The 144,179-nt window shown below is 41.3% G+C and overlaps 2 protein-coding genes across 2 annotated transcripts; one reads left to right on the forward strand and one right to left on the reverse strand.

Annotated features, from left to right (window-relative positions):
• Window positions 1-2,784: 2,784 nt before the first annotated feature.
• LOC140203442 (large ribosomal subunit protein uL3-like) lies at window positions 2,785-34,172 on the forward strand. Its single transcript, XM_072269501.1, has 10 exons — window positions 2,785-2,832; window positions 3,073-3,265; window positions 4,857-5,025; window positions 10,350-10,485; window positions 12,680-12,866; window positions 17,704-17,864; window positions 23,426-23,527; window positions 31,957-32,052; window positions 33,335-33,454; window positions 34,038-34,172. Exons 1-10 carry the CDS (start codon window positions 2,830-2,832, stop codon window positions 34,092-34,094), a joined length of 1,224 nt encoding a protein of 407 aa, XP_072125602.1. The 5' UTR covers window positions 2,785-2,829; the 3' UTR covers window positions 34,095-34,172.
• An 11,567-nt stretch (window positions 34,173-45,739) lies between these two features.
• On the reverse strand, window positions 45,740-118,364 carry tex2l (testis expressed 2, like). The gene is made up of 12 exons (XM_072267306.1): window positions 116,934-118,364; window positions 104,916-105,116; window positions 103,097-103,430; window positions 99,543-99,781; window positions 90,925-90,939; window positions 83,438-83,572; window positions 77,344-77,443; window positions 75,584-75,716; window positions 61,999-62,136; window positions 60,890-61,096; window positions 51,426-51,546; window positions 45,740-45,874 (listed from the first exon to the last, which is right to left on the reverse strand). Exons 1-12 carry the CDS (start codon window positions 118,362-118,364, stop codon window positions 45,740-45,742), a joined length of 3,189 nt encoding a protein of 1,062 aa, XP_072123407.1.
• Window positions 118,365-144,179: the final 25,815 nt, after the last annotated feature.

The following is a 144,179-nucleotide window of genomic DNA, read 5'->3' on the forward strand; positions in this document are numbered from 1 at the left end:
GAATTCTGTGCTTGTGAGCATAGCTATTTACTCATGTTCTGTTTCCACTAAATGACTTACCTATTTGTTTTATAATAGCTTCAATGTAATATCACCTCAATCACTTTTCTGCCTTTTATTTTTCTCTTTGGGATCAATTTGGACATTGATTATCCATAATTTCTCTTAGCATTTAAATCTAAGATATTCATTTACAACTCTTTTTCAATGCAAACTGATGGACTTCATTCTTTTTATACTATTACAGAGAGAAAGTACAGGGTAGCTTCACTTTGCCACACACTCCTATTCATTGCTATATTTAGAAAAAGTGAAGCATTACTTTGCAAATTAAAAACACTGCTTAACAGGAACCATGCAGCACCGGGGCTATTTTTTAATTGAAAATTGAAAATATTATTGGAATCATCTTTGAAAGTTTTTATTTTAGGAGTTACAAGTTTGCATATCAATATAAAGAAGTACATATTTGCAATTAAATATTCTCTTTTTGGATCACAGTTCCAATATACCTTGCAGCAAATTAATTCCTGTTAAGTTTAATCACTGTTGTAATTCATATCAACTAATTGCACAGAGCTGGGCCCCATCAATGAACAGATACAGTAATTTACTTTAATGAGGGACAAAATTTAGACAAGATACAAGGGAGTTTCACCTGCTCTTTTGCAAAGTGCTCTTTGGGAATCTCTCCTGTTATCTATCTGGGATGTAGAGCCTCATGTAGATATGTTATCTGAAGTACAGCACTTCTGATAATGCAATATTAAATCAGAACAGTTGGAAGAAATTTCAAGTGTGCATCTTTAGTCTTGTACTTGTCAGAAGTCTTCACTTGAAGATTTGGCAGCATTACTATAAGTTTCAACCTTAATGATGTTTTACATTTCAAGATTCATGGTTTGAGAAAGGAGTTTAAATTCACCATATCCTCTGGCGGCTGTAAGATTAAAAATTCCTACTCTTTGTAACGGCAAAACTAATCCAGAATCAAAACAAAGCACTTGCCACTAGCATGCAACCGCCACGGGGTTGTTGTACTTGCATGATCCACCTTCAGCTCCAATGAAACGATTGTTCCAAAGAGTTGAATCCTTAATTCAATCCTTTATTAGCAATCGGCAAAGGTATGACCTCCACCAGTTCCAAGCTACAAACTGCCGCAAAATAAGCAAGAGTATGTAACTTATTCCCTTCACTTTTACCGCACCCAAACTAATGAGACTAGTTACCATAATATACATAATAAACGCATAACACAGAATACAAAGCAATAGAAAACAGAATAGCTCCAGAGCTATCTAGAAACAAAGCTCAATATACGTAAGCAAGCTTTGTGATAAATGATTAAAATACACATGTGTACACATTTTACATTTGACAGCGATTAATAGAATGCTTAAAATGACTTTCTGGGACAAGGTAAGCACAAAATATCAATAATGAGAGCTTGGGTATGCCACATGTTCCACTCCCAGTATCATTTCACCTTGGATGAGGGGTGAGGTTGTGGAGGGACAGAGATCTCCAGTCACAATTCTTTAGTTATTATGCTGTGCAGATGGACTTTCCTTGTCATCAATGTCATAAAAAAACTGTACTATAGTGGGAGCAATTATGAAACAATTGCTTTCCTTGAAATAATCTGACAAACATCTCAAACACTTCACAGGGGCATTGCCAAACCAACAAAATTGATTTTGGGCCACTGAACATGATGTCAGGAAAACTGTTCAGTTGCTTAATCAAAGGTAGCTTTTAAGGCACAACTTTGATAAAGAAAGAAAGGTCATTAAATATGACAAGGCAGTCAGGGACATTAAGGAAAAGTTAGTGCTTCAGGGTACGTCCCCAAATCTAATGTACTGTAGGTCTATTTACACTTATTTTATTGGAAATCTTGGTTGTTATGATGTAGAATCCAGATCATGACAACTGAAGTGGGGCAAGAAAGATTCCTGCTGGGATGATATGTTATTATTGCATTGGAAATGATCCAACATAGCCTGTTAGTTAAGATGAGACATTGTATTCTCGATCCAGAGAATAATATTCACAGTATCTGTGAGTAGTGATCACAGCCAAAGCCTGTGACTGAGCTACATTTATAAAGACTGATATGTAAACATACCAGTTTATACTTCTGGTAAGAAATGTAGAAGCAGTACATTTTATATATACAGTATATATAAAATATTGAGTGTTTTAATGTTATTAGTTTTTTTAAGGATTGTGTCACATTAACCATTCTCTGGATGGCGTCAGTGTGTGTAGAAAGTTCTACAAACAATTGGTGTACAGTGCTTGAGGAAACCACACACACGCTTGACTTTCTCTTGTCTCACATGCAATTGATTTTATTAGATGTTAAAAAGCTACTGGCATATAGTTTTTAATATTAAGTAAGTTTTCATATGTGGGTCCTGTCATAAGTAAGGACGACAAAATATACGTACGTAGTTTTATGTAATTCAACAACACTGAATCCATATTATCTTTAGTAACACAGCATAAATATCATTTGACTAACACTATTAATATTCATTTTATTTTCAGGAGTAATGTATCCCGTGAAGGAGAATAGCACAAATAATAATCGTCAAAAGATGCCAGTAGATATTTGTCATTCAATGAACAGTGGCAGTGGCACCTGGTGTTTCAGTTACTGCAACTGCTGTGGTGTCAAACCTGCTCCTGAAATCAATCCATGGGGTAATGGAGCCAGGAGCTAAATTTGTGATTGTATATTAAGTAACATCTTAAGTATGAGCTTATTTCAGCATTTAGAAACTGCCTCTTTCAGCTGTCCGCTAACGCACGGTCCACATTATGGTTTGTATGCTTTCTCTTAATTTTAAACTCTGTGATTGGACACAAGAATTTTTTTTCTTAGATTAGCCATAAGAGGGACTGTGAATGCATATGTTGTATTGTTCCTATTTTTATATGGTTTACTCTGAACTTTAATGAAACTTTTTCCAGAAGATCTGGAGCTTATATTTGTGCTGTGGATGTTCAGTGATTGACTGTTGTGTGAAGGGCATTTTTTAATGATTCGACTTTTTTCTCCAGTCACATCGCAAATTTTCAGCGCCCAGGCATGGGCACACAGGATTCCTTCCTCGTAAGAGAAGTTCCAGGCACAGAGGGAAAGTTAAAAGCTGGCCTAAAGATGATCCAAGCAAGCCTGTGCATTTGACAGCTTTTTTGGGATACAAAGCTGGCATGACTCATGTTTTGCGGGATATACACAGACCAGGCCAAAGTAAGATTTGCCTTATTTTACTCCTTGTTCCATGTAACATTCTGTTTATGTATTGCCCAGGCAATTAAACTTCATATCCTTGCTAATGCCTTATATGTGTCTACCTTGTCTGTGAAAACTCTTATCCAGCCAGACCAAGTAATGCAATATACTGTCAATGAAATCCTAATGGACTTCTTATTTCATGTCCTATCATCAGAAAGATGGCTCAACTAACATTTTAGCATTCCTTCAAATACAGACTGGATAGATTATTGGGTTCCAGTCTCAGAAATGAGGTTTGAACCTTTAACTTTCTAATTTTGAGTCGAGAGTTCTTTTCAGTCATCCAAGAGCAAATATTGTGGATTCATTCCTTACTCCAGAGGTGTGAGGCAAGTTCATAGGTTCATTGTATTATCAAAGTAAGTATGCAGAATACAACTCCGAAACTTGCCTCTTCTCCAGATAGCCAGAGAATACCGAAAACTATATAAGTAGTTGAAAGAAAGACACCAATCCCCTGCACGAAAAGAAACACTCGCAAACCCCCAGCCTGGCCCAAGCCCTCCCTCGCACAAAAACTAACAGATCAAACAAATCCCCAGCCTGCCAACTTACAGGAAAGCATGGGCAAAAACACAAAAAAATTTACAGATCCGAAAGAGGCCAATGTGAACTACAGTCCAAACTATAAATCTCTTGAGAGATTTACACACTTGAGAGCATCGTGAGCCAACAACCCCTTCGACGTCAGCGACTCAAACCAGTGGCCTGTCTGAGGAAAGTCCTTGGCTGAAATTCTACAACAACCCTGAGAAGGGACAAAAATTAAAAACAGAAAGTGCTGGAAATACCCAACAGGTCAGGTTGCATCAGTGGGAAAAGAAACCATTAACAGTTCAGGTTGAAGTCCCTTTTTTGGTGCATTCTGAAAAATGGTCTTTCACCTGAAACATTAACTCTGGTTTTCTTCCCACAGATTGGCCTAAATCTGCTATTTCCAACATTTTCTGGTTTTATTTTAAATTTTCAGTTCTGCAGTTGTTGATTTTTCTATATTTTCACTGAGAAAGGCATAGTCCATCAGATAATACATTCATATAAAAACAGTTCCCTCAAGATCCTGTGGCACTATTTTGAAGACTGAAAATCTCTCAGGCTGTTGAGCAATATTTATTCCTTAATCAACACAATTAAGAAACAGACTATGTCATTGTTGTTTACTGTGCTGCCCTACCTTAATTACCACAGGAGTTATATATAGTATCTGAAGTATTTAATTGGCTATAACTTACATTGAAGTGTACTAAAGTTGTGAAAGCTGCTATAGGATTGCAAGTACTTTATTTTTCACTTTTTATTGTCAGTCACCGATGCTTTATGGTTGTCTAGTTTAAGCCTTGCTTTTGCACTATCTGTTGAATAGTATTTTGCTTATAATGGTTGATAATGGTACAGTTCCCATTGCTTAATTTGACAGAAAATCACATTTTGGTGTAGTTGTCGGTTTTGCAGCTCTGGTATTGAAAAAATATCAGGGCATTACTTCCAATACAATGTCTATCCCACTCAACTTTCTATATTTGAACTGGATGTTTTAATATTTCAGAGATCTCAAAACGCGAAATGGTGGAGGCTGTTACGATAATAGATACACCTCCAGTAGTAATCATTGGGATTGTTGGATATGTGGACACTCCCAGGGGATTGCGGGCATTGAAGACAATCTTTGCAGAACACATAAGTGATGAATGCAAGCGTCGTTTCTACAAGAACTGGTAATAAGAATTTTTCTCTCTTTTTCAAAAATTTGCCTTTGTCAAGTACTAGTAAATATGGGTGGAATAGAACTTAAAGGAAGAAGCTGCAAAGTTTCAATCCCAAGTTCATTTGGTGTCCCCATCTCATGTGGGATTCAATCTATTTAGACGAAAGATCCTTAGGGACCATGAGAAGACTAAAGGCTACCAGAGCAAGTTCACTTGCTCTATCAGAGTGCATTGCTCTCTCATCCTACGCCAAATTTAATTTTAAAATCCCCTGATGTATTAACTTTGTCACTTCACAGTATTTAAAATATTCATTAACCTTTGAATCAAAACCATTGAGAATCTCCTTTGCATTGCATCCAGGGCATTGATGGTTCTCTTGTGTTCCAATAACTAGAACTGGGCTTGGAGAAGCACATGGTTTCCACATTTCCATTTTTCCAAACTCCAATTTTAAGAGACTTGGTTGCACAGTTTAGGCAGTCATCTAGTCTTAAACTGTTTGTCAGTTCTTCCCTTAATATCTTTAAATCTCAGAACAAATCACTTCTTAGTGCCCTAAATTCAACAATGTTTGGTTAATCCCTCTTCATAATGTCACTTCTGTGTCCAGTTATTAGGTATCATTTTCATACGTTTAATGCTTACTGTCTCCAAGAACAAAATATCCTTTCTACAGCTCACAGTTCACCAGGCATAGTTAAACCAGGGCTTCGAATAATTGCTTTACAACTTTTAATTTCACAGGCATTTTGATTAATTTCTATATTTATCTGTGACATTTAAATTTTTTATGTATAGTACATGCACCTCTAAGACTCTTTCTACATCACTAAAGTTTGTAGTGCTTAATCAGTTAGAAGATTCTCAGTTCTTTCAGTTCTAGGCCCTCTACAGATGATCTTACACTTGCCAATGTTGAAGTCCATTTACCTTTGCTAAATCCATTAATATATGTAATACAGTATAGTATATGTAATTTTATGCCTCCATCAGCGTGTGTTTACATTTATTCATGAAGTAATTATTCAATATATGTTGCAGGCATTGAGCTCTTTCTAGATATTACTCAAAAATTAACAAATAAAGTGGTTTATTGGCTCCTAAGGAAGTGACAGCATAAATATCATAGTTGCCATGGTTGACAACAAACCGAACGCTGCGTAGGGATCGGGAAGCTGCCTTCAGACTGGGGCATAAAATGGCTGTCAGGTCAGCATGAGCTGCACTTTCCCGTGCCATCAGGAAGGCAAAACAGCACCACTCACGGTCATTTCTGTGACGCCATAGACATGAGGCGCAAGTGGCAGGTCATTCAGACCATATGCGTCAGTGATAATGATGCCACTCTTCCTGATAGGCTGAATGTCTTTTACACACAGTTTGATAGGTGGGATAATGCGCCGGCAAGGAAGACTCCCCCTCCCCCAAACGAGCAGGCACTCTGTCTGGCTGCAGCTGATTCATGTGAGGAAGACCCCAGCCAAGGTCAACCCATGTAAAGTTGCAGGGCCTGATAGCATACTGGGTAGGGTGCTGAGACACTGCAGCCCAGTTAACAGAGGTTGTAACAGACATCTTCAGCACCTCTTTGGAACAGTCCCCTGTCCCCATAGGCTTCAAGACAGTATTTATAATGCCACTGTTGCTTAATGACTACTGTCCAGTGGCATTGACCTCAACAGTAATGGAGTGTTTTGAGTGGGTGGTTATAGACCACATTAAATCCCATCTTCCTGCTACATAAGATCTCTTCCGGTTCACTTCTCACTCAAATTGGTCCACTGATGATGCCATAGCCTGTGCACTCCACTGTGTCCTGTCCCACCTGGAACTGGTGCCTCACATACCAGGATGCTGTTCATCCACTGCAGCTCAGCATTTAATGTGGTCATCCCTCAGGAGCTGGTTGGTATTCTGCCCTCAGTGTGTCTCAACACCTCTCTCTGTAACTGGATCTCGGGCTTCTTGACAGAAAGACCACAGTCAGTCCATGTTGGGAGCAGCATCTCTAGCTCCATCACGCTGAGCATCATGTACCCCAGGGCTGCGTGCTCACCCCGCTACTGACACATGATTGTCCTGTTAGATCCAGTTCAAAGTATCTCACCAAGTTCGCTGGTGACACAACAGTGGTTGGTCTCATCAACAATGACAAAGGGACAGCATACAGAGAGGAGGCAGAGTGGCTGGTAGAACAGTGTGAGCACAACATCTTGTGTCTCAACATGGACGAGACCAAGGGGATGTTTGTGGACCTCAGGAAGGTGCATGCCGACCATTCTTCATTGCAGATAAACATTGGAGAAGGTTAGAAGCACAAGTTTCTGGGAGTGCACATTACAGGTGATCTCACCTGGTCCCTCAACACCATCTGTTTAATCAAGAAATCACAGCAACATCTTAACCCTCCCCCCCCCCAATTCTAACCAATTTTTATAGGAGCACCATTGACAGTTCCTGTTCAGCTGCATTACTGTCTGGTACGGGAATTGTGAGGCATTTGGCCACAGGACTCTACAAAGTACTGCTGAGACGATTGTCGGGGTCTCTCTTCCACCCGTATGAAATATGTACAGGAGCACTCGGGGCACAGGACCCTTAGCGTTGTCAATGATCCCCACCATTCATCAAATAATCTCTTTGATCACTCCCCCACCCCCACCATCAGGCAGGAGGTACCATAGCATTAGGACAAGAACTGTTGGAATGGGAAACAGCTTTTCCCCCCCAAGGCCATAAACTACTGAACTCCCTGCCATACCCAGGTCTCGTCACATATGAAGCAACAGTGGTGTTAGACTGGTTATTTTTTAACTTGTGTTGTAAGTGTAACTTATTAGTTGTTAACTTATTTGTGGTAATATTGCTTTTTGTGTTGTGTGTGAATTGTATGTGTTGTGTTGTGCACTTTGGTCCTGAGGAATGTTGTTTCATTTGGCAGGATATATATATGGTTGAGTGACAATAAAATTGAATTTGAACATAAAATATCAGACTACAATTACATAAAATAGATGTTTGAATAGAAGTAGAAGGTGATTAATAATCAAGGGAACAACTGAGATTTTGTCATTTTCTTGATCTGCTCAGGCAAGCTAAGCCTCTCGTAAATTCACTTATAAAATCCCTCTTCACCCTTCTTTTTGATTCATTTCTGTACTGCCTCCCTTCATAATTGATTGTAAGTGCAGGGGAGACCTAAATCAATCACTGATTTAGATGCACCCCTCAGCTTACTCACAGAACTGCTGCGCCTGATGACCCTGTGATATCCATCTCAGAGGCCAATGTTAGGCTGTCTTTAAAGAGAGTGAACCCTCGCAAGGCGGCAGGTCCCAATGGAGTACCTGGTAAGGCTCTGAAAACCAGTGTCAACCAACGATCAGGAGTATTCAAAGACATTTTCAACCTCTCACTGCTACGGACGGAAGTTCCCACTTGCTTCAAAAAGGCAACAATTATACCAGTGCCTAAGAAGAATAATGTGGGCTGCCTTAATGACTATCGCCCGGTAGCACTCACATCTACAGTGATGAAATGCTTTGAGAGGTTGGTCATGACTAGACTGAACTCCTGCCTCAGCAAGGACCTGGACCCATTGCAATTTGCCTATTGCCACAATAGATCAATGGCAGACGCAATCTCAATGGCTCTCCACACGGCTTTAGACCACCTAGACAACACAAACACCTATGTCAGGATGCTGTTCATCAGCTGTAGCTCAGCATTTATTACCATCATTCCCAAAATCCTGATTGAGAAGTTGCTGAACCTGGGCCTCTGTACCTCCCTCTGCAATTAGATCCTTGACTTCTTAACTGGAAAACCACAATCTGTGCAGATTGGTGATAACGTATCCTCCTCACTGACAATCAACACTGATGCACCTCAGGGGCATGTGCTTAGCCCACTGCTCTACTCTCTATATACACATGACTGTGTGGTTAGGCATAACTCAAATACCATCTATAAATTTGTTGATGATACAACCATTGTTGGTAGAATCTCAGGTGGTGACAATAGGGCGTACAGGAGTGAGATATGCCAACTAATGGAGTGGTGCCGCAGAGCTGATTGTGGACTTCAGGAAGGGTAAGACGAAGGAACACATACCAATCCTCATTGAGGGATCAGAAGTGGAGAGAGTGAGCAGCTTCAAGTTCCTGGGTGTCAAGATCTCTGAGGATCTAACCTGGTCCCAACATATCGATGTAGTTATAACGAAGGCAAGACAGCGGCTATACTTTATTAGGAGTTTGAAGAGATTTGGCATGCCAACAAATACACTCAAAAACTTCTATAGTTGTACCATGGAGAACATTCTGACAGGCTGCATCACTGTCTGGTATGGAGGGGCCACTGCACAGGACCGAAAGAAGCTGCAGGAGGTTATAAATCTTGTCAGCTCCATCTTGGGTACTAGCCTACAAACTACCCAGGACATCTTTAGGGAGCAGTGTCTCAGAAAGGCAGCATCCATTATTTAGGACCTCCAGCACCCAGGGCATGCCCTTTTCTGTCTGTTACCATCGGGTAGGAGATACAGAAGCCTGAAGGCACTCACTCAGCGATTCACGAACAGCTTCTTCCCTTCTGCTATCTGATTCCTAAATGGACATTGAATCTTTGGACACTACCTCACTTTTTTTTTAATATACAGTATTTCTCTTTTTGCATGTTTTAAAAAATCTGTTCAATATACATAATTGATTTACTTGTTTATTGATTATTATTATTATGTTTATTTATTATTATTATTATTAATTTTTCTCTGCTGGATTATGTATTGCATTGAACTGCTGCTGCTAAGTTAACAAATTTCACGTCACATGTCGGTGATAATAAGCCTGATTCTGATTCTGAGAAAGACAGGTTGAATAATAGTTTTGCCTCAACCTGAGGTCCTGCCCTGGAAAATTCATCTCTTGCTTGGATATCCGACTAATTTGAAAAGTATGGTTAGTTGAACAAGAGTTTGACTGAAAGCAGTTACAACATTTTGTAAATTGTGCTTTTCTGCATTGGAAACACTTTGTTAATGGGGTCACCAGAAAAGCTGAAACAGTGTAAATAAGGTGGATTGTACATTGGAAAATAAAATGCATGAGCTGCTAGAAGGTGGAGCAGGTCCACAGGTGGGCATTGTAGAACCATGTCCAGTTCTTCTTATTCTTTTCAATTTCTTATAAATTTGCAAGATTCATTTGGAAAATTCAGCCTTATGACATAAACATAAAGGGTATTTTCTGTCATGTCTTTGAGAAGAATAATTAATATCTTTTCAATATAGTATAAGATACGGTCCATGCCATATTTGCATGTTCAATTAGGTGCAAGAGTAAGAGGAAAGCCTTTACTAAATACAACAAGAAATGGCAGGATGAGGCGGGGAAGAAACAACTGGAGAAAGATTTTGAAGCCATGAAGAAGTATTGCAAAGTCATCAGAGTCATTGTTCATACTCAGGTGAGAACTTTTTTTTCTCTGTTGTACTTATCTACTTCTTCCAATTCTAGACATTAATTTTTAAGACCCATATTACAAAGTGGGGCCAGATTGGTATCAAAGCAATTCCAAAAGCCGTGCTACTGTGATGACTTGCAATGTGTTTTACTTCAAGCATGGGAGCAGCATCTTCAGAACTAGTGGAAAGACTGAGAATTCTTAGATGTCATTTCTCACTATGACTTCAAACCTATACTATTGAAGCTTGATCGATACGGCAGAGCCCTATAATGTGGTGTAAGGATTCACCTTTGGCACTAGTGATCAGGACTATGGCGTTCTGAGGATTATAAAGTTAACCTGTTTTAAAATTTCAAAGCAGTTGAATAGTACTGACAATTTTAAGTTTTAATGTCAGAAGTGCACACAATTCAGAATTTAACACAGCATTTAGACCAATGCATTTAATAATAATAATAATTCCAAGTTAAAATTAAAAAATAGTTTTGAAGTGTTAATGTTGTTAAATAAATGCAAGTTGACGATCTTCTGAGGGGCGTTGATCTGAAAGGTCATCAGTCTGCAACATTAATTTTGCTTTTCTTTCCATTCTGATCTATGAGTGTTTCCAGATTTCTATTTAAGTTTCAGATTTACAGTATCCGAGGTGTTTTACTTTTGAACTGATTTAACCCTTTTCACAATCTTAGGATGTCCCTTTGTTCTGCAAAATCAATTATGTGTTGTCACCAAGATCCTGCAAACAGCAATTTCAACATCAACAAAACACGGGCTGGTAATCTCTTTTTGTCCCAAGGCATGGTAAACTAGCTACACATGGTGGGTCAACGCATCATTTGTGTGAGGGCCCTCCTAGCAGTAATTTCTGTTGTATGTGCTTCACTAATTCCTCCATTGAAAAGCTGATCAAACTGAGTGACACAAAGACAAGAAAATTTGCAGATGCTGGAAGTCCAAGCAACACTCACAAAAAGCTGGAAGAACTCAAGGTCAGGCAGCATCTATGGAAAAAAGTAAATGGTTGATGTTTCGAGCTGAGACCCTTCATCAGGACTGGAAAATAAAGATGAGAAGGTAGAGCAAGAAGCTGGGATGAGGGGAGGAAGAAGTACAAGATGATAGGTGATAGGTGAAACCGGGAGAGGAGGAGTGGTGAAGTAAAGAGCTGGGAAGTTGATAGGTGAAAAAGATAAAGGGCTGGAGAAGGGGGAATCTCATAGGAGAGGGTAGAGACCATGAAAGAAAGGGAAGGGGGAGGATCACCAGAGGGAGGTAAAGAGATAAGGTGAGAGAGGGAAACGGGAATGGGAATGGTGAAGGGTAGGGGAATTACCAGAGGTTTGAGAAATCAATGTTCATTGGAAGTGCCCCCCTTCACCATTCCCATTTCTGTTTCCCTCTCTCACCTTATCTCCTTACCTGCCCATCACCTCCAACAGATCGGCAGGTGGAGTGTTGTCTTACCAGGAAGGATTGCTTGGGGCCATGAATGTAGATGAAAGAGGAGATGAATGGGCAGGTGTGGCACTTCTTCCACTTGCAGGAACTCCTGATGCCCCCCCTTACCTCTTCTCTTCTCCTTACCTGCCTATCACCTCCCCCTGCTGTCTCTCCAGCTTCCCTTTCTCCCACGGTTCACTCTCCTCTCCCAACAGATTCCTTCTTCTCAGCCCTTTATCTTTTTCACCTATCACCTCCCATTTTACTTTCTGGTTCTGGAGAAGGGTCTCGGGCTAAAACGTCAACTGTTTATTCTCCTCCACAGGTGCTGCCTGGCATGTTGAGGTCCTGCAGCATTTTGTGTGTATTGCTCTGGATTTCCAGTATCCGGAGAATCTCTTTATTTGTGACCTAAAGAGATACGAAGCACTGAGTTGAAAAAGGTTCAGTAAAAAAATGCATCTCCTTTGTTAGCTGGATCATTTGTGAGCAGATTGCAAGGCAGTAGAGTGAAGATACTCATAAGCCTTGTGTATTCTTTTAATCAATTGACATGCCTTGGCTGAATGTAGGGTTTGACAACAGAAGTCAATTGTTTAAACAATGTGGTCATGCAGTAGCTGACAATTAATTTGGTGAAGGGCTCTGACCTGAAATGTGTCTCCTTGCATAGTTCTTGCCTGACTTGCTGACTGCTACCTGCACTCCTTGTTTTTATATTATATATGCAATCCTGTTCTTCCTTCCCCGTTAGATGAAGCTGCTACCTTTGCGCCAGAAGAAGGCCCATATGATGGAAATTCAACTGAATGGTGGGACCGTTGCGGACAAAGTAGACTGGGCACACGAAAAACTGGAGAAACAAATCTCAGTGCACTCTATCTTCCATCAAGATGAAAATATAGATGTCATTGGAGTCACCAAAGGAAAGGGATTCAAAGGTAGTTCAAGTGCTTAATCCAGAATTTTTCTGTAATTTAAAAATATTATATGGGAAATAATTGCCTTATTTTAAAACATCTTTTTTCAAACTTAAAACAAAAACAGTGATCTATTTGGATGAATGAAAACTTCTGATGTAATATTTGCCAATCCCAAACTCCATGTTGGAAGTCGGAGAGAACAGAGAAAATTGCAACATTCCTTCTTCTGAGCTTTACCAACATTCCCATTATGATTCAGAAACAACTGTGTACTCTGAAACACTCATCATCATTATGTGCTGTGTCATAGGACATGGGCAATCGTGGTTTATGACCTTGATTGTTCTTGGCAAATCCTACAGAAGTGGTTTGCCATTGTCTTCTTCTGGGCAGTGTCTTCATAAGATGGATGACCCCAGCCATTAACAATACTCTTCAGAGACTGTCTGCCTGGTGTCAGTGGCTGCACAACCAGGACTTGTGATATGCACCAGCTGCTCATACCTGACACACTCGTTGCTATATTAGTAGATCCTAGAATGTCTTGGGGGATTATTCATTCTGACAATATATGTTAAAAACAAGCTGCTGGAGGAACTCAGCTGGTCTGGCAACATCTGTGGGGAGAGAAGGATAGTCAATATTTACAGGTCAAGCACCTTCATCTGGACTCATCTATCCCTCCACAGATGCTGCCTAATCTGCAGAGTTCCTCAATATTTTGTTTATTTTTGCTCCATAGTTCAGCACCTATAGATTATGCTGTCTCCAATATATTATGTTAACTTTGGTTAAGGTTCTTAGGAAGATAGTTGCACAGTCTACATTCAGCACTGTAAGTGACTACAGAAGGGAAAGTATATGTTATTCAGGCTGAAGATCAAAAAGGTAATCGAGCTATGGCACCTCCAGTTATGCTCCAGCTTCAGAAACGATGACTCATGTTCAGGTGACAATAGATGAAAGAAGGAAGTCTATCAGTTAGAATGAAAATTTTTCATATAAAATTGCAGATGAGTCCTTCCTTCTTCAACTTGCACTTGAATTTGAAATACGATTGAGATACTTGCTGAAAACTTCCTCCCCGCCTCTTAAACTTGTAGCCATTATTTACCTGTGTATGTTCATTGGCAAAGGTTATACCTTAGTTATATTAAAAAGTATATCGGCCCTTGCCCTTCCCTTGGACAACATTGGTGTCATGGAGAGGGGAGACTTGCAGCATGGGCAACTGCTGGTCTTCCATACAGCCTTGCCCAGGCCTGCTTCCTGGAGAGTGAAGACTTTCTTGGCACAGATCCATGGTCTCGCAAGACTAACGGATTGTGAAAACTTCCTGTACCATATCATAGGAAGGCTTATGGCCTTCATGACCTTGACTCCAATCGAAACTGTGAGGAGATATTATATAGACCAAATTGTAGAGCCCAAGCTCTAAAATATCATGAGATGACTTGATCAAAGCTTCCCTGACATTAAGGGAAGCTTAAAGGGTGGAAAGGGAGAAATCTTTTATTTATTATTTGGGGAGTGATACTCGACCTATAAAGGAACACTTCTATAAAGTGCTGGACGAGGTTGGGGTTTTCTTCCACAGACAATCCATCTTCAGTTTCCTTCCTAAGGGGTTAGGATGGATTCATGGAGGATCCCAGAATTTTGGGCAAGGGTAAAAATAAAGTGGTTAATGAAACATGAAAACTGATCCTAATGCTTTGAAGAATGGATGGGATTGTTATGAATAAACATTAAATATAGAAGAGTACAGGACTGGAACATCACCTTCGGCCCACAATATTACGCTAAACCAAAGAAATTAGTAACCAAATGACCAATGAAACTAATCCCTTAATGCCTACACAATGTTCATATCCCTCCATTTTCCTCACATTCCTGTACCTATCTAGAAGTCTCTTAAAAGTCCCTAATGTACTCCCCTCTACCACCTCCCAGGCAGCACATTCCAGGCATCCATCACTCTGTTTAAAAACTTGCCTCTCACATCGCCTTTGAAGTTACCCCCTCTCACCTTAAATGCATATCCTCTGTTATTAGACATTTCGACCTTGGGGAAAAATATATTGTCTGTCTGCTCTATCTATAATCTTATAAATCGCTATCAGAATTCCCCTCAGCCTTTGCCTCTCAAGAGAAAACAACCCAAGTTTGTCCAATCTCTTGATATAGCACATGGCCTCTAATCCAGACAGAATCAGTGTGAACCTCTTCTGCACCCCTCCAAAGCCTCAACATCTTTCCTTTAAGATGGTGACCAGAACAGTATGCAATTCTCCAGTTTCAGCCTAACTAGAGTTTTATAAAGCTGCAATGTAACTTCCTAGCATTTGAACTCAATACCTTGACAAAAAAGGCAAGTGTACCAAATTCCTTCTTAACCACCCTATCAACCTGTGTAGCCTCTTTCAGGGAGCCATGCACTTGGACCCCAAGATCCCTCTGCTCATCAACACTGTTAAAGGTCTTGCCCTTAACAGTGTGCTGTCTCTTTACATTTGACCTACTAAGGTGTAATACTTCACATTTGGCCAGGAAAGCTCCATTTGCCATTTCTCTGTCCTTATCTTCAACTGTTCCATATCCTGTTGTATTCTTTGCCAGTCTTCTACAGTATGCACATCACCACCAATTTTATACCATTTGCAAACTTACTAACCCACCTATCTACATTTTCATCGAGGCCATTTATATAAATTACAGACAGCAGAGGTCCCAGTAGAGATCCCTGTAGAACACCACTAATCACAGACCTCTGGCTAGAATAATTCCCTTCGACCACCACCTTCTGTCTTCCATGAGTAAGCCAGTTCTGAATCAATTCACCATGGATCCCATGCATCTTAATCTTTTGGATGGGCCTCTCATGAGGGAGCTTGTCAAACATCTTCCTAAAATCCATATAGACAACACCCACAGCTCTAGCTTCATGAATCACCGTTGTCACCTTGTCAAAAAACTCAATCGAGTTAGGAAGACACGGCTCTGCACAAAGCCACATTGGCTGTCCTTAATTAGCCCCTGATTCTCCAAATGATCATAAATCCTATCCCTAATAATTCTCTCCAGTAACTTCCCCAGCACTGATTTAAGACTTGCTGGTCTATAGTTTCTAGAATTATCCCTGGTTCTCTTCTTAAACAATGGAACAACATTAGCTACTTGCCAGTTCCCTGAAACATCACTTGTGGTTGGAGAGAGCACAAAGATATTGGTCAAGGCCCCAGCAATCTCTTCACTTGCTTCTGCCAGTAACCTAAGGGTATATCCCATCTGGCCCGGGAGACTCATCCACCTTCATATTCCTTAAGAGGTCCAGCACTTCCTTCTTCTTTCTTTCGACATGCCCTAGCATACTAGTAACCTTGGCACTGATCTCACTGCCCTTCACATCCTTCTTGGTTAATAGTTGATCCTTTGCCTACAAGCAGATTATCCACCTTTGATCCCACCCTCTCCCTAGTTATCTTCTTGCTCTTGATGTATGTTTAGAATGCCCCAGGATTCTCTTTAATCATACTTGCCAAGGACTTTTCCTGGCCCCTCCTGGCTTTTCCAAGTTTCTTTTTGAGTTTCTTTTCTGGCTCCTTTATAATTCTCTTGGGCTCTGCTTGATTCTAGCTTCCTGAGCTTTACACACGTTTCCTATTTCTTCTTGACTAAATTCATCACCTTCCTTGACATCCAAGGTCCTTTTGGCCTTCCTCTTGACTGGAACATACCTGTCCTGTACTCTGTGCAGTTGGTCTTTAAGCATCCACCACACGTCAGATGTGGACTTGCCCAAAAAAAGCTGTTTCCAATGAACTCTCCCTGGTTCCTGCCTAATGCATTCGTAGTTTTCCCTGCTGCAAGGCCCATGCTATCCTTATCTATAACTATCTTAAAACTTAAGGACTTATGGTCACTGTTCCCTAGTTTAAAGTTAAAGTCTGTCCCGAGCCTTGTGGCCCATCACGCCAGTGCTTATGCCGGTTTCTGTGGTGTGAAGCGACTGAGAGTACGAGACTCCCCCCCGCCCCACCGGATAGGATGCCAGTCTATCACGAGGTTAACCCCCAGCATTTTGCCGGTACCCATTTTTAGCTGGGTGGACTGGAACAGTGTGTGGTTCAGCGCCTTGCTCAAAGATACAACACGCTGCCTTGACCCAGACTCGAACTCATGACCTACAGATTGTGAGCCCAATGCCCTAACCACTTGGCCACGTGCCACACCACTGTTCCCTAACTGCTGACTTACCGAGCAGTCAGACACTTGGTCAGGTTTATCACCCAACACCTGGTCCAGTACAGCCTGTCCTCATGTTGGACTACCTACATATTGATTTAAGCAACCTTCCTGGATGCTTCTAACAAATTTTGCCCCACCTAAACCATTTGCACTAAGAAGGTCCCAGTTTATATGAGGGAAGTTGAAGTCCCCCATGACAACAATCCTATTGTTTTCACATCTTTCCTTTATCTCTAGGCAAATCTGTTCCTCAATGTCACGGTGGCTCCTGGGGAGTCTGCAGTACAATTGCATCAGCATGATTGCTCCTTTCTTATTTTTGAGGTCTGTCCATATAGATTCAGTGGACGAGCCCTCCATTTTGTCCACTCTGAGTGTGGCTGTCATATCGTCCCTGATTAGTAGTGCAACTACCCCCTCCTTCTACCTATATTTTCCAAAAAAAAACCCTAGATTAGAATTAGTGAGTTTAGAGATAGAGAGATTATAAATGATTAACTTTTCTGAATAACAAAAGCCTTTTCTTTGATTTATTGGAAGTTATTCCAATGTGAACATGCAAACAAAATGCAACTCCAAATTGACACATTTTTTTGTTGGTTCACAGGTGTGACCTCCCGGTGGCACACTAAAAAACTGCCAAGGAAGACCCATAAAGGTCTGCGAAAGGTTGCCTGCATTGGGGCCTGGCATCCAGCTCGAGTTGGGTACACTATTGCCCGTGCAGGGCAGAAGGGTTTTTTCCACCGTACAGAGATTAATAAGAAGGTAAATGTCAAACGTTTACTTCAATGGTTAACACAAAATATTCTGCAGATGCTGAGGTCAAAGCAATACTCACTACAAGCTGGAGGAACTCAGCAGGTCGGGCAGCGTCCGGCCCGAAACATTGACTGATCGTTTCCATGGATGCTGCCCGACCTGCTGAGTTCCTTCAGCCTGTAGTGAGTGTTACTTCAATGGTTACTTGAACAGTTAAGATGTTATATTTCTGGATGGTTCAATAACTGGGAGCCACAAAAAGACAAAGGTAAGAGAAACACAGGAGGCATGAGGAAAATAATTTTTACCCAGAGAAGGTGATGATCAAGAAACCACTTTATTTGAAGGTGGTGAAAGGCACACAGGAGAAAATAATTTACCGGGCCACAGGGAAGGAGTAGGGAACTGGATTGTAATAGATTGTTCCTCTGGGAACAACTTGTAAGCTGACGAGGTCCCTTCTGTGCCATACCACTGGTATAAGCGGTAAGGTAGCGTAGTGGTTGGCACAATGCTTTACAGTACGGGTGACCCAGGTTCAATTCCTGCTGCTGCCTGCAAGGAGTTTGTACATTATGTTCTCCCTGTGACTGTGTGGGTTTCCTCCCACAGTGCAAAGATGTACCAGTTGTTAGGCTAAAATTATTCTGTGATTAGGATAGGGTTAAATCAGGGGTTGCTGGGAGGTGCAGTTTAAAGGGTCAGAAGGGCCTATTCTGCATTGTATGTCATTTAAAAATTGTATGAAATCAATAGATCAAGAATACCCTGGAAATTCAGACTTAGTCAAGTATGATACTCCTCTACTAACTGTAAATGTCATGATGTTATTATCAGTCGGAAAATGAGAAAAAATTTCCGCATGCTTTCTAGCTTCATCATGCTCAAACTCCCAGAGCCACACTCTGAGATTACATGTGACCTTTAACCCCAGGATAACTCCCACGAATGTATCCCACCACTGCCAAACAGATGGCTACAGAGCTTCCACTGATGGTTGGGATTTAAATTAATATACCAAGTTGTGATTATTTCTGGCTGGCAATTCAATGGGGAATTACCAACAATTTCCTACTCAAGGACCAGCTCAGCCCCAGCTTCCACAACTGCACATTGGAATGTGGCAGCTGGAGTTGAGCTGCTGATCATAGTCATAGTCATAGTCATACTTTATTGATCCCGGGGGAAATTGGTTTTCGTTACAATTGCACCATAAATAATAAATAGTAATAAAACCATAAATAGTTAAATAGTAATATGTAAATTATGCCAGTAAATTATGAAATAAGTCCAGGACCAGCCTCTTGGCTCAGGGTTTCTGATCCTCCAAGGGACGAGTTGTAAAGTTTGATGGCCACAGGCAGGAATGACTTCCTATGACACTGCTGCATCTTGGTGGAATGAGTCTCTGGCTGAATGTACTCCTGTGCCCACCCAGTACAATATGTAGTGGATGGGAGACACTGTCCAAGATGGCATGCAACTTGGACAGCATCCTCTTTTCAGACACCACCGTGAGAGAGTCCAGTTCCATCCCCACAACATCACTGGCCTTACGAATGAGTTTGTTGCAACACACATCAAAGTTGCTGGTGAACGCAGCAGGCCAGGCAGCATCTGTAGGAAGAGGTACAGTCGACGTTTCAGGCCGAGACCCTTCGTCAGGACTAACTGAAGGAAGAGTGAGTAAGAGATTTGAATGTTGGAGGGGGAGGGGGAGATCCAAAATGATAGGAGAAGACAGGAGGGGGAGGGATGGAGCCAAGAGCTGGACAGGTGATTGGCAAAAGGGGATCCGAGAGGATCACGGGACAGGAGGTCTGGGAAGAAAGATAAGGTGGGGGGGGACCCAGAGGATGGGCAAGAGGTATATTCAGAGGGACAGAGGGAGAAAAAGGAGAGTGAGAGAAAGAATGTGTGCATAAAAATAAGTAACAGACGGGGTACGAGGGGGAGGTGGGGCCTAGCGGAAGTTAGAGAAGTCGATGTTCATGCCATCAGGTTGGAGGCTACCCAGACGGAATATAAGGTGTTGTTCCTCCAACCTGAGTGTGGCTTCATCTTTACAGTAGAGGAGGCCGTGGATAGACATGTCAGAATGGGAATGGGATGTGGAATTAAAATGTGTGGCCACTGGGAGATCCTGCTTTCTCTGGCGGACAGAGCGTAGATGTTCAGCAAAGCGATCTCCCAGTCTGCGTCGGGTCTCGCCAATATATAAAAGGCCACATCGGGAGCACCGGACGCAGTATATCACCCCAGTCGACTCACAGGTGAAGTGTTGCCTCACCTGGAAGGACTGTTTGGGGCCCTGAATGGTGGTAAGGGAGGAAGTGTAAGGGCATGTGTAGCACTTGTTCCGCTTACACGGATAAGTGCCAGGAGGGAGATCAGTGGGGAGGGATGGGGGGGACGAATGGACAAGGGAGTTGTGTAGGGAGCGATCCCTGCGGAATGCAGAGAGAGGTGGGGAGGGAAAGATGTGCTTAGTGGTGGGATCCTGTTGGAGGTGGCGGAAGTTACGGAGAATAATATGTTGGACCCGGAGGCTGGTGGGGTGGTAGGTGAGGACCAGGGGAACCCTATTCCTAGTGGGGTGGCGGGAGGATGGAGCCTCATCCTGAGAGCAGATGCGGCGGAGACGGAGGAATTGCGAGATGGGGATGGCGTTTTTGCAAGAGACAGGGTGAGAAGAGGAATAGTCCAGATAGTTGTGAGAGTCAGTGCAAGAGACAGGGTGAGAAGAGGAATAGTCCAGATAGCTGTGAGAGTCAGTGCAAGAGACAGGGTGCTCTCAGGATGAGGCTTTTCATTCTAGGACGAAGGAGATGTCTTCATTTTTTAAAGAAAGGGGCTTCCCTGCCTCCACTATCAACTCTGCTCTTAAACACATCTCCCCCATTTCACGTACATCTGCTCTCACTCCATCCTCCCGTCACCCCACTAGGAATAGGGTTCCCCTGGTCCTCACCTACCACCCCACCAGCCTCCGGGTCCAACATATTATTCTCCGTAACTTCCGCCACCTCCAACGGGATCCCACCACTAAGCACATCTTTCCCTCCCCACCTCTCTCTGCATTCCGCAGGGATCGCTCCCTACACAACTCCCTTGTCCATTCGTCCCCCCATCCCTCCCCACTGATCTCCCTCCTGGCACTTATCCGTGTAAGTGGAACAAGTGCTACACATGCCCTTACACTTCCTCCCTTACCACCATTCAAGGCCCCAAACAGTCCTTCCAGGTGAGGCAACACTTCACCTGTGAGTCGACTGGGGTGATATACTGCGTCCGGTGCTCCCGATGTGGCCTTTTATATATTGGCGAGACCCGACGCAGACTAGGAGACCGCTTTGCTGAACATCTACGCTCTGTCCGCCAGAGAAAGCAGGATCTCCCAGTGGCCACACATTTTAATTCCACATCCCATTCCCATTCTGACATGTCTATCCACGGCCTCCTCTACTGTAAAGATGAAGCCACAGTCAGGTTGGAGGAACAACACCTTATATTCCGTCTGGGTAGCCTCCAACCTGATGGCATGAACATCGACTTCTCTAACTTCCGCTAGGACCCACCTCCCCCTTGTACCCCATCTGTTACATATTTTTATGCACACATTCTTTCTCTCACTCTCCTTTTTCTCTCTCTGTCCCTCTGAATATACCTCTTGCCCATCCTCTGGGTACCCCCCCCCCCTTGTCTTTCTTCCCGGACCTCCTGTCCCATGATCCTCTTGTATCCTCTTTTTCCAATCACCTGTCCAGCTCTTGGCTCCATCCCTCCCCCTCCTGTCTTCTCCTATCATTTTGGATCTCCCCCTCCCCCTCCAACTTTCAAATCCCTTACTCACTCTTCCTTCAGTTAGTCCTGACGAAGGGTCTCGGCCTGAAACGTCGTCTGCACCTCTTCCTACAGATGCTGCCTGGCCTGCTGCGTTCACCAGCAACTTTGATGTGTGTTGCTTGAAACTCCAGCATCTGCAGAATTCCTGTTGAATGAGTTTGTTGATTCTGTTGGTGTCTGCTACCCTCAGCCTGCTGCCCCAGCACACAACAGCAAACATGATCACACTGGCCACCACAGACTCGTAGAACATCCTCAGCATCGTCCGGCAGATGTTAAAGGACCTCAGTCTCCTCAGGAAATAGAGATGGCTCTGACCCTTCTTGTAGACAGCCTCAGTGTTCTTTGACCAGTCCAGTTTATTGTCAATTCGTATCCCCAGATATTTGTAATCCTCCACCATGTCCACACTGACCCCCTGGATGGAAACAGGGGTCACCAGTACCTTAGCTCTCCTCAGGTCTACCACCAGCTCCTTAGTCTTTTTCACATTAAGTTGCAGGTAATTCTGCTCACACCATGTGACAAAGTTTCCTATCGTAGCCCTGTACTCAGCCTCATCTCCCTTGCTGATGCATCCAACCATGGCAGAGTCATCAGAAAACTTCTGAAGATGACAAGACTCTGTGCAGTAGTTGAAGTCCGAGGTGTAAATAGTGAAGAGAAAGGGAGACAAGACAGTCCCCTGTGGAGCCCCAGTGCTGCTGATCACTCTGTCGGACACGCAGTGTTGCAAGCACACGTGGTCTGCCAATCAGGTAATCAGATGTGACCCTTTGATTGGAAGTCCTCAAGGTTGCTCCACAGAATCTAAGCTTTTGGCACAATTTTGTTTTAAATGTTCACTGTCATGCCATCAAAGCAGTAGCGCATCTTTGCTTGTGTGTTTGACATCACTGGAGTATGTTGCTAGTGAAAAGCAATGAGCCAGGTCAAATTAACATCACTTTTGAGAAGCACGATAATAAGTCAATGATGTCCTTTTGCTTTGCAATTTGCAAAGTATCTCAGCGAGCTCATTGTGTGATCATTCTAACGTCTGGCATATTGTAGTGGCCTGTAATTCGAAACAAGTTTTGCATCTTTGAATGTACAGCTATCCCAACTCTTCATCCATCTATACTGGTCATGTGTGAGCTCTAACAAGCTGTTCACAGGTTAAGAGTCACGCAAAGTCCCATCTTCACCTTATGTTCACCTTTGGACATTTATGGAAAAGGGAGAATTAATGATAAGGAGCATGGACTCACGTTCACTGATGGTACTTTAGTCAGTGGGCAGTTGTTTCGAATGATCTTTTAACAATTGTCTTGCAGTGTTCAGGCTCGGATATCTCCTGGTGTCAGCCTGACTTTGCCTTGAGAAAGTATGAGTTTGTACAGATTCTTTTAAGGCCCATTCAAAACCTTCGTGGGCTAAATTTAAAAGCTACAGACATATCTTTGGAGGAAATATTAAGAAATAAAAATATTGTGGTGTAGCAACAAATATTATGGAATTCAAAACTGGCCATTTGCAATGACCACCCAAAATATTTTACAGTATCAGCCTGGGGGGTGTTGGATTGGATGCAGCCATGGAAACTTTTAGATCAATGTGAAGCGACATTAATTCACTGCCATTTCTTAAAGTCTGTATCTTCACTGATTCTTCAGCTTAGCTTGAACACATCATAGCTTATTTTATGAACTGTCTAAGCCTTCTTTTCCTGTTCTGATCAGATTTATCGCCTTGGTAAAGGGATCCATGTGGAAGATGGCAAAGTAGTGAAAAATAATGCTTCCACTAATTACGATCTGACTAATAAGAGCATTACTCCAATGGTAAGTTTGAATAATCTCACTTATTTAGTGGCAGATATTGACACAATGGCAGAGGAAATATCACAAACGATTCTGAATGATCTTACTTGCATTTTCTTTTCCCATAGTCTCAAAACACCCGCTTTTCTGTTAATGGCCCTGTCAAACCTCAGTGTGCATCTGTCTTGTTGCTTCATTGCTAAAGGTTATACATTTAACTTCCAATTATCTGGCAAGCTCAGGACTTTGGTACTGCCAGACAGGTAGATTGGTTGGAAACTATTCCCTTTTAGATGTTACACAGTATTACAATGCATTTTTCAGTGAACTTAGTAAATTTAAAGGAAACAGAGGAAATGAGACCCCAGAGAGTTCAAACTGAACTCAGAAACCAGGGCACTGGTGCATTGAAATGGAGTATGTGAATCAGAGCTTCAGAGAATTGAAAGGAGTACCTGGTCCTGGGTCCTGTGAGTTGAAAGGGACTTTAGTAGATCATACTGGAAATTCCAAGTGCTTGGACGCCAGCCCGTGAGAACAGCGAGAAGAGTTTTAAATCGAGAAGATTTTAAAAGGAGACAGTTATTTCTTCAGCGGTTGGATCAGGGCATGACTGCGCAAGCGCGTGGATGTCAGCCAGTGAGAACAGCGAGAAGAGTTTAAAAAGAAGACAACTTTATAGAGCGGGCTTTAGAGGAGCGAATGATGGAGAGAGGGAGACAGAGTAGGGAGGGTTTGGTGATACTGGGTCGAAGTGAGGTAGGTTAACTGTGTAGAATACAGACAGGAAGTATGTGTGTGAGGCCGGTGTTCTGTGCTCGGTGTTAGATGTGGGAAGTCCTGGAGACTCCCAGCCTCCCGGACGGCCACATCCGCACCAGGTGCGTCGAGCTGCAGCTCCTTAGGGATCATGTTAGGGAACCGGAGATGCAGCTTGATGACCTTCGTCTGGTCAGAGAGGGTGAGGAGGTGATAGAGAGGAGCTATAGGCAGGTAGTCACACCGTGGCCTCGCGAGACAGATAAGTGGGTCACAGTCAGGAGAGGGAAGGAGAAGAGTCAGGTACTAGAGAGTACCCCAGTGGCTGACTTCCTTAACAAGAAGTACTCTTATAAGTACTGCTGGGGGAGACGGCCTACCTGGGGGAAGTAACAGTGGCCGCACCTCTGGCACAGAGTCCGGCCCTGTGGCTCTGAAGGGTGGGGAAAGGAAGAAGATGGCAGTAGTGATAGGGGGCTCTATAGTTATGGGGTCAGATAGGTGATTCTATGGATGCAGGAAAGAAACTTGGATGGTAGCTTGCCTCCCAGGTGCCAGGGTCTGGGCTGTTTCTGATCGCGTCTACAATATCCTGAAGTGGGAAGGAGGACAGCCAGAGGTTGTGGTACGTATTGGTACCAACGACATAGGTAGGAAAAGGGAGGAGGTCCTGAAAACAGACTACAAGGAGTTAGGAAGAAAGTTGAGAAGCAGGACCACAAGGGTAGTAATCTCGGGATTACTGCCTGTGCCACGTGACAGTAAGTATAGCAATAGACTGAGGTGGAGGATAAATGCGTGGCTGAGGGATTGGAGCAAAGGGCAGGGATTCAGGTTTCTGGATCACTGGGACCTCCTTTGGGGCAGGTGTGACCTGTACAAAAAGGATGGGTTGCACTTGAATCCCAAGGAGACCAATATCCTGGCAGGGAGGTTTGCAAAAGCTATTGGGGAGAGTTTAAACTAGAATTGCTTAGGGTGGGAACTGAACTGAAGTGACGGAGGAAAGGGAGGTTGGCTCACAAATAGAAAAAGCTTGTAGGCAGTGTGAGAGGGAGGTGATAGAGAAGGGACACGCTCAGACCGATGGTTTGAGATGTGTCTATTTTAATGCAAGGAGTATTATGAACAAAGCGGATGAGTTTAGAGCATGGATCAGTACTTTGAGCTATGATGTTGTGCCATTACAGAGACTTGGATGGCTCAGGGGCAGGAATGGTTACTTCGAGTGCCAGGTTTTAGATGTTTCAGAAAGGACAGGGAGGGAGGCAAAAGAGGTGGGGTCATGGCACTGTTGATCAGAGATAGTGTCACGGCTGCAGAAAAGGAGGAAGTTATGGAGGGATTGTCTGCGGAGTCTCTCTGGGTGGAAGCTAGGAACAGGAAGAGTTCAATAACTCAACTGGGTCTTTCTTTTAGACCACCCAATAGTAACAGGGACATCGAGGAGCGGATATTGAGACAGATTTTGGAAAGGTGTAATTATAACAGGGGTGTTGTGGTGGGAGATTTTAATTTCCCAAATATCGAATTGGCATTTCCCTAGAGTGAGGGGTTTAGATGGGGTGGAGTTTGTTAGGTCTGTTCAGGAAGGTTTCTTGCCTACAAGAGGAGAGTCTGTACTTGATTTGGTATTGGGAAATGAACCTGGTCAGGTGTCACTTCTTTCAGTGGGAGGGCATTTTGGAGATAGTGATCACAATTCTATCTCCTTTACCATAGCATTGGAGAGGGATAGGAACAGACAAGTTAGGGAAATGTTTATTTGGAGTAAGGGGAAATATGAGGCTATCAGGCAGGAAATTGGAAGCATAAATTGAGAACAGATGTTCTCAGGGAAATGCACGGAAGAGTTGTGGCAAATGTTCAGGGGGTATTTGTGTGGAGTTCTGCATAGGTACATTCCAATGAGACAGGGAAAAGATGGTAGGGTACAGGAACCATGGTGTACAAAGGCTGTTGTAAATCTCATCAAGAAGAAAAGAAGAGCTTACGAAAGGTTCAAAAACTAGGTAATGTTAGAGATCTAGAAAATTATAAGACTAGCAGGAAGGAACTTAAGAATGAAATTAGAAGAGCCAGAAGGGACCATGAGAAGGCCTTGGGGGGACAGGATTCAGGAAAACCCCAAGGCATTCTACAAGTATGTGAAGAGCAAGAGGATAAGACGTGAGAGAATAGGACCAATCAAGTGTGACAGTAGAAAAGTGTGTATGGAACCAGAGGAGATAGCAGAGGTAGTTAATGAATACTTTGCTTCAGTATTCACTATGGAAAAGGATCTTGGCAATTGTAGGGATGACTTAAAGTGGATTGAGAAGCTTAAGCATGTAGATATTAAGAAAGAGGATATGCTGGAGCTTTTGGAAATCATCAAACTGGATAAGTCTCAGAGACTGGATGAGATGTACCCCAGGCTACTGTGGGAGTCGAGGGAGGAGATTGCTGAGCCTCTGGTGATGATCTTTGCATCATCAATGGGGATGGGAGAGATTCCAGAGGATTGGAGGGTTGTGGATGTTGTTCCCTTGTACAAGAAAGGATGTAGAGATAGGCCAGGAAATTATAGACCAGTGAGTCTTCAGTGGTTGGTAAGTTGATGGATAGGAACCTGAGAGACAGGATTTATGAACATTTGGAAAGGAAGAATATGATTATGAATAGTCAGCATGGCTTTGTCAAAGGCCTGATTGAGTTTTTTGAGGATATGACTAAACACATTGATGAAGGTAGAGCAGTAGATGTAGATATGGATTTCAGCAAGGCATTTGATAAGTTACCCCATGCAAGGCTTATTGAGAAAGTAAGGAGGCATGGGACCCAAGGGGACATTGCTTTGTTAATCCAGAACTGGCTTGCCTATAGAAGGCAAAGAGTGGTTGTAGATGGGTTATATGGAGGTCAGTGACCAGTGGTGTGCCTCAGAGATTTGTTCTGGGACCCGTACTCTTCGTGATTCTTATAAATGACCTGGATGAAGAAGTGGAGGGATAGGTTAGCAAATTTGCTGATGACACAAAGGTTGGGAGTGCTGTGGATAGTATGAAGGGCTGTCAGAGGTTACAGCAGGACATTGATAGGATGCAAAACTGGGCTGAGAAGTGGCAGATGGAGTTCAACCCAGATAAGTGTGAGGTGGTTCATTTTGGTAGGTCAAATATGATGGCAGAATGTAGTATTAATGGTAAGACTCTCAGCAGTGTGGAGGAACAGAGGGATCTTGGGGTCCGAGTCCATAGGACACTCAAAGCTGCTGCTCAGGTTGACTCTGTGGTTAAGAAGGCATACGGTGCATTGGCCTTCATCAATTGTGGAATTGAGTTTAAGAGCCGAGAGGTAATGTTGCAGCTATATAGGACCTTGATCAGACCCCACTTGGAATACCGTGCTCTGTTCTGGTCGCCTCACTACAGGAAGGACTTGGAAACCATAGAAAAGGTGCAGAGGAGATTTACAAGGATGTTGCCTAGATTGGGGGAGCATGCCTTATGAGAATAGGTTGAGTGAACTCAGCCTTTTCTCCTTGGAGCGACGGAGGATGAGCGGTGACCTGATAGAGGTGTACAAGATAATGAGAGGCATTGATTGTGTGGATAGTCAGAGACTTTTTTCAGAGCTGAAATGGCTAGCATGAGAAGGCACAGTTTTAAGGTGCTTGGAAGTAGATACAGAGGAGAAGTCAGGGGTAAGTTTTTTACACAGAGAGTGGTGAGAGCATGGAATGGGCTTCCGGTGAGGGTGGTGGAGATGGATACGATAGGGTTTTTAAGGGACTCCTGGATAGGTATATGGAGCTTAGAAAAATAGAGGTCTATGGGATACCCTAGGTAATTTCTAAAGTAAGAACACGTTTGGCACAGGTTTGTGGGCCGAAGGGCCTGTATCGTGCTGTAGGTTTTCTATGTTTCTACAATTAGGTGTTCCTAGAAAGAGACATCTACAGTAATAATATTGATGCGTATAAACAAGAATAAACGATGTTCCTGCAGTCAATATTATTTGCATGCTATCTCCATTGTAAGATTCAAAGCAAGGGATGATCAGGTGTATAAATGTGTGGCTGAAAGACTGGTGTAGGGGGCAGGGCTTTAGATTCCTGGATCACTGGGGCCTCTTCTGGGGGAGGTATGACCTGTACAAAACGGACAGGTTACACCTGAACCAAAAGGGATCCAATATCCTAGTGGGCACATTTAATACAGCTGTTAGGGAGGGTTTAAACTAATTTGGCAGGAGGATGGGAACCAGAGTGATAAGGTTGAGGATGAAGAAAACAAAAATAAATCAAAGATACCGTGCAACAGAGATTATAGAAAGAGCAGGCAGGAGATGAGGCTTAATCACAGCCAGTGGCATGAGTTACAGGGCAATAGAGGTATGGTGCAGTTAAGACAGAAAACAACAAATACTGGACGGAAAGTGTTACATTTGAATGCATGCAGCATAAGGAATAAAATGGATGATCTTGAAATTCAACGACAGATTGGCAAATATGACGTTGTGGCCATCTCTGAAACTTATCTAGAGGATGGCTGCCATTGGCAGTTGAATATCCAAGGATATACGGTGTATCGGAAAGATAGGTTGGTAGGCAGAGGGGGTGGTGTGGCTCTGTGTATAAGAAATAATATTAAATCATTGGAAAGAGATGACATAGGATTGGAAGGTGTACAGTCTCCCTGGGTTGAGTTAAGAAATGGCAAGGGTAAGAAGTCCGTAATGGCAGTTGTATACTGGCCTCCAAACAGCAGCTGGGATGTGGATTACAAATTACAGCAGGAGATAGAAAAGGTGTGTCAGAAAGGTAATGTCATGATAATCGTTGGTGATTTTAACATGAAAGTGGATTGGGAGAACCAGGTGAGTACTGTACTTCAAGGGTGAGAATTCGTAGAATGTCTAAGTGATGGATTTTTTAGAACAGCTTGTTGTTGAGCCCACTTGGGGATTGGCTGTGCTGGATTGGGTGTTGTGCAATGATCCAGAGGTGATAAGAGAGCTTAAGGTTAAGGGATCCTTGGGGAACAGTGATCACAATATGATCAAGTTCACATTGAAATTTGAGAGGGAATAAAATAAAATACAATGTGTCGGTATTTCAGTGGAATAAAGGAAATTACAATGGCATGAGAGGAAAACCGGCTGAAATTGACTGGAAAGGGACATTTGCAGGAAGGACAGCAGAACAGTAATGGCTGGAGTTTCTGTGGAAAATGAGGGAAGTGCAAGACAGATATATTCCAAATAAGAAGAAATTTTCAAAGGGAAGAAGGACACTACCATGGCTGACAAGTGAAGTCAGAGCCAAAGTAAAAGCAAAAGTAAAAGCAAAAGAGATGGCATACGAGGAAGCCAGAGCTAGTGGGAAGATAAAGGATTGGGAAGCTTTTAAAAACTTGCAGAAGGAAACTAAGAAGATCATTAGGAAGGAAAAGGTGAATTATGAAAGGAAGCTGGTGACTAGTATCAAAGAAGATACTGAAAGCTTTTTTTTAAGTATATAAAGAGTAAAAGATAGTAGAGGGTAGATATAGGACCAATACAAAATGACGCTGGAGATATTGTAATGAAAGATGCAGAAATGGCAGAGGAACTGAATGTGTATTTTGCATCAGTCTTCACAGTGGAAGACATCTGCTATATACCGGACATTCAAGAGTGTCAGGGAGGTGAAGTTTGTGCAGTGAAAATTACGACTGAGAAGGTGCTCAGAAAGCTTAATGGTCTGAGGGTGGATAAATCTCCTGGACCTGATGGAATGCACCCTTGGGTTCCAAAGGAAGTAGCTGGAGAGATTGCAGAGGCATTAACGATGATCTTTCAAGAATCGATAGATTCTGGCATTGTACCAGATAACTGGAAAATTGCAAGTGTTACTCCGCTATTTAAGAAGGGTGGGAGGCAGCAGAAAGGAAACTATAGACCTGTTAGTCTGACATCAGTGGTTGGGAGGCTGTTGGAATCAATTGTTAGGGATGAGATTATGGAGTACCTGGAGCACATGACAAGATAGGCCAAAGCCAGCATGGTTTACTGAAAGGAAAATCCTGCCTGACAAACCTACTGCAATTCTTTGAGGAAATTACAAGCAGGGTAGACAAAGGAGATGCAGTAGGCGTGTGTACTTGGATTTTCAGAAGGCCTTTGACAAGGTGCAGCACATGAGGCTGCTTAGCAAGATAAGATCCCATGGAATTACAGGGAAGTTACTAGCATGGGTGGAGCATTGGCTGGTCGACAGAAAACAGAGAGTGGGAATAAAGGAATCCTATTCTGGGTGACTGCCGGTTACCAGTGGAGTTACACAGGGACTGGTGTTGGGACCGCTGCTTTTTATGATGTATGTCAATGATTTGGACTACAGTATTAATGGATTTGTGGCTAAATTTGCCAATGATACAAAAATAGGTGGAGGAGCGGGGAGTGTTGAGGAAACAGAGAGCCTGCAGAGTGATTTATATAGCGTAGGGGAATGGGCAAACAAGTGGCACATGAAATGCAATGTTGGAAAGTGTATGGTCATGCACTTTGATGGAAGAAATAAACGGGCAGACTATTACTTAGATGGGAAGAGAATTCAAAATGCAGAGATGCAAAAGGATTTGGGAGTCTTTGTGCAAGATACCCTAAAGGTTAACCTCCAGGTTGAGTAAGTTGTGAAGAAGGCGAATGCAATGTTGGCATTCATTTCTAGAGTTATAGGATATAAGAGCAGAGATGTGATATTGAGGCTCTATAAGCCATTCATGATGCCACACTTGGAGCATTGTGTGCAGTTTTGGGCTCCTTATTTTAGAAAGGATATACTGACATTGGAGAGGGTTCAGAGAAGAATCACAAGAATGATTCCAGGAATGAAAGGGTTATCGTATGAGGAACATCTGGCAGCTCTTGGGCTGTATTCCCTGGAGTTCAGGAGAATGAGGGGGGATCTCATAGAAACATTCCGAATGTTAAAAGGCCTGAATGGATTAGATATGGCAAAGTTATTTCCCATGGTAAGGGATTCTAGGACAAGTGGGCACGACTTCAGGATTGAAGGACGTTCATTTAGAATTGAGATGTGGAGAAATTACTTTAGTCAGAGGGTGGTAAATCTGTGGAATTTGTTGCCACGAGCGGCTATGGAGGCCAAGTCATTGGGTACATTTAAGGCAGAGATAGATAGGTTCTTGATTAGCCAGGGCATCAAAGGGTATGGGGAGGAGGCAAGAGAGTGGGGAAGACTGAAAGAATTGGATCGGCCCATGATTGAATGGCGAATCAGACTCAATGGGCCGAATGGCCTACTTCTGCTCCTATATCTTATGGTCTTATGATAGTGGTGAGTGATGGAGGAAAGGTTTTGTGTTTACCAATCTTTCCAACTGACTCAACATTTCATAGTCTGGAGATTGCAAAGAGCAATAATTTGGATTGCAATTTAATAGGCATGTGGAATAAATCAGCAGTTCAAAGAATCATTTAATTTTAAATGTTAAACCAATGCATATTATTATCATTAAGTTCTTTTTCATAATGTTCTATTAAAATGATCTTGTATCTTATCATGCAAAATGATATTTAACTGGATAGTTATGAGTTGGATTTTATTACATATAGCTTTCAAATACATGTATTCATTCATGTAATTGCGCAAATATTTCAGCTTAAGTACCGAAAGGCTGATAATACTATTTATTTTGTTTCAGGGTGGTTTTCCACACTATGGTGAAGTGAACAATGACTACGTTATGATAAAGGGCTGTGTAATGGGAACAAAAAAACGTGTGCTTACGCTCAGAAAGGTACAATTTGTGCATGTTCTGGGCAGTACAATGTACTGGGGAATTTTGTTTTCCTATTTATGGCATGTTTGGATAATGAAATGCCAGGTATAACAATGTAGAATTTTTCTCAGATTATCTCCGTGCATGAACTGTTAAAATAACTCTTGACAGGTGGAGACGGTGGTGTTGAGTTGGATCTCATGTGATTCAGGTCCTAATGCTTGGGTCAGGCACACTGCAGTTGCTTCAAGGAAGGGGAATTGATGATTACAATTGGGAATTAATCACATGATCGGCAAGTAATAGACAAGATTTTATGAAAGTGAAGGAGAAATGGAATCGGTAGTGGTTAATGGATTTCAGAGAGTGTGGAAGATTGTTGTGGGGTAGAGCTAGGATGACAGTCATGAGAAAAAGTGGTCTGGGGAGGTAGGTCGCATGGATGGCTGGTGTATTTAATATGGAGGTAGGAGGAGCACCTGAAATCAACAATTACATAATAAGATAAATAAGAGAGTAAAGATCCAGTGATGACCTCCACCAGTCCACTGAAGAGCAATCACTATGACTGGCTGGATTATCCTTGGCACATATTACTGTCTTGCTGGATCATATTTTATGAAGAAGACCTTAATCAAGCAGAAAGCGGTTCATTTAGAGATGTAAAGGAAATAACGTGAATGGGTACCTTTATATGAGCCATTAGGAATGTGAGACGTTGGTAGATTCCTATCATGGAATGACTGCACCAGTTGTCTTAATGGATTCTTTGGAACTCAAAAATGCAACATAGTTAAGTTTCAAAGAAAGTGTCTAATATAGCATGAGGTTGGCGCAGATGCAGTGAGAGAGCAACATATGTATTTCTTATAGGTCATTATGAGAACTGGGTAAATGTCTCCAGTAGTTACCTGGGTGGAAGTCTATGTGATTTGAGAATGAATAATTTTATTTCATTCCATTTAGAAATACAACACTTAATAGGCCCCTCTGGCCCAGTGAGCCCACCCTGCCCAATGACCCCCATGTGACTAATTAACCTGTCTTTGGAAACACACACAGTCATGGGGAGAATGTACAAACTCCGTGCGGACAGCAGTGGGAATTGAACCCGGGTTACTGGTGCTGTAATAGCATTACACTAACCACTACACTACTACGCCACCCCCAAAAACACTGGAAGAAACTAGTCCTTAGTATATCTTTGCCATTTCACATTCCAAATGATTTCCTGGATCAACTATTTATCAATGTAATTCTGTAAATTGCAAGGTGCTTAAAACGATTCTGTTTTTTGCAGTCCCTTCTTGTCCACACAAAACGATGTCACTTGGAAACTGTGGAGCTGAAGTTTATTGACACAACTTCAAAGTTTGGCTATGGGCGTTTTCAGACACCTGAAGAGAAAAGAGCTTTTATGGTAAGTTTGCTTCAATGTCCTGTAACACGCTTCAGATCCACTGGGGTAACTTGGACATTGTGTGATAGTGCAAAATGGACGATGATGAATTGGCAACCTATCTTAGATCATAGAGTTCCATTGATGTTACTGGAAATAGTAATAGAAAGAAGTTTGGAACAGTTTACAATCTGCAATGACATCCTCAAAAGGTAAAAACTACTGCAAGGTGTACTGTATGACTACAGGTGTGTTGGGTGTGAAACAGTTTATTAGGGAGTTGTGCCAGAGCTTGAGATCTTGTGGAGAGGAAAGAAAAGTGGTAAAAATCAAATGAGTGTCAATAAGGAACTGCATTACATATGGTACATTTTTATTATGTATGGCTAATTCAGTAGTCTTATTGGAATTGTTCAGTGCCCCCAGGCTAAGCTATGCCAGGAACTCTGTTACATAAGCAAGAGCATAATGCCTGTTCCGAATGCAAAAACATTGAAACCATGTTATGCATACTTAATCATAGGATTGATGATACATTTTTGCTCTAAAAGAAACCAATCAGACACAGATTGTTTTACATTCTCTTATTATTTCCATTATTCAGGGCCCACTCAAGAAAGAGCGAGTACAAGCAAAGGCCAGCATCCCGACTGAATCTTAAGAAGATTGATACGAAGCATCACATCTGACAATGGATTGGTGTAAAAGATAATAATAAAGAGAAAGGCCATGCTCAGTATTTTTGTCATCTTGTCTATATTACTTATATAACAACAACAGCTGCACTTTCACATAAACAGCACAAAATGAAACTTTATTCAGGAAGTAGAATCAGTACTGAAATATCAATATATCGGCTATTTCTAGTTCAAGGTTCAAAGTAAGTTTATTCTCAAAGTACATATATGTCACCATATACTATTCTGAGATTCATTTTCAGGATGGACCAACAATCAATGTGCAAAAGACAACAAACTACAAATACATAAAGAAAAATAAAAGAAACAATAATAATAATAAATAAATATCGTGAACCTGAGATGATGAGACCTTGAAAGTGGATCCATACCTTGTGGGAATAGTTCAGCGATGGATCAAGTGAAATTCAAAGTTCAAAGTAAGTTTATTATCAAAGTACTTATATGTCACCATTTACAAGCCTGAGATTTATTTTCTGCAGGCACACTCAATAAAAATAAATAAATAAATAAATAAATAAATAATAAATGAATAAACAATTAATATTGAGACAATGGGATGAAGAGTCCTCAAAAGTGAGTCCATTGGTCATGGGAACATTTCAATGATGGGGCAAGTGAACTTGAGTGAAGTTATCCCCTCTGGTTCAAGAGCCAGATGGCTGATGAGCAATATAAAGTTTCTGTACCTGATGGTATGAGTCCTGAGGCTCCTGATCTACCTTCCTGATGGCAACAGTGAGAAGAGAGAATGGCCTTGATGGTGGGGCTCCTTGGCGATAGATGCTGATTTCCTGCAACAGTGGTCCGTGTAGATGTGCTCAATAGTGGGGAGCTCTTTCCCTGTGATGGACTGGGCCGCATCCGCTACTTTTTGTAAGCTCTTCCATTCAAGGGCACTGGTGTTTGCATACCAGGCCATGATGTAACCAGTCAATACACTCTCCACCACATATCTATAGAAGTTTGTCAAAGTTTTAGATGACTTGCTGAATCTTTGCAAACTTCTCAGGAAGTAGAGGCGCTGCTATACTTTCACTGAAATCTCACTTACGTGCTGGACCCAAGGCAAATCCTCTAGAATGATAACATTGCTGTATTATTTAATAATATGTGAAGGAAAATAATCTTATAGCCAAAGGCTGTTTTATGTATTGTAGCTTTGTTTCCATGGTTGTGTCCTCCAGTAGTGGTGGCTGCATTCCCATATTTTTTCTCTCGTTTAAAATACCCGTTGGTGGTGATTGTCATTTGCCGGTAGGCCAGTTCATGACTGAAAATAAAATTAGCCACCACTGAACGGGCCACTGTTCATTCCAAGGACCCGTCTAATTCATTCACTTGCTGGCAGGTGTGTGTATTTTTTATGTAAAAATTAAATCTTACTGCACCAGTTGCAGAAAATTGATTCCAATTTTTATGGAGTAAATGATCCATCCATTCATACAAACCTTAACCAGCAACCCTTAAAAATCGCAAAGTTTAAGTGAAAATCAGAAAGGAAGGATTTTGGTGACTTCATGTCTGTTTCAGGAAAAGCTGAGTGTTGTGTATTTAATTTTTAGCTATATTTGAGTAATACTGCTTGATTAAGTATTCATGTTTGTTTAAATAATTAAGTATGTGTTATATGTAAAAAGATGCACATTGCATAAGTCATCATGCCACACGTGATATGTCCGCGCCTCACTGAAGGTAAACTCAAAGCTAGACCTGCGTTCCCGGACTCGCATGCTTTCCTTTGAAATAATTTAATATTTTAAAGTTACAAAACATCACACTGCAGAGCTTTATTTGTGATAAAGACAGTATCAAACATTCATTTGGAAGCCCCATACTATGAACTTGCAGTGAAACCAGTATTTAATCAGAACAATTTGAGCTGCACTCCACTATCACTGCAGTTTAATAACTGAATTCCCAGGATTAATTTATGCTATTAATACTCCTGCAACCTTTTTCCTCTGAAGAATTAAACACACTTGATATTGTTTGAGTCCTATAAATAGTTTTAACTTCTGTTTCAAATTTTTGTTTAACTTTCAATTTATTTTCAATTGATTATGCAACTGTGATGAACTAGTAAGTGTAAGTTTCTGATGCTGTTGTTGGAGGTAAGAATGTTGATTAGGACCCCAGGAGAATGCTTCTGGTCATCTCTGAATAACTCCGTGCAATCAAACAAGCTAACAGAGCACCCTGTTGGGATCTCAGGTGATAGTGAAATGTTGCTGGTAGTGAGCGTTCCTGGCGTGCTGCATCCTTTAGTATGACAGTGAGACTTAGACTATCAAAATCCTACACATAGTGCAACATTTTTGTGCATGACACAGTGAAATTTAGTTGATAAATGTGATCACGTTATTATGATGCTGTGGGCACAGTGATGTCAGACAGTGTCCGATGAAGGCTTTGAGGTCACTGCACAAAATCCGTTTGCACTAAAGGCCCAGGATTTGCAAAATGTACTTGTGTCCAGCTCGAATCTTCCTACTTTAAACCCTCACCCCACTGTGCTGTATTCCAATTGGCTCAGCAATTTGACTCACTCCCCGGCTGGCAGATGGCCCCAATGCTTCATCCCAACTGCTTATTGATTGCCAAGAGTATTCCTCTCCTGACCCATCAGCAGCAGCCGACCTACGCCTGATTTCTCATGAACCTTAGTCTTCCATCCCTGACCCTGTGACCTCATGGACCTCAACTACCCTGATTTCCTTTCTGTGTTCTGAACTTGTACAGTGATTGAAAGAAGGATGTTGCAGCATTGATCTAACAGCCAATGAGCTGTAGAATGATGCTTGATTATGTTACATACCTCGTGGGTATCTTGTGACTGTCTTATGACCATGATGTAATTGAGTATCTTGTGAGCATGATGTAATTGTCTTGTGATGGTGGGGGGTGATGTAATTTTCCTGCCAGTGTGAGGTCACGTGATGACATGTTCTCAACAGGTATGTAACGGGAAATGCAGTTGATTCGTTGTTTAATTCGTCAGTTACCCTGTTATGCTGCGTATTCATCTCATGACGCAGTTTCGTTTTAAAGTGGAGTTTTATTTTCTATTGTAAGTCTAGTATTGGAGAGTGAAGATCTTACTAAAGTACGGGAGCCTGAAGGATTGAGTAAAGTTGGTGTCGTTCAGCGGTTTAAAACAGGATTGACCTTATTGCATCTTTGTTCAGAAATAGTGACCTGCATCTAAGATAACCCCTGTAAGATCAGGAAGGTTTGTGCAGTGTTCATTCACCAGGAAAAGGTCAGTTCCTTTAAGCCGTTTTACTTCCTTCGTTGTGAATCCTTTGGAGAATCAGCTGTAATGTCACGTCTTTGAAGAAGTCCGTTTCCAGAGAAGTCTCTCCTTACTGACTGTGTATATCACTTGGATTTTTGAATTTACCATTTTAAGACTGTGTTCGAATTTACCACTTTAAGACTGTGTTAGAATTTACCACTTTAAGAACTGTTCCAGAGTTGTCGTATAGCAGTTAACTTCCGGTTAAGTTAGTCGTTTGAACACTTTTCACTATCGTTGCGCAGAGTTTAATAAATGTTTATGTTTGTGCTTAGAACCTGACTCAATTTTATATTCATTGTTGCTGGTCACATGACAATTAATACACCTCAGCTGTGCTGATGAGTTTCAAGGACTGCGTTCAAAGGTCTGACAGATAACTTTGTACCTTTGGCTCCTAAGTTCTGCATTTGTGGATTTTTTCATGTGCCAAGCCACCATTTGACGTAAAGGTGATTTTGGTCAGAACAGACTGGCAATATTATGTACAATTCCAGATGTTGAATTATAAAGAAAAGATAGGAAGGAAGGGTATAATAATTATGTATATGTACAAGAGAAGTGAAATATTAAATTAGATTAGATTCAACTTTATTGTCATTGTGCTGAGTACAGATACAAAGCCAATGAAATGCAGTTAGCATCTGACCAGAAATGCAAAGAATAGTGTTATTTACAAAATAACTGCAAATAAAAAGTGCTACAGCACACAAATATAAAAGTACTGAGACAGTACAACATGGATGCAATACTGCTTAACATCTTCCTCTTGTGTGTTACCAAGCTTCTCCACAATGAGATTGAAGACAGCAGCCGTGTGGCAGTGGACGTCGGATTAGATGGCAACCTCTTTGACATCAAGAGGCTCCACACAACCACCAAACTCTGCAGAGAGCGGGTCCTGGAGCTGCAGTATGCAGATGAAACATAGAAACATAGAAACATAGAAAATAGGTGCAGGAGTAGGCCATTCGGCCCTTCGAGCCTGCACCGCCATTTATTATGATCATGGCTGATCATCCAACTCAGAACACCGCCCCAGCCTTCCCTCCATACCCCCTGACCCCCGTAGCCACAAGGGCCATATCTAACTCCCTCTTAAATATAGCCAATGAACTGGCCTCAACTGTTTCCTGTGGCAGAGAATTCCACAGATTCACCACTCTCTGTGTGAAGAAGGTTTTCCTAATCTCGGTCCTAAAAGGCTTCCCCTCTATCCTCAAACTGTGACCCCTCGTTCTGGACTTCCCCAACATCGGGAACAATCTTCCTACATCTAGCCTGTCCAATCCCTTTAGGATCTTATACGTTTCAATCAGATCCCCCCTCAATCTTCTAAATTCCAACGAGTACAAGCCCAGTTCATCCATTCTTTCTTCATATGAAAGTCCTGCCATCCCAGGAATCAATCTGGTGAACCTTCTCTGTACTCCCTCTATGGCAAGGATGTCTTTTCTCAGATTAGGGGACCAAAACTGCACACAATACTCCAGGTGCGGTCTCACCAAGGCCTTGTACAACTGCAGTAGTACCTCCCTGCTCCTGTACTCAAATCCTCTCGCTATAAATGCCAGCATACCATTCGCCTTTTTCACCGCCTGCTGTACCTGCATGCCCACTTTCAATGACTGGTGTATAATGACACCCAGGTCACGTTGCACCTCCCCTTTTCCTAATCGGCCACCATTCAGATAATAATCTGTTTTCCTATTTTTGCCACCAAAGTGGATAACTTCACATTTATCCACATTAAATTGCATCTGCCATGAATTTGCCCACTCACCCAACCTATCCAAGTCACCCTGCATCCTCTTAGCATCCTCCTCACAGCTAACACTGCCACCCAGCTTCGTGTCATCTGCAAACTTGGAGATGCTGCATTTAATTCCCTCATCCAAGTCATTAATATATATTGTAAACAACTGGGGTCCCAGCACTGAGCCTTGCGGTACCCCACTAGTCACCGCCTGCCATTCTGAAAAGGTCCCGTTTATTCCCACTCTTTGCTTCCTGTCTGCTAACCAACTCTCCACCCACACCAATACCTTACCCCCAATACCGTGTGCTTTAAGTTTGCACACTAATCTCCTGTGTGGGACCTTGTCAAAAGCCTTCTGAAAATTCAAATATACCATATCCACTGGTTCTCCCCTATCCACTCTACTAGTTACATCCTCAAAAAATTCTATGAGATTCGTCAGACATGATCTTCCTTTCACAAATCCATGCTGACTTTGTCCGATCATTTCACCACTTTCCAAATGTGCTGTTATCACATCCTTGATAACTGACTCCAGCAGTTTCCTCACCACCGACGCTAGGCTAACCAGTCTATAATTCCCCGGTTTCTCTCTCCCTCCTTTTTTAAAAAGTGGAGTTACATTAGCCACCCTCCAATCCTCAGGAACTGTGCTCTTGTGGCCCATGCTCCGGAGGATCTTCAAACTGCCCTTGCTGTGGCGGTGAGAGCGTACAGCAGGATGGGGCTGACTGTCAATACCATCAAGACAGAAGTGGTTTGCCAATGGAGTACCAGTGTCCCACCCTCTCTACCTGCCTTCACTGTTGGTGATGAAAAGCTGTCAGTAGTGCCATCTTTCAAATATCTGGGGAGCATTCTCCCTGAGGATAGCGGCATTGACAACAATATCCAGAGCTGCATTAAACAGACATCAGCTGCCTTTGGGAGACTTCGGCATAGAGCCTTTCAGAACAGGAGCCTTCGTCCCTCCACAAAGGTCACGGTATATCAAGCGGTCTGTGTCACCACCCTCCTTTATAGCTGTGAAGCTTGGGTAACTTATAGCCGTCACATCCTTGGAGCACTTCCACATAAGCTGCCTCCAGCGCATCCTGGGAATTACCTGGCTCATTACCTGGCGTGAGCGGGTGCCTCACACTGAAATACTTGTAAAGACCAACTGCAGAAGTATTGAGGCCATGATCACCCAGGGTCAGCTGCAGTGGCTGGGGCACATGATAAGGATGCCCCCATGTCGGTTACACCGCAGAGTGTTATACGGCCAGCTACATGGTCGACGCTCAGCTGGAGGGCCGAAGAAGTGCTATAAGGATCAGAAGAAGAATACTTTAAGAAAGTGCAAGACCAGACCTGAGGACTTGGAGGAGATTGCTGCTGACCGTACCACTTGGTAACAGCTGTGTAGGGACGGGGTTCATATTCTGGAGATGGAAAGAACAACCAGAAGACAGCAGAAGAAAGCCAGGAGAAATGCAGCCATGGTTGTCACCACTACCACATATACATGTTCCACCTGTAATAGAGCTTGTGGGTCCAGGATAGGACTGTATAGTCATCAAAGATCTCACCGTTAAAGGAGTACACGTTGTCATTGGATTTCAATGGGCAACCGAAGAGAAAGAAAAGACTGCTTAGTGCTGTGATGAGAGGTTCAGCAGTGTCACAGACTCAGGGAAGAAGCTCTTCCTGTGCCCGCTGGTGTGGGAGCGGAGGCTCCAGTAGCGCCTACCAGATGGGAGGAGAGTAAAAAGTCCATGGTTAGGGTGAGGTGCATCCCTGATAATGCTTTTCACCCTGCCCAGGCAGCGTTTATGGTAGATGTTCTCAATGGTGGGCAATTGGGTGCCGATAATAAGCTGGGCAGTTTTCACCCCACACTGGAGTGCTTTGCGGTCCGATATGGGACAATTGCCATACCACACTGAGATGCAGTTGGTGAGTATGCTCTCAATGGTACAGTGGTAAAAGTCCGTCAGTATCCTGGGACAGAGGTGAGCTTTCCTGATGCTCTGCGGGAAATAAAGGCACTGTTGCATCTTTTTGACCAGGATGGACTAATTCAGAGACCAGGTGAGATCCTCGGAAATGTGGACAACAAGTAATTTGAAGTATGTGGTTACATGTCCCTGAATAGGTTATATGGACCTTTTTTTCCTGGAAAAGAGGATTGAGCTCAAATGCCTTTAACATTTGGGCAAACTATCGATGGAGTCCATTACATGTACATCCCTCTAACAGGTTTAAATTGTCATGCATGCCTCAGGTTAGGGTGAGGGGCAGAAGTGAACGATATGGTGGGATGGAGCAGTTGTGAGATTGAGAAACCTGATGAATAGACTTCCCAAATTTCAGCCTTTTTTAACTGCCAGACTCCTTTAAGGGTCCTAATTGACAGGTGGAACCCTTCAGAGCCAGGTATGCAGACTGTGGAAGTCGGGAAGCTGCCTTGAGTGTTGGTAGGGTAAGGATGAGGTTCATGAGGGTCAGAGTTCCTGATTGCGCGGGGAAGATAATCCCAGCTGAAGTGGTTGTAAAATGGTCCTCATCGAAGTTGGGAGGAGGGGGGAAATAAATAATGGTTTTGGGGGGAAATGTTTCTGCTTCTTCTGGCTATGAAGCAATAAACCTTTCAAAGTCAGCCTTTCTCACTTCCTTTCAGCTGCTGGCTTTCCGTGAGTGTGAAAAATACAACCGTCTGTTATTGAATGTCAAATGGTGTGAAATGCAAGCAGGGAGAATCTCCATTCAATCTGCATAAGCGGTCTGCTTCCTGTGAGTGGTAGGGCTGGCATTCCACCTCCATTATTACTGGAATCGGAGTGCTTCATAGATGTTCAATCTCTCTGTCTGTAGGACGTTTAGCATGTGGCCTTATTACTTGAGATAGTTCTAGAGGTGTTGGTGTAGTTGGAGTTAAAGTGAAGATAAACTGAAAAAAGGGATCGAATAGGATGTGTACTGACAGAGTTCTGAAAGGAAAGGCAGGAGAGTCTCAAATGGAGCACTTGTGCCAACATGCTCTGGTTAGTCTGAATACCCCATTTTAATGCATAGAAAAAAAACATAGAAACATAGAAAATAGGTGGAGTAGGCCATTCGGCCCTTCGAGCCTGCACCACCATTCAGTATGATCATGGCTGATCATCTAACTCAGAACCCTGTACCTGCTTTCTCTCCATGTTCTAAGTAACTCTTCACACTCTTGTTTGCTATGATCGATTATCATTGCATCATTCCTCTATGTGGAATAGCAGAATTTAATCAGGATCATATTTATTGTTGCTGACTTACATGAAATCTAAGTCAAATGTGTTGTCTTGCAGCAGCAGAACAGTGCAAAGGCATAACATTACAATATAGCAGAAATATAAATAAATAGTATAAAAAAAGGAATAACTAAGTAGTGACTTCATCGGTTCAGGGAACTGCTATCTTTAGTCAAATTATTCAAAGCTTCTTATGAAATTTATATCTCTAGTGCGACATTTGCTTTAAATGCCATTATAACTCATTGAGAGCTGCTGTAGAAATTTGAGATAGGTCTTTTTCATATTTGAAAATACTGCCAATGTGAACTATTGTTGATACAAATAATGTTATGCTCATTTAAGGATAGGGTGCACAAAAATGCAAAATTCCCTAAACCGTTATAATTAGTGGTCAATAAGCATCTGACAGTGAGCCACCTGAAACATATACACCGCAGGGTAGCGACATATTTTCATTTTATTTAAAAAATACTACATGCATACCTGTCCTCATCTTTCTTTACACCAATACAAAGAGAATTCTTAAAAAATATCTACTAACATTAATCAGTATTACTGCACTTAATACTTACCTCACGTAAAGGCAACACATTTCTTTGTACAAATACAGAGAAGTATGTAACATGCACGAATAAAGGAGGGAAGGTTTCCCAAATGCAAATTGTTTACAACTTCACTTTTCTATCACTGTGGCAAAAAAAACTATGCAATAAATTACTATAAATAGTTATGTGAATATTTCTGGGGGATAGACAACCATTTAAAAATATTTTCCTTATGCCAACTCTTTTGCATATCTGTTTTCCACATAGTCATTTTGAAATATTTATGCAGTTGTTCAGAGTGAGTGTAAATTCTGCCACCAGATGTCAGTGTATCAGGACTGAAGCACAGCAAATGACAGCAAGTTTGTCAGGGCTGTCAGTCTGGCAAACTCCCGTTACCAAAATTTCTGCTGTTCTTTGATGTACAAATATCTGCAGGAGAACAGATCTTTTATTTTTCAGGGAATATTCTGGTGGGGCGAGTGGGTCTTGAGGGAGAAAGCTGTGTTTGATTAACAGCTTATAGCCAACCAGCAACCCATGCATCCTGGGGAGAGGAAACTCCATGAGAATCCAATTAACTACTTGAATTTTGCCTTTGATCGAAGCACATCCAGCACAAACGGAGAGCCAAAACTTATGGGAGATGGAAATATGGTAAAAAAGTAAAAGCTAGAAAGGCACAATAGGCGAGGCAATATCGATGTGGGGATAAACTAAGAAACAGAATTAACATTAAGGACAATACAATATTCATTTTGACATGCTGACTCAGCTTTTCGCTCCATGGATGCCACCTGAACCATTGGGCATTTTCAGCATTTTCTGATTTAATACACATAAGAAAAACATGGGATCCAGTTGGGAGAGAGTTCCCTACATCATTGCCCTCCTCGGTCATTAGGAGCTGAGTTTTAAGCATTCTCGTGGATCTCCCTCCATTCAAGATACCCAGCTACCTTAGGTTCTATTTTGTAGTTTACGAACCATTACTGAAGAAATATTAACAGATGGGAATTTTAAGCATTGAATAGGCAACTGACCTGGTGAATTCTAGCCCTTCCAAGAATGCCAGTAGCATTCTGGAAAGTTGAGCCATCCCTAATGAAGCAACTGGACTCAAAGCATGTGAGGGAATGAAGGAGGGTGGGGTTCTGCTCCGAGTCTGGTTTTAATAGCTGGTGTGAGAGGAAGTCTGGGCAGGGGGGTCTTACATTTTCCTTTTCCTAACTATCTTGGCCCTCAAAAGAAAATTTAACACTTTGTTTAGAAGCTGTTTTTGATAATATGACTTGCACAGGGTTCATTTTATAGTTCTGTGAGGCTCCCTTTTGGTTTTTGGAAGGATTTCACAAAGCTGAAAGGTTAGGCACATTAAAGTAATATTTCAGAAAATAGCTTGAATAATTAAAATCCCACCACCAGTAAATGGACATAGGAAATTAAAGTATGCCCACTGTGTGAGGAACGGGTTGAGTACAGCTGTATTCTGTGTAAATTGTGTAAATAAAAACTCCTCTGAAAACTATAAACTTGGCAGAAATTCATTAAAACAATCAAATTTATAGATTTTAGGTAAGAATTCTTTAATGGCATTCATGTTTAATTTGGGTCTACACAAACCAAAGGAGTTTATGAGGTGTCCAGGGAGGGGGAGCTCTTCTGGTGAAAGGGCTTGTCGCGTCCATTCCAGAGTAGCTTGCTCTTTTGTCCCCACCAGATACTTGGCTTTTATCTGCGGCTCCAAGTAGCTGTTTGCACATGACAGCGTCCACACCCCAGTGCACCGCTTTAACAGGTGCGCTAAACTGCGTGAGGGCAGCCAGCGGTGGGATAGGGACTTCCTAATATGCGAAGTCAGTTCTGGTGGACAGGGTGGATGAGATCTACAATGAGTGAGATCTAATGGGTGGGAAGGTGGTTCTGCAACGCTTCATGGAGAGTGGAGGGCACGATGAGGCGCAGAAGAAGCCATGGTCAGCCACTACAACCAAGAAAGATCCCAGTTGTGATCGTACCACTGGACCTGGGCCTCCAATGTTGAGAGAGTGGAGCTGCCCCAGTGCAAACTCTCCCACACATGTTTCCCGTCACTGCTGGACACGATAGACAACCACCACCACATAAACCAAAACAATAAAATACCGACTATCAGCACTGTTTTCAAAGGATAGCTAAAATCATGCACAAGTAGAAATTTATGTTGCCCGGTAGTAGTAAACAGGCAGTATTGGATCAGCCAGACATTTCATGTTGTTTCTGAACTGTTTTCCCACTGCAGTCAATAGAACTCAGTATCACGATGAGTATATTAAACAGCTGACTGATTTATGCCTGTTTTATGTCAATATCCAACAAATAAGTAAAGAATGAAGTACCGGGGATTCTTGACTGTCTTCCAATATTCTTTCTGAGAGAATAGGTGTGAGTGCTGGGAAAAGAAATAGATTCAATCTCATGGCTATCTTCTCCATGGTTGAATCTTCATGAAGATATTTTAGAAATATTTACAGCGAAAGTCCTCAAGAACAACCATGGTGCAGTAAGTGATAATTCAATATTTGATCTGAATGTCGAGAATTGAAGAACCAGTCACACATACTGAGCTATGCATCAATTGGACATCAATTCAAAAAGGAATTCTTCAATCAAATTTGGTCCTCCATTTGCATTTTTCAAGCATTCAGGGGAGCAGGAAAAGAACATGAAATATCACCTTTATCTAAATATCACTCTAGTTGTTAGTGTCCGTCAAGGACGTTTGTCTTGTGATTTCTGGTGGAGATTGCTTGGAGTGGCCTGGTTCATCAAGGCCCGAGTGCATGATGGGAATATAGATGTCATCCATGTTTGGCATCACAAAAACTTTCTGTAATTACAAAGACAGGCAATTAAAATTGCAGAAGCCAAAACTTCAATACACTACCATGTAGTACAATAGTTAAAGTTCCGTATCTCTAAATAAAACAAAATATTTCATAAGTGAAGACCTTAGGTTCAGTCCTTTATCTTCTGTAAAAATGTGTCAGTCAAGAGTCCTTCAGGATGCCTTGAAAATCAGCTATGAAAATGTATTTGTTTGGGTTGAGCGATTTAAATCTGTAGTATTGCTACACTTTGAATCAAGCTAACATTTTGATTATTTCTCCAAAAGTCGCGTATGCTATTTTTTTCTTGTAAAGTTGTCAGTGTGCATGATACACTGACTTACGCTTACTGTCCTTTGTTGCCTCTTGTTCACATCTACAATTAGTTTTGACAATTGAGGTTTAAGATGTGGATCGTTCAATATGTTGTGAATCTTGTAGCCAGCAAATAGTTGATGGTACATATGGTCTGGTATAAAAGCTTCCTCCCACGTCTAGTCCACGAAGAAAACTTCAGCTATGACTTTAGAAACATAAGGTATGCAACAGGCCCTTCAGTCCATGAGTCCATGCCATCAAGCACCCATAAAAACTAATCCAATGCTAATTCAATTTTATCCTTCCCACATTCCCATCAATCCCTCCCAGGTTCTGCCACTCACTTGCACAGCTGGGACAACTTACAGTGGTTAATGAACTAACCAAATCTATTCTAGATGTTTATTGAAAATTGGCCTACAAGAATCATGATCTTAATCCTACTTCCAATGTAGGCAAACATTGGCTTGAGAAGCATTAATTCCTCCAGGAAATAGTGATGGAGCTATAATTATGCTCTCTCGTGAAAACTGAAAATTAGGAATGTGTTCTACTCTATAGAGTGAAAATAGAGTGAACTAGTTTGTAACAAGTTTACCAATAGTAGGAATAAGAATATCTCACAATTCATTTCAAACTCCGTTTGTCCATGTTCCAAAGAATGGGTGGCTTCATGGGTATATCTACTGGAGCTGAACACTTTGGGCGGAAAAGTGGATAAAGGAATATGGGAAAGGCGTGTGAATATGTGATTAAGTCTATCAGCTCACTTGGAGGATAAGCATTGAAATTGGTTGGACCAAATGATTAAATTCCTTTATGTAATGTTAACCTCATTTGTTCTGAACATTTTACAATTTCTTATAAATCAATATACAGGAACTTGTAATATTATTACCAAAGGAACATAGCTAAACATTTTGGAGAGTGCCATGTTTTAAAGCTGGGAGTGGTGAAGAAGGTGTTTGGACATAGATACCTTAAAATTAAATAGTCCTTTCTCTCTTTCGAACATTAAAACAACGTGTCCAATTCACCTCTGCATATTAGGACTATGATTTTAGTTTGTGATCCTAGTACATCAGTGAAGGCATGTGTAGATTTGGCAATGCGTTCACATCAAGGAAATAGTGTAGATTCTGATTCTTCTTGCTCGAATTTCAAAGTAAATTTATTAGCAGAGTATGTGTATATTACCATGCAGTACTCATTTTGGTGCAGACATTTACAGGAAAAAAGAAATACAATAGCAATTTACTAAAAACTGAATATAAACAAAAACTGACAAATAAGTAATGTGCTAAAGAAGACAAACAGTACAAATAAAAATCATACTAAGAACATAAGATGTAAAGAGTCCTTAAAAGTGAGTCCATAAGTCATAGAACTAATTCTGAGTAGTGGCGAGTGAAGTTATCCATGCTGGTTCAGGAGCCTGATGGTTGTAGGATAACAACCATTCCTGAACCTCCTGGTGTGGACCCTAAAGGTTCTGTGTTTTCTATCTGATGGCAGCAGTGCAAAGAGCGTGTGCCATGCACTTCAATAACCTCAAGCAAGTAGCTGTGCCCTAGGGCAATTGATAGGCAGAGAGGTGGGAGAGAGGAAGGAACCTGCCTCTGTTCTACAGAGCATAGTATGGAGATTAGTATGGATAAGCTACTATATGCCAGGTAGCCTAGGAGACCCTGAAGGGCCATAGTCAGGAGAGGCTGTCCATCAGTAGTGAAACAAAATTACCACGACTTACAACATATGTCAAGGTAAGAACTCCCAACACTTTAATTTGCTCCTGAAATGTCCAGCTTCGGCGCAAACAGCTAAACAGCCCACAACTCTCACCCCCTTGCCCTCATGCAACAACACTCATGTAGACAGACAGACAGACACACACACACAGACATGCAGACACTATACAGATGAAGATAGGCAGCAGTGTCGTTGGTACTTCCTCCATGGTTCTGAGTATACTATACATCTCACTGTCTCAGTAAAGAGCCAGCATAATCAAAGACCCCCAGCACCCCGGGCATTCTCTCATCTAGCTTCTTCCATTGGGCAGAAGCCTGAAAGCCCGTACTACCAGGCTCAAGGACAGCTTCTACCCCACTGTTATGACAATTAAACAGTTCGGTAGCACAATAAGTTGGGCTCATGACCTCACCATCTACCTTGTTATGATCTTGTACTGTATTGTTTATCTTCACTGTACTTCTTTTGTCACCGATACACCTAATTCTGCGTTGTTAATGTTTTACTTGCTCTACCTCAATGGTCTGGTCTGTATGAAGAGTATGTAAGAGAAACATTTTACTGTATCTTGGTATATGTGACATCAATAAACCAATTCATTTCCAATTCTGAAAAAAAGTCCTGTCTTTGACTTTTCACTTTACATTATTCAGTGCTTCAGGCTGATATTAACAGAAAGTAGTGGGCTTTTCCTGGACTCCGCCCAACCAGGTCAGAGAGGAGGGTTCTTCTGCTCAAGGGCACTCAAGCAACCCAGGTTCAGGCCAGTAGAATGCTTTGTAGCAGACATTTGGCAGGAATGGCCTTGTAAATAGTGCTGTTACAGAGCAGGCTATGCAAATCTCTCTGGGTTTGTGGCTGCCATACTTTAGAATGATGCAACCTAACTTCCATCAGTAATGATCCAAAACTTTGTTACGTAAGGAGTGACATCATAGACAGAAGTCTAGGACTTTGCCAGTCAAATCAGGTGACCCTGCCCTTTACATGAAATGAGATACACCTTCCATAACCATAAAGCTATCAGTGTCATAGTCCGGTCTGTGAAGTCCATATTCCGGTTCATGGTCCAGTCCATCGACCCTTGCTCCAGGTTTTCTTTTCTACTCTGTTTCTGTTCTTGTTGAGCTCTAATTGAGGCAGCTGATGCTTGTTGGGGCTGGCTGCATAAATACCTTCAGAGAGCAGGGCGTGGCTGCTGGATTGTTCTTGTCCCTACTCCTTGGATCCCTTCCTTTGCCTTCTGTTTCCTCGCCTGAAGCCCTGCCTTGTCTTGCCGGTAAATCTTGCCTTGCCTGAAGTTCTTGTCTTACCTTGCTTTGCCAGTAGCCTTGTCTTGTCTTGCTGTCTGGTCCTGGAGCCACCCTGTACCTGGATGCTTTCCTGTCCCTTGCTTCCGCCCAGGCAAGTCAGGCCATCTTGCTGTTACCTGGGGTTGGTTCTGTCACTTCCTGTCCCTTGCCTCTGTCGGGTGGTGATCCACACCCTGCCCAGGAGGAGCCCAGCCTCGCCTCGCCTCAAGTCTCCTGCCTCCAGCCTCAAGCTTCAAGCCTGTTGATTTCTGCCTCGTCCTGCCTGCCTGCCAAGCCTCATCCTTGCCTAGTTCTTGGGCCCAAGCCAGAGGCAAGACCCAGGTACTGGGTCCTTGTCCAGTCTGTGGCTCGGAGTCCAAGCTGGGCTCCGAACTCCCTTGTTCAGTCCTGTTCCAGGTTCCTGGTTTTCCTGTCCATATCCTTGCCATCACCCTGTATCCTAGTCCTGTCCCTAGTACTTCAGTGTCTGTGTCTTGCACTTGGGTCCGTTCCCAGCCACCGCCCTTATGACAATCAGAGATGCCAACACACAGCACCAGTCCAAAATCGAGTCTCAGACCAGCTACCAGTTGTGACAGGGCTTATGTATGACAACAGGCTACAAAGTGAAGTCAGACAGCAGCACTGACAACAGTACATCCTTTTCCAATGAGCTCAATGCATTCTATGCATGTTTTGCATGTTTAAAAAACAATCAATAAGCTAACCAATAAGATCTGAGACCTGGGCGAAAGGACTTCCTTCCACAACTGGATCCTCAATGTCCTCAGTTGCAGTCCGCAGTCAATTCAAGTTGGCAGTAACATCTCTTTCAGAGTCACCTTCAAAACAGATGCGCCACAAGGCTGTGTGCTTAGTCCCCTGCTCTACTCACTTTATGCTTATGACTGTGAGGCTAAGTACAACAATGCTGACAGACTGCAGTCAATAAGGACAGGCAGCAACACCTCCACTATGATTATCCTAAACACTGGAGCTCAACAAGGTTGCATTGTCTACCCCCTGCTCTGCTCCCTGTCTACTCCTGACTGCGTGGCCAGGTTCTGCTCTATCTCCATCTACTAATTTGCAGATGATACCACTGAAGTGGGACAAATAATGATGAGTCAGAGTACAGGAAGGAGGTAAAGAGCTTAGTAACATGGTGTCATGACAACAACCTTTCCCACAATGCCAGCCAAACAAAAGAGTTGGTTGTTGACTTCAGAAGTGCACTTGCTCTTATCTACATCAACGGTGTTGAGTTTGAGAGGGCTGAGAAGTTCCTTGGAATGAACATCAACCAATGGCCTATTCTGGTTCAACCACGTAGACGCCATAGCCAAGAAACCTCAGAAATGCCTATTCTTCCTCAGGAGGCTAAAGAAATTTGGCATGTCCACATCGACTCTTACCAATATTTATCAATGCACCATAGAAAGTAACGGCTTGTTATGCAGATGCTCTGTCCATGACTGCAGGAAACTGCAGAGCTAAGCACATCACAGAAACTATTCTCCTCTTTATGGACTCTGTCTATACTTCTTGCTGCTACAGTAGTGTAGCCAACATAAACAAAGATCCCACACATCCCAGATCATCTCTCTTCTCCCCTTTTCCATTAGGCAGAAGATACAAAAGTCTGAAAGCTCATAACACCAAGGTCAGGGACAGTTTCTACCCCACTGTTGTAAGATTATAAAATAGTTCCCTGGTATGAAAAGTTTGACTCCTGACCTCACAATTTACCTCGTTATGATCTTGAACTTTATTGCTTACCTTCACTGCACTTCTCTATACTTTATTCTGCATTGCTATTGTATTATCTTGTTCTATCTCAATGCACTGTGTATTGATATGATCTGTATGAAAACTATGCAAGAAAAGCTTTTCACTGTAACTTGGTATGTGTGACAGTAATAAATCAGTTGCAATCCCAGTTTCAACCTCTGCGACCTGCTGCTAAGGATTGTACTGGTATGAACTGGGTTATCCAGTTCATGAGGAGGAGGAGGACCTTCTTCTCCACCCTACTTGGACTTAGAGCCTAACAAACCCTCACTGTTTTCTGTCATTATGTGATGGGCAGAAGGTCTCTCGAATTATTGTAATAACTGTGTGACTTTAGATGTCACTTAAGATCTCAGACAGATAACATTCAGGTATCTGTTACAAGAAAATAATGTCCTACCTGGAATTCATGTTGCAATTTTTTCTCAATCCATTCTGTCACATGCGTGAAAGTTACTTCCCGTTCACCTAGCTTGGGTCGCACCTTAAATTCCAGTCTAGGTGGTGTCCGGAAACTGTACCTAATTAACAGAAACACAGAGCATTCATTTCCTACTTTCACGCTCTGTTTCTCAATGATTTAGGGTCCCACTGTATTGTTTCTATAAGACCAGTGATTTTCAAAAGCAAAAGACTATCAATGTTGAAAATCAGAAATATAATAGTAACTGTGGGGAAAACCATGCAGGCCAGGCAATAGCTGTGATGAGGGGAATAAATTAGTAAATGTCTCAGGTTAATGACCCTTCATAACAATTGGGAAATTTAGAGATACAACCTTTTTTAAAGTTGCAGGGAAAGTGAGGAGGAGAGGTGAGAACAACAAGAAAGCCTTATATAAAGTTCCCAAAGAATACTTTGCATCTGTCCTCACAGAAATTGGTACAATATAAGCATTGGCAAAATTGAGGAGAAATGTAAATTATTGTAAATCGTAAAAGTAGAGAAGAAGGTATTGAAGGGTCAGGCATTTTTGAAAATATATACATGATCGGTCTGGATTAAAGGCGTTAAAAGATTGTAAGGTCCTACCATAATCCTCCTACTGTCTTTGGCTAAAGGCACGGTGACAAAGGATTGGAAACTTGCTGGTGTGGTTCTATTGTTTGTTTGTTTATTTATTAAGATACAGAGTGGAATAGGCCTTTCTGGCCCTTTGAATCATGTCACTCAGCAATCCCACGATTTAATCCTAGCCTAATCACCGGACAATTTACAATGCCCAACTAATCTACCAATTTGTATGTTTTTGGACTGTGGGAGGAAACCGGAGCACCCGGAGGAAACCCACGGGGTCATGGGGAGGATGTACAAAGGAATAAAGGAGTAAGTGTAGGCTAATTGGTCTGACATCAGTGGTGGGGAAATTATTGAAAAAAATTGTTGTGATGACATATATCTGTGCTTGCGCAGCATAGGGTAATCAAAGGTCTTGGATTTGATAAGTGAAGGTCTTATCTGACTAATATATTTCTTTTTTTTTAACATAAACCACATTTGAAGTCAAAAGAGTGATGGCAGTTTGCTTAATAAAATAAAAGCCAATGAATCCAGGGGGCGAGCTAAATTGGATTAAAGTCTGGCTCAATGGCAGCAAGCAAAGGGTAATTGCTGACGTTAGCTTCAAAGAACGAAAGGCAATGCCCTGGGGTTATGCAGAGCTCAGTCCTTAGTCCTTTGAAAAACATGATACATATTTGAAATGTGCCAACGATATTCAAATTGTTAGTTTGTTTGATAGTGAGGCTGAAAGATCTGGGTTACAAGAAGATATTCATGGATCAATAAGGTGGGTTCAAAAATGGTATTCATTCAGAGGATGTGAGAGGCAATGCATTTGACAACAGCAAGGCAAAGTGGTGGTGTACTAAGACGTGCACAGGAACCAAGGGACCTTACAGAGTGTGTCTACAAATCCCCGAAGACAGAACTACAGGTAGATTGGGTGGTTAAGCAGGTTTATAGGATATTTGACTTTACTGATCGAGGCATATATTGCAAGGGCATGCTACAACTGCATGAAACATTTAAAAGAGTAAAAAATGAATAGATAAGAGTGACATAGAACAAGCTGTAACATTTACAACTAAAGGTAAATCAGACAGCTACTTCAAAAATCAGCTCCATTTTCATGTTTCAGTGCAGCCGATATCAATTTTAATATAATCTTTATTGCTAAGGTAATTTTCAAAGTTTTTGTTTTGTTATTAAACCTTTTGTTTGGGGATTAGAAAACATAACTAGGTGACTCTCTCCAAATGCCTTTATCATTGAAGAACTGCTATTTATAGCAATGTGCCACCCAAACCTGGTGTTTAAATCCCCAAAGTTATAGGATGCCAGAAGAAGTTCTATATAACCTCTCGACATTTTCCAGTTAGGGAAGAAAGAAGAATGTGAACAAAATTCTGGTTTACTATTAAATATTCCCCCAACAATGTTCTTGTTAGGAAATTGAAGGAGATGCTTCTAATGATATGATATTTAATCTAAGAGTTAACAGCAACACAGAAAGTATAACATCTAATTGGAAGCATTGCATATTAGTATTTAGGCTAAATTAGTTTACTTATTGTGTTGGTAAAATGACTAAGTTTTGAGAAATAAGAATTATACAAATACAGTAAATATGATCCAGATTTAATTGTACTGTATCCGATCTTGTCTAGGTTGAGTTCAGAATGAGATTATTTTATAATTTTATATTCTGTTTTGGTTCCAGTCTCTCAGAGCAGGAAGCAAATCCTGTAGGTTATTTTTGATTAATTGAGAAGAAAAGTAAAACAAAACTTTATCATAATTTGGACCAACAAAATCGAAATGAAAATGATTTCCCTCATTCTTTGGCTTTCCGGTTTCACTGTTCCTCTACATACTGCATGTTGGAACCTTGAAAGGATTCTGTGAAGGCTGTTCTTGGCTAAAGCCGTTGATCATGTTAAGAATTGTGAACTGTTTGGAATCTAAATAAAAAAATATTGGCTTGCACAAGTTGTTTTTTTAATATTGAGTTTGTTTTATGCCACTGTCAAATCCTTATTGTTTAATTTTATTTCCTGTTATAGTTTTCACAAATTCAGGATATAAGATTCTCAAGTTGACATTTCTTTCAATTTTCAAGATGAATCTCTCCCATTTTAATAAACAGCATTAATTTTTCTAACTAATATTCTGATTTCTTCATTTGTTAGAAGTTTACCTATTGACACAAAACCTATGGATTGCTGAAGAAGATGGATTTTTACCCTAGTAAATATGTTGCATTTAATTTTTATTACAGGCACTTGTGACAGGTTTCCTGCCATGGCCTGTAGGTGGCTTAAAGCACATTGGGATGTGCATCTCTCACTCAGCAGGAAGGTGCCATTTACAGAACAGTCTAATGCACCATATGGGTGATTGGAATACATCTTACACCTTCAAATGAGGGCAAGCTTTGATGTTCAATATGATGCTTTTGAGGTCTTCCTCCAGTTTTGCTGCTCTTGCCACACACTTTGTGAAGACTTTACTTCATGTTGACCATTTGTCTAAGGGTCAGTTGTTTCTGTGCTCAAGAAGGATGTGCTTTGCATTTGAGGTGATTCTAAATTGATATGCAGCAATGGAATTTCAAATGCAGTTTAATGTTTCTCACATGTCTAGTACAGCATTGCTTTGTACAGAATCAGAATCTCAATAGTAAACCTCACTATGTTTGCTTATTTCGAGATACAGCATGGTATCAGGCTCTTTTGTCCTTGCTACCAATTACATCCATATGATCAAATTAACCTACTAACCCAGGGTTACTCACGCTTGGCTCCAGATAATGGCTAAGGCTAAATTGCTAAGGCTACTGGGGAGAGTTTAAACTAGAATCGCTGGGAGGTGAGAACCGAACTGAAGAGACAGAGGAAGGGGCGGTTGGCTCACAAATCGAGAAAGCTTGTAGACAGTGTGAGAGGGAGGATAGGCAGGTGATAGAGAAGGGATACTCTCAGACCGATGGATTGAGATGTGTCTATTTTAATGCAAGGAGTATCATGAGCAAAGCGGTTGAACTTAGAGTGTGGATCAGTACTTGGAGCTATGATGCTGTGGCTATTACAGAGACTTGGATGGCTCGGGGGACGAATGGCTACTGAGAGTGCCAGGCTTTAGATGTTTCAGAAAGGACAGGGAGGGAGGCAAAAGAGGTGGGGGTGTGACACTGGTGATCAGAGATAGTGTCACGGCAGCAGAAAAGGAGGAAGTCATGGAGGGATTGTCTACTGAGTCTCTGTGGGTGGAAGGTAGGAACAGGAAGGGGTCAATAACCCTACTGGGTGTTTTTTATAGACCACCCAATAGTAACAGGGACATGGAGGAGCAGATAGGGAGACAGATTCTGGAAAGATGCAATAATAACAGGGTTGTGGTGGGAGATTTTAATTTCCCAAATATTGATTGGCATCTCCCTAGGGTAAGGGGGTTTAGATGGGGTGGAGTTTGTTAGGTGTGTTCAGGAAGGTTTCCTGACATAATATGTAGATAAGCCTACAAGAGCAAAGGCTGTACTTGATCTGGTATTGGGAAATGAACCTAGTCAGGTGTCAGGTCTCACAGTGGGAGAGCAATTTGGAGATAGCGATCACAATTCTTTCTCCTTTACCATAGCATTTGAAAGGGATAGGAACAGACAAGTTAGGGAAGGGTTTAATTGGAGTAAGGGGAAATATGAAGCTATCAGGCAGGAAGCATAAATTGGGAACACACATTCTCAGGGAAATGTACAGAAGAAATGTGGCAAACGTTCAGGGGATATTTGTGTGGAGTTCTGCATAGGTACGTTCCAATGAGACAGGGAAAAGATGGTAGGATACAGAAACCATGGCGTACAAAGGCTGTTGAAAATCTGTCAAGAAGAAAAGCTTACGAAAGGTTCAAAAAACTAGCCAATGATGGAGATCTAGAAAATTATAAGGCTAGCAGGAAGGAGCTTAACAATGAAATTAGGAGAGCCAGAAGGGGCCATGAGAAGGCCTTGATGAGCAGAATTAAATAAAACCCCCAAGGCAACCTACAAGTATGTGAAGAGCAAGAGGATAAGATGTGAGAGAATAGGACCAATCAAGTGTGACAGTGGAAAAGTGTGTATGGAACCAGAAGAGATAGCAGAGGTACTTAATGAGTACTTCGCTTCAGTATTCACTACGGAAAAGGATCTTGGCGATTGTTAAGGATGACTTATAGTGGACTGAAAAGCTTGAGCATATAGATATTAAGAAAGAGGATGTGCTGGAGCTTTTGGAAAGCATCAAGTTGGATAAGTCACCGAGACTGGATGAGATATACCCCAGGCTACTGTAGAAGGTGAGGGAGGAGATTGCTGAGCCTCTAGCAATGATCTTTGCATCATCAATGGGAGATGTTCCGGAGGATTGGATGTTGCAGATGTTATTCAAGAAAGAGAGTAGAGATAGCCCAGGAAATTATAGACCTGTGAGTCTTACTTCAGTGGTTGGTAAGTTGATGGAGTAGTTCCTGAGAGGCAGGATTTATGAACATTTGGAGAGGCATAATATAATTAGGAATAGTCAGCATGGCTTTGTGTAAGACAGGTCGTGCCTTACGTGGACTTACGTAAGTGGCCCCTTCGTTAAGTGGAGGGATGGTTTAGTAAATTTGCTGATGACACAAAGGTTGGAGGTGTTGTGGATAGTGTAGAGGGCTGTCAGAGGTTACAGTGGGACATTGACAGGATGCAAAACTGGGCTGAAAAGTGGCAGGTGGAGTTCAACCCAGATAAGTGTGAGGTGGTTCATTTTGGTAGGTCAAATATGATGGCAGAATAGAGTATTAATGGTAAGACTCTTGGCAGTGTGGAGGATCAGAGGGATCTTGGGGTTCGTGTCCATAGGACACTCAAAGCTGCTATGCAGGTTGACTCTGTGGTTAAGAAGGCATATGGTGTATTGGCCTTCATCAACCGTGGGATTGAGTTCAAGAGCCAAGAGGTAATGTTACAGCCGTCCAGGACCTGGTCAGACCCCACTTGCAGTACTATGCTCAGTTCTGGTCAGCTCACTACAGGGAGGACGTGGAAACCATAGAAAGGGTGCAGAGGAGATTTACAAGGATGTTACCTGGATTGGGCAGCATGCCTTATGAGAATAGGTTGAGTGAACTCAGCCTTTTCTCCTTGGAGTGACAGAGGATGAGAGGTGACCTGATAGAGGTGTATAAGATGATGAGAGGCACTGATCGTGTGGATAGTCAGACGCTTTTTCCTAGGGCTGAAATGGCTAACACAAGAGGGCACAGTTTTAAGGTGCTTGGAAGTAGGTACAGAGGGGATGTCAGGGGTAAGTTTTTTTATGCAGAGTGGTGAGTGCATGGAATGGGCTGCTGGCAACTATGGTGGAGACGGATACAATAGGGTCTTTTAAGAGGCTCCTGGATAGGTACATGAAGCTTAGAAGAATAGAGGGCTAAGGGTATCCCTAGGTAATTTCTAAAGTAAGTACATGTTTGGCACAGCATTGTGGGCCAAGGGGCCTGTATTGTGCTGTAGGCTTTCTATGTTTCTATATTTCTATAATGCTGCACTGCAGTGTTGACCGTATTGCAGCCATTTGTTGTAATAGCTTTATCTTTGCTAGACGTGCAGCAGGAGGTGTAATAAAACCCTGAACCCATTTAGCTAGTTTTGACTAGACAATCCAAGCATTACATTCATGTACATCTTAAGGCTTCTAAGCCTTGGCGCAACCAAAACTGAGCATGAGCTCCTAAGATTTAAATAAACACAGACTGCCCGAGAGGATAATGTGTATGTTACATACTGAGCAAACAAGCTCTACTTGCTTAGGTTTCCAAGGTTTGCTTCGGATACTCAGAAACACAGTAATGGCTTCTGCACTCATTCATTTACAAACATAATTAAAGCTATGAATAAGTGGTGCATGACAAACTGGGTGATTATGATATTAATATTGAAGTCAGCGGTACAGAACAAGTCAGGAATAAAAATGATAATAAAAAAAGTTCCAACTAAAACAAGCAAATATGGTCTGTATTCAGCCTGCGGCTAAGTTCATGTTAAAGGGAGAAATATCACCCGAGATGGTCACTTATATTAAATGTCAATCACTCTTCACGAATGTCAAATACGAAATCTAGAACTTTACTGTCAATTTACAAATTCTAATCATGGGGACACACAACAGAGAAACTTGCTTTGAGAATGCTGTTTTTAGTATTGATATTTTTTGAGTATTGATAAGTTGTAAACACAATATTTTATTTTCACTCAGTAGTTGCTGAATGGTGGAATGTTTGCACAATCGGGAGTTCTTTTGCTTATCTTTGCTATTGGTGAAAATGAGTTATAATACCCTATCTTTAATATAAAAATAATAAATTTTACTTGTATAATAAAGAAAGGAAACTGAGATGAGTGTCCTTTGAGCTGGTTTGAAAAAAAAAATCCGAAAGGACAGAACTAATTCTCCAACATTTTAAGTTAAGATCTAATTACCAGTAAGATGATGGGAATTGAGAGTATGCTTAGTTGTATACAAGTATAGGATTTTGAGGAGAGTAGGCAACGCACACAGGAAGAACTAACTTCTACGTGCGGCTCGTCAATTTCATCAACACTGCCCCTAACCTCCACCCTACCCTTATATTCACTTGGTCCATTTCTGACACCTCCCTCCCATTTCTCGATATCTCTGTTTCTATCTCTGAAGATAAATTTTCAACCAACATCTTTTATAAACCTACCGATTCCCAAGGTTATATTGACTATACCTCTTCCCACCCTATCTCCTGTAAAAATGCTATTCCCTTTTCTCAGTTCTTTTGTCTCCACACTTTCCATTCCAGGACATCAGAGATGTCCTCCTTCTTCAAAGAATGGGGTTTCCCTTCCTCTACCATTGATGCTGCCCTCAACTGCATCACCTCCATTTCCCGAACATTCGTGCTCACTCCATCTGCTGCCTTAACAGCGAAGGGGTCCCCCTTTGTCCTTACCTACCACCCCATAAGCCTCTGTATCCAACACATCATCCACTGCTGTCATCTCCAAAGGACCCTACCACCAAACATATCTTTACCTTCTCCTCCCTCCATGGTTTCTGCAGGGATCGCTCCCTCTGGGATTCTCTTGTCCGATCGTCCCCCCCACTAATAATCCTCCCAGCACTCATGTCTACAAGCAGTCTAAATGCTACACTCACTCACTCACCTCCTCCCTCACCTCCATTCAGGCCTTAAACAGTCCTCCCAGATGAGTCAACACTTCATCTGCGAATGTTCTGGGGTTGGTTATTTGTCCAGTGCTCCCAATGCTGCTTCCTCTACATTGGTGAGGCCCATCGTAAATTGGGGGACCGTTTTATCGAGTACCTCAGTTCCACCTGCCAAAAGCGGAATATCCTGGTGTTCAAACACTTTAATTCTGATTCCAATTCCTGTTCTGATATGTTGGTCCATGGCCTCCTCTTGTGCCAAGATAAGACCACCCTCAGGGTGGAGCAGCAACACCTTATATTCCATTTGGGTAGCCTCCAATCTGATGGCATGATTATTGATTTCTCATTCCGGTATAAAAAAATCCCTCCACCTCCCCTCTTCTTCTATTTCCCACTCTGGCCTCTTATTGCTTCTCACCTGCCTATCACCTCTCCCTGGTTCCCCTCCTCCTTTCCTTTCTCCTATGGTTCACTCTCTTCTATCAGATTCCTTCCTCACCAGGCCTTTATCTTTCCCAGCAGAATCTTCCTGCTAGTACTGCTTCCTGTGCTATACCTGAAACAAGAAAGACGCTTAGCTTTACAAATCATTTCTGTTTTATTTTTGGTCCCTGAATGATTCGTGAGCTCTCTGAACGATTTGTGAGCTGTTTCTTCCACTGATTCCTCCCCATTTGGCTTCACCTATCACCTTCCAGCTAGCCTCCTTTCCCTCCCCCCTCCTTTTTGTTCTGACATCTTCCCTCTACTTTTTCCAGCCCTGAAGAAGGGTCTCAACCTGAAATGTCGCCAGTTCACTCATTTCCATAGATACTGAGCTCCTTCAGCATTTTGTGTGTTTAAGTTAATTGCCAGAACGATAGAATGGAAATGAGAAATAATTCCACTGAAGTATAGTGGGAACCTGGATATTACTACTTGAAAAAGTGGTTGAGGGAAGAACTCTCATCAGATTCAAAAAATGTTCAGAAATGCATTTGATGTGCTATAAACTATTGACATGGATAGATGTCCAGCTAACCAACAGGAAACTAAAAGGTGGCATAAATGGACCCAGTTCTAGTTTGCGAGAAATAATGAATGATTTGCTTCAGAAACTGTTGCTGAGGTCTTAAGTTTGTTTCCAATTTGTGTTAATGACGATGATGCCACCAAAGATATGGTTTCTAAGTTTGCTGATGATGCTGACATAGGTAGGAAGGCAAGTCGTGAAAAGGACTTCTGAAACTACAATAGAAAGTAGATTGAGTGACTAAGCAAAGACCTGACATAATGTGGGAAAATGTGTAATTGTAAATTTTGGCAAGGAAAATTTAAATCAGCATATTATGTTAATGGCGAGAGATTGCCAAGCTCTGAGATACTGAGGGATCTGCATGTCCTAATGCAGGATTTATTAAAGAATCAAATGCATGTACAAGAAGCAATTCCAAAAGCTAACAGTGTCATTGCTCATTGGTAGGGGAATAGATTAAGAGTAAAACTCATAATCTCACACATGTAGGACTTCGGAGTGATGGACTTTCTTCTTTATTGGATATTCTCATTAATTCTCCAACATTCTAGCAAGCATATCTGGCTATTAACATGTGTTATTGTAGCTGTTTTCCTGTTCGTTTTCAGGCAACAGTGTGAAACATACCATATTCGATCAGTAGGAGGAGGTGGAATATTGACAGCCAGCATTCCTGTCAGTTCTTGAACCTCCACAGTCAGAATCAGTGGAGTGTTTGACACTTCCTCTATTTTCTTCTTGATGAACTCATTCTCCGTGGCTTTTTGGAAGTACTTTGATTTGGCAATCTTGTCCACAAATTTGAGAATCTTCCGGCTAGTACTGCTTCCTGTGCTACACCTGAAACAACAAAGAAGCTTAGCTTTACAAATAATTTCTGTTTTATTTTGATCCCTGAATGATTCATGAGTTGTTCCTTCCACTGATCCTTCCCCGCAATCCAATAATCCTCTTGTCTTTCTTTGGGCCATATGGTTTGCTCTGTGTGAGGCTCCTTCCGAGCAAAAAGAGAACAGCTTTAGGGATTGAAAACAAGATGCTGTCTGGCTGCCATTCACTGTTGATTGGGAACCACTATGTTGAGCAATTGTTTCTTATCATCAAGCTAATGCAATCTGCCTGCAGTGGTCAATATAATAGCTTTGTTATTCTAACTAACACGGTAGAGGAAATGGCTGGTCTACATTTGCGTCAGACTTCATATTAGTGAAAACTGGGATAGACTGAATATAGTATTGCTGAGTGTCTATGCGGACAAGAGATTCAAAAGGGTCAGGTTCCTGCTACTTACAGTCACAAGAGTATCTTATTGCTTACACTAAAGAGTAAATGCTTATATTTTGTATTTTAAAGTATATATTTCTGACCGAGTAACCTTGCAACAATAATTTCCTTTCGGATAAATAAAGTTTTACCTTATCTTATTATTTTGAATATATTCTCAGAAACAATATTTACAGTTAAAAATCTCTACATTTATTCCTTATTTTTAAGGATTCACAGCAAGAGTTGCATATTTACCATTAATCTGCTGCTGATCAGATTAATGATGGCATACTATGGTATAAATGTCCCCAAATAATGATAACATGTGAACATAGTATAAAGAGGGTCCTGCTTCTGATAGCCTTCATACAGACCCAGGCTCGATAAAATTCAAAACTAAACTATTCCAGCTTTTTGATGTTATAATTGATGCATTATTTGAAAGGAGTTTCATGATAAAGAAAACTTACCCCTCCACACCAGATGGGCCTAATTTGTCAACAGTGGTTCCTTGCAGTTCTGCTGTAGATACCTCCTCTTCATCTGAAGAACCAGCACTCGAAGATTCTTCATCGCTGTCTGTCAGTACCAAGCTCCGGGGCTTTGATCTTCACGAAGAAAGAAGTAAATGTTACTGGAAAACGTTAGCAAAAAGACAAAGACGGCACCAAAAAGAAATGGAGTCTTCAGCACAATATTTATTAGTATCTGTCACACTCAGTATTTTCTCTGTTTCCCACTTGAAGTATCTATCATCAAATAAACTCAATTTGAAAGAATGAGTTCTGACTGTGTGAGATGTCCTCATTAACTGGCTGCCCAGAGCTTTCTGCTGCCTACATATGTTCAGCATATCTTAACTCATTTCTCCTGTATTGATAGTTCAGCAAGCTGAGCTTCTAGAGATCACAGAGGAATACTGAGGAAGAGTAGGAAGGTTTGAGATCTGAGAATGTGTCTATTCATCAAAGCTGCTTTGGAGGACCAATACAGAAAAGAAAACGAACAGTCTCTTTCTGTGCTCTGTAATTTTTCATTTAAATTTTCACTGTGAAGGACCAGCCTTAGGCTGTCCAGTCCTTTTTAAACTGATTAAAAAGTGGGACAAAGATGGAAACGGAAATGGAAACGAAGTAACATGAAAGGTGGGCAAAAATCACTCTGAGGCTGATGCTAAAACATTATTTAGGTTCCTTTCAGATAAGCTTAATTGCTTTATGAGCACAATGGTAATAAGACCTGAAGACAAAGGAGCAGAATTAGGAAGCATGGCCCATCGTGAATGCTCCACCATTCCATCATGGCTGTTTAATTTTCCTTCTCAACCCCATTCTCCTGCCTTCCCTCTGTACCTTTGACACCCTGACTAAACAAGAACCTATCAAGCTCCACTTTAGATATACTCAATAACTTTGCCTCCACAGCCATCTGTGGTAAAGAATTCCAAGGATTCACCACCCTTTGGCCAAAGAAATTCCTTCTCCTCTCTGTTCTAAATCTACGTCCCTCTATTCTGAGGCTGTGGACTCACCCACTACAGGAAACATCCTCTCCACATCTAGGCCTTCAACAGGTTTCAATGAGATTCCCCCTCATTCTTCTAAACTCTAGCAAGTACCGGCCCAGAGCAATCAAATGCTCCTCTTTTGTTAACCTTTTCATTCCCGAATAATTTAGAAAATAGCCTATACCTTTATTTCTTCTTCCTAAGTGCATGATCATACACTTCGCTATGCTATATTCTATCTGCCACTTCTTTGACCATTCTTCTAATCTGTCCAAGTCCTTCTGCAGACTCCTTGCTTCCTCAACACTTCCTGCCCCTCCACCTACCTTTGAATCATCTGTTAACTTGGCCACAATGACATCAATTCCATCATCCAAATCATTGACAAATAACTTGAAAAGATGTGTGGTCCTAATACCAATTTCTTCAGAACATCATTAGTCACCGACGGCAAACAGAATAGGCCCACGTCTTTCCAACTCTTTGTCTTCTGCCCGACAGCCAGTCTTCTACCCATGCTAGTATCTTTCCTGTAATATCATGGGCTCTTAAGCTGTCTCATGTGCAGCACCTTGTCAAAGGTCTTCTGATAATCCAAGTAAACAACACCAACTGACTCTCCTTTGTATTTCCTGCCTGTTACTTCCTCAAACAATTCCAACAGATTTTTTTCTGGCAAGAATTCCCTTCAAGGAAACAATGCTGACTTTGACCTACTTTATCGTGTGCCTCCAAGTACCCCAAAACTTCATCCTTAATAATGGACTCCAAGCATTCCAGAATCTAGCAATTCTTGAAAGATCATTACTAATGCTTCCACAATCTCTTCAGCTACCTCTTTCCATGAAAACTGATGCAAAATACTTCATACGTTTGTCTGCCACTTCTCTGCTTGCCCCATTACTACTTCTCCAGCATACTTTCCAGTGGTCCAATATCCACTCTCTTTTACTCTTTATATATCTGGAAAAAAACATTTGGTATCCTCTTTTATATTCTTGGCTAGCTTACCCTCATATTTCATCTTTTCTCTCATCATGGTTTTTTAAGTTGTCTTTTGTTGGTCTTTAAAAGCTTCCCAATCCTCTAAATTCCCACTAATTTTTGCTATATTATATGCTTTCTCTTTTGTTTTTATTCTGTCTTTGACTTCCTTTGTCAGCCACGGTTGCATCATCCTCCCTTTAGAATGCTTCCTCTTTGGGATGTATATATCCTGTGCCTTCCAAATTGCTCCTAGAAACTCCAGCCATCGCTGCTCTGCTATCATCCCTGCTAGAGTCCCCTTCCAATCAACCTTGGCTAACTCCTCTCTCATGCCTCTGTAATTCCCTTTACTCTACTGTAATACTGATACATCTGACTTTATCTTCTCCCTCTCAAAATGCAGGGTGAATTCTATCGTATTATGATCACTGCCTCCCATGAGTTCTTTTACCTTAGCCCTCTAATCAAATCTGGTTCATTACACAACACCCAACTCATTACACAACTCATAGGCATTCTACAAATTTCCTCTCTTGAGATCCAACCTGATTTTCCCAGTCTACCTGCATATTGAAATCCCTCATGACTATCATAACTTTTACCTTATTACATGCCTTTTCTATTTTTGTTGTAATTTATATCCCACATCCTGGTTACCATTTGGGAGCTTGTATATAACCCCATTAGGGTCTTTTTATCCTTGCTATTTCACTTCTACACACAAGGATTCTACAACTTCTGATCCTATGTCACCACTTTCTAAGGATTTGACTTCATTTTCTACCAACAGAACCACCCCATGCTTTCTGCCCACCAGACTGTCCTTTCAATACAAACTGTATCCTTGGATGTTAAGCTATCAACTATGATCTTCTTTCAGCCATGTCTCAGTGATGCCCACAATGTTATACCTGCCAATATCTAATTGCGCTACAAGATCACCTACCTTATTCCACATACTACGTGAATTCAAATATAACACCTTCAGTCCTGTATTCATCACCCTTTTCGATTTTGTCCCCAGGTTACACTTCAACTCATTCCAATGACAGCAGTTTCACCATATCATCTGCCTGCCCTTCCTCACAGTTTCACTACACACTGCATTGGCTTGTATATTGACTGTCCCATCTTCTGTCCTATCACTTTAGTTCCCACCCCCCTGCCAAATTAATTTAAAACCTCCCCAACAGCTCTAGCGAGCATACCCACAAAGATATTGGTCCTCCATGGGTTCAGATAAATTCATGAAAAATATAGACTGTATGATTTTTGGCTCCATGATTTTTCAAATGATATTATGTAATTCAAGATTAAAATTACAGTTAATAGCCAGGAATCTACACTCACTGGCCATTTATTAGGTACACCTGTATATCTGCTCCTTAATGCAAATATCTATTCAGCCAATCATGGGACAGCAACTGAAAACATAAAAGCATGCAACTATGGTCAAGAGTTTCAGTTTTTGCTCAGACAAAACATCAAAAGAGTGAAGAAATATGATCTGAGTGATTTTGACTATGGAATGATTGTTGGTGCCAGATGGGGTGGTTTGAGTATCTCAGAAATTGCTGATCTGGGATTTTCATGCACAACAATCTCTAGAGTTTATAGAGAATGATGCAAAAATAAAAAAAAAAATCCAGTGAAGTAGCAGTTCTGTGGGCAAAATTGCCTTGTTAGTGAGAGAGGTCAGAGGAGAATAGCCAGATTGGTTCAATCTGACAGGAAGGCAATAGTAACTCAAATACCTATGTGTTACAACAGTGGAGTACAGAAGAGCATCTTTGAATGCATAACATGGTGAATCTTAAAATGGACGGGATACATCAGCCGAAGACCGTGAACATATGCTCAGTGGCAACTTTATTTGGTGCAGGAGGTACCTAATATAGTGGTCACTGTGTGTCTGTTTACGTAAAACCAATGGCTTACCCAGTCCTAAAAATGTCGCAGATTTATTATTCAGTATCCTAATTATCTCATCAGATTGACATGCTGAGATGTTGCCAACTAGATATGCAGTACCAGGAACCTTTGGCTTGATGAACAGAACTTACTGTCTATTCATTTGGAAAGATTCCCAGAGGTAACCTGGAAAACCCCTCAAAATATGCAATGTCTCAAAAGATCAGAAGTGTCAAATTTGATCCATAAGAAAGCATGGAATAAAACTGATAATCAACCAGAAATTCAAGCAAACCCAAAAACCAGTGCAGGAAGGAGGTAGGGGAGGGTCAAACTTGCCAATTAATTGCACAGGCATCACATTATGAACAGAGGACTTCGGCCTCTTTCATTAGTGGGTTAGAAGGAAGGTGACAGTGGTTTGAAAGGAGCATAATGGTAAGCAGCCCTTGGGAAGACTGGGCTAATTTGGAGGGTTAGGTCTTTGAGATCAGCAACACTCAGGAAGAAGTGTGGTTGATTTGGTATTTGAGTGTTTAGTAATCAGCTGCACTCAGAGAGGGCGAGTGATTAGAGGTTGGGGGGATTAGTGATTGGTAGTCTTTGGGAAGGGTGAATGATTTGGAGAGTAAGAGTTGTGATCGTCAACAGCAGGTGGTAAAGGTTGAATAAATTTTCACTGATACATTGAATTGTGGGACATGATAAGGCACAACTATTAGTTCACTCTGCGTTCTGTAGTTGGACTGATTTGACATTACAAGCAGATTGCAGAAGGCTCTAAGAATAGACTGGTGTGTCTGACACCAGTAGTGGTAAGCAATTCAAAGGTATTCTAATAGACCGGAAATATGAGTATTTAGATAGACAGGGACTGATTAGGGATAACTGACATGGCTTTGTGTGGGGTAGATCATGTCTAACCAATCTTATAGAGCTTTTCAAGGAGGTTTACAAAAATGTTGATGAAAGAAAGGCAGCGGATGTTGTCAACATGGACCTTAGCAAGGCCTTTGAAAAGATTCTACACGGGAGGTTGGTCAAGAAGATTCAATCGCTTGGCATTCATGAGGAGGTAGTAAATTGGAATCGACATTTGCTTCATGGGAGAAGCTAAAGAGTGGTAGAGGGTTATCTCTCCAACAGGAATCAGTGCTGACACTGTTGTTGTCATCTATATCAATGATCTGGATGATAATGTAGAAACTGGATCTGCAAATTCGCAAAGGCACCAAGATTGGGGTGTAGTGAACAATGAAGAACGCTACAAAGCTTGCAGTGGGATCTGGAACAGCTGGAAATATGGGGCTGAGAAATGGCAGATGGAATTTAATGCAGGCAAGTGAGATCTGTTGCACTTTGGGAGAACAAATCAAGGTAGGACTTACACAGTGAATGGTGGTGCACTTAAGTGTGGTAGAACAGAGAAATCTGGCAACACTGATCCATAATTCCTTGAAAGCGGCATCACAGGTAGATTGGGTTGTAAAGAAAGCTTTTGGCATATTGGACTTCGTAAATCAAAGTATTGAGTACAGTAATTGGGATGCTATGTTGAAGTTGTATAAAAGGTTAATGAGGCCTAATTCAGAGAATTGTTTACAGTTCTGGTCACCTACCTGTAGAAAAGATATCAGTAAGATTGAAAGCGTGCAGAGAAAATTTACAAGGATGTTGTCAGGACTTGAGGACCTGACTTACAGGGAAAGGTTGAATAGGTTAGGACTTCATTCTCTGGAGCACAGAAGAATTAGGAAAGGTTTGATAGCGGTATACAAAATAGTGAGTATAGATAGGATGAATGCAAGCAGGCTCTTTCCATTGAGTTTGGGTGAGACTAGAACTAGAAGTCATAACGCCATAAGATATAGGAGCAGAAGTAGGCCATTTGGGCCCATCGAGTCCGCTCCACCATTCAATCATGGGCTGATCCAATTCTTCCAGTCATCACCACTTTCCGACCTTCTCCCCTCTGATGCCCTGGCTAGTCAAAAACCTATCTATCTCTGCCTTAAGTGCACCCAATGACTTGGCCTCCACAGCTGCTCGTGGCAACAAATTCCACAGATTTACCACCCTCTGACTAAAGTAATTTCTCAGCATCTCCGTTCTAAATGAACGTCCTTCAATCCTGAAATTGTGCCATTTTCTCCTAGACTCCTCTACCATGGGTAATAACTTTGACATATCTAATCAGTTCAGGCCTTTTAACATTCGGAATGTTTCTATGAGATCCTCCCTCATTCTCCTGAACTCCAGGGAGTACAGCCCAAGAGCTGCCAGACGTTCCTCATACGGTAACTCTTTCATTCCTGGAATCATTCTTGTGAATCTTTTTTGAAGCCTCTCCAATGTCAGAATATCCTTTCTAAAATAAGGAGCCCGAAACTGCACACAATACTCCAAGTGTGGTCTCACGAGTGGATTGGTACATGGTTGGGAGGAGCATGGAGGGATGTGGTCCAGGTTCAGGGTGATGGCACTAGGCATGGAACAAAGTTGGAAGGTGGAACAGTCCAGCACAGGGACACACCCATTGGCTCTCCATGTTTTGCTGAACTAGCTAAAAAGTAATTTAAACAAAACAGAATAGTGGTTGAGGACAAACTAGTGCCCCTTTCTGTGATGTAGTTATTTAAGTCTCTATGGCTCTAAATATTTGTCCTGAAATTTCGTGACCTCTGTAAATCAATTTATATCATAAATGATGTACGCGGTGAATCAATGAGCTGTCACAAGAAAGCAGAAGGTCTCTTTTGGGTGTGGATTGTGGGCAAATATCAGGGCTCCAATTCTTATTAAATCAGAATTTTCTTTAAACGCCACAGAGATTGTAAAGTCAGCTGAGCAGCTTTTCTGAATTGCAGTATCACAGCACCAAACATTGACAAATGCAGAAAGGGCTCAATTGATTTAGCTTGGAGAATGACCTGAATAATGAAACTGGGTACTGATTCAGAATCAGGCCTTCTCACTTAATCTGTAGTGTTTTAATCAACCTACAGTATTAACACAGCTTGCAATCTGGCTGAAATGGGTTGCACTGCAGATTTTAGTTGAAATGCTATAAAACTTCTGCATTATGGTGTCACAGGTAAACTGGCTGAGCCAAATAATATACAAAGATATTCTGTTGGCCAGCAGTGTTACACTTACAGATAACAAATTCTCAGAATGGCAAGAAGATGTGTTCAACCTTTTGCATCATAACAATCTGTACTTTCACATATTATTTCCTTGACAATACCACTGAAGAAGGTTTGTCGTGCATTTGTAAGACTTCTTGCATTACTGAGTCCTTCAAAAGAATAAGAATTGAGAAACACTTACAACTTTAAATTTGGACTGGGAGAGCACAAAAACCTTGGCCCTAAAAATCCAAACCTTACAGATCCAAACAAGATTCCGTTTGGATGCATAACGCCTTGCTCTGTATGTGACTGCAAGAAACAGCAGGGAATCGTGGAGGCAGCTCAGCACACCACAGGAGCCTGCCTCCCCTCCGCGGACTCTGTCTATTCTTCTCACTGTGTCAGTTACGCAGCCAGCGTAGTCAAAGGCTGCACCTACCCCAGACATTCTCTCATCTCCCCTCTCCCACCAGGCAGGCGAAACAAAAGCCCGAAAGTACATACCATCAGGCTCAAGGACAGCTGCAGTCCCACTGGAATGAACCTCTTGAACGATAAGAAGGACCCTTGGCCTCGCAATATACCTCATTATTATCTTGCACTTTATCATTTACCAGAGAAGGACAATTCCGATTTTAAACCTCCGCTGCCTTGCGGCCATACCCACCCATGGGAAAGGCTTCGGGAGTAAACCCCGAGGATGGAATCCGGAGCTGGGTTCCCTAAGGCAGTTTGATGTTGTTTACAACTTCACTCTGGCAAACTCTGTGACGACACTGGTGCCAAGCTGCATTTGCGCTTGCCCTTCCCTTGGACTACATCAGTGACATGGAGAGGGGGAACCCGCTGCATGGACAACAGCAGGTTCTTCAGGTCCTCCTGCCCAGGCTTGTGCCCTGGAGAGGGAGGACACAGTCCAACAGAGGCGCAAACCCATGATCCCCTGGGATCGATGGCTGCCTTCTGAAGTTTACCTGCACTGTGCTTTTTCAGTAGCTTTTGCACTTCATACTCCATTGCTATTTTTTTTAACCTATTTTAGCTCAGTGTACTGTGCAATGGTTTGAACTGTATAAATAATATGAAAGACATGCTTTTCATTGTACCTTTGAGCATGTGACAATAATAAACCCACACCAGTACTGATATCAAAAATGGATTACACAAGTGTTGAGATATGCCCAGTCAAAATCTCTGTAGGTCTTTCTCTTGGGCTACTAGGAGTTACGGCGAGATATTCAGAAGACCATAAGACATGCTTTAGGTGCATAATTAGGCCATTTGGCCCATCGAGTCTGCTCCACCATTCTATCATGTCTGATGTATTATTCCTCTTAACCTCATTCTTCTGCCTTCTCCCTGCAACCTCTGACACCCTTACTAATTAAGAACCTATCAACCTTAGCTTTAAATATACCCAATGACTTGGCCTTTGTTCATCATGGCTGGCTCCCTTTCCAGAGGATGGTAGTTTGGGAGGCTCCTAGGCTCCACCCACTTCTGATAGAGCTTCCAATCACTGTAGTGCACAGCATACCAGGATCTTTAGTTGGTCCTGGTAGAGTGGATTGGGCATGCAGGAACTTCCAACTTGGGAAGTCTCCCTTCCTTCCTCTTTATCTGTTAGCCATGTTTCGAACATGTTGAGGATCTGGCCCTAATGGGTTAATTGGAAATTTCTGACTTAAAAGTATGACATCCTGATTCCATCCTAACATAGTCTTTTTGATAGAATGCTATGAGTTACTGACTGTAGGAGATAGGGATCTTTTGGGTGAGGATCTGTGGGCAAATGCCAGGAGCCCAATTCTCTACTCACCTGGCAACCACACCAGTATGTCTGATTTTTCAACAATCACACAGCACCATGTTCTAAGATAAGCTTCATCAGGACAGGCTAAGTAGATAGTAGCAGCCAAAGGACCAATGTTCCATTAGAATACTTGTGTATGTGTATATGTGGCCACACCTGTACATTTGTGAGTGACTAAGATGTTCATTGTGCCTGAATATAATTGGCCTTACAAAAATAAGTGCTTGAGTGTATGTGTACGTGGACAGCATTGTGTAGGTGCATAACACAGGACCGGAAACGTACAGCAGTCTCTGCTCGAGGGCTCATCTGAACAGAGAGATCACAGTTTAAACCATAAACCATAAAATCCTCAAGCGTGGGTGACTGAGGAAATGCAAAAGGCAATCTGCACAGCTGAATTAAGAACTCTGAAAACAGGAGAAAATTTACTGGCCAGGATATTCTCTCCTTTGGAATAAGAAGCCCGACAGAGAAAATAGAAGGAAAGAAAACAGGAGCAGGAGAAGGACATTCAGCCTGGTGAGTCTGTACCCCTATGTAATGCGATCGTGACTGAACATAGAAATAGAACATAGAAGATAGGTGCAGGAGTAGGCCATTCGGCCCTTCGAGCCTGCACCGCCATTTATTATGATCATGGCTGATCATCCAACTCAGAACCCCGCCCCAGCCTTCCCTCCATACCCCCTGACCCCCGTAGCCACAAGGGCCATATCTAACTCCCTCTTAAATATAGCCAATGAACTGGCCTCAACTGTTTCCTGTGGCAGAGAATTCCACAGATTCACCACTCCCTGTGTGAAGAAGGTTTTCCTAATCTCGGTTCTAAAAGGCTTCCCCTCTATCCTCAAACTGTGGCCTCTCGTTCTGGACTTCCCCAACATCGGGAACAATCTTCCTGCATCTAGCCTGTCCAATCCCTTTAGGATCTTATACGTTTCAATCAGATCCCCCCTCAATCTTCTAAATTCCAACGAGTACAAGCCCAGTTCATCCAGTCTTTCTTCATATGAAAGTCCTGCCATCCCAGGAATCAATCTGGTGAACCTTCTTTGTACTCCCTCTATTGCAAGGATGTCTTTCCTCAGATTAGGGGACCAAAACTGCACACAATACTCCAGGTGTGGTCTCACCAAGGCCTTGTACAACTGCAGTAGTACCTCCCTGCTCCTGTACTCGAATCCTCTCGCTATAAATGCCAGCATACCATTTGCCTTTTTCACCGCCTGCTGTACCTGCATGCCCACTTTCAATGACTGGTGTATAATGACACCCAGGTCTCGTTGCACCTCCCCTTTTCCTAATCGGCCACCATTCAGATAATAATCTGTTTTCCTATTTTTGCCACCAAAGTGGATAACTTCACATTTATCCACATTAAATTGCATCTGCCATGAATTTGCCCACTCACCCAACCTATCCAAGTCACCCTGCATCCTCGTAGCATCCTCCTCACAGCTAACACTGCCACCCAGCTTCGTGTCATCCACAAACTTGGAGATGCTGCATTTAATTCCCTCATCCAAGTCATTAATATATATTGTAAACAACTGGGGTCCCAGCACTAAGCCTTGCGGTACCCCACTAGTCACCGCCTGCCATTCTGAAAAGGTCCCGTTTATTCCCACTCTTTGCTTCCTGTCTGCTAACCAACTCTCCACCCACACCAATACCTTACCCCCAATACCGTGTGCTTTAAGTTTGCACACTAATCTCCTGTATGGGACCTTGTCAAAAGCCTTCTGAAAATCCAAATATACCACATCCATTGGTTCTCCCCTATCCACTCTACTAGTTACATCCTCAAAAAATTCTATGAGATTTGTCAGACATGATTTTCCTTTCACAAATCCATGCTGACTTTGTCCGATCATTTCCCGCTTTCCAAATGTGCTGTTATCACATCCTCGATAACTGACTCCAGCAGTTTCCCCACCACCGAAGTTAGGCTAACCGGTCTATAATTCCCGGTTTCTCTCTCCCTCCTTTTTTAAAAAGTGGAGTTACATTAGCCACCCTCCAATCCTCAGGAACTAGTCCAGAATCTAACGAGTTTTGAAAAATTATCACTAATGCATCCATTATTTCTTGGGCTACTTCCTTAAGCACCCTGGGATGCAGACCATCTGGCCCTGGGGATTTATCTGCCTTCAATCCCTTCAATTTACCTAACACCACTTCCCTACTAACATGTATTTCGCTCAGTTCCTCCATCTCACTGGACCCTCTGTCCCCTACTATTTCTGGAAGATTATTTATGTCCTCCTTAGTGAAGACAGAACCAAAGTAATTATTCAATTGGTCTGCCATGTCCTTGCTCCCCATAATCAATTCACCTGTTTCTGTCTGCAGGGGACCTATATTTGTCTTTACCAGTCTTTTCCTTTTTACATATCTATAAAAGCTTTTACAGTCCGTTTTTATGTTTCCTGCCAGTTTTCTCTCATAATCTTTTTTCCCCTTCCTAATTAAGCCCTTTGTCCTCCTCTGCTGAACTCTGAATTTCTCCCAGTCCTCAGGTGAGCCACTTTCTCTGGCTAATTTGTATGCTTCTTCTTTGGAATTGCTACTATCCCTAATTTCTCTTGTCAGCCACGGGTGCACTACCTTCCTTGATTTATTCTTTTGCCAAACTGGGATGAACAATTGTTGTAGTTCATCCATGCAACCTTTAAATGCTTGCCATTGCATATCCACCGTCAATCCTTTAAGTGTCATTTGCCAGTCTATCTTAGCTAATTCACGTCTCATACCTTCAAAGTTACCCTTCTTTAAGTTCAGAACCTTTGTTTCTGAATTAATTACGTCACTCTCCATCTTAATGAAGAATTCCACCATATTATGGTCACTCTTACCCAAAGGGCCTCTCACGACAAGATTGCTAATTAACCCTTCCTCATTGCTCAAAACCCAGTCCAGAATAGCCTGCTCTCTAGTTGGTTCCTCGACATGTTGGTTCAAAAAACCATCCCGCATACATTCCAAGAAATCCTCTTCCTCAGCACCTTTACCAATTTGGTTCACCCAATCTACATGTAGATTGAAGTCACCCATTATAACTGCTGTTCCTTTATTGCACACATTTCTAATTTCCTGTTTAATACCATCTCCGACCTCACTACTACTGTTAGGTGGCCTGTACACAACTCCCACCAGCGTCTTCTGCCCCTTAGTGTTACGCAGCTCTACCCATATCGATTCCACATCTTCCCGGCTTATGTCCTTCCTTTCTATTGCGTTAATCTCTTCTTTAACCAGCAACGCCACCCCACTTCCCCTTCCTTCATGTCTATCCCTCCTGAATATTGAATATCCCTGAACGTTGAGCTCCCATCCCTGGTCACCCTGGAGCCATGTCTCTGTGATCCCAACTATATCATAATCATTACTAACAATCTGCACTTTCAATTCATCCACCTTATTACGAATGCTCCTTGCATTGACACACAAAGCCTTCAGGCGCTCTTTTACAACTCTCTTAGCCCTTATACAATTATGCTGAAAAGTGGCCCTTTTTAATGCTTGCCCTGGATTTGTCGGCCTGCCACTTTTACTTTTCTCCTTAGTACATTATTCTCAATGCCAGGTTCTTGTCCTCCTCCTACATCCTTGATATCTCGGTGCCCACAATCTTATCAGATCTTCCTTATTTTTTTCATAGTGTAGGGAATTCCACTGGTTCACTATTCTTCAAGTGAAGAAGTTCCTCCACTTTGGTCCCAAATCTTTTGCCTTGTAACCTGAGTCCACACCCATCCTTGTATACTTAAGGTACTTGCTTGACTTTGGTTCTTACCTACTGATCTGCAGAAATGACACAACCTTCCCCACTCATACTCATGCCTTTTGCAACTAATTACTGTCTACTTTAACTTCTGATCCTACCCACTAACTTTCAGCCTTAATCTCCATGATTAATAATCCTCAAAAATTGCAGGTAGGTTTTTAGTTACCTTGAAATTTATAGCTATTTGCTTGGCCTGACATGTATCTTTGAATCCCCAGGTGTGATTCCTTGGGGATTGTCTCTCATGTAGAACCAGAAATGAAAGCTCTTGCATGTTCAAAAGTTGTTTAGAAGCATGCAACACCTCAGGCCTTGGATGTTACTGAATATAATATTCATGTGTCCTTGCAAACAGTCTGACAAATGAACCTTTTCTAACAATTTCTATGTAAATGGAACTTACAAATGTTGGTGCAGAAACATTTCCAACCTTGTCAATGAATTGGAGAAAACTACTCCTATCACATGGAACATAATTATTTTGTTGGGATTTAGTGCAATAAGTTTACAGTATATGAAGGGGAGTTGCTTCATGTAGGATATGGGATATGAATAGGCCACTGTATATCTACCTTGAATTTAAACTTGAACTATCTGCACATGGAGAAACACAGCCAGGGGCTGACAAGTAGCAAGGTTGGAGATGTATTAAAATTTGTGTTTTGAGATCAGAGAGTTATTGGTACGGCCAGCATTTGTTGACCATCCCTAACTCCCCTTGAGAATATTATGGTGAGTCACCTTCTCGAAATGCAGCAGTCCTACAAGTGAAGGTCCGAAAAAAATCAGATTTCAGATTATCAGGTAAAATCTGTGGTGGGTATACTTTCCAAACATCCATATAACAGTACAGGTTCTTGCATTAACTAATCAGCAAAATAAATTAGCACTGAAATATTGAAAAGTGTTCACTTGCCTCTCTGTTTTTGTGTCAACCAGATTCATCCCTTCTGGGACCAATTCTTTCCCCAACTTACACAGATTCATCTTGGTTTCCAGTGTCATCTGTAATGCTCCACTGTATGCAATTTCCAAGTCTACCCAGAGCCCTGTGAAAGGACAGAGACAGTACCACACACTATTATCTCACTCTATTAAAAATAATGAGTTTTCTGCTAAGGTGGAGCTTTAAGTTTATATTCTCTGAATTAGAAATCTATGCCCTGGTTGAAATATATTCCTGGACATTTTATCACATGACCTGTCTTCAGTGGCCTGATCCGTCAATAGTTATCAGATATCCACTCTCAAAGTATGTCACCTTCCCACATTAGTTAGAAAGAGAACAGACTCCATTACTTGGATTGTATGATTATTCCTTGATATAGAACTCTAGTTAGGCTGCATCTGGAGCGTTGCATTCATTTCTGGAGGCTTTAGAGAGGGTGTAGAAAAGATTTACCAGGATGCTGTCTGGATTAGAGGGCATTCTTTACACAGAGTGGTGGGTGCCTAAGGTGGAGGTGGAGGCACGGACAATAAAGGAATTCAAACGGCTCTTGGATAGGTACTGTTCTATATTCTATATCCTGTGGTAAATAAAATTTCTTATCTTAACTAGTAAACAAAAAAGAGTAAACAAAGTAGAAAGAGTTGTATATATTTTTAAAAAAAGTAATTTCATCAGTATCCAGCAGATGAATCATTATTTCCTGGAGACTTTGGGTTAGTCCTGGAAAATTGATAGTGTTATCTGGAATGCTAGTCTAAGGATCATTGTAATGAATGAGTTCCTGATGTACATTTACAACTGTTATTCCATCTCCTTTTCTTTAAGAATAAGCAGCTACTGTATATATTTTGAGTATTTTTCTTGTCATGGTAGTGATATTACTTTCTCCAGGTGGCTTGAGCTGGTGGTTGGGTTTGGCAAGAATTTTCTGCCCATTCATCTGATTTTCAAGCTACTGATACTGATGAAATGAAAACCATACACCAACAGGGAACTCGGTTCTCAGATTACCACCCATATGGTGAGAACAAGTTTTAACGTGATGATTCCATCATTCATTGTACATGCGCGTACTTTTCAGCAGAGGTCGCTGTTTTCAATCTGGAAATGGAAATATTGAGATGATTTGCCTCCCCCACACCTCCACAGATCCTAACTATCCCAGCTCCACAGAGGCTAATTTAAATCCCTTTATTAGTGCTATGCCTGAGATCAATTAAGTAGAAGAACTGCAAAGATCAAATGAGCTTCATCACCTTGGTAATATGTCGATGACTGAGTAACAGCTGGAGAATTCCATGGTTCATTAGCAGAGTAGTCAATAGGCATTCTGTGATATTGCAAGCAGAAAGCACAACTCTTTGTTTGCTACAGACAGTGCATAACTAATCCTTACCCTCAGCCAAAATATTAAGTATATCGATCATAGTTATTAACTCTGAACACTAGGAAAAAGAAGTAAAAGACTTCATTCCCACATGGACACCCAGAATTTAATCAATTGGACATACTGTTGCTGCAAGCTTCAACGTCCTTTCCTGTTCAAAGCTTTAAAAAGGATGTCATCTTAAAGGAAAAGAATCAATAAATTGATTTTATTTATAAATAAAACGTTGCTCTTTAAAAATAAATAATTATCTGGTACTCCAATTATTAAAGTTCTTGATGATGACAAGCAACTTTGTTCTATGTCAGGAAATTCAGAGCATCTCAAACGTACTTACCTCTTTGATTGACTGATGGGCTGGAATTGCGGATGATTACGGGTAACAACGTCCCCAAGTCCAAGTCAGTGAGTGTAAGTTCATTCATAAAATATGGCAGCTAATGAAAGATATAAAATTAAACTGCTTAATAACCAGTGGCTTTTTAAGTGACATAAGACCTAATTTTGGTCCGTAGTCACTGAGATTTTTAGTATATTATCAAAGAGTATACATTTTCTAACAAATGCCCTGAGATGCCTCCTAAGAGAATTATCACAAGAGCTATAGGACAGGTAACCAAAATCTTGGACAATGTATTAGGTTTTAAGTGGAATTTCAAAATCAAAATAGATGACGGGAGATTTAGGGAGGAAATTTTAAAGTCTTGGGATTGACATCCAAAGACAAGTCCTTCACATTTAACCCATGAGGTCAGAATTGTAGGAATCTTAGACTATAAATTTGACTCATAGGCACCTGTTTTTCTATGTGCAAATCACATAGAACAATGTATCTCCAGGCTCAATTCAACTTAGCATGACTTACATTCTTCAGGAGTTATTCTCCTGCCTTATTGATGGAAACTGGATCATTAACAGGCAACCTACAACTTTTGTGTATAACTCTGCAGTGCCAACTACAAGATGTGAATGAAAGACTCCTGGCTGGGGTATCAACAGGTTTCTGTCTCTCTGTGTGCCTTTCTGAACTTTCATGGTTGAGTATATTTGTTACAATCTGATTGAAGTTTACCAATACTATTGCAGATTTCCAAAATCATGCACTGCACAAATATGCTGAATAAAGGTGACATGCTTTGCTGTGGAATTGGACTCGATGTTTGAGGATGAATGAGGACAGTTTGGGGTGGCCACACAACTGGTGCTATGCCTTCATTTTCCCTCATGTTCTCCTTCACCTCATGGTGCCCCTTAACCTCGGCTGCCTTGGAGAGTGTTCTTTTCCTTCATGACCTGTTTCCTTGATTCACAATCGTAAAGTTATGGCATCAATGATCTCTATGTGCATCTGCGGGAAGTGTTGCTGGCTGCATTGTATTGCAGCAATCAGAGTGAAAAGTACTCTCTTGAATTTTGATTATAACTTTTCCTAATTTTCTGATTTTTGAGGTGGTAGGGGCACTCTGAATAGGCCATTAGTGGTACACACAGAAGATACTTCCTGAGTCAAATGGGGTGAACTCCATTTTGTAGTTCATTATCTGTATGACAAGGAATAAAATGGCATCCATAGGTGAGACCATGAATAGATTTGAACACAAACATCAGAAAGTTAAATTTGAAGAGAAGCATTACCAATTAAAGTATGAAGGGAAAGGAATTGTAAGTACAGGGTATTATCAAAATATCATACTGTGGCATTGAACAGCAGGAATTAAGTCTTCTCTGTTGCAGGACTGAAGAGAATGCAGATATGTTCTCTGAAGTAATAGGGACATTTAATCGAGTGGATCCAATCTCTCTGGCATCTAAATTACTGCAGCTGATTTAAGTGGCTTGATTACAAACACAAACTGGAGTGTGCACAGAATAATGAGCATCTAGGAATGATTACAGGTCATCTGTTTGATTTAAGGATTCAGACAAAGCAATAACCTGTGGAATGAGAGTATGAATGTTTTTTTAGTACATTCTGAATCTCCAGTAGGGTCAAATCACTCGTCTCCTACTGACATGTAATCTGTTTTTTCTGACAGCAACATATTGTATGTCATGACAGCTAGAATACATTGCACTTAATGTACTTGAAGTGGACAGTACCTTCTGATGATGGAATAGAGACTGGGGCAAAAAAAAAGCAGGACATTTACTGACCATCTCTGGAAAATAAATTTTAAAAACACAACTTTGGTCTGAACCCTTCATGGACATTCCCTCTGTTTGCTTCATCTTCTCCTCTCTGCAAGTTAAGTCATACTTATTTCTTACTTGTTTGGTTCTGATAAAAGGTCCTTGACTCTTTTTCTCTCTGCTTTAATGCCCTGATCTGTAGTGTGGTCCCAACAGGCTGTTTTATACTTAAATAGCCTCTTGCACAATCTCAGGACAGGAGAGTCTAGTGCTCTTTTTGGAGTTGATTTCAAAATTGATTGGGAAGCTCCTTGTGTTTGAATGATCTATCTATCTATTTCTCTCTCTCTCTCTCTCTCTCTCTCTCTCTCATTCTCACTCCTGTCAGAGAATGGTGTCCATGCAAGGTTCTATCAACATGGTTTGTGGATTGTGGAGTCTAATTTCTGGTCTTTTTGGTGGTTCATTTTTTTTGCTAGATTGCGCAATTTTGAATTGGGGCAGGGTGCAGATAACAAACACTGAGCTGAACTGAATATGTCTTTTGATTTTGTGTTTTATAGATTTGGTGCATGGGGGCAGGGGGAGGGGGGAGGATTGACTTTTTTCTCTCTTTGAACGGGTTCCATGGTTTTTCTTTGCTTTGTGGCTGTCTGTGGGAGAAGATGAATCTCGGAGCTGTATACTACATACATACTTAGGTAATAAATGTACTTCAAATCCTTTGAATTAGCACAGAAGTCTGGATTGTGCTGATGTGTGCACTGTAGCCAGCCAGTGTTTCACCATGAAACTGCTAGCTTGTCTTTGATGCAATCTAGCTCATTTCCTTACAAGAGAAAACGCATTTCTTGTGGTACACACTAATGAACTGTTGGATCTTTCCTGTCCATAACCACAGTCAATCTTTCTCTCCATTAGGGACAGACACTGAATGTTTGCATATGGAACCTTCCTGGATTGAGCTGAAAAACCTGAAATGTTTACTATTTGCTCAGATATAAAGGGTTAACTTATTTGAATCTGCTGCAAAACGTTTGAGAATCAAATGCAGGAATGGACTTTCTGACCTATTAAGAGAATAGCATATTTTCCTCCGACTGCATATTTAGATGAGGGAGCTCATTTGCCTAGTGCCCAGACTTCAGATTCTGACTTATAGTCTTAGCATCTTTCCAGTGCAACAATACTACAGCTCTAGCAGTATCTCACGGGTTCCATGTCACTTTTCGAAATGGAACGACACCCAAAGAAAAAGAAAACTCCTGCTGAGTTCCTCCAGCATTTAGTGTGTGTTGCTTTGGACTTCCAGCATTTGCAGATTTTGGCTTGTCTCTGTTTTAAGACATTGCCTTTTATGATGTCAGGATGTAATAAAACATTTGATGGTCAGTGAGGTCCTTCACTGAAGTGCCACTGTTATTTATAGGCATCCGTTAGTCTCGTGAGACCATGGATTTGCACCTTGGAAGGTTTCCCAGGCGCAGGTCTGGGCAAGGTTGTATGGAAGACTGGCAGTTGCCCATGCTGCAAGTCTCCCCTCTCCAAGCCACCAATGTTGTCCAAGGGAAGGACATTAGGACCTATACAGCTTGGCACTGGTATCATCGCAGAGCAATGTGTAGTTAAGTGCCTTCCTCGAGGACATACATGCTGCCTCAGCCAAGGCTCGAACTAGCGACCTTCAGATCACTAGACAAGTGCCTTAACCACTCGGCTATGCGTCAAGTGAAGGACAGAGGTCCTTCACTGAAGTGCCACTGAAGTGCCACTGTGTACAGCATGTATTGTGTACAGTTTTGGTTACTCTCTTATAGGATTAATGCTATTGAGCTAAAAAGAGTGCAATGAGGATTTAGGAGAATGTTACAAAGACTTGAGGGCCTGAGCTTGGGTAGCCTAGGACTTTATTCCAGGAGACTGAGGGGTGACCTTATAGAAGTGTATAAAATCATGAAGGGCATAGATAGAGTGAATACACACCTTTTCTTTACCAGAGTGGGGAAGTCCAAAGCTAGAGGTCATAGGCTTAATGTGAAGCATGAAAGAGTTAAAAGAGACCTGAGGGACAACTGCTTCATGCAGAGGGTGATGTATATAAGGACCAAGCTGCAGGAGAAACGCCAGGTGAAGGGTCTACAACCCAAAATGTTTACTATCCACGTCTGGCCATAGATGTTACTTGACCTACTGAGTTCCTCCAGTGTGTTATGGTTGTGCCAGAGGAAGTGGTTGAAATGGGGTAATAACAACAATTAAAAAACACTGGGACAGAAAAGGATAAAAGGAGTACAGGGCAACAAAAGCAAATGGAACTGGCTTAGATGTGCCTTTTGGTCAGCATGGTCGAGTTGGGCCAAAGGGCCTACTTCTGTGCTGGTCCCCAACTCATTATTTATGATGGTGGTTGCTGTTGCATTTAGAGTCACCCAATAACTCAAAATACAGCAGCACACTTACAAATAATGAGTTGAGGGGCAGATATTCAGTCTTGGATATTGGTTGCAGGATAGATGATGGTGAGGAGTCTTGGGAAAGCTCTGTTGTTCCTTTTTAAAATAACACAATAGGACAATTTTAATTGCATCTACATAGAACATAGAACATAGAATAGTACAGCACAGTACAGGCCCTTCGGCCCACAATGTTGTGCCAACCCTCAAACCCTGCCTCCCATATAAGCCCCCACCTTAAATTCCTCCATATAACTGTCTAGTAGTCTCTTAAACTTCACTAGTGTACCTGCCTCCACCACTGACTCAGGCAGTGCATTCCACGCACCAACCACTCTCTGAGTAAAAAACCTTCCTCTGATATCTCCCTTGAACTTCCCACCCCTTACCTTAAAGCCATGTCCTCTTGTATTGAGCAGTGGTGCCCTGGGGAAGAGGCGCTGGCTATCCACTCTATCTATTCCTCTTATTATCTCGTACACCTCTATCATGTCTCCTCTCATCCTCCTTCTCTCCAAAGAGTAAAGCCCTAGCTCCCTTAATCTCTGATCATAATGCGTACTCTCTAAACCAGGCAGCATCCTGGTAAATCTTCTCTGTACCCTTTCCAATGCTTCCACATCCTTCCTATAGTGAGGCGACCAGAACTGGACACAGTACTCCAAGTGTGGCCTAACCAGAGTTTTATAGAGCTGCATCATTACATCGTGACTCTTAAACTCTGTCCCTCAACTTATGAAAGCTAACACTCCATAAGCTTTCTTAACTACCCTATCCACCTGTGAGGCAACTTTCAGGGATTTGTGGACATGTACCCTGAGATCCCTCTGCTCCTCCACACTACCAAGTATCCTGCCATTTACTTTGTACTCTGCCTTGGGGTTTGTCCTTCCAAAGTGTACCACCTCACACTTCTCCGGGTTGAACTCCATCTGCCACTTCTCAGCCCACTTCTGCATCCTATCAATGTCTCCCTGCAATCTTCGACAATACTCTACATTATCTACAACACCGCCAAACTTTGTGTCATCTGCAAACTTGCCAACCCACCCTTCTACCCCCACATCCAGGTCGTTAATAAAAATCACGAAAAGTAGAGGTCCCAGAACAGATCCTTGTGGGACACCACTAGTCACAATCCTCCAATCTGAATGTACTCCCTCCACCACGACCTTCTGCCTTCTGCAGGCAAGCCAATTCTGAATCCACCTGGCCAAACCTCCCTGGATCCCATGCTTTCTGACTTTCTGAATAAGCCTACCATGTGGAACCTTGTCAAATGCCTTACTAAAATCCATATAGATCACATCCACTGCACTACCCTCATCTATATGCCTGGTCACTTCCTCAAAGAACTCTATCAGGCTTGTTGGACACGATCTGCCCTTCACAAAGCCATGCTGACATTAACGGAGAAATCATAGGTTTACCATCTAGACCAAATGGCTTTTCCAACAAAACAGCATGGTTAGTACTGGAACTGAAATGTCAAGTCAAACTTGAAACCAAACCCTGTAAATTAAAAAACAGTGTTGCCTCTAGGCTATGTCTCATGTTAAGTAGAATCGTACATTGAAAGAAGCACTTCTTCTGAAAACATTTGTTTTTAATAAAATTATGTTTTTTGTTACACAGAGGTATTAATTGTAATGTACAAAAGCATGTTGTGCCAAAGGTGATGATTTTTTTCACGACTATATAAAACAGGAATTATTTTTGCACTAAGCATAGGATCATGCATTATGTAAGAACGGGCTGACGTGAATACCTTCATACTGACAGTCTTACTGAGCTTTACAGTTACTTCTGATCTACAGGGCAATCATTCTGAAAATCCAGTCAGCTCACCCTGATTTTACTCAACTTCTTCTGAATTTTGTAAGCAACTAGATCCGCCCAGTACTTTTCCCGTAAAAAATCCCAGAAGATCCGTCCAATCAACGCATTTATCCAGGACACTTGGGGATCCCCACAAATTGGCATCTGAGGAGAAAAAGTCATACAGGAGCTAACAGACAGTCATCAGCACAGAAATAAGTTCACGGAGAATAGTGCAATTATTTAGGTACAGCAAATAATTGAGAAAACTAGAGGTATGTTGGAATATATTGCAAGGGCAATGGAATAATAAAGTCTTGCTATAACAGTAGAGGAGCTGGATAAACTCACACATGAAATATTGCATGTCATTTTAGTTTTCTTAATTATCAATGAATCAACCTGACTTCAAAGAGGCACTGAAGATTCTTTATGTTAACTATTAAGTAAGGTGATTCTCCAGTAAGGAAAGATTGAGTAGAATAGTCCTGATTTCTCAAGGGTTCAGAAAAATGAGAGGTGATCTATTGAAAAAATATCAGACTTTGGGAACCCTGAACAGGGTAAAGTAGCTTTCCCCTTGTGGAAAGAATCGAAAACTAAGCAACTTATTCTTAGGGTAAGGCATCACCCACTCTTGCCTCTAGTTTTTTTTAAATTTTGACATTCAAATATTCATCCTGGGCAGGAAGATAGAGTGCGGAGTCTTTGACTGGTCATCAATGCTTGCCAATGAAGTGAAAAGAAAATGGAGCCATCCTACAGTATCCCCAGATCCTCTCGTCAATCTTCCTGTTCAGGTGCAGAGTAATAACAGGATCAATGATGACATTTGTGCGAAGTAAAAGGAGCCCATCTTTACTACCTTTTACTGGTTTTCGATCGACACGCTTGTAGATTAAAGCTTTCACTAATATACCTTATACATGCGAAGTAGGCTTCTGCTCACTATAGCTTCAACTGACCACTAAATCATTTCATAATTAAATTTGTCAATTATCTTTGGATCCTGTGGATTTTAATTTTACTGATTATTTGGTAAGGAGACACCTTCTCAAACACTTTGTGAACATCGATGTTGATTATATCGAATGCCCTTCTGTCACATCTGCTCTAAAATACAATAAAATCATTCAGTTTCAACCTTCCCAAAGAAATCCATGTTGATTATTCTTGCTTAATATGGTGCTTCTCCAAATGCTGATTTGGGCTTCTTCAGCATAAGGCTAACTGGCCTGTATTACTTGGTCTGCATCTTTCTACTGCCTTTAAACATTATTATCATGTTAACCATCCTCCAGTCTCAGACATCAGTCCTCCAAACAATCAACCTTCAAAGATGCAAGAGTATTGCATTGTTCCATTCTTACAGATGGTCGACAGCTCAAAGAATCCGGGAAAATATGTGCAGGACTACCAAAAAGCAAATTATATCAAGATGCTCAGTGATATGAGCACATTTCAGGTTCTGAGAACACCTAAATGGGCCAAGGTCTAATTCATATTTTAACATGACTTTAAAGAGGCTGTGTAATCTGCAGTACAACTAGCTGGTAGAACAAGTGCCTTCCCTCTTTCAATATTTTTATTAATGTTATATAAATTGCACAAATACAAAATTCGTAAGGATACAAATAAGTAATATGAATTGCATTACATTTAAATCACATTATTATGGGCTGAGCACAAAGGACGTGCAGCAGGCCAAGCATCTGGTTACACAGCCACAAGCACCAAGCAACACGTTATCTCTCCCAAAGGAAATTAAGTGTCATATTCAGCAGTTCACCTTATAAATACCAGGTTTAGTACTTAATTTGATACATGGCCTCTAAGAGCATCAGGTGATTCATATCCATTTATTTTTGTCTTGTAAGGCAAACATGGGAGCAAATATTTCAATTATTTATGATTTAAAAACATATCTACAGGCAAATATTTTCTCATTGATCTCTGAACACTTACTACAATGTTTTTGTTAAATTTTACTTGGATCAATAATGTATTTTTTTTACATAATTTTAATATCTATGATAAAAACAAAGCTTTCTACTTAAAACTGTAAACAGCAGTGTCCCTTCTCCTGTATTTCTCTACCTGTAGGTTATCCTATCTTTGCTTGGCACTTATTCTTTGCCTTGCACCTATACAAATTTTGCTCCTGTACTATTTCAGAAATAGCACCTTTCCCAATGGAGGAATATATGGAAACACTAAAGTGAAAACTGTACCTTACCATAAACACAAAAAATTCTGCAGATGCACAAAAAGTTCTGCTGGTCCTGAAGAAGAGGCTCAGCATAAAATGTTGACCATTTGTTTATTTCCATGTATGCTGCCTGACCTGCTGAGTTCCTCCAGCATTTTGTGGGCTGTACTTTACTATGGCTGAAATGACGGTTTTAATCTACACCTGTTGAAACTGGATATTTGTAGTTCCTGTACCAGTACCTCTTTAATCATTTATTTTGGTGTTTCAACATAAATTAGGAAATGTGTCAATTAAACTAGATTTAATACAAAATTAAATGTACTTCTAAAATTTGCTAATGTTCTTAGGTAGAATTTGGCAACGTTGACTAAATCTACTCCACTGAGTTTTTTAATGATAATAATTTAACTTATAAGTATTATCAGAAGTTCAGTAGAGTCAGAGGAAAAAATTACATTGTCTAATGTAATGGAAATGCACTTTCAACTCTATTGTGCCAAACAAACCTACTTAACAACTGAAATTATTCTTTATTCTTGGATAATGGCACTACTGCGCTGGCGGGAAATTGGACAGCAACTCCTGACTCCTGATGAAAATGGTGAAAATGCAAGGCTGTGTGAAGCCTTCAGCACCTCTGCTAGTGGAGCAGAGGCACAACACACTTGTATCAGAATGGGAAGCTCTTTATGGACCGATAGACTTCCTCCTCATATCAACAGCAATGTGTTCTTCTCTGACCACTGCCTCCTTCTTTCATCCAGTCACCTACAGGAGGACCAGTAGGCAAGTAGGGGGATATGAAAGTTGAATATCAAGGTGCTGACCCCAGAAACACTGAAGAATTAAAGAGGGATTGGAAACCGCAAAGCCTGTCTTTGACTCTCTAATGAGTGGGAAGCAACCAAGGAGAAATCAAGAGATTCTTCATCCTCAGAAGTGTTCAAAAGGCAAGACAAATTCAGATGCAACTATGACAACTCCAGATAAACTTGAGCAACTTCTCCCCCTGGAGTTATTGAGAGTGGATGTGAGAGCGAAACTCAGGAATGAACGAGCCTGCAAGCCATGCTCTTTCTCTTGAAACCCTCCAAGATCATCATCAGCTCTCATGTCTGCATTGTGGAGCAGGATGAGATGTGCCAAAAAGTTCACAGTGGAGCTCAGGATCCACAGCCTTAAGTCAACAACATCCTCACATTGAGGACCTGAAGACCTTTCTATGCTGGTCTGTATGACAGAAAGGCTATAAACAACACAGCCTCTCAGAACTTCCTGTCCTCTACCACCAACGTACGTGTTACACAATAACAAGTGGGAGAATCTGGACCTGTCACTGATCCCGGAGGACCTGATTGGCTCCATCCGTTCCCTTGGTACAAATTAGACTCCTGGAGCAATGGCTTACCAGCAGAGGTATTATTGGCTCTGTGGGACTGCATTGGCCTGGACTTCCTTGAAGTGTACAACACTCTGCTTCTGGGCTGGCAGCATGTCAGATTCATTACCTTTCATTACCCTTCTCAACATGAAGAAGGAGGCAAGGGAGGACATCAGGAGTTGGAGATGAATTTCGCTGTTGAATATGAACTATAAGATCCTGTCAAGGCAATTGCCAACAGGATCATCTGCTCTGGGACAGATGACCGACCCAGACTAAACCTCTGATAGCCTTGTGCTGTTAAGGGATACTATTGCCTACAGGGCAGAGGGGTAGATGTCTGCCTGGACAGCTTGGACTAGGAGAGGGCTTTTGATAGGATAGCACATGCACTCATGACTAATGTGCTGTTCAAAATGGGTACTGGGGAGACAGTCAGAATCCAACCACTCTACACAGATGTCTGTAGTGCAATCCAAATTAATGGGTAGGAGACAAATAGTTTCCCCATCAAGTCTAGAATCAGGCAGGGTTGTCCACTTCCCCTGATCTTGTTTATGCACTGCGTAGAACTCTTTGTTGAATCCATCAGGAGGGAGGAGAGCATACGAGGGGTGATGTCGTTAGGCTGTGAAGGCACCCAGGTCAAAACCTTCCTGCACATGGATGATGTCACAAGATACACGGCCAGTTCACACATTTATCAGTATCTGCGACCAGGTTGATTTGGCATTGGGGGCCAGAGTCAATGGTATGAAGCCAATGCTCTTTGGTAGCTAGTCTGACTGATCCAACATCCTCTTCATCATCAGGCCTGACTACTTGAGGGTGTTGGGGATATGACTCGGAGGGGGCGAGGTATGTCACAAAAATTGGCTGGAGTGGATTGGGAAGGTCAAACACAAACTGGGTCTGTGGAATTGGCATTCTCTGTGAATAACTGGGAACAATTTGGTTATCAGGCATTATATGCTCTTAGGTCTGCTGTACTAGGTACAGGTGAGGCCCGTTCCTCTGTTCTCTGCCTCAGTAATCACCTGGGTCATTATTCAGTAAAAGACTACCTGACATTGACCTCAACCTGATGCAAGGAATGGCGCGAACCCAAATACGGGACACTGGCATGGAGATAGAGTTAGGATGCAGACGAGGGCGTGGGCATGGCTGGAACCTGCTGAAGTTGAACGGCAAACAGAAAAGCAGGAGGCAGGCAACCCTTATTTTGACACGGAGCATTGCTGAGCTGAACGGCAATTGGAAGGGCAAATGGCAGGCAATACTATCTTGACACGGAGAGAGAGAGTTACAGGTAAACCGCAGTACAGAAGGAAAACTTAGAATACACGATCTTAACCGGCCGGGAACGTGAATTACCACACCGGCTAAAACAATGATCTGGTGATGAGTGGATGCAAAGCCGGGGTTTTTATGCTGCAGGTTTTAGATGAGAATCAGGTGCTGTAATCAAGGAGCTCAGGAGGACATGGGGAAAAGGGAATTATGAGAATACAAGGAATTAACGGTCGGGACCATGACACAACCTGATGACTGCCTTTGAGTGTGGCTGTTTCAGGTGGTGTTTGGAACCAAGTTATGGGGGAACTAATTGCCATGACATGCTAATGTTCTTCCTGTCCCTGGTGTTGCGGAAGACAGGCCTGGCCCTGGTACTGCGCAGCATGCCTGTCAGTGGGATGTTGTTGCACGACTTGTCCTTTGTGGAAGAGTACTTCCAACTAAACAACTTTGACCACAGGCCCATCAGGCAGTGGCCAATGTGGAACTTCCTGCCGACACTGTGGGACAAGGACACTATGGATACAGTAGGTGGCTCCCTGAGCAAATGATACAAACGTCTGGCAGAATGCCTCATCGCCAGATCTGACCAACAAGCACCAGCACCTTGCCAGGCTGGTGGTGAAAGGGACCCTCACAGTCCAATCTTACCTGCGCAGACAAGGTATCATCCCCAACAAATGTTCTGTGCGAGTGGGGAAGACTCGGTCACCTCACCCCTTTGCAGAGTATGAGTTTGCAAATAAGGTGTGGAGAGATATGCAAGGGTCCATGTCCTGGGACATCCAGCAATTGCTTTACAAGGGAATCTCCAAATATGTGCTGTTCTGAGGAACACACACTGAGACAGATATCAATTGTTGATGAAGGGCCATAAACTCATTGACAGACACCCTTTGGTCTGCCAGAAACTTGTTGGCCTTCCAGCACAGCGAGATGTCTGAAAGGAAATGCTGAAGATTGGCAGCTGCAGGTGGTACATGCCTTGGCATGCTTTGAAAGTCAATGGTAAGTCTCTGCCAGGAAGAATCAGAGTCTAGACTCCTGTTCCCACACGTGGAGGGATGGTGCTGGGCGAGGAAGGCTATCAAATAGCAAAAGGATATCACCTCACTACTAAATGTAATGACCGTGAACGTAAAAGTTCTTTGCACTGTTTCATTCCTTTCTAAATATTTTTATTATGGATAAAGTCTATTTTTGAAATAAAAGAATACAGTCTTTCAGATTTGCTTACTCTTAGAATTATGAAGGGTGTTGTAAGTAAGTCTATAATTTACACAGGATTTTAAAATTGAAGTGAAGCTTAGTCAAAATAATAGGGGTGAACTATTTCGCTGGTGTTGTTTTTAAGTGCCGAAATTCTGTAAATGCAAATTAGTGAAACAGTAAGCTGCTTCATATTATTGTTTCCTAAATAGGGTAAAACCTTATCATAACCTGAAAAAGGGCAAGCAATAGTTGCTGTTAACATAACACAATCCTTTGAAGAATTTACATGACAAGTATTACAAAATACGATGCATTGGCAATTATTTTCTATGGAGATAAATTCCAGAGGTGAGACGTGGCTGCCCTTGTCATCAGGATAGCATATTGTGTATCAATAAATTTCAGGAATCATACCCGACACAGAAAGGGCTTGTCTTTGTTAAAGGCTATTCATTTCAGCCACAGGATTTTCTTTGGACAATGCCTGAGGATTAACTGTTTTAGCTGTGTCCATCATAAGAGATGGAATGGGATTATTTGCTGATGATTGCACAGTATTTGTTTCCATATGCAGCTCATTAGATGAAACAGCCCGTAACTGCATATTAGAAGACCCGGACATCAGTCAGTCATAGCCGAAGAGAGGAAAGGAATATTTATACCAAGCACTGCGAAATGAACATTTTCAACAAGAGGAAATGTATAGGTTTACCTTGGCGTTCAGTGGCATTATTGTTGCTGAGTCCACATAGTCAATATCCTGAGAGTAAGTATTAACCAGACCCACCTGCATAAACACTGTGGTTATGAGAGTGGGCCAGCCACTGGCTATTCTGAGATGAAAAGACGATTTTCTGGCAATTAACTTCCACTTTCACTTACAAAGCGCAGATCAAAAATGTGATTGAATATTATCCAGATGCCTGGTCCACATCCCACTGTTCCATGCCTGTTCATGTGTCTAAATGCCTCTTAAACATTACCATCATATGATCATCAACCACCTCCATTGGCAGTGTATTACAGACACCTATCACCCTCTGATGAGAAGTGTTCTTTCCCCCACTAACATTCTAGTTTTTGTCATTTCTACCCTTGTCTCTGCCTCTCATTATTTTATAAAGACCTATCAGATCTTCCCTTAACCTCTGACACTCCAGAGAAAACAACCTGAGTTTGTCCAACTTCTCTTCATGTCTAATTCATTCCAGTCTTTGCAACAACCCGGTGGAACTTTCCTGCACTCTCTCCGAAGCTTCCAGATCCTTCCAATCAACTTTGGACCACTGCACTCAATAAAGCAAGTTCAAGTTTAATTGTCAATCAACTCTACGCAGGAAGACAGCCCAATGAAACAGGGCTCCACTGGGGCCAAGGTTAAGTCACATAGACAGCACCAGCAATCACACACAGCACATCGCACATATGTTGCTGTTGTTCAGTTGTTAAATTGAGTCCGACTTTTTGTCACCTCATGGACTCCTGTACACCAAGCCTTCTTGTTGGAAGCTGCCTCCTTACGATCCCCCAAGGTCATACACATTGTCTGAGTAATATTATCTATTCATCGTAGCCCCTGTCATCCTCTTCTTCTTTTACATTCTGTTTTACCTAATATGAGAATCTTATCCGAGGAATCCCGTCTTCTCATGATGTGGCCAAGTCTCATAATCAAGCCTCCTAGTGAGCAGACTGGCTGCGTTTCTTCAAGTATTGACTTGTTGGGTCTTCTTGCTGTCCAATGAACTCTTAACACTATCCTTCAGCACATATAGCATGTGTAATTACGATACTAAATCAAAGTTTTATACAGTATTAACATGACTTAATATGCAATACCTACACAGTTCAAGGCATACATGCAGAATACCTTCTTTACCATCCTTTCCATTTTTATTGCCAATTTTAGGGAAGTATAGACTTAGATGCCAAGATTCTTCTGTACATAAATGCTACTGAATACTTTCTTTTTGCATTTGACCTCACAAAACATCTTCTAAGACTAAGCCAGTTATGGATCTGATTTGCCAGTACAATGCGGATCCTATGTGACTTAATCTTGTCGACCACCCTTTTTCAAATGCTTTACTGAAACCCATGTAGACACCATTGAAAGCCTGACTCTCATTGATTATCTTTGTCGCTTCCTCAAAAAATGGAATCAAACTTGTGAGACAGTATCTCACCTGCACCAAGCCACACTGACTATCTGCACTTCATCCATGATTTTCCAAATGCAAGTAAATCCTGTAATAATCTTCTTCAATAATTTCCCATCACTGATGTGTGGTATTTACACTTTGAACATAACTTGAATCTTCTTAAAAAAGGGAACAATATTGCCCATTCTCCTGTCTTCTGGCATCTCACTGGTAGCTAAAGAGGATGCAAAGTTCTCTGTCAAGGCCCCAGCAATCTCCTCCCTTGTTTATGCCACACATCAAAGTTGCTGGTGAATGCAGCAGGCCAGGCAGCATCTCTAGGAAGAGGTACAGTCGACGTTTCAGGCCTGAAACGTCGACTGTACCTCTTCCTAGAGATGCTGCCTGGCCTGCTGTGTTCACCAGCAACTTTGATGTGTGTTGTTTGAATTTTCAGCATCTGCAGAATTCCTGTTGTTTTCCTTGTTTATGCCAGTTTGGGATAGATCAAATCAAGCACTGGGGCCTTATCCACATTAATGTCTTTCAAGACACACAATACATCCTCCTTCTTAATATTGATGTGCCCTAGAATATCCACATATCCTGTAATTTAACTATCCACCACACCTTTTTTCCTTGTGAATGCCAATGCAAAATATCCTTAGTGACTTCTCCTATTTCCTCTAGCTGTACGCATATATTCCCTCCTTGACCTTTTACATCTATGCACTAATATATATATAAAATGCCTTGGGAGTTTTCTTAATCCTACTTGTCAAGGGCATTATATGGTGCCTCTTAGCCCTCCGAGTTATTTGTGTTTTAATTATTTATTTGTTTGACTTAACTGAAGATTTTCTAGGCCGTTATTTCTGAGATTGTTACTGTCACTAAAACGTTTATAACTTTAGTGCAGGTTATACAGTTGATCTTTGTACAGCCACTGCTTTGGAGGTGGCTAGTGACGGGCTTGCCAATTTTAAAGTTGTAACATTTCACCTTGCCCTTACTCATCCTTCTTTGGAGCTAAAGTTCTGCCATTGTTTTGGTTGGGCCTGCACAGGAACTGGATTTTTTTTCCAGCAGGGGAATAGAAGGACCACAGGGTATTCCTGTACAACTTATAACAATTGGCTGAAAAGAAGAGTAAATTGGTTTCTCTTTCATAGCTTTCTCAGCTACGGATGACCTAGGAGACCTGACTAAGGGTTTGCATTAAGTAAGGTGAATGATGGACAAGTACAACCTCTCAAAAGAGAGCAAGTGATTGAATATTTATATCCTACACGTTACAAGCAATTGACTCCAGTTATTTTGGAGTAAATAATTCATTACAATAAATGTTTAATGCTCAGCCTTTGAGTCTGTTCCTCCAGCTGCTTTCAACAGGAAACCTAGATGGATGGGAACAGAATGGAGCAGGAAATTATGTAGGTCAGATGGATGAAATAGTTTGGGATGAAGCTCATATACAGCAAAAAACAAAGGCAATGACATGTTTGGCCATATGGCTCTTAGTCCTGTAAGTTCAGCCTAAATATTGCTTGGAAATTTTAGCATTTACCACATAAAATCACAGCATTTCCAAGCACAAGGGTGAATAACTTCTTCAAAAATTTCCAATCCAGCAATACAAGGAAATACAACATAGTCACAGAGTCATAGAGCAAAACAGCACAGATACAGACCCTTCAGCCCATTGAGTGCTTGCCGGCCACGGTTCCCACCCATCAAGTCCCAACTTCCTGCATTTGACCGATATCCCCCTCAGCCCTGCTCCTACATGTACATATCCAAATGTTTCTTAAGTGATACCATTGTACCTGCCTCAACCACTTCCTCTGGCAGTTTGGTCTATAAACTCATCACCCTCTGCTTGAAAAAGTCCCCATCTCATTCTAAACCCATGATCTCTAGTTTTGCATCTCCTACCCTGGGGAAAAGGCAGTTACCATCAGCTTATAAGACCATAAGGTATAGGAGCAGAATTAGGCCGTTTAGCCCATTGAGTCTGCTCCACCATTTCATCAAGGCTGAACAATTTCTATAGCCAGAGGGTGGTGAATCTGTGGAAATTCCCCCTCATCTCTGTTCTAAAAGGGCTCCCCTCTATTCTAAATTTGTGTCCTCTGGTCTTAGACTCTCCCATCACAGGAAACATCCTGTCTACATCCACTGTATCAAGGCCTTTCACAATTCAATAGGTTTCAATGAGGTGACCCCTCATTCTTCTGAATTCTAGTGATAGAGGCCCAGAGCCATCAAACGCTTTTCATATTACAAGCCCTTCAATCCTGGAATCATTTTTGTGAACCTCCTTTGAACCCTCTCCAGTTTCAGCACATCCTTTCTAAGATAAGGGGCCCAAAACTGCTCACAATACCCCAAGTGAGGCCTCACTTAAGCTTTGTAAAGTCTCAACATTACATCCTTGCTTTTATATTCTCCTCCTCTTGAAAGGACTGTTAACATTACATTTGCCTTCCCTACCACAGACTCAACCTGCAAATTAACCTTCAGGGAATCCTGCACAAGTCCCTTTGCATCTCAGTTTTTTTTTGCTCTTTCTCTCCATTTAGAAAATAGTCAACCCTTTCATTTCTTCTACCCCAAAGTGGATGACCATACACTTCCCAACATTGTATTCCACCTACCATTTCTTTGTCCATTCTCCTAATCTGTCTAACTCCATCTGTAGCCTCTCTACATCTCAAAAAAACCTACCCTTCCACCAACCTTCATATCTTCTGCAAACGTTGCAAAGAAGCCATCAATTCCATAATCCAAATTATTGACATATAAATTGGTCTGAACACAGACCCCTGTGGAACACCACAATCACTGGCAGCCAACCAGAGAAGGCTCCCTTTATTCCCACTCTTTGCCTCCTGCCAATTAGCCACTGCTTTATCCATGCTAGATAAAGCATGTGCCTCCAAGTATCCTGAGACCCCATCCTTAATAATCGACTCCAACGTCTTCCCTTCCACTGACGTCAGACTAACTGGCCTATAGTTCTCTTTCTTCTGCCTCTCTCCCTTCTTGAAGAGTGGAGTGGCATTTGCAATTTAAAATCAAATCAAATCAAAACATGTTTAATTATCATTCAGACCGTACATGGATACGGTCGAACGAGACAGAGTTTCTCTGGAGCCCAGGTACTTAATATTCAAAATAGCAAGAGAGAGAAAAAACACACACATCAGTACACAAGAAAACACATGTACAGTCCAAGCCCCTGAGCGACATGTAAATTGATGGTATTGCTGCTGGCAATCCATCCTGTCCTCCCGCGAGTCGAACACTGGAGGGCAGATCTGACTGGAGGAGCCAGCTCCCAACCAAGCACAGACTCCACACTGCACCGTCTCCAGCATCATCTCATCTGGACTGCAGCAGCAGGCAAGCCCGCCTGAGGCCTTGTCCTCGTTACAACTGAGGCCACGCTGCTGCCTCGTCACCTGTCTTCCCACCAAGCTAGGGAAACAGGCCTGCGGCATCTAACATTATCAATGTCCAACAGGGCCTTGTGATCGCAAGAGAAACATCCAAGACAGTCACTCACGGTTACATTGCACGCTGTTTTCACGCACCAACTCTGATGTCTTTGAGTAGCAGACAGCAGCACAGTCTGCACCCAAGTCAGCTCCTCCCAACCTTCTCCCAGCCAAGCATCAGTTTCTCCTTTTCTCAGCCAAGTGCCGGCTTCACATTCTCCCATTGGAATTTGTAGACCACATCCTTACTACTGTTTGGGGGTCTGAATACAACTCCCATCAGGGTCTTTTTACCCTTCTCCTGGCTGCCCGCTGGCTTCTCCTTCTTCCTGCTAAATGCCAGCTTTCCTTCTCCAACTTGACCACCAGCTTCTCCTTCTCATGGCCATTGGCTTCTCCTTTTCCGGCCCGTCTGCCAGCTTCTCTTTCTCCAACCAGAGCGCAGGCTTCTCCTTCTCACTGCTGCCAGCTCTGACACATGGAACTTCCACCATACTGCTAGTGTCTTCCGCAGGGTAAACAGATGCAAACTACTTATTCAGTTCACCTGCCCTTTTCCTTGTCCCCCATTTCTACCACTTCAGCCTCATTTTCCGGCGGTCCAATAACCACTCTCGCCTCTCTTTTACACTTTATGTCTCTGAAGAAACTTTTGGTATCCTATTTAATATTATGGGATAGCTTACTTTCCTATTCCAACTTTATATTCTTAATGACCTTTTTAGTTGCCTTCTGTTGGTTTTTAAAAAGCTTTTTGCTCTCTTTTGCCCTCTCTTTGGCTTTTATGTTAACTTTGACTATTTTTGTTAGCCACCGTTGTGTCATTTTTCTTTAGAATACTTCTTCTTCTTTGGGATGTATATATTCAGTGCCTTCTGAATTGCCTCCAGAAATTCCAGCCTTTGCTGCCTTACCGTGATCCCTACCAGTGTTCTTTTCCAATCAATTCTGGCCATCTCCTCTCTCATGCCTCTGTAATTCCCTTTACCCCACTATAATACTGATACATCTGAATTTAGCTTGTCCTTTTCAAAATTCAGGGTGAATTCGATCATATTATGATCACTCTCCCCAAGGGTTCTTTTACCTTAATCTCTCTAATCAGTCCTAGTTCATTGCACAACACCCAACCCAGAATAACTGATCCCCTAGTGGGCTCAACCATGAGCTGCTCTGAAAAACCATCTCATAGGCACTCTAGAAATTCCTTCTCCTGGAATCCAGCACCAACCTGATTTTCCCAATCTACCTGCATATTGAAATTCCCCATGACCATTGTAACATCACCCTTCTGACATGCATTTTCTATCTCCTGTTGTAATTTGTAGACCACATCCTTACTACTGTTTGGGGGTCTGAATACAACTCCATCAGGGTCTTTTTACCCTTGCAATTCCTTAGCTCTATCAAAAATGATTCAACACCTTCTGACCCTACGTCAGCTCTTTCTAAAGATTTGATTTCATTCTTTACCAACAGAGCATTGCCGCTCCCTCTGCCTTCCTGTCCTTTTGATACAATGTGTATCCCTGATCATTAAGCTCCCAGATATAATCTTCTTTCAGCCTTGATTGGCTGATGCCTCCAACATCATACCTGCCAATCTACAACTGTGCCACAAGTTCATCTACCTTATTCCATATACTGTGCGCATTCAAATATAACATCTTCAGTCCTGTATTCACTCTTTTCAATTTTATCTGTGTTTTACATTGCAACTTATCCTGTTGACTGCAATTTTGCCCTATCAGCAGCCTCGTCTCACTACACTTTGCCTCTGTTTGTAAACCAGCTACCTCATCTTCAGCACTATTGGCTGCCTTTCCTACGATACTTCTTGCATTGAAATATATAGAGCTCAGGACATTAGTCGAACCACGCTCAAACTTTTTGATTCTTCACTTTGTCTCAAGTCTTACCAACATCAGCCTCCACAACCTCTCCACTAGCTGTTCTGGCACTCTGGTTCCCATCCCCCTGCAACTCTAGTTTAAACCCCACCGTACAGCATTAACAAACCTTCCTGCTGTGATATTAGTCCCCCTTCAGCTCAGGTGCAAACTGTCCCTTCTGTACAGGAAGAGAGCCCAATGATCCAAAAATCTTATGCCCTCCTTCCTACACTAACTCCTTAGCCACGTGTTAACCTGTATAATCTTCCTAGTTCTGGCCTCAATAGCACAAGGCATGGATAGGAGTCCTGAGATCACAACCCTGGAGACCTTGCCCTTTAACTTAGCACCCAACTCCCTGAACTCCCTATGCAGAACCTCGTCACTCGTCCTACCCATGCCTTTGGTACCTACATGGACCATGACATCTGGCTGCTCACCCTCCCACTTAAGAATGCTGAGGACTCGATCTGAGATATCCCAGATCCTGACACCCGGGAGGTAACATACCATCTGGGAATCTCACCCACAGAACACCTTGACAATTCCCCTAACTAATGAATTCCCTATAACCACAGTGTGTTCTCCCCTCTTCCCTTCTGAGTTACAGAGGCAGACTCAGTACCAGAGATCCAACCATGGTGACTTTCATCTGTTAGGTCAACTCCCCACCACAGTATCCAAACCTGTTATTGAGGGGAATGGCCACAGGGGTACTCTTCATTGGCTCCTTAACCCCTTTCCCCTTCCTGACTGTCTCCCAGTTTCCTGTGTCTTGCACTTTGGGTGTAACTGCCTCTCTAAATGTCGTATCTATCACCCCCTCAGCCTCCCGAATGATCTGGACATCATCCAGTTCCAGCTCCAATTCCTTAACACGGTTTGTTAGAAGCTGCAGTTGGATGCACTTCTTACAGTTGTCATCGTCAGGGACTGTGGAGGTCTTCCTGCCTTTCCACATCCTGCAAGAGGAGCTTTCAGCTATCCTGCCTGGCATCTCTGCTGTCCTAGCTCAGCAGATATAAAGAAGGGCATGAAAAAAATTAACATAACCTTGAGCTCTTCTTTCCTTTGCTTTCTCTGACTGAAGCTTCACTTCGCGGAAGCCTTGAAGAGCTAAAGCCTCAAGATCACCACTCTGACTCTGTCCAGTCAGACGTCGGCCACTGTAACGATGGCTGATGTGCTTGCCCCTGCCTTCCTTTAATTTACTCTTGCTAATCAATCACAAATATCGTTTTGCTGCTGGTCAAAGCTCTTTTCCGCTGAGGTGACCCACTTCTGCCTTTTCTATGCAGGCACTGGACCTCATTGAAATCTCCTCTTCTCAAACCTTCCAATGTCTGGATTGGTTGCTGGTCAAAGCTCTTTTTCTCTGTCTCTTGTAACTTTAAACATTTCTATTAGCTTGCCCTTCATTCTCCTACATTCTAAAGACCTAGTCTGGCTAACCTCTCCCTATAACCCAAACCCTCTAGTCCTGGCATCATCCTTGTAATCTTTTCATTCTTTTCAGTTCAACCCTTTCTTTCCCATAACAGGGTGACCAAAATTGCACACAGTACTGAGTGCAGCCTCACCAACGACTTACACAGCTGCAACATAATGTCCCAACTCCTATACTCAGTGCCCATATTGACGAAGGCCAACATGTTAAACGTGTTTTCTCTCAAACCTGCCTACACTGCTTTCAATAAACTCTCCACTTGTACTCTTAGGTCCCTTTGCTGCTTTAGTCTCCCAGTGCCCTACTATTCATAGGATAATTCCTAGGCTGATTTGACTTCCTCATGCTTTTTGTCTTTCAACAAAGAGGAATATACTTTCAAGCTGTTTCTGCATATGCTGTCATTTTATTTTAGATAAAGAACATTTTTACTTGTTGAACATAAGAACATAAGAATTAGGAGCAGGAGTCGGCCTGTTGAGCCTGCTTCTCCATTTAATAAGATCATGGCTGATCTGGCCATGGACTCATCTCCACCTACCTGCCTTTTCCCCATAACCTTTAATTCCCCTACTGTGCAAAAATCTATCCAACCTTGTCTTAAATATATTTACTGAGGTAGCCTCCACTGCTCCATTGGGCAGAGGATTCCACAGATTCACTACTCTTTTGGAAAAGAAGTTCATCCTCATCTCCATCCTAAACTTACTCCCCCGAATCTTGAGGCTATGTCCCCAAGTTCCTGTTTCCTACCAGTGGAAACAACTTTCCCACCTCTATCATGTCTATCCCTTCCATAATTCTATATATTTCTATAAGATCTCCTCCCATTCTGTGTAGCAAGCATTTGGCAATAATTAGTTACAAATTGTAATGAAGGTTATTGCAACAGAAGATCAGAAATGGCAAAGCATGCAAAAGGTTAGAAGGTTCCCTGTTGACATTTTGTGACCTCACAGTGCTCAATAGACTGGTGATGTGTGCATTATAAAACAATGTGACTGACAATCTTCACCAACTCAAGCAAGTATTAGTTGAATTTCCATGATCCTACCTGGCTTTTGATAGGGCTGCTGGTGGTGCTTTGGTTGGGGCTCAGCAAAGGACTGCAGCTGTCAGAGCCGGTCAGTTTTGACATGTAAGTGTTGTAGTCCAGAAGGATCTTCTGTCGAATGTTTCCTGCCAAGTCCTTAGTTTTAAAAAGGGAGGGAAGGTCTTCTGTGCTGTCCCTGCTGCTGTTGTCACTGTAAACCAATCGCCCTGATGGGCTGGAGACAAGATTTGATGTGAGACCTGTAAAATTAATTCAAATATTTAAGTGGACAAAAGATCACCAAGTTAGGTTTCCCATTTTGCCTAACTGCACTCCCTTAGGGGAAGTTATATTGACTTTGAGTGAAGGTGTAGAAAGAGTTTTACAAAATATCCCTTCAACCTCCCATTAACAATTTTCATGAGACTCCATCTTACTGATGCTAAGAATAAAACAGAGAAAAAAACTTATTCAGTTGTTGGGCAACCCCGCACCCTATTGCCCAAAGACAAAAGGAAAATCTTCATTTATGTATTTGTTACACTTGACATCGCAATTTCCATATCATAAATATTTATATTACATCAATAGGCTTGCAATAAGCATAAAAATGTTAGATATTAGAAACATGTATCTCCAATAATCATGGAACGTAACTGTCCTCACAAAATACTCACCAACTTTCTTGTTCTCCTGCCAACAATTAAATGTTTTTTCATTTGCTGTTTGGCTAGAATTGTTTCTTTTTAACATGTCAAAGCCATAGATTGATGCATTTGGTCTAAATGCTGACCTTTCTGTGAAGTTTATCTAACATGTGGCAGACAGTATAGTAAAGTGGGAACTTGAACTGTATACGGCGGCAGGAAAATAGAAACATTACTGAACTCATGCACAGCAGCAATATATACGTATCTGTTGTCTCCAGTTGGTCATTAGCAGTGGCGGATTTAGAATTCAGTAATTAGACTTTTTACAGTCAACAGACTTGCTGGTACGGCATAGGGAAACATGCACATAGGTTTCCGATATGTCCATGACTGCTTTCATCACTCCATGGAGGTTTCTGTCTGAACAGCCTGAGTTTTAGTGTCTGTAGAGTCAAAAAGCTTATCTCAAGGGTAGTAGCAGAGGTAGTTCAGATTTCCAAGGCTGATGCCAGGATATACAGATCTAGTTAGATCTGATGTGCACCTAAGAAATATTTGTTCATGAGACCACCGGAGTACGAGGTCTACATACTGTATGTGGAGATCAGAGAATGTTAATCATGTCAAAAGTGAATCATTACACACACTTATCTATACCTGAATGGCACAGGGCTGATAACTGTATGTCTGTACATCACCGGAAGATTATCTCAAAGTGTGTCTAAGAGCTCCATGCTTTGTACAATAGGATGGTACCTGTTTCACACCTAGTAACATGAAAGGAAACTGCCCCTTCCTGCAGGTGTACAGTTGATTGAAATGATTAAGTCTCTGTATTGACCTGAGACAGACATTGTTGGCCCTCAAAAATAGAGAATCGTAGCAAAGTTATTAAGTAAGATTACCTAACAATATGCTAGATAATCAACATGCTCTAGACATTTAATTTTAATTTTATTTAATTTTTGCCACTTTTCCAAATTTAGCAGGTATAAACTGCAGTTCCATATATACCTGCTAAATGTGGAATAGTGGCAGAGTCTTATAGATGGGAAGGGATTCTTATTGTGGATGTAAAATCTACATTGCTCAACCTATGAATTTTATCATTATTATTATTATTATTATTATTACTGTTTACTAAATATCTGGAGAATTGGCAGCAATACATGGGAGGAGCATAATGAAATAAAACTGATAATAAGTTAGCCATTTTAAATTCAACCAATATTTAATTAAACAGTTAGGACTATTAGGGCCTGGAAGTCTGTAGCAGGATGAATGTGGTATATTTTTAAGAAACGCTGCAATCCATAAAAGTCAAGACAGAACTGAAAAGTAAATAGAATAGGTGCTCTATCAGGTGGTGCCAAGGAAGATTCCAGAAGTGTGCATCATGTAAAAATGAAAAAAAAAATCAGTAAGCAAGGAGTTGAGGTGCTGAGTACAACCAAGGCAGAAAATGAGCTCGTGTTTTCACTGCTGTATACTTCTACACCCTGGTGGTGAAGGACCTCACAGGGGACGACTGTATTGGCTCCATTCTCGTTTACCCTGTATATCTCAGATTTTACATGCAACGCTGAGTCATGTCATCTGCAGAAATTCTGATGACTCTCCAATAAGTAGGAGTGCATAAAGGGAGGACGGGAGGATGAATACAGGGCCCTGGTGGAGGACTTTGTTTTGAATGGTGCAAGCTGAATCACCTGCAGCTCAACATCAGTAAGACGAAGGAGACGGCAATGGACTTTTTAAAAATTCATTCGCAGGATGTGGGCGTCACCAGCTATGCCAGCATTTATTGCCCACCCTAGTTGCCACTGAGACGGTGGTGACGAGCTGCCTTCTCGAACCGCTACAGTCCCTGAGGTGTAGGTACACCTGCAGTCGATGCTGGGCTGTCCGTCTGGGTTTATTCTTTATTATTTTCTTTTCAGTGGTTGGATACAACTGAATGGCTTGCTAGGCTATTTCAGAGGGCATTTAAGAGTAATCACAGTCCGTGGGTCTGGAGTCACATATAGGCCAGACCAGGTAAGGATGGCCAGGATCCCTCCCCTAAAGGACATCAGTGAACCAGAAGGGTTTTTACGACAATGGGCATGGTTTCATGGTCATCAGATATTTTTTATTGAATTCAAATTCACCATCTGCCATGGTGGGATTCGAACTCATGCCCCCAGCGTATAATTTTAGGAAAACTAAGCCTGCACCACTCCCTGTTACTATTGATGGTGAGGACATGGATGTGGTGAGGACCTACAAGTACATGGGGGTGCACCTGGATGACAGACTTGAATGGAGCACCAACACAGAGGCTATTTACAAGAAGGGCCAGAGTTGCCTCTACTTCCTGAGGAGGCTGTGGTCCTTCGGAGTATGCAGGCCTCTCCTTCACATGTTCTACCAGCCTGTTGTTGCCAGTACAATCTTCTATGTGGTGACATTCTGGGACAATAGCATCAACACGGGCGATGCCAACAGGCTCAATAAACTGATTAGAAAGGCTGGATCTGTTATAGGTATCAAACTGGACACACTGGAGGCTGTGGTAGAACAAAGGACCCCACGGAAAATCCTGACAATTCTGGACAACGTTTCTCACCCTCTGCATGCCACCTTGGCTGAACAGAGGAGCACTTTTAGTAACAGACAAAGTCACCTGCATTGCTCCCAAGAGCACTATATGAGGTCATTCTTACCCTCGACCATTAGGCTCTATAATGAGTCAACCTACAGTCGGGGAACTGATGACCCTTCCTGTTAGACTGTTTGAGGGAACTTTATTTGTTTTAAATTCTTTCTACTTTTTTTCTACTCTTTATATCTGAGTATTTGTAATGCTACTGTGACTCTGTAGTTTCTTTCGGGATCAATAAAGTATCTAGCTATCTAAGTCATAATTAATGCAAGTTTTATTACCAGGTTTTGCACTACCTCTGCTGTGGTTCAGTCTGTCCTCGGATTGTACTCTAGACGCCAGAAGGAAATATCTAAACCATTCTTCTTTTTCTCTTCCTGTTCTTCCAAAGAGGAAGAGTGTGTTTTCCCTGCCTTCTCTGAGAGCTCTCATCTGGAACTCTGTTGTCAGACTCTGTTGTGTGATTTCTGTATCTTCAATATCTATTTCATTCTTCATTTTTCTATCTCCCGAACATTTGGATTTGTAGGTCTCAGATTCACTGAGGAAAATACAGATGGGATATTTCTTATTCCACATTCTCTTCTTTGCAAGGCCAGGTGGGACAAGGAAAATCTTAAGACAAAAGAAGATTTATTTATAAACACACAAACACACGATCAAAGTCACTTAGATCACATTTCTTCTCCATTCTGATGTTTGGTCTGAATGAGAATAGAACCTCTTAACCATGTCTACATGCTTTGATGCATTGAGTTGCTGCCATGTGATAACTAATTAGATATTTGCAACAACAAGCAGGTGTATAGGTGTACCTAATAAATTGGCCATCTATACACCTGTTATTCAATAGTTACCAGTTTCATAATAAAACATCCACAAAGCTAATAATAGACCTAGACTGCTGCTCAAACTCACCAAGATTAATTACTGCTTTCCCTCCGGGGAAACAGCCAACAGTCTCTTCCAAATGTGAAAATGTCAGTGGACACTAATTACTCATTATCCTAAACATGCACCTAACAGCAGGACTACGCCAGTTCAGATTCAGATAATGTAGCTGCAAGAAAGTCCCATGGTAATTCAGAAATCACCGGGAAACTAAGAAATGGGGATGGAGCAACATGTAAAGTGCTGGAGGAACTCTGCAGGCCAGGCCGCATCGATGGAAAACGATACAGTGGACATTTTGGGCCGAGACCCTTTGGCAGAACATTTCATCGATTGATGCTGCGTGGCCTGCAGAGTCCCTCCAACATTGTATGTGTGTGTTACTTGGATTTCACGCATCTGTAGATTTTCTCTTGTTTGTGAAATGGGAATGGAGGCTTCCTTGCATGGGTTTGATGGAGGTTCATATCACGTCAGACTTTGACTACAAAACAATGAGATGAAGTTCCCGGGGCTGCTACCATGTGGGAAGTTACTAAGTTTTGGGAGGCTCTATCCAGCCTTTCCCAAAACATGGGGAAATTATTGGGACACCAGTGGTCCTTTCATTGCTTAGGTGTGACAAAATCTATCAGATTCAACTGGTTGAACAAAGGATTTGGTTAGAGAAATGTGAAGTGACACTTGTTAGGAAGAAGTGAGGAGAGATGATACGGAATAAAGGACTCGCCCCCTCTCGTGAGGGTGCAGGAGCAAAGGTTTGTGAGAGTATAGTTGCAGAAATCACTGAGAGTGGCAGACAATGCTGAAAGGACTCGGCAGGTCAGGCAGCATCTGTGGAAGGAGAAACAGGGTCAATATATCAGATGATATATTAACTAGCATTGATGTGTTTAAGGGAAACAGATATGTGTGTGAGAAAACGAAATTGGTATTATTGTTGATGGATTTAAATGAGGGGAGGCTGCGACTGGTGTGTATATTGTTAAAACATAGGCATGGATTAATCAGTCAAATGAGCAGAAATTCAATGTAACACCATAATTTCTGGCTTTAATGGACTAAAGTGATAAGATTCTCCAGAAAATAGGATGCTTATTGATAGTACTAAGGAAAAATACAGTAATACACCATGATTTTTGAAGTATCGAAGGCAGTAAGTTGAAAGAAAGAAAAACTCTGAGCACATCCAGGTAAATTCTCACTTACCTTGCTATCAGCAAGGTCACAGGATCGATGGCTGATGAAAATCACATCATGCTTGCCTTCATCAAAGGTTGCTCGCCGAGGAATGTTGCTTCTTGGATACGAGAGTTTCAGTGCAGTACCCTCTAGTGTCACAAAGACCGAAAACGTCAGGGATGGATGGTAGGTGTCAGGATTGTAGTTATAGATTTCATTCATCCAGCCCTGCAATATAGAAGAAACAGACAGATGGTCAGCCCACCTGTGAAATCTGCAAGAAATTTGTCTTTTTTTTTTATCTAGGACAAAATTGTCTTTGAGACTTAGAAAAACACATGATTACCAATCAATTCCTATGTTAGTCATATTTTGGTTGTCAGATAGATCTTTTGTTCATTATGAGCTACAGGTTTTTACACTATCCTTTATTTGAAGCCATCTGGGTGAAATCAAAATTGTGCCATCAGTTAAACCTGATAAAAATCTAAAGGACTGAAACTACTTAATTTGGTTTTGGAAATGGTCCCAATATAAGATCATAGAAGAGTCAGAGTACTGGTTTATTAAAATACAGTTAAAAATAACTAAAGTAAGGGATATTGAGCTTACATGGAAACACAACAGAGACTGGTTTTTGCATCTTTTGGTTCTGTGTCTCTGGACCCAATCTGTAATTCTTTACATTTAAACAATATTTGAGGTTATCAATTAAACAGATAGACAGAATTTAATGACCAGAGCATTACTGCATTAATATTAGCAACAATTTCAAGACTGAAAATATAAGGTACTGGTGTTTCTGGAGTTGGCTGTGGTTTATTGATAGTGAATGCATGTCCGTTGTTTCAGTTTCATTCCAAAACAAAAATTAAACACAGGTACTCAAATTGATGCTCCAGCACAGTGCTGGGTGAGTACTGTATGGTTCTAGGCACCAACAAACAGTTAAAAAAGATCTTTTCCAGATTTTTGGACGGACACTATTTAAAAAGAGTGTTTTGTTGGTGTCCTGACTAGTATTTTTCTCCATCCCATTAATACAGCAGACAATCGCCTTAGTGATTTTGTTGACCCCTACTGTGTGCAAATTAGGTACCATGTTTCCGATGTTACAATGATGGCTTTGCTTCAGTAGTATTCATTGACTGTGGGCCATTCTGCACAGGATTCTTTCTATGGTGCATTGATAAAAAATGGCAAGTCAATGGGGACATGCCAGGTTTCTTTAGCTTCCTGAGTAAGTAGAGGTGTCGCCGATCTTTCTTGGACATGGCACCAGTATGGTGGACCTGGATAGTCCACCCATATGGTGCTCATTCTTCGGAACCATCCACCCTATTAACCTCAGCATCACAGTGACATTTACAGCAATAACTGGTACCTTTTCTCAATGTATCAGGTTCTGAAGAAATAGTCAGCAGGTCCATTCAAAATAAAGACCACTGAAATTTTTGGCTTGAATGCAATTTTTCCCTACTCCCAACAGAGTTACAGTGAGGCTACCAGTATGCTATAAAGGCAGAGGACTACTGGCTCCCTCTGCTTTTCTATATCTGTGGCCTTATCTATTCTCATGCACTCCTGTTTCGTCCCTTCTCCATCCCCACATCCTCAGCAATATCAACAGCAAAACAGCTTCTTCTGCACTTTTTCAATGCTACAAATTAAACATTTCCCAGGAAATCAGTTAACAGTGGATACGGATGATTAAAGCAGAACTTTCCTTTTTATAAAGATCTCCTTAAAAGGAAAACTGTAAGATTGGAAGTTCAAAGCTTTAAAGTTATCTCTGCCTTATTAAGTTTAAGTGTTTTCAATTAATTTCAAAGTGCTTGCCAAGGACATTTTTTTTCTCTCTTGGAATCTGCACACAGCATATTGAGGGAGATCTTGGATTAGGATCGTGTTGCAGAACAGATTGCTGTGAAGAATTTTTTGATTCATCAACAGCTCAACTTGTATCCTTATATTAAAAAATAACACTAGGTTGAATTGTTTCAGTAAAGTGAGCTATGATTTTATGGTAAAATTCAACTTGATGATTGAAAGGAAAATCTCTCTGGCTTTTTATTTAATCATTTGAAATGATTTTCTACTACACTCACGGATGTTACTGAAACGTTCATAAAATGGTGCGAATTGACTTTGTGGCAAATTTACAGCTGAACTAATCACACCTTATCCAAAGCAACTAACTATATATTAAAATACGTGCTTGGAGTTTGGGGTAGGCCCCATTTGACAGGTAGGTCTAGTTATATTTAATAGCCTGAATTCTGTCAGCTTGTCCCTATTCTGTCAGATAGCAGCCTAGACTCTAAAAAGATTGTGGATTAAAGCTCTACTTCAAAACTTCACACAGTACCATGGTGATCCAGAATAGTTACAGACATTGTTTTCCAGCTGTGGCTACTGTAGAGCAGAAACTGAAGTAGGTTAATTACTATTAAGTAGGTTAATTAAATAGCCCATTGCCACATAATTACTGCCAGTAAATTGGGTAGTGTTTCATTTGTATAGGTGAATGCAGATCTACAAATACTTGAGAAGACAATGGGAAGAGCATAGGAACCCGTTTGATTTGTTTCACATCCAATACCTGATAGAGCATTTTATTCTCTTCTGGTGACCTGCTCAAGCAATATTCAGCTGGCACAGTGATGCACCCATATCCTGATGTTGTCTCACAATCCAATGGGATTGTTTCGGTGCAGTTTGCATGTTCTCTCTGCGATGTTATGAGCTACTTCTGGGTCATAGAGTAATAGAGTTATAAAGCATGAAAACAGGGCCTTTGGCTCATCTTATTCATGCTGATCAAAGTGCCTACCTATGCTATTCCCATTTGCCTTGTTATGGCCCATATCCCTCTAAACCTTTATCATCCATGTACCTGTCCAAATTAATTTTAAATATTGTAATTATACCTACACGTACCACTTCCTTTATCAGCTTATTCCGTATATCCGTCATCCTTTGTATGAAAAATATAAATATTTCCCCTCTATCCTTAAAGCTATGCACTCTTGCTTTAGACTCCCCTACCTTGGGATAAAGACAGTGACTATCTACCCTGTCTTTGCTCCACATATTTGTAACCTCTATATGTTCGCCACTCAGCCTCCTTTGCTCTGGTGTAAACTGTCAGAGCCTTTCCAATCTCTCTTTGTAACTCAAGTCCTCGAAGTCCTAGCAAAGCACTGTGAACCTTTCCTGCACCCTCCCTAACTCAATTACATTCTTCCTGTAGCATCATGACCAGAACTTACACATGATAATCCAAGGATATTCTGGTTTCCACCAATTTATGTGCTGATGGGTTAGTTGTCTCTGTGCAGATGAGTGACAAAGTGGAATTGTTAAGCATGTGAGAGAGAATAAAGGAAAGGATTGGAATATTCTGTTGGGTGCTGCCACGACTTTCATTGTTGTAACAAGGAAGTAATCTGTGAGAATGATTATATTAACTCACCAAGCTTTCTTGATGTTACCCACTGCTTGACCCATCTGCATTCTAACCTTGGCCACCTTTAAAATGACATAAACAGCAGGAATATGGGAACACCAGCAAGACACAAAGGATCATAAACTGACCTTGTATCTCTGTCTTAAAAATATTCTAAGATTCTGTTTTTAGTACCTCATCTCTTAATCCAGTTCTTTTAAAACAGTGATCCTCAGTTCCTGATTCTTCCCAAAGGGTAAACTTGCATTGCATATCCGCCATATTAAAAGCTCTCATGAGTTTGTATGTTTCAAGCTCCTTTCACTTTTCTAAACTCCAGAAACACTGTACAAACCTTGCCTGTCCATCCTTTCCTCATAAGGCACCCACCATTCCAGAAATTCCAAACCTTCCCTAAACTGCTTCCATGACCTCAAAATCCTTCCTTAGCAAAGAAGCCTGTGACACACTTGATGTGGTCTCACCAATGTCTGTACAACTGAAGCATAAAACAAACTCCCTACTTTTGTAATCGATTTCCCTAGCAATAAAGAATAACATTCAATTAGCTTTTCTATTTGCTTGATATACCCCGCTAAATCTGACTCTGCAATTGTTAACCATTTAGATAGTAAGCTCATCATCTTTAATTTTCCTGCCAACATGGACAAATTCACATTTTCCAATATTGTACTGCTTTTCCCAGATCTTTACCCAATCACTTAACCTCTCTGTACCCCAGCGTAACAACCTTATGTCCTTGACATCGGCTATTTTCCTACCTATCTCCCTTAGCACCTTCAGCAAATTGAGCAAACATCCCTTTCATTCCTTCATTCATTTGTATGACTTGTAAAGAGATGAGAAAAACCCCTATTTTTGCTTATTCCCTGTTTCCAGCTTGGCAGCCAATCTTCTATCCAGACCAGTGTTATCTCCTATGCCATGAGTTTTTATTTCCAACAATAATGGTTGATGTGGCATCTTATTAATGCCTCTGGAAATCTAAGCATAGCACACCCTTTATCCACAATTTATGTTAATTCCACAAAGAGTTCAACAAGAACAATTTTTTTTTGCTACGTGCTCTGCTATAAAATCTTTCACTATAGCTTATAGCATTTTCCTTTCAAAAAATATTATGCTCACTGGTCTGTAATTTCTGGATCCCTTTTTGAATAAGAGATACATTTGCTGTTTCTGATCAAATGGGACCTTCTGCAAATCAAGAAATTTTTGAAGAATTAAAAGCAATGCATCAACTATCTCACTAGCCACTTCTTGTAAGACCCTAGGGTGAAGTCCACCAGAAAGTAAACAGTAATCAGCCACTCCCCATTGCACAGTACAAAGTTCAATCTCCTCACTCCACAAGAAGGCCTCGGCTGGGGCTCGAACTCACACCTTCAGATCGCTAGTCCAACACCCCAACTACTTGGTCACGCACCACACCTGTACATATATACAACCAAACAAAACAAAGTTCCTCCAGACCACAGTGCACCCACACAATGTATATCACACACAGCTCATAAACCAAAATAGTATATTATAAATAAATTAATAAAGTATAATTCAAAATACATGTAGTAAACCACAGCACAGGTAAACAGTAAGCAAGCTCTTCACTCTCCATGGCAGAACCATTGATGTGCACTAGAGAGTAGTTGAGGTATGCAAGGCTTTGCACCCCCATTCTAACAACTTTCTGCAGGAGCACTGTGTTTTATGTGGTTGTATACCGTATATGTACAGTAAACTTGACCTTGAGCTTGAAACTATGGATATATGTAAAAATGTAGCTTTGGGTCCCATATCTATGGAAGGCCATGCTGGGTTTGGAGAGGGCCCAGAGGTTTATGAGAATAATCCTGGAGATGAAAGGGTTAACATATAAGGAGTGTTTGATGACTTCTAACCTGTATTCGCTGCAGTTTAGAAGGATGAAAGGGTATATCACTAAAACCTACCAAATATTGAAAGGCTTGGATAGAGTGGATGTGGAGAGGATGTTTCCAGTCGTGGAAGAATCTAGTACAAGGGACGTAACCTCACAATAAAAGGACAACCATTTAGAAAAGAGATGAGGAGAAATTCCTTCAGCTAGAAGACGGTGAATCTGTGGAATACATTTGCAGAGTTGGCTGTGGATGCCAAGTCACTGGGTATATTTAAAGTGGAGTTCAAACTTCAAAATAAATTTTATTATCGGAGTACATATATCTCACCACATACAATCCTGAGATTTATTTTTCTATGGGCATACTCAGCAAATCTATAGAATAGTAATTTGTCAGTACCTCCAGTTGAACTTTGTCTTTTTGTGTGTTTCCCCCCCTAGCCGTCACTCTGTGGTTTTGTATTGCCATGTGCTCCTGTCCCTGCTCCTGCTATACTCTGGCTCCTGTATTACTGAGTACTCTGCCTCTCACCTGTTTCTCATTATCACCTGTTTTGCTGCCACTTCTGTCTCATTGTGCTCTGCCTATCATCATCTGCCTCTCTGTTTATTGCTCAGTGTATTTTAGTCCTGTGTTTTCACCTGTTTGTTGCCAGATTGTGCCAGTGAATCTTCCTGAGCCTTTCCAGCATTGGTATCTGTACTCTCTGTCTGAATATTGACTCTGCCTGTTTCCCAATTCTGGGTTTTTGATTTCTCTGGATATCTTGATCTCTGCCTGAACTTTGACGCCGACTTTGTTTGCACCTCGGGATTTGTTACTCAATTAATATCACTGTGTGCACAGTACTGGGTCTGCGAATGGATCCCTGCTCCAGTGCCCTGACATAACTATAACAGGATCAATGAAAGATCAATCAGAAGACATACTGTGCAAATGCAAATATAAATAAAAAGCAATAAGTAATGAGAACATGAAATAACAAGATAAAGAGTCCTTAAAGTGTGATCATTGGTTGTGGGACTATCTCAATGGATGGGCAAATGAAAGTCGATTTTCCCTTTTGTTCAAGAGCCTGATGCTAAGGGGTAGTAACTGTTCCTGAACCTGGTGGTGCGGGTCCTGAAGCTCTTGTGCCTTCTACCTGATGGCAGCAGTGAGGAAAGAACATGGCCTGAGTGGTGAGCATCTCTGATGATGAATGCTGCTTCCCTATGACAGCATTTCATGTTTGGGAGGGATTTACTACCTGAATCCTCTACTTTTTGTAGGATTTTCCATTCAAAGCCATTGGTACTTCCATAACAGGCTGTGATGAAGCCAGTCAATACACTCTCCACTACATATCTTAGAAGTTTGCCAGAGTTTTTGATAACATATCAAATCTCCACGCACTCCTAAGGAAGTAGAGACACTGCCGTGCTGTCTTTGCAATTGCATTTGCATGCTGAGTCCAGAACAGGTCCTCTGAAATAGTAACGTTGAGGAATTTAAAGTTGCTAACCCTCTCTACCTCTTTCCTCCGATGAGGACTGGCTCATGGACCTCTGCTTTCCCTCTCCTGAAGTCTACAATCATTTCCTTGGTCTTGCTGACACTGAGTGGGAGGTGGTTGTTATGACACCACTTGACCAGATTTTCAGTCTCCCTCCTGTATGCTGATTCATCACCATCTTTGATACGGCCCACAACAGTGGTGTCATCAGCAAACTTAAATATGGTGTTGAAGCTGTGTTTAGCCACACAGTCATAGGTGTAAAGCAGGTAGAGCTGGAGACTACACACACAGCCCTGTGGTCCACCTATGATGATGGGGATCGTGGAGGAGATGATTTTGCCAATTTGAACTGACTGGGATCCGGGATCCATTTGCGCAAGGGGGTATTGAGACCCAGGTCTTGGAGTTTACTGATTAGTTTTGAGGGAATTATGGTATTAAATGCTGAGCTGTAATCAATAACAAGCATCCTGATGTATGCACCTTTACTGTCCAGATGTTCCAGGGTTGTTTGAAAAGCCAATGAGATAGCATCTGCTGTGGACCTGTTGCTCTGTTAGGCAAATTGGAGCAGATCCAAGTTGCCTCTCAGGCAGGAGCCGATACGTTTCATCACCAGGCTCTAATCACAATGGATGTAAATGCTATTGGATGATAATCACTGAAGCAGATCACCATGCCGTTCTTGGGAACTGGTATAATTGAAGCCTGCTTGAAGCAGGTGGATATCACATACTGCAGAATCAAGAGATTAAAGATATGAGTGAAGACCCCGGCTAGTTGGTCAGCACAAATCTTTAGGACATGGACAGGTACCTCATCTGGTCCAGATGATTTCCTCAGATTCACCTTCCCGAAGGCAGCCCACATGTCAGCTTCAGATACCGAGATCAAAGAATCATCAGGAGATGAAGGAGTTCACAATGGTTCCTCTATGTTCTGATGGCCAAAGCGAGCATAGAAGGCATTAAGCTCACCTGGAAGTGAAGCCCTGCCATCCCCCCATGTTTCTAGATTTAACTTCATAGGAGGTTACAGCTGTTGATCATTCCTAGCTGATCAAGTTTGGTCTGGAATCTCCACTTTGCCCATGAGATGGCTTTCTGGAAATCATACCTGCACCTCTTGTAGCATTGGTCTCCAGATTTCAATGCATCTGATCTGGCCCTCGGCTAATTTCAGATCTCATCGTTCATTCAGGGTTTCTGATTGGGGAAGACTCTGAATGATTTAGTAGAGGCACTTTCGTCTACAGCTGTTCTAATAAAGTCCGTTACAACCCTGGTATATTCACTCAGATCTCTAGATGAGTGCTTGAACACGGCCAAGTCCTCTGACTCAAAGCAATCTTGTAATTGTTCCTCCTCCTCCAACTGGCATACAGGCAGAAGCAAGGTTCCAGAGGAGGAGCATGGCCAAGTGATCCAATTTACGAAAAGGCAGTCTGGGCAAGGAACAGTAGGCATTCCTTATCTCAGTGTAGCAGTGATCTAGTATGTTGGGACCCCTGGTGCTACAGGTTACATGCTGGTGATAACTGGGCAGGGTTTTCTTCAAACAAGCCTTGTTGAGGTCTCTGACCATAATTTGAAATGCACCAGGATGGGCTGTTTCTTGACTGCAGCCGATATCGTGCAGTATCAGATTCTTGACTAGTTAGGATGTCAAAGGTTTCGGGGAGAAGGTAGGAAATGGGATTGAGAGGACCATGATTTAATGGAAGACCAAATTCAATGGGCTGAATGGCCTAATTCTGCACCTATGTCTTATGATATAAACAAAGCTAAATCCTTGATTAACTCACTAAGCTGTCATATTGAAGTGATTGAAAGGGAAGAGTATTAATAATTAATATGTTTCATTTGTAGTCTCATTGATGGGCAAATAAACAGATGTCAAATAAAACCCTGAGTAAGGAAGCTCAGATATTGTTTGTACCCAGGTATCTAACATTTCATTATTCTGAAAATATGTGATATTTGTGTCAATTATTTTCCTTGTTGTGAAATTGTTTATGTGAGTCACAATGTTCTATACATTTACTTTCGTCCCTCCACACTTACTGATCTTTACCCATTCAGTAAGCTTCAGGTACTGAGCCAATTAACTGGAATTAGGAAATGAATCCTGCTGTGATTTGACAGGCTTTGCAATTAATCTGATATTATAATGGCTTCCAGCCTGCTCTTTAGTTGTAAACCAACTGATATTATTGACAAATGAAGTACGAATACATGAGTGGAAGACACACTCAGATCTTTTCATGGGCATATTTTGTTGACTCCAGTATTTGCTGAATACAAAGCCTCATTTCTTTTTGATAAAACTATTTTCCCACATCACTTGCTTTGGTTATATTCTTCCCCAGCTTTGATTTTTTTTTACTCTCTATATTATTCTTCTATTATTCATCCCCCTGAATTTCTATTTTGATTATATCCAGTGGCATCTGGATTTATAAATAGGTTATCCATTTTCACCTTTAAGTCCAGGCATGTACATTTGTATAGGCTGTGCCCTCTTTTATTGCAGCAAAGTAAAAACAGCTGAGAAAATTCAGGGATAGAATGAAAGCAAGAGCTGTTGCCAACCAGCTCTGTAATTCAGAAATAACCAGAACACCCTGCACAACATTTGCAATTGAGCAAGGAGGAATTTTGGCTGAAATAGAGCACACATGTCAGACATTTGAGATGTATGATTCTCTGTGTTTTTCAGTGTGTGCATTTCCCTCTAGAGAGAGTGGAATCTGATTTCCTGAGCAAATGGGAGAGAGCGGAATCTGATTTCCTGAGCAAAAGGGAAAGCAAATGCATCTCCAGTTACTCTGCCACTTAGATGATGATCAGCATCTTTATGTGGATTCAATGGTCTCGCTGGATTAAATCCAATAAGCTAAATTAGATAGTACTTATCAGTAGCACTGTACATAAATATAAGGATTGACCGTAGAGCATGGCATGATTGAATAAACAAGTCCTTGGAGTTAGAGGACTGTGTGTGTGTGTGGGTGGGAGGGAGGAATGGGGCTTGTTTTGCTGTTGCTGTTTCGTTGCTTGTGTTCTGTGTCGGTCCCTGAACATCATGGACATGTTATGTTGGCGTCAGAATGTGTGGCGACACTTGCAGGCTGCACCCTGCACACCCTCGGGTGCGTTGGTTGTAAATACAAACGACACATTTCACTGTATGTTTTGATGTCCACATGATAAATACACTTGAATCTTGATCTTAATTACCTGCCTAACAAAACTATAATCATATTTTCAAAGTTCTGGCAAGGTATCAGTAAACAAGTCAAAGTACAGGTCAGAAAGTGAATTCAAAGCAGAATATCATTATTTCAGAATATTTTACCCCTTTCATTCCCAGAAATGCTCTTGCTTACACAAATTAAGCGATGAACACCATTAATCACTTCCTGCCTCTATTGGTTATAAATTCAATGGACCTAATTTCATTGATCATGTCTTTGAAAGGATTACATTCTATTGATATGAACTGCTTTTCCATAACTGCTAACTAAGGTGGAGTCTATTATAGGCTTTAAGGTGTAAAAAATATTTAAAGTACGAGAAGATACAAGGATACGGGGCAGTGGAGGACTGAGAGGAGTGGAATTAATTTAAGTTTGCACTAGCAAAGCACTACACCATAGCATAAATGAAATGACTGGAAATACTCAGTATTTGTAGAGAGAAAAAGGAAAAGTAGAGAACAGACAGACAGAAATGGAGACTGAAAGAGAAAGAATTAATATTTCATTTTGATGAATACAATGCCATAACTGATATAGAAAGGATAGATAGAGGTGTATTGTGCAAATGTGGGTCCTGGTAGAGAAAATCAATCTCATCTTGTTCCCCAGTGAGATGCAAATTCTTATGTAATACACAGTTTTAGCATCAGTATTGACAGTAAACTCCATAAGTCCACATCTTTTCTCCACTTCTCTCTTGCATCTTTTATTTCTTGCGCCCTTGAACCATCCGCAGAATAGACCGTGCGACTTCAACAATTCTATCAATAATGCAAATACATGACCCCAAAGTTTCTAATTATTCATGGAATATAGTATTACATTTTAAATTCAAGCCATTTTTACATGTTGTAAGAGATTTTCCAAACTATGGGACAGAAGAATATCCTTAGCAAATGGAACAGCTACTCTCCTGCCTCCTTGTGCCAACAACAAAATGCCCATTCTTTGTTCAACAATGAAATAAGAAGAAATTATTTAGGGTAATGTTAGGTCTTTAAACGTGTTTAACTATCCATAGCTATTATTTTATGTTGAAAGCACACATATTATGGTGCTATTATCACATTGACAGAAACAATGAATGGATCACATTTGCTATTCAATTCAATGAATGGTCATTGTTTACCTAGGAGAGGTCCTGGTGAGATTGTTACCAAGCATATTTATACCAGAGTAATTCAACTTCAACTGTACAATTGCAAAATATATATACAAAAAGAATTTGGATTTCTTTTAAGACCAGCAGAAGAAACGGTTAATAGCAATACAGTACTTGTTTGACATATGTAGCACCTCATTAGCAGTTTGAGACTGATTTTTGTTTTGCACAACTCGGGTCCCAGTTGAATAAACAAATAAATAAATTCACATACCTAAAAATGATAAATGAAATTTGAATAAATGATTGGAAGACATACTCAGATTCTTTCACAGGCATTTTAGTTGACTCTACTTTTTTGCCAAGTAAAAAACAATTAAATTCAGATAGTCAAACAATTGAAATTGCCTGAATATATACCACAAAATAATAGAGAATGCATTTTCTTAAACATTGCCCTGATATTTGCTTTCTTGTACCTATTTTATTTATGGTACACTAAAAATGTCTCTGCGATTTCAATCAAATCTGTTGCATATAGAGTGGAAGTTGATAGCTTCCTGATCGGTCAGGGCATCAAAGGATATGGTGAGAGGGAAGGTGTATGAGGTTTAGTGAGATTCAGGATCATCTGTTATGGAATGGCAGAGCAGACTCGATGGGCTGACTGGCCTAACTCTGTTCCTACGTCTTATGGTCTTATAATGAAAGGCTCAAGATAATATGATTATACGATCATGCATATGAATCAAACAGTGCTTCCACTAGTGGAAGAAAATCTTTTTTTTTTGCTATGTTAAAATCCAGATTAGACAAAGATCAAAAATAACTGTTTACCTTCACCACTTCAGGGTCCTTGGGTTCCCTAATTATGTTTCCGGATTGGAGATTTTCATAACTCTGGAGGTCTACATGGGTGGCTTGCAAGGTCCTAGGTGTGTGCAGGGAGATAACTAGCAGGCCAATCATAAATCCGCAGGCAAGTCCTAAGTAGAGGCCAGAGAAGAACGATGGCAATGGCAATACAAAATAGCTGTAAGCAAGAGTGGCAAAACATATCAGAGTTTTACTTGGCACTTTTGGAGAAGACTGTGGAGTCAAGGTTCTGTCTGAGTAGGGAAACATTGGTTCATGACTGCACAACGTATTATCTTGACTGGGCTTTGTTTCGATAATTTGTAACACATCTCCACATGAGCATATCTCATACCTAGTGCCATTGTTGTCCCCATCACTCTGAGTAAAGGATAGACATTGTTTCTTCTGCTTTCCTTTTGCATGCTTTCCTGGAGAACTCTGTGCATTAGGTGGTCTTTCACTCTCTTTCTTTTCTGATTTAAGTATCTCCATTCTGAACTTCTCAAGCCCAGATCTTGCATTCTTACTACCTGTATCATTGCTACAATGTTCAGGTCCGGCATCACAGAAGGAGTTAGCACTACACGTATTTGATGGTGATGGTCGAAATTTGGGGCTTCCAGCACTATCATCTCCTATCATCTTGCTTAACATATTCAAAGGCTCTTGTATAGCCTCTGAAAGTTTTCTTTTTGTGTCTTCCAGTTTGGCTTCTACTTCAGGGACTTTGAAAAAACTGATTTTACACTCAGTGGGTGAAAGCAGAGGTGATGGTGGAGCTGTTTTTGAATCATCATTTCTTCCCTTGTGCTGCGTTAACTGGCGCCAAAGATGCATGTTTAGCCTTGAGTCTGATTTTGATTGTGCAACCTCGGGCTCGTGGCGTGAAATTTCAGTGGAGATAGACTTAACAAGGCTTAGCAAAGGCTTCGGTTTCAGGGAAGATGTATCTCTGGATTCAGTTTCTGCAGACAGAGATTTAACTAGGCTCATGAAAGGTGTTGATTCTGAGGAACTGTAGGAGTTTGATGAAGATGACATAGGGGATGATACCAATGGGAAAAATAATTCACCTAAAAATCCAGAAACAGAAGGGGAAGAAGGCAGGGATGAAGCTGGCAACGGTAAGTTTAGGCACTCGTCAGAAAAGGGAATATTCAGTTCTGATATTCCTTCTTTATCCACTGCTAGACTTCTTCCAACATTCTCTCCAGCTTTTGAAGAGGTTGTTTCATTTTCTCCTAAATTTACCCAGTGCTCACTGTTTGTTGGTGACGTTAAATGGATGACAATGCCCTCGCCCTGGGAAACAATAGGTTTTTTGTGTTGCCTTTGAACATTTTCTTCCACTTTGGATACAGTTGAAGAGCTTGACAACATTTCCTGCTTCTCCTCTCCTAGATCTGCCATTACTTGCAGCTTAGCGATTGATTAATCTTTCTGCAAAGGAAATTACAATAGATGTTATAACAATAGAAATAAGAAATTATGTTTTAATACCACCTTTAATATTATAAAACATCCAAGTTTCATGGAAGTATAATTACACAAAATTTGACATCAGTCACATAATGAAATATTGGGGCGTGAGTCTTAAACCTCAGGCCTTCTAATTCAGGGATGGCGCAACCATGCCAGCTATCTGATATTCAGACAGCTATCTAATTTAACTATGAAATAAAAATCCTGGTCATTATTTTACAGATAAATCTGGATTCCATTGAAAGGAAGTTTGCACAAAATATGTTATTTTATTAAGCAGCTTCCTGTACTCTTGTTCTATATACACACTAGGCAAGAATATTTGTTTTTTTTTTCTCTGTCCTTAGTGTGTACAGTTGTTGGTTTCTATAGAAAGTGTTGAAATTCAAAGGGGACAGGTTAACAAGCAGAAAGCATCTAATTGGCCATTGACACAAAGAAAGTGAATGGCAGTCTGCAGTTACTGAATACATACTGCTAGCATCCAATGTCCACCATCAGGGCTGTGCATCAGCTTCACATCTGCTCTTGTGAGTAGTATTTCCAATGACATGTCAAAAGGTCCTGAGAAAAATCATGGAAAGGAAATGAATTGTTGTTGCACAGAGCAAAACATTATGTAATTTACTACACACATAATGACCATTACAGGGATTTGTAAAAATTACAGCAGTTGGGCATGTTCTATGGGGTGGGGTTTTCAAATGGAACTACTCTGCTCTCATGTCTCTGCTTCTTCTCCATGGCAAGTTTGCTTGTGGTTCATTCAATGAGCTAATTCATTCAAAGTTTAGTAGACATACAGAATCTCACATACGATCTTGCAAGGTTATGAAAGTGAAGGAGATGGTCTAGACAAGTGATAAAGACTTTTGTCCAACACAAGGTACAAATACAGTGCAGATATAATCATTGCATACTAGCGAGGCTCAGGTTTCCCAATCAGAATATGAAGCACACGGCTATGAATTGTTGTAATAGATGTAATGGAAAGGGTTAATTGCTTGAGTATCTACAAAGCATTTCAATCATCAGAGCAAAGGGCACATGCTCTCAGCAAGTCTAGAACATTGATTATGAATCAAAGCAATACCATTCCTGTAATCTCTTCACAATAAGAAAGTCTTCACAGCATTGAGGTCAAGATAATCAATGAAGAATTGCATTTATATGTCATTTGCAAAGGCAGAAAGCAGAACAACTGCAATGCAAAAGTGTAGTACATTACCACTGCAGCTGATGTCTCAGTTATGGGCATGGAAGCATAAAACACTGATGGAGAATACAGTAAAATATGAAGAATGTAGTAAACTTGGTACTAGCTGTTAAGAAGCTGTTGTGGTTTACAAGTGACTTCATTACATACACTCCTGGGATTGCCTAGTGTATGTGATGCAGCAATTATCTGTAGAGACTTGCCAAAGCAGTCTGCAGAGACCACTGGAATAAACAGTCATGGTGGGCTGCAGCTCCAGAACCTCTCAGTCCGTTCAGTTTCCCACTCCAAGGTTATACAAAGCACCCTAGGCACTGCAAGAATTAAGTTTACTGTATCACAACTATCAGTATAAGGTATTGCCCATGGATTTAGCTGTTTTGCGTGAATCAATCCACACCCTTGGGCAGAGACTTGAAATTGGACTGGAAAGTCACAATGAATATAGATCCTACATCGAGACATTGAGCACTGCGCAACAGCCTCATGGATTTATTGTTTAAATAGAAAACATGTGCATTGTAATAAAATGTGTTGATTTGATGGTATATAATGAATGTGAAGAAAGATGCGTGTTTTCTCTTGGACAACATCGGTGATGTGGAGAGGGGAGACTTGCAGCATGGGCAACTGCTGGTCTTCCTTACAACCTTGCCCAGGCCTGCGCCCTGGAAACCTTCCAAGGCGCTAATCCATGGTCTCAAGAGACTAACGGATGCCTATAAAGATATAAAGAAAAAGAAAGAAAGATGCGTACCTTGTATTTCCTGTATATATTATGGAATGGAGTATATTTTTGAAGTATATAAACAGCAAATGTTTCAAAATCAGACTTTAAGTCTCAATTGGAAAAAAATATGCAAAAATGTTCAAGGACACCTACTAAGATATAACAGTTACATAGTTGATATCCACATCAACCAAGGAGCAGAACCAATCTATTTTTGATTCAAGTGATAGAAGAATTAGATAAAATAGAATCAAACGGAGTTCTAGCAAAGCCAAGCTCTGGGCAACACCGACTGCAAAAGCGCTTAAAGCATGACAAGACTATTTTACCCTGTGTATATCACACATTGATATTAAACCATGCATTTGATGGTGAACAGTTATATAGAATTTCTATGTAGGTATAGCAGGAGCAGAAGTCTTCACCAAATTAGACTTATTACATGCTCGTACTTAGCTGAATGTAGACGAGGAGAGACAAACAGTACACATTTCACAATGAATGCACATAAGGATTTTCATTCCACCAAAACTATCTTAGAATAAGTAATTATCATTAAAGACCATTCAAGCTATAACAGACAAGGTGCAGATTGTGATCAAGATGTACTAAAAGCCACAAATACTAATGAAGAAACTCTTTGACTATTAGATGTAGTAATTAGTTTTACAGACAAAAAGTAAAACACAATGGAAGCAAGTATGTGTTTGCACGGAAATAAATCTTGGGCTAAAAGCAGATGCTGATGGATTGCAATCAAAGAAAAAGTGGAAGCCCCTGTGAAGGCAAGGAAACCTAAAAGCATTGAAGAACCTACCACCACAATGCTCTTACGTTTAAGAGTAGATCAATGGGTCGATAGTTAGCCAGATTTCATCTACCATGCTTTTTCATTGTCCTGCATATGTCAGTACTACAGCTCCACTTATACACATCTGGTTCTGACATCCATGGAGCAGTCTTTTGTTAATATCACATTATCCATTACCATTCAAACCAAGATGAAAACCAGTTAAGCTACATTGTTATGTGTCCCTTTGAGCACTTCCAAGGTTGGGGCTTGTTTTATATACCCCAACCCTGATTCCTTTGTGAACAGATTTACATTCTGATGGTCCTCCATCTTGCAGGTGCTCGCCAATAAGGATGGAGCAAACTGACCTAATGTAGTCACTTGTCAAACACAAGTGGCTAGCTACAAACTGCAAAGTCAACATCTGTAGGGCAAAAACCACGAGAGACCATTAACATTATTAAAATCAGTAGCAGAGACTACCTGTAATCTAATTTTCATCAGTCTACATAATCAATTCATGGTTAATTGGATTTTTCCTGTAAGTTTGATTGATTTTTTTCCCTTAGTTATCTGATAACAGTATAAAAGATGGTATCACACTAAATTTGCTGCTTATCCTCATAAAAACCAATTTATGTCAGTGAGATTTAATATATTAAGTGGGAATAAGCTGTTGCACAAGCTACGCTTTTACAGTTTGTCATTCTTTCAATGAATTTGAGAGAGATTTTTTGAGCTCTTCTTCAATTTTTTGGTTCATTTTCAATCTCTCAATTCTACTGCAGTGGGGGCCAGGTGACTAACATTGCAATTTTATCCATATATTTCATTAATCCTGAACACTGATGAATCAAAGTGTAACTTTTTTCCCTTATAAAGTTTGAACAGTTTTTAAAAGTTAAGACAGATCGAACACAGCAAATGATTTCATTTCATGCGGCTCCTGTGACCTAAAATTACATGGAATGCAGAAATGATTGATGAACATAATTAACTCTGTGAAATCTAATAATTACCTTTCCCCATTACCAAGATGATTTTCATAATGTAGGTTAAACCCCTAAATGAAAAACCTGTTTTCAATCCATTCCAAATGTCCTTCATTTCATTATAAATGAATGGGATAATTCATATTATCCAGCTCACAGTATGGAATGTTACGTGCCAATCCTCCACTGCGCTCACTGTCAAACTGGATGTTGAATGGCTTTCCATATGCTGCAATATCTGAATTAAGCATGATAGATATTCAATCTTATTTTTTACCTAAGAAGATAAAGGTCTGTACATAACTCACTTCAATTGCTTTCTCTGTTGCTAAAGGTAAACCTGAACAAACATCGTGTGTTCTGCTGATTCTTCTTTCCCTCTGGCATCACATAAACAGCAATCACATGAAAAGCATCCATTGAGCATAAATTATATACAACTTCTACAAGAAAAAAAACAATTAGAATAGAAAGCAGTCATTTAGTGCAAAAGTGATCATAAACAGTAGATATTTGCATTTTCCCAGCTGGCTCAGGAACCAAATAGTTGAAGGGAAGTAGATGTTTATTTATTTATTCAGCGGTAGAGCACAGTAACAAGCCCTTCTGGCCCATATGAACCTGTGCTGCCAATTACAGACGTACACCTATTAACTGTACGTCTTTGGAATGTAGGAGGGAACCAGAGCACCTGGAGGAAACCCATGCATCACGGGGAGAATTTAAAAAAAACTCCTTACAGAAAATGGCGGACTTGAAACTGGGTTGCTGCCACTGCAATAGTGTCACAGTTTGGCTGCACGACTGTGTTTTTGAAACTGCTGGAGCGTACGCTGCAGACAGCATCACTAACCATTATCTAGTTATTACTGTGTTGCTGATTGAAATCTCACTATGTGCGATTTTTTGTGATTCCATCATTAGTTCAATGACTGCACTTCTAAAATACTTCATTGGCTGTAAAATTCTTTGGAATGTCCTGAAGTTATGAAAAGTTCCATTGTAAAAGTTTGTTGTGTTTATTTTGCCTTATAGCACACTCGGAGCAACTATTTTATGTAAGAGCAACTCATACTTTATTTTCAACAATATTATTTGTCTAGATGTTGTCATCCAAGAGCCTGCTTGATCTTCTGGAAATGCTTCAAGATCTTGACATAGATGGGAAAGATATACGTTTCTTAAGAAGCTTATACTGGGACCAGACAGCATCCATCAGAATAGAAGGAGAAGTGAGTGAGTATGTGAATATCATGAGAGGAGTCAGGCAAAGTTGTATCTTTTTGCCAGACTTATTCAACCCATATAGTGAAAATATCTTGAGAAGTATCAAAGACATCAAAGGATTGATAATTGGAGGCCATAATATAAATAATATCAGATATGCTGATGACATTGTACTAATAGCTGACTCAGAAACAAAACTACAAGAAATACTCACTATAGTGGCAGCAGAAAGTAATTGCAGAGGCCTCTCAATCAACACCAAGAAGACAGAAAGCATGGTCATCTCCAGAAAGACAAACATCCCACAATGTGTGATCGAGATCAGAAATACAAACATCAAACAAGTCAACAAATTCAAATACCTTGGCAGCCTAATAACAAGTAATGGCAGGCATGACACAGATATCAAATACCTCTGTACAGAATAGCAATGGTGAAAGAAGCTTTCCAAAAAATGAAGACCATATTAACAGACAGAAAGATGAGCACGTACATTAAAAACAGAATACTGCAGTGCTACATTTATTCTACCCTGACTTATGGAAGTGAATGCTGGACCATTTCCCCAGCAACGGAAAAGAGACTAGAAGCGGCTGAATTATGGTTTTACTGGAGAATGTTAAAAATATCATGGACCACACACACATCAAATGAAGAAATTCTCAGGAGAGCCCAAGCAGTTTGATCATTCATACCAACAATAAGAGAAAGACAACTCAGATTTCCAGGACACATCATGGGGAAAGATGAACTAGAAAAACTCATACTCCCTGGAGAGATGAGGGGAGTAAACCTAGAGGAAGACCTCAGCTTATGTACATCAAAAGCATAGCCAGGTGGCTACACATCGAGGAAATGGAAGTCATCCAAAAAACGAAGGATAGATCTATATGGAAAACCATGGTCACCAAAGTCCGCATCGGATATGGTACCTAGACAGACAGACAGATGTTACACAAGCTGCACTGCTGAAAGAGAGAAATTGGATTTGATCACCATCCAAAACCATTCCCAGTGATTTGTTCCAGAATTGATACTGGGTGTATAATATTAACCTTATAATTGGGGTCTTTATAATGGGGACCATTCAACATTATTTGCTTTTTACTAGCAAGAGTGGACAGAAGGAATGTGTGTAAGTTCCTGATATCATGGTTATTAGAAGTGAGGTTGGCTCAATTCCATTGCCTTGGACCTTGTGCACAATGGGATTTCATAGTTGCAGATCCTGAAAAAAATGCTTATTGTTCTATGCACTTCCCACTTAATCATCATCCCAACAAATTCTTTAATAAACCACACTTATTAAGCAACAGTTAAAAAATAGAACAATACAGCACAGGAATAGGCCCTTCAGTTCACAACAACTGTGCTGATTTCTATGCTGAATTAAACAAATTCTTTTCCCGCCTGTGCATGGTCCATATTCCTCCATTCCCTGCGCAATCATGTGTGTATCTAACAGTCTTTTAAACACCATTATTGTACCTGCTTCTGTCATTTCCTGGCAGCCCACTCTAGGGCACCTACTGCTCTATGTTAAAAAAACCTCCCTGCCCATCTCTTTTAAACTTTAGCTCCTCTCACCTGAAATTCATGCATCTTGTACTTGACATTCTACCCTGGAAAAAAGAATATCATGGTCTACCCTATCTATGCTTCTCAAAATCTTATGAACTTCTACAACGTCTCCTCTCAGCCTTTGGTGCTCCAGAGAAAACAACCTCTCCTTATATCTCATGCTCTTAAATCCAGGCAGCATGCTGGTGAACCTCTTCTGCACCTGTTGCAAAGCCTCCAAATCTTTCTCATAATGGACTGGCCAGGGTGCACACAATACTGCAAATGCAGCCTAAACAAAGTTTAATATAGCTGCAATTTGACTTCTTGACTCTTATCCTCAGTGCCCTGACCAATAAAGGCAAACATGCCTATTACTTCTTTATCATCCTATCTATTCTCCTGGTGACTTTCAGTGAGCTATGGACTTGAACCCAAGGTTCCTGTGCTCCAATAATGTTAAGGATCCTGCCATTAACAATAGACCCTCTACTTTCATTAGCGCTCTCGAAGTGCGAAACCTCATACTTGCAAAAGTTACCGGGTAATCCTTGCAACATTTTCATTGTTATCATTTTTTTTCATCACAATTTACAATCATCATCATCATCATCATCAGGTGCCATGCCCAGTTTGAGCTTTGACTGCCATGGCCCACACATTCCTGTTTCGGGTCAAATGCATCGATTCATTGGTATTCATTTCCATTTCTCTGGCTGCTGGCTGCATCATCATTTGTCTTTGCCTTCCTTTTGCTTTCTTCCCTTCAATCTTTCCCATAATTACTGTGCATTCTAACTCCTCTTTCCTAATCACATGTCCAATAAAGTTACATTGCCTTTTCATGATCTCATACATTATTTCTCTTTTTGTGCTTGCTCTGTTCATGACATCCTCATTAGATATTTGTTTCGTCCATGATATTCTTTGCATCCTCCTCAAAAACCACATCTCTGCTGCTTCAATTTGTTTCCTCATGTTACTAGATATTGTCCAACATAACTGGATCCATATAACATAACTGGATAAATGTAACATTTCAGTACTCTGAAGCGGGTTGTCATGCCTAGTTTAGTGTGGGTCAGTATACTCTTCATTCTCGTAAAGGTGTCTTTTGTCATCCCTATTCTTCTCTTGATGTCCATGTCGCACCTGCCATCTGATGTCACCCAGCTTCCTAAGCAGCAAAAGTTCTGTACTTGTTTTATGTCTTCCCTGTTTATTTTCAGCCTGCAGATAGGATTCTCCTTCTTTTTGGATATCACCATACATTCTGTCTTTTTGCAATTGATAGATATATCCATTTTTGCACTCTCTTCAACAACTATATCAATTAAGTTTTGTAATTCTTCCTCCATACTTGCAACTAACACAGTGTCATCCGCATATCTGAAATTATTGATGTTTTCACCGCCAACTTTGATGTCCAAGATGTCTCTTATTTTTTGCAATATTGTTTCACTGTACACATTAAACAAATCAGGGGAGAAAACACACCCTTGTCTAACGCTTCTCGTGATTTTCATAAACGGACTCACTTCTCCATCTATTCTTACAGCGGCAGTTTGTTCCCAGTACAGATTTCCAATTAGGCGGAGGTCTTTTGAATCTAGATCTGGAGTTTCCTGTGATATTTCAAATAACTTATTGTGCTTCACTTTATCAAATGCTTTTGTGTAGTCGATAAAACAAACAAACAGATCTTATTGCACTTGAATAGCTTGTTCTGATAGTAACCTTAGCACCAATATTGCATTTCTTGTACCTTTGTCTTTCACAAAACCACATTGTTCTTTACCTATTTCAGCTTGTATCTTACTTTTAGCTCTTGTCATTAAAATTCTTAGAAGTATCTTGGTGATATGACTCATTAAACTTATGGTCCTATGTAATTTACGTTCTATTGCTCCAGGTTTCTTAGGAAGAGTGATAAATACTGATTTTTTTCATCTCTTCTAGTATTATTCCAGTCTCATAAATGTCATTGATTAAATCAGTAGGTTTTTCAATTCCATAATCTTCAAGGGCAATAATTTGTTCTATTACTAATTCATCAGGACCTGCTGCCTTTCCTTTCTTCATTTTATTTATTGCATTATGAACTTCAGATTTTAAAATACTTGGACCTTCAATGTTTTTCTTAATTTCTGGCTTTTCGCCTTCATCATCTTCAAACAATTCCTGAATATACTCAGTCCATATGTTCATAATCTCATCTTTTTCCATGATAACGGTACCGTCCTTTGCTTTCAAACATCCACCGGAAGAACAGAGGAGCCTTTTACCAGTGATATTCTTGATTTGTTGATGTACCCTTTTTGGATCAGTAATAGGGATTCTTTCTATTTGCTCACCTTCCTGGTTTAATCATTCTTTGACTTTTTGACATAAGCTTTTAACTCTTTTATCCATAGGATTTACAATACAAAGATAAAAAAAACATTACTGGTTTGTTTTTTCAGTCCTTGGCAAGAACAGCAGGAAGTCACTACAGTAATTCCCAGCCCTCTACTAAGTGAGTCATCGTTCCATTCAGAGACTCCAGTGCCCATTCTCGATGTGAAAATGACCCTGCTCTCACATAGAGAGACAAGAATCAGAATGTCTCTGATTCCAGCAAGGGTATATGCAATCTTCAAGAAAAATTGATTATTGACATATCCAAATTACATTTCTGTGGCATCAATTCAATGGGATACCCATTACAGGCTTGAAAACGGCTACATCAGAAAAAGCATTGTTCTGTGTTGCAAATACGTTGTTTCCAATTCTGTATGGTTGCTTCACAACTTGCTGCCATTAGCTGTTATGCATGAATGAAGTCAGAGAAAATATAAGCTACATATCTGAAGAATTTAATGTTAAATTACAATTTTTTTTACATGCTAGATTTTGCAACGTTGTCTCTAAGACAGTCTGTGCAAAACTGGCAAACAAAGCATATACAGATAGATGTCTTTTTGTCCACTGAAGCTGAAGTTTTGATAAAAGGAGAAACAGCATCTATAGGCAAAGGAGGTTGTGTTACATAAGGTAATTAGCGAAAGAGCCAGAGGCATTTATAAAGAATGTGGTTTATGCAACAAGTTGTTATGATCTTGGATGCACTGCCTGAAGCAGATTCAATATTGATTTTATACTTATATTATGTTTTAAATGAAACTGGTAAGTGGATGATAGTTTACTTCACTAGATATTCTAAGTGTTTAATTATTCAAAAGGCCAACTACTTTTATATTGTTACATGTAACTGGAAAATGTTATTGATAGCTAATTCTAACAGGATAGAGGTGATTTTCAGTGCACTATTTTGTGATAATAAATATCCATCATTTCTGATTGTGCACTTTTTTTATCAATTCTCTAAATTATATCTATTTTAGTACTTAAGTGCTCCAGTTCTTTCTGCTTGATTTACGACAACTTGCTTCAATATATTTGAGCCAATCTCTTTGGCTTTATTTCTGGATTTTGATTCTACTCTTTGACGACTGCTTGGGCTGATTATTAATCCCAAGTGCTCAGTCCTTTATTTCCTTTTGTGCTTTATCACAATAGACTGAACTATGCTGCTGGCTAAATTCATCTGGACACATATTATTTTCTGAAGGATCCATTTCCGTTTGCTGGAAATGTTCACCCTGCATCACTCTGACTTTTGGACTTCATTATGCCATTTCTCTGAGAATTAATGCCAATAATTCCAAAAAAAAACACATTCTTGGGAAATGTAATGGAAAGAATACATCAATCACCATCTCCATTATTCTCTACCTGAAGCTTTCCATCACATATCTATGTTTTGATGCTCATAGACAAAATGTGGTACAAATTTGTCCTCAGTGATTTGTACTACATATTGCCGTAACTATAATGTGATAGTCTGTGTCTGAATACAGTGCTCAGCCTGTAACAAATTTTGCATTTAGCGCAACAGAAGTCAAGTTTCCGGCCCTATTGAAGTGTTAATTTGTCTTCAAGAAATCTGTATTGATGTATTTATTTGTCACAAAGAACTTCATCCCATTAAGCAGTTTGTTTTTTGTTATCCTGGTCTCTTGTGTGTCCTCTGCTTTCATTGTTTTACCATTGGTGAATGAACCTACAGCTGCTTGAGCCCTACGTGCTAATATATAATCCCTATGGGTCTCCACTTCCCTCTGATTCTCACTTCCCTGGTTCTCGCTTCTGTCTTTTTTTTTTGTAAACCTACTTCATTGAATTGAATTGAACTGAATTGTCTTTCTTGTGTCCTTCACATACATCAGGAGTAAAAATCTTTACGTTATGTCTCCATCTGAATGCACAATGTGCAAATTACAGTAATTTGTAATGAATAGTATGTACAGTAAGATATACAACAGAATAGTCAATATAGCTTAGAAATGCGATTGTGTCAGTGTAAATTAATCAGTCTGATGGCCTGGTGGAAGAAGCCTGTTTGTCCTGTGTATGTAAAGTGTATACTGAGGAACTTGAAGCTGTTCACCCTCTCAACCCTGGATCCATTGATGTTAATAGGAGCTAGCCTGTCTCCATTCCTCCTGTTGTCCACAACCAGCTCCTTTGTTTTTGTGACATTGAGGGAGAGGTTGTTTTCTTGACACCACTGTGTTAGGGTGATAACTTCCTCTCTGAAGGCCACCTCATTATTGTTTGAGATAAGACCAATCAATGTAGTATCACCTGCAAATTTATTTGGGAGATTGGAGCTGTGGGTGGCTACACAGTCATGGGTGTACAGAGAGTAAAGGAGTCGGTTTATTATACAGCCCTGAGGGGCTCCTGTATTGAGAATCAGAGGGGTAGAGGTGAGGGAGCCCACTCTTACCACCTGCTGGTGATCTGACAGGGAGTCCCGGATCCAGCTACACAAGGCAGGTGAAGGACGAGGTCTCTGAGCTTCTTGTTGAGCCTGGAGGGAATTATGGTGTTGAATGCTGAACTGTGGTCCAAGAACAGCATTCTCACAGAAGCATCCCTGTTTGCCAAACCATTATTAAAACCAAAATTAAAGAAGCACAGAGATGTTCAATTGTTCTATATTATTAATCATCACATATCAGATGGAAAAAATCCAGTCACTTATTTCCATTCCTATTTCGTCCCATTTGGGAAAACAATGAGTGTATATCAAAGCAGAGGAATTAGACAATGTAAAGCTGGAAGAGGATTACGAATGAATAATAACCAACTTTATAATTGAAGTTACTTTTGAGACTTTCAAGAATAAGCATTTAAGTTATTGATAGAGTATGTCTTCAAAGAAATGTATAGGAAAAATTAACTGCCACCCTGACAGCCCTATGCTTTCCAGCAGCAGCAAATGACGTATAATTGACCTTAATTAAATACCACACTGGCCAATTCTGCAAGATTAATTCATGCTTTCACTCTCCACCAACACTGCTTTGTCTGCTGGGTCTCTCACACAGATTCACAGTGGTTTTACAGGTTTTACAAGTTTCTTTGTTTGTTTACTTCCTCTCTCACTGTCTTCATCAACAGCAACTTGGTGTCAATCTATCAAGATATGTTCTCTCTGTCCGAACTATCTATCCTTCATTCTGCAATTTGAAACTTTCATTTTTTTAATTTTTCCAGTTTCCAGCATGGTACATTAACCCCAGTTTCCTTCTCACAGAGACTGCCAGACCTGCTCAACATTTCCAAAAGGTGGGGTTAAGTCTACAGGTAGCTCAGAATCCACAGCTACAAGTGGAGAAAATATTAAACTCATTCAGCAGCTGGAGTAGAGTCTTAGAGGGAGAAGCGGAGTTAATTGGTCTAGAAACTTAACTGTGCTGGAAAAAAGAGAGGGTTGTCAGTTTGTTCAAGACAAAGGAAATTTAGTTTACATATTTTGCATTAAGTTGTGAAAATTTCAGCACTGGAAAGATTCTTGAGTGTTTTCTTACTGTCGTCTTAGCATTGCTTCTTCTTACACGAGGTGAGAGGAAATGCAAGACTCCCCAGTCTTCCCGGTCAAAGACAAGAAAGTGAAGAAAGGTATCGGGGCAAAGAAATCACCAGCCATCCTAGTTCAATTCCACTACTGTCAGTAAGGAGTTTGTACACTCTCCTATGAAAGTGTAGGTTTAATCCGGGCGCTCCTGGTTCCTTTCACATTCCAAAGGTGTACGGGGTTGTAGGTTAATTGGCCACGTGGGTGTAATTGAGTGGCACTGTTCATTGGGCCAGAAGCGGCTGTTACTCTGCTGTATCTGTACATTTAAAATAACTGGCTGCTTTTCACATTAACCATAAAACATGGAGCAGAGCAATTTATTCTGTGAAGGTCATAGGAGGTGCTAACAGCTTTATTGGCAAACAGCAGGACATGTATCATCAGTGAGAAATGGAATGGCAGGAGGAAGGAATGATGAGAACCTAGATAATGAAGAAACACTTGTCTTTTTATTCAGCTCTTCAGTAAAGTATCACTTAAGATAAAAGCTAAAAGCATGTTACAATGGCAATAGAAAAGCAATGTTTCAAATTATGTGTACTTGCCAGCTTTTCATCGTTATCAGATGCACTTAAATCTGCAAGATATTAATCAAACGTAAATAATTGAACACCTCAGTTTCATGCAATAGACTCAGAGCGGTCATGGTTCAAAGTTGAGAGTAATTAATCTGACCATAGTAGTTGATTGGAAGTTTAAGTTTCATTGTGCTTATAGATAAAGCTTGGTGCCATTCGTTGTTTTACAGTTGACACTGGAAGGGTAGTTCCTTTCTGCAGCTTTGCTTGTAAAGTACAAAAGACAAGAGGAGGTGCCAGGCAGGGGCAAATAAAGTAAGTGTGATCTGAGGAGAAAAGGAATTCCATTAAAAAATGGACATCTTGGTTGCTTGCAATCAAATTCATGAGGAAAAGTGCTAAGTAAGTCTAACTCACATGGTTGATGAAACCATACTTTGTTTTATCACAGACATTTTCATGACCAAACTTTATTAATTCTAGCGGAACAAGTGCTACACATGCCTTTACACTTCTTTCTTCACCACCATTCAGGGCCCCAGACGGTCCTTCCAGGTGAGGCGACACTTCATCTGTGAGTCGGCTGGGATGATATACCGTGTCCGGTGCTCCCGGTGCGGCCTTCTATATATTGGCAAGACCCGACGCAGGCTAGGAGACCGTTTCACTGAACACCTATGCTCTGTCCACCAGAGAAAGCAAGATCTCCCAGTGGCTACACATTTTAATTCCACGTCCCATTCCCATTTTGTTATGTCTATCCACAGCCATCTCTACTGTAAAGATGAAGCCACACTCAGGTTGGAGGAACAACACCTTATATTCCGTCTGGGTAGCCTTCAACCTGATGGCATGAACATTGACTTCTCTAACTTCTGTTAATGCCCCTCCTCCCCTTCACACCCCATCCCTTATTTATGTATTTAATATATATATATTTATATACTTTTTATTTCCCCCCCTTTTTTCTCTCTCTCTTTTTTCTCCCTCTGTCCCTCTTATTATAACTCCTTACCTGCTCTCCACACTCCAGGCTCCCCTCCCCGCTTCTCTTTCTCCCCAGGCTTCCCATCCCATGATCCTCTCCCTTCTCCAGCTCTTAGCTCCATCCCTCCCCTCCTGTCTTTTCCTATCATTTCGGATCACCCCCCTCCCCCTCCCATTTTCAAATCTCTTACTATCTCTTCTTTCGGTTAGTCCCGACGAACGGTCCCGGCCCGAAACGTCGACTGTACCTCTTGCTATAGGTTCTGCCTGGCCTGCTGTGTTCACCAGCATTTTGTGTGTGTGTTAATTCTAATTGTAGAAGGGAACTGGTATATCCAACCTGTTTCTTACTGAAGCAACACACACAAAAGGTTGTAGAAATTCAGCAGGTCAGGCAGCATCTATGGAAATCAATTGACAGTCGATGTTTCCGCCGAGAACCTTCTTCAGGACTGAGAAGGAAGGAGGAAGATGCCAGAACAAAATGGCGGAGGAAGGGGAAGGAGGCTAGCTGGATGGTGATAGGTGAAGCTCGATGAGTGGGGAAGGTGAAGGAGGAATCTGATAGATGAGAAGAGTGGACCATAGGAGAAAGGAAAGGAGGAGTGGACACAGGGGCTAGTGATACTTCTCTCTCGCTTGGAGGGAGAGAGCCTGTGGGGTGTCAGACAGTTGGGATGAACAGTGGTTTTTGTTGGACTCTAGATCATGGTCTCTTTGGGGGCTTTACTATTGCTTGCATGGTGTGTGGTGGTGGGGGGGCTGATGATTTCTGCTAGAAAAGTGGGGGAGTGGGAGGGAGAGGGTTGATGCTTTGCTGCTGCTTGTGCATGGGGGAAGGGGAGGATTTGGGGTTCCAACATTTTTCTGTCATTCATTCTTTGGGGTTTTCTTCTCTTTCGTGGAAGTCTGTGAAGAGTAAGAATTTCAGGTGTCTACTGTATACATTCTGTGATATTAAATGGAACCATTGAATCATTGAATAATACTTATACCCGCTAACAGGAGGAATTCTGCAAATGCTGGAAATTCAAGCAACACACATCAAAGTTGCTGGTGAATGCAGCAGGCCAGGCAGCACCTCTAGGAAGAGGTACAGTCGACGTTTCGGGCTGAGACCCTTCGTCAGGAACTTATACTTTATACTTTATTGTCGCCAAACAATTGATACTAGGACGTACAATCATCACAGCGATATTTGATTCTGCGCTTCCCACTCCCTGGATTACAAATCGATAGTAAATATTAAAAATTTAAATTATAAATCATAAATAGAAAATAGAAATATAGAAAATAAGGTAGTGCAAAAAAAAAAACCCGAGATGCAGGTCTGGAGGGTACGGCCCAGATCCGGGTCAGGCAAGCAGAGGTCAGAGTGGGGAATAGAGGAAACAGTGAGAAAATGTTTTTTTTCTGGCATGTTTCAGTCAAGGCTACTCTTTGCCTTGAAAATTAACACGTTGCCTACAAATTGGAAATAGAGTAGAGATTGTGTGATATATTTAATTTTATTTATTTATTGGATTAAATGCCAAATGAATGACACTTTCATTGAGTCTACAGTAAAAACAAAGGCATAAAACTAATGAGTTTAAAGGGAGTGCAGGAAACAAGGCCCTGATGAGTTTAAAAGGACACTGGGAATAAGGACTGTTGTGTTTAACGGGAGCGTAGAAGTAACCAAGAAAGTTTGAAGGGAGTGCAGAAAATCAACCCCAGTGAGTCAGATGCTGAACCACTGGCATTTTTGAACATGGGATGTCAGATTAACAGTGTTTTATTTTAACTGGATTCTCATGAAATACACTGACACAAAAAATCCAGGCTGTTTTGCTCTTCTGAGATGCTGCCTGACCTACAGTGCATTTCCAGCATGTTCCATTCTTTCCCCATTTTTCCATCACAGAATTCATCATATTTTGTTTCTTTTCAAAATATGGAAAAACACATTCTACTCTATCGTTACTTAGAGTAAATCAACAGACAAACCTTTTGACAATGACCTATATACAGTATAATTAATATTACAGTATATCAACTGTCATAGTAATTGGAAGAGATTTTAAAAGAAATGCATAACTTCTTTAGTGGCAGGTTATTAAAGTCCAAAGCAATTTTTCAGCCTTGATTTTCTACTCTGGAACACTAGCATGCCATATAATCAATTATTCTACAGTTAAAGTGGAACTGTGTTGAAATCCATTGGTTTAACTGATACAAGTAAACATACAAGTTCAAGTTTAATTGTCATTCAACCATACAATAGCCAGATGAAACATTTCTTTTGTGGCAAGGTGCAAAACACAGTACCAACAATCACACACAGCACACAGAACTTATAGCAAATATAATTAGGATTGCAGAAAAACAGTTACAAAAATAATAATATACCCCATGTCTCTGAGAGTCATGGCCTGTAGATTGATAATGCATGAGTGTTGTCTTAGAGCCATGTTTCTACAATAACAATTCCATAACAGTTCTTCGTCTTACACCACTGCAGCCATTTGGTCTACTACTTGTCATTCAGGGAATAACTGCTTTATGATGTGTGTAGTGTACAGATTAAAAAATAGGAACTTCTATTACTGGTTCTGAAGAAAAACAACAGACGATAACTCCCCATTTTCTGAGAGCAGTTAAGAAATAATTGCATGATAATTGTGTCAATTTTTGGATGTCAGCTCTATCATTGTCAATAACATTAAGAGCTGTGTTCCGATATAGGTCTTTATTTGTAAAGTTTGATTGATTCACCCTTCAGCAACCTTCACTGCAGTTCCTGGATAGCCTCCTGATGGCATGAATATCAATTTCTCCTTCTAGAAATATAGAAAAGCTACAACACAATACAGGCCCTTCAGCCCACAAAGCTGTGCCGAACATGTACGAACTTCAGAGATTACCTAGGGTTACACATAGCCCTCTACTTTTCTAAGCTCCATGTACCTATCCAGGAGTCTCTTAAAAAGCCCTATTGTATACGCCTGCACCACCATCGCCAGCAGCCGATTCACGCACTCACCACTCTCTGCGTTCACAAACTTAACCCTGACATCTCCTCTGTACCTACTTCCAAGCACCTTAAAACTATGCCCTCTCGTGATAGCCATTTCAGCCTTGGGAAAAAGCCTCTGACTATCCACACAATCAATGCCTCTCATTATCTTTCTTATCTTATCTTATCTTACTCTGGTTAAAAAAATTCTCTCCCCCTCCCCTCATCTTCTATTCCCCACTGCCGCTTCTTACGTCTCCTCACCTGCCTATCACCTCTCCTTGTTGCCCCTCCTCTTTCCCTTTCTCCTATGGTCCACTCTCCTCTCCTATCAGATTCCTTCCTCTCCAGCCCTTTACCTTTCCCAGCTGCCTAGCTTCACCCATCACTTTCTAGCTATCCTGCTTCCCCTCCCCCCACCTAAGCATGGGTCCGTGGTGCAGAAGGGAAAGAGAGAGAAGAAGGGAGCAGTAGTGATAGGGGACTCAATACTGAGGGGAACAGACAAGGAATTCTGTGGATGTGAACAGGACACCCGGATGGTATGTTGCCTCCTAGGTGCCAGGGTCAGGGATGCCTCAGATCACGTCCACAACATTTTAGAGAAGGAGGGAGAGCAACCAGATGTCTTGGTACATATTGGTATCAATGACATAGGAAGGAAAAGCAAAGAGGTCCTGAAAAGAGAATTTAGAGAACTAGGTAGAAAGCTGAGAAGCAGGACCTCCCAGGTAGTAATTTCTGGATTGCTGCCTCTGCCACGCACCAGTGAGGGTAGAAACAGGATAATTTGGCAGATAAATGTGTGGCTGAGAAGCTGGTGCCGAGGGTAGGGCTTCAGGTTGTTGGATTACTGGGATCTCTTCTGGGGCAGGTATACCCTGTACAAAAGTGACGGGTTGCACCTGAACCCGAGGGGGACCAATATTCTCACAGGCAGGTTTGTTACATCTGTTGAGGAGGGTTTTAAACTAATCTGGCAGGGGAGTGAGAACCAGGGTGAAGGGACTCAGTATAGGATGGATGGAAAAAAAGTAAAGATAGTGTGCAGTCAGACTGTCAGGAAGGGCAGACAGGTGACGGGACTTAATTGCAGCCAACAAGTTGAGTATCAAATCATTAGGGATGCAAAGCCAGAGAGGATAGCAAATACGGTAGTCAAGGTGTTGTATCTAAATGCACGTAGTAGAAGAAATAAGGTGGATGATCTCGTTGCAATTTTACAGATCGCCAGGTATGATGTTGTGGCCATCACCGAATCGTGGCTGAAGGATGGTTGTAGTTGGGAGCTGAATACCCAAGGTTACACATTATATCAGAGGGATACGAAGGTAGGCAAAGGGGGCGGTGTGGCTCTACTGGTAAAAAATGGCATCAAATCAGTAGAAAGATGTGACATAGGATCGGAAGATGCTGAATCTTTGTAGGCTGGGTTAAGAAACTGCAAGGGTAAAAGTTCGTTGATGGCAATTACAGTATACACAGGCCTTCCAACAGTGGCTGGGAGCTGAATCACAGGAAATGAAAAGGCGTGTCAAAAGGACAATGTTATGGTACTTATGGGAGATTTTAACACGCAGGTCGATTGGGAAAATTAGGTTGGTAATGGATCTCAAGAGAGTGAGTTTGTTGAATGCCTAAGAGATGGCTTTTTAGAGCAGTTTGTCATTGAGACTACTAGTGGATCAGCTACACTGAATTGGGGGTTATGTAATGAACCAGAGGTGATTAGGGAGATTAAGGCAGAAGAACCCTTAGGAACCAGTGATCACAATATGTTTGAGTTCAACTTGTAATTTGATAGGGAGAAAGTAAAGTCTGATGTAGCAGTATTTCAGTGGAGTAAGGGAAATTACAGTGGTATGAGAGAGGAGCTGGCCAAAGTAAACTGGAAGGAGCTGCTGGCAGGGATGTCAGCAGAGCAGCAATGGCGTGTATTTCTGGGAAATGTGAGGAAGGTGCAGGATATATATATTCCAAAAATGAAGAAATACTTAAATGGTAAAATAGTACAACCGTGGCTGACAAGGGAAGTCAAAGCTATTGTAAAAGCAAAAGAAAGGGCATACAACAAAGCAAAAATTAGCGGAAAGATAGAGGATCGGGAAGTTTTTAAAAAAATACAGAGAGCAACTAAAAGGATTATTAGAAGGAAAAAGATGAAATATGAAAGCAAGCTAGGAAATAATATCAAAGTGGATAGAAAAAATTTTTTCAAGAATGTTAGAAATAAAAGAGAATGAGAGTGGATATAGGATCGCTAGAACATGAGGCAGGAGAAATTATCAGGGGAACAAGGAAATGGCTGATGAACTAAATGAATATTTTGCGTCAGTCTTCAATGTGGAAGACAGTGGCAGTATGTCTGATGCTGTAGTGTGTAAAGGAAGAGAAGTGGGTGCAGTTACTATTACAAGAGAGATGGTGCTCAAAAAGCTGAAAGACCTACAGGTATGTAAGTCGCCTGGATCAGATGAACTGCATTCTAGGGTTCCAAAAGGGATAGTGTTAGAGATTGTGTTGGCACTGGAGACGATCCTTCAAAAATTGTTGGACTCTGGCATGGTGCCAGAGGACTGGAAAATTGCAAATGTCACTCCATTCTTTAAGAAAGGAGGAAGGCAGCAGAAAATAAATTATAGACCAGTTAGCCTATCCTCAGTGGTTGGGAAGATGTTAGAGTCAATTGTTAAGGATGAGTTGATGGAGTACTTGGTGATACAGGACAAGATAGTACAAAGTCAGCATGGTTTTCTTCAGGGAAAATCCTGCCTGATGAATCTGTTGGAATTCTTTGAGGAAAATACAAGTAGGATAGATAGAGGGGATGCAGTGGATGTTGTATATTTGAACTTTCAGAAGGCCTTTGACAAGGTGCCACACATACCACCCCAACAGCCTCTGGATCCAGCACATTATCCTCCGCAACTTCCGCCACCTTCAACAGGACCCCCACAACTAAGCACATCTTTCCCTCTCCACCCCTCTCCGCTTTCCGCAGGGATCGATCCCTCCGCTACTCACTTATCCTCACGTCCATCCCCACGGATCTCCCACTCGGAACTTATCCCTGTAAGCGTAAGTGCTACACCTGTCCCTACACCTCCTATCTTGCCACCATTCAGGGCCCCAAACAGTCCTTCCAGGTGAGGCAACACTTCACTTGCGAATCTGTTGGGGTCATCTATTGCATCTGGTGCTCCCGGTGCGGCCTCCTCTACATCGGTGAAACCCAACGCAGATTGGGGGACTGCTTTGTCAAGCACCTCCACTTTATCCGCCACAGCAGACAGGATCTCCCGGTGGCCACCCACTTCAACTCTGCTTCCCATTCCCATTCAGATATGTCTATACATGGCCTCCTCTACTGCCATGATGAGGCTAAACTCAGGTTGGAGAAGCAACACCTTATATACTGTCTAGGTAGTCTCCAGCCCCTTGGTATGAACATAGAGTTCTCCAACTTCTGGTAATTCCCTCCCCCTCCTTTCCACTATCCCTATTTCACATCACCTCCCTCATAGTTCCACCTCCTTCTACTACTGCGCATTGTTCTCCTGCCAATCACCTCCCTGCTTCCCCTCCCCCACCCCTTTGTCTTTCAAATTACTGTTTTTTTCAACTACCAGCATTCTTCAAACCCTCCCCAAAGGTCTTCCTTCAGTCCTGACGAAGGGTTTCGTCGACTAATCTTTTCAACTGATGCTGACTGACCTGCTGAGTTCCTCCAGCGCATTGTGAGTGTTCCTGCCACACATGAGGCTGCTTACCAAGTTAAGAGCCCATGGTATTACAGGAAAGTTACTAATATAGTTAGGGCATTGGCTGATTGGTAGGAGGCAGCGAATGAGAATAAAAGGATCCTTTTCTGGTTGGCTGCCAGTGACTAGTGGTATTCCGCAGGGTTCGGTGTTGGGACCACTGTTTTTTAAGCTGTATGTAAATGATTTAGATGATGGAATAGATGACTTTATTGCCACATTTGCAGATGATACGAAGATTGGTGGAGGGGCAGGTAGTGTTGGGGAAATAGGTAGGGTACAGGAGAATTTAGACAGATTAGAAGAATGGGCAAGAAAGTGGCAAATAAAATACACTGTTGGAAAATGCATGGTCATGCACTTTGGTAGTAGAAATAAATGTGCGGACTATTTTCTAAATGGGGAGAAAATCCAAAATTCTGAGATGCAAAGGGACTTGGAAGTCCTTGTGTAGAGCACCCTAAAGGTTAGCTTGCAGGTCGAGTCAGTGGTGAGGAAGGCAAATGCCATGTTAGCATTTATTTCACGAGGTCTAGAATACAAGAGCAAGGATGTGATGCTGAGGCTTTATAAGGCACTGGTGAGGCCTCATCTTGAGTATTGTGAACAGCTTTGTGCCCCTCATCTTAGAAAAGATATGCTGGCATTGGAGAGGGTCCAGAGGAGGTTCACAAGGATGATTCCAGGAATGAAAGGGTTATCATACAAGGAACGTTTGATGGCTCTGGGTCTGTACTCGCTGGAATTCAGAAGTATGGTGGGGGATCTCATTGAAACCTTTTGAATATTGAAAGGCCTAGACAGAGTAGATGTGGAAAGGATGTTTCCCATGGTGGAAGAGCCTAGGACAAGAGAGCACAGCCTCAGGATAGAGAGGCACCCTTTCAAAACAGAGATGCAGAGAAACTTCTTTAGCCAAAGGGTGGTGAATTTGTGGAATTTGTCGCCACATGCCATTGTGGACGCCAGGTCGTTAGGTGTATTTAAGGCAGAGATTGATAGGTTCCTGATTGGACATGGCATCAAAGGTTAAGGGGAGAATGCTGGGAGCAGGGTTGAGGAGGAGATAAAAAATGGATCAGCCATGATTGAATGGCAGAGCAGACTTGCTGGGCCAGCTGTCTAATTCTGCTCCTATGTCTTATGGTCTAATGGTCTTTTTATTCTGGCATCTTCCTTTCCAGTCCTGAAGAAGGGTCTTGGCCTGAAATGTTGGCTATTTGTTCATTGCAATGGATGCTGCCTGACCTGCAGAGTTCCTCCATCATTTTGTGTCTGTTGCTTTGGATTTCCAGCATCTACCGAGTTTCTTGTGTTTATAAAATAAATTTGGTGCTCAGAATGTGTCATGCGTCATCCACCCTTTCTCAAAGACCCACTTTAAGTTTTGTACCTGACTAAAATTATATATGGTAAGAAGATAATATGTTTTGCAGTTGCAAGAGCAATTTCAATATCTTACAGCTTAAGTGAGATAGTACAGCTACTACAAAACCAGTTAACCATGGCATGTTCTTTTCTTTGCAGTCAGATTTAGGTCAAATGACAGACTGAAGATAGGTAATTATAATGCCAATTTAATTTTGCAAGGCAGTACATATAAAGGTCATATGCCTTCACTCACATCTTCAAATTTGACATGGAGTCATGGTTACACTTTCAAAATTAACAGCATTGAAATAAATCTATCACTCACTAATCTTTAAATGACTATCCCAGATTTGAGTATTTTTTTAACTGACGGTAATGAATGTTTTCAGGAATTCACTTCAATGATGAGAGCAGCTGGAAGTGATGCGCTTGTGAACAGGATGGTGATGAGAAAATTATACTTTAGGGTGTGTCAGAAAATGGTATGCTGTCGTCTCACTTAAAATGGACCTCTTATTCCCTTGTCCAGGCTGTCATTGTCTCCAGTCAAATCAAACGGTTACTAACTAGCTTACTGATTAAAGATTGTAATACAAATAGTCATGTTTTGGTTTTAACTTTTAGAGTTTTGCCCTTTGCAATGCAGAAGAGTACAATGAATCTTTTGACCAATTTTTAAAAATGAACATTTGCACTTGTAATGGAACTAAATTTAAATAAAATGGTGTAACCTGTAGCTAATGAAAGGTGTTGCTAAATTACACAAACAGTACATCATATAATGCTAAATAGTCAATGCAAAAAGAAGACATATTTGCTTAATTGGAAGCTTTATCCATGCCAATCGAAGATTTTACTCTTGAAACTATGGCAGTCTGGGTGAGGCTATGGTGAACCCACTGACTTGGTAATCAACAACATGTGTATGCTTAAAGCTTCTTATCTATTCCAATGAGCACAACAGGATGAATTCAGTAGTTGAGCTGAAATAATAATTTCAGTCAGTGAGAACTTCACCTGTTCCCAAGACCTTGCACATTTTAAGAATTGCCCAGTCAGTCTCCAGGTCAGCCTTAGGAGGACAGTATCCCAGACCTAGACCAGCAACATGTCTACGCTGCTGGAGGTGTGATGGTGGTGGGATGGAGGTGCTGCAACAAGCCCTGTCATTTAGTGTGTAAAAAGGGGGTGAGTGTGGGTAATTGGGAATGCAATGACTGGCACATTCTGTTCAGGGGGATGGAATGGCATTTGGTTTTGACATGGGATCAGGGCAGAACAGCACGAGTCATGGGATAATATCATGTGATGAATGTTTCAATTCAGTGTGGAAGAAGAGAGGTGCAAAAATTTAGGTCAACAATTTACCTACAGCAGATTTCCCAGACCAACACTAAACTGACAGCACACCACATGAGGAATGGCATCATTCCTTGCTCCTGTGCATCAGATTAGGGATGCAAAAGAGAACCGTGCCAAGACTTGCCCAGCCAGATTTCCAATGTATTACAAATTAACCCAGGAGTAGTTGAAATGCGATTAATTGTCCTATCATTAATTATAGTAGCCCTACATGAAGAGATAGAGAACATGCCTTGCACTCTCACAGTTGATGAAATACTTTTTTGAAGTGAGTTATTACTGGAATGTAAATAAATGCTATTTTACACCGATGAACACACGCTGATTTGAGTGTACTCTACATTACATTGACTGTTCTATTTATTATAAATTATTATAAATTACTATGATTGCACATGGCACACTTAGGTGAGACGAAACATAAAAGATTTTTACTCCTCATGTATGTGAAGGATATAAGAAATAAAGTCAATTCAATTCAATAAAACCATCAAATGGTTAAAAACACATAGTAATCTGTCTCAGTGATTGGCTGCTGGATAAATATAAATCTGAATATCCAAGATGAATGATGCTGTTTTTCATTGACTTCCTTCATGGGAATGACTTGAGAGGATCTTAGTTTAATATCATTTCCAAAGAACAGCGCCCCAATCAGTGCAACGTTTCCTCATTGTGAAGCATCAGCATCAACTTTGTGAAGTGATTTTTTTTCCTGGATGCCTTATTGTCCTGAGCTAAAAGTAGGTTAGATATTGGCGGCAGGTCCAGAACACATTGCTAGCTCAGACCTGGTAAAGGGACAGCCTTCCACTGTCATTCCCAGGCTTCAGTGATGTGGAGCCTGGAGCTTGGTAGTGGGGGATAAGCTCTTACTATCTATTTAATGCTCCCAATTTCGTGTGTCTCAGATAGCCTTTGACAAGCAAGTCCAGCTCCTGACCTTCACTGGTTTAGCTACTAAGCCTGGTGGAACTGCTTCTACTAACGGGAGAAGGGGCAACAGGTGGGTTACTGGCACCTTAAAACCAGTCATGTCGGGCAGAGGGGCTCATCAGCTGTGGGTGGCAGCTCTTCGAGGAGAACAAAAGCTCTGATCTCAAACCTTCGCTGCCCTGTGGCTATACCCACTCATGGGAAAGGCTTGGGAATAAACCATGAGAAAAAATCGGGAGCTGGAGTCCCTAAGGCAGTCCAGCAGATTGGCAATTCCTGTGACATCACCGGTGCCAAACCACATCGATCTCTGCTGTTCCTTTGGATTCATCAGCTATGTGGAGAGGGGGAGCCTACTGCATGGGCAACAGCTTGCTCTCCACGTCATACTGTCTCGTCTTGTGTACCAGCTTGCATATTACATGGAACAACTAGAACTCTTAAAAAGCAAGACCCATTTGAAAAAATAGCTGGGATTCCCTTCATTAATTTGGGGCACTATGTTATTTAATTGGGCTAAGAGACAAATTGGGCCGAACATTTTCTAACTAGTGTCATTTGCAAGCACTTGTGTGGCTATTGTGTACACCATGCTCAGAGTGAACGAATTTTATATAGCATCAGTTGTGTGTGTTTGTGTTCAAAAAGAAGAGATTTTTGTCATTGATAGTTGGCGAGAAATAAGCATTAAGACAATTCAGAACTGTTTTTGTTCACTGCGGTTTCAAGCGTTCAGGATTGGAGATGTCAGAAATAGCCGGGAGTGAAAATGAAATGATTTTACTACTTCAACAAATTAAGAACTTCAAAGAATTTGAAGATATCGACAATCATCTTGAATGTTAAAATGAAAATGAAGATTTGGAGGATACAATCGGCAAAAGCATTGTATGAAAGCAATCCATTTTCTGTACTAGGTGTCTGCATTGATTTTGTTCATTTACAGTCAATCAAGAGAATACAGCAGCGTACACTGGATGAATTCCTCTGTCGATAACTATTAGGAACTAGTACATAGTTTTATAGCACTGTAGTGGTATTGGTAGTGTTCTAATGTGTTTTGTATTTCATTTAAATACATAATCTGTTTTTCAGTATGTCTTTTTTTTACACTTTTTTAACTATTTCCATGAAACATTGGCTAATTGGGGAAACCGCTTAACTGGGCCAAAATATACTGGTCCTGTTGTGTCCCAATTAACTGGAATCCACTGTACAGTATACGTTTTCTTTTTCTACTTGCACAGTTTGCCTTCTTTTGCACATTGATTGTTAGTCGGTCTTTGTGTGTAGTTTTTCATTTATTTTTTGTTCTACTGTGAAT

This window comes from Mobula birostris, chromosome 9 (genome assembly GCF_030028105.1).
Source record: "Mobula birostris isolate sMobBir1 chromosome 9, sMobBir1.hap1, whole genome shotgun sequence".
Classification (NCBI taxonomy): domain Eukaryota; kingdom Metazoa; phylum Chordata; class Chondrichthyes; order Myliobatiformes; family Myliobatidae; genus Mobula; species Mobula birostris.

What these genes read in the sequence shown, in the direction of transcription:
- LOC140203442 (XM_072269501.1), top strand. An exon ending in ATAAGAGCATTACTCCAATG is followed by an intron (nt 23,528 to 31,956) that starts GTAAGTTTGAAT and finishes ATTTTGTTTCAG; the next exon opens with GGTGGTTTTCCACACTATGG. An exon ending in GTGTGCTTACGCTCAGAAAG is followed by an intron (nt 32,053 to 33,334) that starts GTACAATTTGTG and finishes TGTTTTTTGCAG; the next exon opens with TCCCTTCTTGTCCACACAAA.
- tex2l (XM_072267306.1), bottom strand. Translation starts at nt 118,364, where the DNA reads ATGGCAGATCTAGGAGAGGAGAAGCAGGAAATGTTGTCAAGCTCTTCA. An exon ending in GTTGACACAAAAACAGAGAG is followed by an intron (nt 62,137 to 75,583) that starts GCAAGTGAACAC and finishes TTCTTCGTGAAG; the next exon opens with ATCAAAGCCCCGGAGCTTGG. An exon ending in AATTGCAACATGAATTCCAG is followed by an intron (nt 45,875 to 51,425) that starts GTAGGACATTAT and finishes TTGTAATTACAG; the next exon opens with AAAGTTTTTGTGATGCCAAA.